Genomic DNA, 125,236 nt, shown 5'->3' on the forward strand with positions numbered 1-125,236 from the left:
AGACTGTGTCGCACATGAGTATAGGCATAACACCATTTTTAAAAAAACTTTATCGCGACTTCAGTTTAAAAAAAATCAGGAAACCGCCTGTCGTTATCAAGTTCAGTTAAAAAAATATATACTCAGCAATTTTATTTTTCAGCATAAGCTTTCATAGCAGTAATAAAATTTGTAGCTAGCTGCCTATAACTGCATTTAGCTACTTTCACTTTTTAGCCAGAGGTAGAGCTAAAAGGAGCTAGATAGGTAGACCCAACTTCAACATAAAAATAAAGAACAATATACCAAACTGAATAAAAACTTTAAAAGAATAGGAATAAATAAAGATAGCTATAGCTAGCTGCCTCAAAATGTACGTTGTGTAGCTAGCCAAAAACTTAAAATTGGTTTGTTTAAGATTAAGAAAATGTGATGAAATATTCACCTTAACATGTGAAAACAAACTAAATAATCCTATAGGATAAAAAGTACTCAGAAGAAATAAGGAGGATTGAAAGGAAACCTACAAACTTCACACCATCACTTCCAAACCAAAATGGCCTTCGTAGGGGTAGAATGTTTCCTCCCGTCGGCATGTTGAGGCCGCGAAGCACTTGGATTGGTCATTAGTGAAAATGGAGCCTCGTGATTGGTTTATTACAATGAGCGGCAAAGCAAGGCCGGTAAAAAAACGGGGTCTGCCGGGGATTCGAAATAAAGCTGCAGGGCCGCAGGGATTTTCGGCGGGTCTCGCTACTTGCTCTGCCATGTTGCGCAGAGACAGACAGACGACGGCTATTATTATAGAGACTAGTCGTTAGCCCGTGGAAAAATCCACGGGTTCGCCCGTCCTTTAAATTCACCCGTTGCAAAAGGGTGGACAAAAATATATCGCATTTGGTATTGGTGCGCATTATAAAAATTTCGTGATTCCGTTACGGGACGCGGCTCTCGCGGACAGACAGACAAAATACGGCTATTATTAAAGAGACTAGCCGGGAGACCCGACGTCGAAACGCCGGGTTAAGCCACAAGTAACTGTTGTTGAACGCCTTGAGGAGCGCTTAATAAGAACCGCAAACTGTGCAACCCGGTGAGGTGGAGTGCTTTAGTACGGGTATGCAGTATGTTGAAATCAAGTGGAGGGCACACACCATTGCAGTGTTGCGACTGTAAGATATTTAAAAAAAAATAATTTCCTGCAACAAAAGCTGAATTAAAACAGTTTACAAACCGTTGTTACTCCGCCATAGCAAAAACAATCGGGCAATATTATTTTATTTTGCGGAATAAGTTTCCGTAAAAGTTCAAAACTTAATGATGACAGTGGGCCGAGAACGCATAATACCCTTTTCATAAAAAACTTTACTGCAATTTCAGTTTAACTTAAAACACAGGAAAAATCCAGTCGTTACCCCATAAAAAAACTAAAAAAACTCCATAATTGGAGTGCTCTAGTACAGGTATGCAGAATATGTCGTGAATTGAGTAAAGCTCACACAACATTATAGTGTTTCGGTTGTAATGTACTTTTTAAAATATATGTATATATATATAACATTACTGCAACTTTAACCGAAATAAAAACACAGTTTACAACCTGTTGTTACCCCGTCATAAGAAAAGAAAATAGTCAATATTATTTTATTTTGCGGAGTACGTTTCAGTAAACCTTAACAAATTAATCATGACACCGGACTGAGCACTTAGTACAGGTAAATGGTGTCACACATGCGTTATAACCATAATAGCCTTTTCCCCAAAAAACTTATCGCAACTTCAATTTAAATAAAAAACACACAAAACACCCTGTTGTTAACACCAGGTTGAATGTTTATTGCAGGTAAAAAAACTTTATCACAACGGATTAAATAAAAACACGGAAAAAGCCCGTCATTAACACTAGGCTGAGCACTTAACATGTAAATTGTGTCATACATGAGTAACAGGCGTAATATAATTTTCCAAATAAAATTTATCACAACGGTTTAAATAAAAACACAGGAAACAGCCCGTCGTTAACACCAGGCTGAGCGCTTAACAGGTGAATCGTGTCATACATGAGCATAGGGGTAATACCATTCTCCAAAAATCCTTATCGCTTCGGTTTTAAAAGAAATCAGTGAACAGCCTGGCATTAACCCGGTTCAGTTTAAAAAATTACTCAGCAATTTTATTTTGCATAATAAATTTTTAAATCAGTAATAAAAGTGGCCGCTGCCAACTGCATTTAGCATAAGAATTGTTAAGAATTGTGGCGCCGCAGATTAGTGGTTATAGCTCTCGCACTCTGTGCGGGAGACAGGGGTTCGATTCCTCTTGACGGCGATTCAACATGGGCGAGTGAATGTTACCATAGCCCCGGGTTAACCCATGTGAGGGAAATTGGGAAGATGGCACACTGTGTGGGGGGCGTTGGATGTTGCCGGGAGTTGCATAGTAGAGCGCGGGCCCTAATTGGGTCTGCGTCGCTCAAAATGAGCATTAAATACTCTAGGACTCTCCATCTAAGCCATGGCCCCTCCTGGAAATAATAGACAGGGTATATCCCTCAATATTTGTGAGGCTAGCCATGTAAAATATGCACATCTATCTATCTATCTGTTGCAGCCAAACTGCATTTGGCTACTTTCACTTGCAGCCAAACTGCATTTGGCTACTTTCACTTTTTAGCAGGATGTAGCTAAAAAAGGAGCTAGCTAGGTAGACCCAACTTCAACATAAAAATAAATAATAATATACCAAACTGAATAAAAACTTTAAAAGTATAGGAATAAATAAAGCTAGCTATAGCTAGCTGCCTCAAAATGTACGTTTTGTAGCTAGCCAAAAACTTAAAATTGGTTTGTTTAAGATTTATACGTAGCTAGAAAACGTGATGAAATATTCACCTTAACATGTGAAAACAAACTAAATAATCCTATAGGATAAAAAGTACTCAGAAGAAATAAGGAGGATTGAAAGGAAACCTACAAACTTTACACCATCAATTCCAAACCAAAATGGCCTTCGTAGGGGTAGCATGTTTCCTCCCGTCGGCATGTTGAGGCCGCGAAGCACTTGGATTGGTCATTAGTGAAAATGGAGCCTCGTGATTGGTTTATTACAATGAGCGGCAAAGCAAGGCCGGTAAAAAAACGGGGTCTGCCGGGGATTCGAAATAAAGCTGCAGGGCCGCAGGGATTTTCGGCGGGTCTCGCTACTTGCTCTGCCATGTTGCGCAGAGACAGACAGACGACGGCTATTATTATAGAGATAGCAGAGTCCTGTCAATTAAGGTAAAAGGTAGGTCATATGAGGCCTGTGTAAGAAGTGTTATGTTGTACGGTAGTGAGACATGGGCAGTGAAGCAGGAAGATCTTGACCGTTTAGAAAGGAATGATATGAGAATGGTTAGGTGGATGTGTAACGCCAGTCTGAGAGATAGAAAGAGTTCAGCAGATGAGCTGAGAAACAGGCTAAGTCTCTGTAGATTTAAAGATGTTATCCAGATAAGAAGATTGAACTGGCTGGGGCACTTGGAAAGAATGGAGGAGGATAATTGGGTAAGAAAGTGTAGAGACTTGATAGTTCCTGGGGCAAAGCCCAGAGGCAGACCGAGAAAGACTTGGCAGGAGGTTATAAGGACAGACTTGATACAGAGGAAGTTGAGTTTAGATCTAACACAGTCTAGATCAGATTGGAAGAGGGTCATTAATATACCCCGTCCAACCCATGCTAGCATGGAAAACGGACGTTAAGCCGAGAATGATGATGATGATGATGCTGAGTAGGTAGCTTAGCTAGTAGCTAGCTAGCTAACTATAAAGTATAGGTGAATAAACATGTAAACAAATATAAAAGTAAAAGAAACTGCAATCTTGTTAGAATACAAATAGAAGTATCAGAAAGAAAAACTAAAGCAAACAGTTAAGAAACTTTTCTTTCTCCAGAAATGAGTTGGTTCAATCTGCTTGCCAAATTTCGGACTGATAACGTAAAAATCGTTGCTAAGAAATAAGAAGAGCTTTAGTTTCTGATTGGTCATTTATATAAGACTCCGCTCCTGATTACAGATAAAAAAACTCACACTATTCCTAGGTTCCTGAGTTTAAGATAAAAAAACTCACACTATTTCTAGGTCCCTGAGTTTAAGCCTTGAGTTGAGTTGACTTGAGTTCGTTGAGTGCGGTCACGTTTCAACCGCGCTCCAAATGAAGCTGTAGCCGCAGGCACGAAAAGGGGAGTATGTCTCACATCCAACTTAGAGACTTTGTTGGTAAAAGTAAAACTGATATAAACAAAATGGATAAAGAATCTTTGGTAAACTTGTTATTCAATAATAAAGAAATTGAGCAGTTGGACGATCTCAAGTCCATACGAGACAGCATAGAAGAGCTGAAAAATAATGTCATCAATCGCCTTCTCAATGAAAACAAACGACTCAAAAAACATATCAAGGAAATTGAAACCCAAAACTACGAACAGATGGATGAATTGGAGGACAACATGCGAAGTTTGATGGCTCAACAAGACAGATATTCACGCCGTAATAATATTGAAATCTCTGGTATTCCGTCTGAAATCGACAATGAATGCCTAGAAGAAACCTCAATAAATATTCTAAACAGGTTAGATCTTTCTATTAACGTAAACGATGTTGAAGCTTGTCATCGACTTCCATTAACAAAAAACGAGCGCAAACATAACAAACCAAAGCGAACAATAATTCGATTTGTAAACCGGAAGTTCTGTGAGACTGCTCTGGAACGTAGAAAAAAGTTAAAGGATACTGATCTTACGTCAATTTCTCCTAACCTGAATAGTTCTGATATTTTTATTTCTGATAACCTGTGCCAATATGACTTAATGTTACTTGGAATGTGTCGTCAACTGTATACAAAAGCTAAAATACATGCATGCTGGTCCTGGAAAGGATCTATTTCAATAAAAATTAATGAAAATGATCGCCCAACAAAAATAAACAATGTATATGAATTAGTAGGAATGTTTCCTGATTTTAATTTCTATAACTGAATTTGTATTAACCTAACTTATTATCTGTTTATTTATGATACTTTTTTACTGTCTCTACCATTATGAATTTAACGGTGCGCTTTTGGTCTATTATATTCATGTGAACCGTCATTTTTAAATTTCCATAATGACAAACCTTGTGCTGAGTAAACTTTCAGACTGCATTTTTGTTGATTTTGTTTTTCTCCCTTTCTTTGCATCTATATATATAGTATATACTTCTAGAATTATCCAATTTATTATTTTAGCTAATAATCTGAAAGCTAAAACTACTTTTCATCCAACTTATTTACTCCCCTGTGTGTGTTTTGTGTCCACTCAACCACCAGTTTAATTCTCGTGAGAATAACATTTACTAAGTAGCTTCCCTTTGGTGTTTTGTGTGATTTATTTATTTATATATATATATATATATATATATATATATATATATATATATATATATATATATATATATATATATATATATATATATATATATATATATATATATATATATATATATATATATATATATATATATATATATATATATATATATATATATATATATATATATATATATATATATATATATATATATATATATATATATATATATATATATATATATATATATATATATATATATATATATATATATATATATATATATATATATATATATATATAAAACCAAATCTTTCCAGTCAGGTCAAAACTCCAATGTAAAATAATATTAACACACAGGAATGCTGGAAATGATGAACGACTGCATTTGTAATTGAGTGATAAAATTATATTTATTTAAATTTTCGTCTGTCTACAACAGACTTCATCAGAAAATCTGATGAAGTCTGTTGTAGACAGACGAAAATTTAAATAAATATAATTTTATCACTCAATTACAAATGCAGTCGTTCATCATTTCCAGCATTCCTGTGTGTTAATATATATATATATATATATATATATATATATATATATATATATATATATATATATATATATATATATATATATATATATATATATATATATATATATATATATATATATATATATATATATATATTAATTTATATATAATTTATATATTAATTTATTTATTTATTTTTTTTTTTTGATTATTAATATTTATTTATTTATTTTCCTGTAGCACTTATTTACTTTTATACAAATTAACAACCTATGACCAATTTTCCCTGTAACATCTGCAAAAAAAATGTTAATAATAACCACCGAGCAATTCAATGCGATATTTGTAACCACTGGATTCATATAAAATGTAACAACTTAGATAATACCAGTTATAATTTACTAAAACAGTCCACAACACCATGGTTTTGTATTGATTGCACAGCTAAAACACTACCTTTTCAAAATCTAAATAATGATCAATTTTTTCTCAATTCAAAAAACATAAATTTTAAATGTAACACATCTTCTCAACTTAATATAACACCTTCAGAAAATATCGAGGCTCTTCTAAAAGAATTTAACTATTTGTCATCCAACATGAATAAAGCTAATGATGATGATAATCCAACCATTAAATGTCAATATTATGATATCAATGACTTCTGTTCGTCAAAATTTAAATCTGAAAATTTCTTCTCTATTTTCCATCTGAATATAGCTTCTTTATCTAGACATAAACACGATCTTGAGACCTTATTAAATATCTTAAATTTTGATTTTAGCATTTTAGCTATTACTGAAACAAAAATTATGAAAAATTTGAATCCAAACTACGATATTAATCTAGAAGGCTATCAACTATTCCACACTCCCACTGAATCCAGTGCAGGAGGGACATTATTATATGTACGCAATCACTTTAATTGTAAGATTCGAGATGATCTGAATATATACAAATCTAAAGAATTAGAATCTATATTTATTGAAATAATTAGTCCTCGTAAAAAAAATACAATTGTAGGCTGTGTGTACAAACATCCGGGAATGTCAATTGATGATTTTAACTCTAACTATTTTCAACCAATAATTAACAAAACTATGAATGAAGACAAAAGTGTTTTTATATCTGGTGATTTTAATATAAATTTACTCAACATCAGTAAAGACGATCAAAGTTCAGATTTCATTAATAATTTGTTTTCAAATCTCTGTATACCACATATTACACTACCAACAAGAATAACACCAAGATCTAAAACGCTAATTGATAACATATTTTCGAACTGTCTTGAATTTTCCAATTGTGTCTCAGGAAACCTAACTTCATCCATATCTGATCATTTACCTCAATTTTTATTGGTTCCAAATTTGAACATAAAATCCAATTCTAAAAAGCAAAATATTTATAAAAGAAACTATTCAAAATTCAACGAAGAAGCATTTCTACTTGACCTAACTAAAATTAATTGGGATAATGAAATTTCTCTGAGTAAAAATGATCCTAATTATTCATTTGATAAATTTAATCATGCAATAAACCAATTATTAGATAAGCATATACCTTTAAAGAAGATGTCAAAAAAACAATACAAGCAACAATCTAAACCATGGATTACAAAAGGAATATGTAAATCTATCACTATAAGAGATAAATTACTGAAAAAATTCATAAATTACAGAAAGAATGATAATTATAAAAATATGTTACACAATAATTATAAACAATACAGAAATTTAATTGTTGATTTGATCAGAAAAAGTAAAAAACAACATTATCAAAAATATTTTTTTGAAAACTCGAATAACATTAGAAAAACTTGGGACGGAATCAAAACCATTATTAGCATATCCAAAATGAAATCCACTGTTCCTACTAGCCTAAAAATTAACAATAAAATTAACAATAATCCTGTTGATATTGCTAACTGCTTTAATAACTATTTTTCCACAGTAGGAGTAAAACTTCAAAATAAAATTTCACCTTCTAATAAACCATTCCATAATTACCTTAATGACGCAAATCACAATTCTTTTTTTATCAATCCTACTACTGAAAATGAAATAATACCACTGATATCTTCTTTAAATGAAAATAAAACAAACGGACCTTTTAGTATACCCAGCAATATTTTTAAACTTATTAAATTCAATGTATCAACACCCCTATGCGAGATAATAAATCTATCATTTTCGACTGGCATCTATCCAGATAACTTAAAAATTGCAAAAATTATACCTATATATAAAAATAAAGGATCTAGTCTAGAATGTAACAATTACCGCCCAATATCACTCCTCTCTAATATTAATAAAATTTTTGAAAAACTCATGCACTCCAGATTATACAATTTTTTAGACTATCACAATTGTATTTATGATCTACAATTTGGTTTTCGACAAAATCATTCCACTAATAATGCACTCTTCAGTATTACAGAGAAAATAAGAGAAACTTTAGATTTCAACAACTTTGCATGTGGAACATTCATTGACCTGCAAAAGGCATTTGACACTGTTGATCATACTATCCTTTTAAAAAAACTTGAAAATTATGGAATTAGAGGACTATCTAACTCCTGGTTCAGATCATACCTTAGTAACAGAAAACAATATGTTTCAATAAATGGTTTTGATTCAAATGTCCAAAATATAACAATAGGAGTACCCCAAGGGTCTGTACTTGGACCTTTACTATTTCTAATTTATATTAATGATCTAAACAATGCAATTAAATACTCAACAGTCCATCATTTTGCAGATGATACTAACTTACTGACAATTAGTGATAATTTAAAATCAATAAGGAAGCAATTAAACCTTGATCTAAGATTCCTTTGCAACTGGCTCCGGGCCAACAAAATATCCCTAAATACTAGTAAAACAGAAATCATCCTCTTTACCCATCCAAACAAATCTATTGACTATGATATCAAAATAAAAATCAATGGCCATAAAATTTTACCTTCTGAATCTATTAAATATTTAGGGATCACTCTGGACAAACATTTAAAATGGCATATACACATAGATAATCTTAAAGTAAAACTATCCAGATCCATTGGGATATTATCTAAAATAAGACACTATGTTTCCTATAATATTTTAACTAATATATATCATGCTATCTTCTCATCACATCTAACTTATGGATGTCAAATATGGGGACATAACAAAAGCACCTACCTGAATAGAATTATCTCCCTTCAAAATAAAGCAATTAAAATTATGAACTTCAAACCTGCAAACAGCCCTACTTCTCTATTATTTAATAAATCCAAAATACTTACTTTTCCTGACACAATTAAGCTGAAAGACTTTTTATTTGCGTATGATCATTATCATAAAAATTTGCCTAAACCTCTGCAAGGCATTTTCACTCTGGTTACAAATACTCATACCCATAATACTAGAAATGCATCAAACAATAACCTAATACTTCCAAATGTTAGTACCACTTGGTATGGAATTTATAGTATAAAATATCAATCAATCCGTTGCTGGAATACAATTAATAACCAACACAGTGATAAAAAGCTGTCATCACTATCCAAAAACCAGTGCAAAAAAATAATTACAAATCAATTGGTAAGTAAATACTTATAAGGAATATATATAAACTAATAATTTATTTGCTACACTTAAATTTAAATCTAAGTTTAATTAGTTATTCATTTTTTGTATATATATAGCTATATTTTTTTTTTATTTAATTTTGTTTAATTTTTGTCTATCTTATTTCATTTATTGATTTTTTGTTTGTTTTTCTTGTGTTTTTTTTTTGTTTGTTTTGTCTAATTTATTTCTACTACGTATATATATATATGTCTATCTTATTTATTTTTTTTTGTTGACAGGGGGGCTAGTTCTTGATTAGATTTATCTATTTGACTAGCTCTCCTGTTAGGTTAGATTATTGCATTATTTATACTCTAGACAATTTTTTTTTTTTTAAAAAGTTTATTTTTTGTAATCTAACTTAACAAATAAATGTATTTACTTACTTACTATTTACTATTGGACCTTTATTTTAGCGGCAATTGTCCCTGTGCCGGTGGGGGCCCAACGGGTTTCTCGTCCCTGCGCATTTTGTATTTCGTGCGTGGTTAACACAAGTCGCTTTTGACGCACGAACAGACAGATCACGGCTATTATTATAGAGACTAGTCGTTAACCCGTAGAAAAATCCACGGGTTCGTCCGTCCTTTAAATTTAATCGTCGCAACAAAGTGGATAAAAAGATATCGCATTTGATATTCGTGTTTCCGTAACATCATTTTCTAACTCAGCGGGGGGTACGCGCAGAGACAGACAGACTACGGCTATTATTATAGAGACTAGCCGGGAAACCCGGCGTCGAAAAGCCGGGTTAAGCCACAAGTAAAGGTGTGATCCGGCATTGAACACTCTGTGGAGCGCTTAATAAGAGCCGTAAACTGTCCCACACGATCAGGTGGAGCCCTTTTAGTACAGGTATACAGTATGTCGTTAATCTTTTGAAGCGCATACACCATTATAGTGTGCGACTGTAACATATTTTTCAAAAAATAACTTTCCCGCAACGATAACTGATATAAAAACAGAGTTTACAAAGTGTTGTTACTCCATCATAGCAAAAACAATCGTCAATTTTATTTCATTTTGCAGAATAACTTTTTGCGCAAGTTAAAAAATTAATCGTGACACTGGGCTGAGCGCTTAGTACAGTTAAACCGTGTTGCACAGCGTATAGGAATAATACCCTTTTGAAAAAAACTTTCTCGCAGACACAGGGCTGAGCGGTTAGTCCAGGCGTGATTCCCAAGAAAGTTTAAAAATTAATTGTCACAGTGGTGGGCTGACCTTAGTATATACAGGTAAACGGTGTTGCACATGCCCATAGGCGTAACAGCCTTTTACAAAAAACAGTCTGTTTTTAACACTGGGCTAACCGCTTAGTACAGTTAAACACAGTTGAACAGGCGCATAAGGCGTATTACCCTTTTCCAAAAATGTTCATTGCAACTTCGGTTTAAATAAAAACACAGGGAACAGCCTGTCGTTACTCGTCCAGCCAAAACAATCGCTCAGCCATTTCATTTGCAGAAAAAGTTTGCAGAAAAATTATAAAATATGTAGCTATACCTAGCTAGCTAACTGCATTTAGCATAAAAATTATGTATTGCTTAAGAATATTGTTGTAGCCAAACTGCATTTTTATACTTTCACTTTTTAAATAGCCACAGCCTCAACATAAAAATAAATGTTGGCTAGGATAAAAAGCTCTTATACCAAACAGAATAGCAATAAGTGAGGCTCTAGCTAGCTAGTAGAGCTAGCTAATCTTCGTTCCTAGCCAAACATCCTAAAACTGGTGCGTTTAAGATCTGTACGTGGCTAAAAAAACGTGACAATATATTTATCCTAACATTGAAAACAAACAGAAAACAAATATTACAAATATATAAGGCTTTTAGAAGATAAAAAAGTCAAACAGGCCTACAAACCTCACACACTGACCACAAACACGACCATTATCAAAATGGCCTTCGTTCCGCGAAGATCTTGGATTCTTTCTGGTCGCGAAAATCTTGTTGTTTTTTTTAAAGAATCAGGCGTTGTGAATGGTATTCTACGCGCGAGCGGTCAAAACAAAGTCGGTAAAAATATATCGCATTTGGTATTGGCGCGTAATTTACAAAATTTCGTGTTTCCGTTACGGGACGCGGCTTTCGCGGACACACAGACAGACGGAATACCGCTATTACTAGCCATAGTTACCACTAATGCGCCCCGAATTACTAATAACGATTTCAAACATTTAAATTTAGAACGGGATTTAAAATTAAAATGGAAAATGGTGGACGTTTGAAATCTATAAAAACTGCAGTGTTAGAACTTATTATTTTCGTTATTTTCACATTTGGCTAAGGCTCTATCTATAAAGTTAGATTTTGATTAAATATATGTACACTTTAAACGCCTCTAGCCTTCTTGTTGTGTAATTTCACGTAATCATTGCTTTTGATTTTTGGTTAAAATTCGTTCAAAAGACTTACGCATACATTTTTGACTTATCAAATCTCCAAAAATTCTTGTGCTGTAATAACAAATTGTGTCTGAAAGCTATTCTGCTGAAACATTTTCCGCCAAATATGACGAATATGATAGAAATGCAGTACGGAATACACGGGCTCACAGTTTCAAAAAAATACTGCGCGCGCATATCATAACATTACGTAATACACATGCGCGCGCAGAAAAGGCAGTAAAGAATGTAAACAAACAACGTAGAAATACGAGTCCCTAGCTTGTTTTTGCCTTGGAAATCATAAAAATCACCCAACTAAGCTTTGATATGATAAAAAACAAATAATAATGCCTCTACCTAGATGTAATAATACCTTTTTCAGCTATAATTCATCTATGTATAACAAAAATAAGGCGCATGCAGCGCAAGAGAAACCAAAGATCGCTGTATCGTTTTCCATCTTTGTTTTAAAACTGAGAAAGCAGTGTAAATACCAGATCAAAAGAAGCAAAGTAGATATCTATTTATCAACTCGTAAACACGCTGTCTAAAGTAGCGCACGTGGGTTTTTTTGCGATTACTTTCTCTTTCGATTTTTATCAGTGGAAAACAAATATACAGTTAATTTAATTATGTCATCGAACTTAGAAGCATCCCTTTATAAGGAAAATACGTTGCAAGATTTTAAAATGTGGAGTGAAAATGCACTAAAAACTTATTTAAATCTTCGTTCCAAGTCAACTGAGGGAGATTTTGAAACTTTGGTGTGCAGGTTTGTTCTTTAGTCAAGTGTTGAATAGCTTGAGTGGTGAATACCTTGTTTTTTAAATAAAAATATTTTTTTCCAGAGCTTTCTCAGCCTACGAAGAAAATATTCCCATAGATAGAGATGTTGAAAGACGCGAAAGACTACTTCTAGCTGAGTATCAAAAAAAGTTAGTTGTCGAAGAGGAACACATACCCGATCCGTTAGATATCACAAACGGTTGGTTGGCAGAACAAAAAGGCAGTGGTTTACGAAAATGGCCATCAGTTTATTACACAAATATCGAGAGTTATTTAAAAATTTTACAAAAAACAGATAGCTTGATAAGAAGATTGGAGTCGGAGTACAAGGAAGGAAAATCCTACAGATATTTCCGTTGCAACTTTGTTAAAGAAATTTTCTATAATGACATTTGTGAAGAATCTAAATATTGTGTCTTAAGGTGCCGTGTTACTCCTTCCCAGAGTATCCATAACAAACCGTATCATGTATGGGCAATTATTGAAAAAGATGGAGCAAGACCAGGGGGCAGAATAAAATCAGCTCATTGTACGTGTGTGGCTGGATTATTGGGAGGGTGCAACCATGTGATTGCTATGTTGTTCCGAATAGAGGCTGCTGTATCTACTGGAGCTACAAAACCTGGCTCAACTAGTTTACTTGCTAAATGGAATGTTCCCACAGGGACTAAAACCACTGTAATTAATGGACCAATATGTGACATGACCTTTCACAAACATCATTATAGAAAAGGAAATAAATCAACAGAACGTGATGTATACATTACTAATGAGGCATACAAATCCTTTTCTACTGACTCTATTTCCACAGATCCGAGGCATGTCAGAGCCAAGCTTTTTGAAAGGTTAAAAACACTTGCTCCAAATAGTTGCTTTGTTGAGCTATTAACAGGCACTACTAAGCGAAAAAATATAGTTGAACAGGCAGAAGACATGCCTCTTGGAATAAAGCAAATAGCAAAAAAGTTTAAAATCGATCACAATAAAACAAGCGAGGAAAATGTTCAAATATTTACAAAGTCTATTAACATAGAAAATACACAAATAAAAGCTATTGAAATTAACACAAGGACACAGTCGCAGTCTACTGAATGGTATAATCAAAGGGAAGGCAGGCTGACTGCTTCAAACTTTAAAAAAATCTGCTCTCGAGTGAAAACATTGGAAAACAATGAGAATGAATCTTCAAAAAACATAGTCAACTCTCTTTTATGTGCTAAACCCTTTGAAACATTTGCGACACGTCACGGTACAGCGACCGAGCCACATGCAAAAACTGCTGTTGTTAAAGTTTTAAAGGAACGTGGTCATAAAAATGTTTTATTTTCGGATGTGGGGTCAATAGTATTTAAAGATTACCCATATATATCTGCTTCGCCTGATTTAAAAATTGAATGTAATTGTTGTGGAAAGGGTTTGGTAGAAATCAAGTGCCCCTACACTATCAGAGATGATAAGCCTTCAGTCTTAACCCTTCAGCAGCTTGAAAACCAAGATGGAAACATTTCTTTAAAAAAAAACCATAGTCACTATTATCAAATACAAGGTCAACTCGGAATTGCAAGTTTTAGTCATTGTTGGTACTTTGTCTTCACACATCATGGCCATTATATAGAAAAAATTTTGTTTGAACAAGAATTTTTCGACAATATTATACAAAGCTTAAATTTATTTTGGTACAAGCATTTTGCACCAGCACTAATATACGAAAACTGTTATGACACTGACAGTGGCTCACCAAATAATAAAAAAATACAGAAAATATATCCAACACACACTGAAAACAACAAAGAAAACACACATGACATAAACAATCAAAGCCCAGTGGATATACTCAAAAAGACAAATGATAAAGGAAAAACAAAGAAAATTAAACAAAAACGCCAAGCTAAAAAAGACTTATATGTTTGTAGCATTTGTACAAAGAGCATTGCAGATATTCCAAATTCATTTGATGAAAACAGTGTAATGTGTGACTTATGTAATGGTTGGTTTCACTTTAGTTGTGTTAAGATAAGGACTGAAGAAGACATTCCATTGGACTCTGATTCTTTCCTATGTATTAAATGTACACAAGTAATAATATAATTTTTTAATAGAAGTGTAAATATATAAAAAATATTACCTTATAAAAATATATATATAATATATTCATATATAAATCAGATAATAGATTTTCTAAGGTTACATAACGCTCCGCACACAATAACAACATCATCGAACAGTTTATTCATACTGATTGGGTACTCTGAACCTAAGATACGAAATGACTTGAGTCTTCTAATAACCTGTTCAACGAGGATTCTTAAATTTGCAATCCGTTTTGTTTTTCGTATTTCCGCAGGAGTCATTTGGGCACTTCCTCTTTTACCAGGAGGTACTGCAATTGAGATAAAACGACTTTCACATTCCTTTGTTAAATTAAACCCCTTGTCATACATAATTTGAGAATAGCTAGGAACAAGATCAAGATAACCACATTTGTTTGTAACCTCTTTATCTGATATTGCTCCCCCATAAGCCTTTGATAAAAAAATGATCGATGAGTTTGGTGCAATACAAACTAAGATTTTTAAAGTATTATGATGTTTATATTGACTCCAAGTACTCCGTTGTAAGTCCAAGTTCTTAGGTGTTTCAATAAAAACTTCAGTAGCATCTAAAATAGAATGAATGTCAGGCATTGATTTGAATCTTTCTGGTAAAGTTGCTGTGATATTGCCTTTTTCCGGAACCTCAACCATATTGGATAAAACAGACGAAGAAGCTTTAAGCCAAGATGCTATAATACCACTGACTAAACCTTCTGAAATACTAAAACGGTCTGCCAAATCTTCATTTAGTAAACCAAGTCTCAGTTTCATTAAAAATAAAAGAAATTCATCTTTGCTGCATAACTTTCGAGCAGGGCCAAATCTCTTGGGTATTTTTTTAAAATTACGAAATATGCCAGTTGAAGTTTTTTTAACACCTCTCCATCTTCTGCGAACCAAAGGTGTTATTATGTCATGTAGGTGCTCAAATAATTTGAGAGTTATAATACCAGTGTAAAAGTCACATTTTTTATCTGATTTTAATAGACTTTTATATAAAGGTAACTTGCATGAACAATTGTTAACAGATTTATGTAACATATTAAGGGTGGCAGATTGTTTATTGAATTGATTTTTAAATAAATTTTTTGTTGTGGTAAGTGACTTGATTTTTTTCTTTAAAAGTTTGTTTTTGGCCTTTAGTTTCAAGATATTTTCAGAGAGTGAATTTAAAAGTAATTCTCTTTCCTTAGTTGAATCCGAAACTATAAAATCTGCATTATCTTGATGTGAAACAAGGTTAGGTGAAATCATCTCTTGTGGGGGTGAAAACATAGATGATACTGTACTATTAGGTGACAATAACTCTGGTAATGGTGAAGAAATACAAGATTGAATATCAATATTAATGTCACTGTTTGATGCTACGCTACTAATACAAGGACTTTCAATATTGGGATCCACTTTCTCCGTTTTAGATGTTTGTTTTTTTGATGACGATGTTGAGTATGACAACTTTCGTCGACGTGTTGCAGAGGGTACAAACTTCTCAGTCCTTGAAGCTGATTCATAACCAAGACATAGAGTTGGATAAGGATGCTCGTATGATAGTTCCCCTCCAACAAAATGTTTGGAACAAACCCGTTGTTTGGGTCTAGCTGTCATCAATTTTGCTGGATTTTTTGGGCTGGCACGATTAATAAGTTGCCTCCATTTATTATGAGCATCAGCTCTCTTGGTTTTAGAAGGAAAGGTGAACAAGCTAAAAATAAAAACAAAAAAATAGTATATATATATAGCTCTAGCTATATATATAAATATATAAATATATATATATACTTAGCTAGCTAGCCCTTTAGCAAGACCTAAAAGCTACCCTTTATTGCCTTTGGTATTTGCTAGTTACTGCTAGTTTCTGGCTATAAACACTTAATCTTGTGTAAAATATTTTCTCACCTGTAAGGTTCTTTACATGAGCATGCATCAGAACGTCTGATAACATTGTGAACATCACAGATGTTATCTCTCCAAACTTCAAGGTTGTACTCGCTGTTGGCACAATTCAAAACCGCACACGTCACTGATCGTTTTCTTTTTTTACTTGGTGGATCCATTATAACCAAATTTTCTTGAAAAATCTAAGTATAAGTTCTGAAATAAAACGTTCTTTGCCTTTGACTTCCCTGAGCGAAAGATACTTTACTGCCTTTTCTGCGCGCGCATATGTATTACGTAATGTTGTGATATGCGCGCGCAGTAATTTTTTGAAACTGTGAGCCGGTGTATTGCATAGAGGCTTGTGAATAAGCTTATTGCCCAGGGGAAAATTTTTAAATAAAAAGCCCTGCGACTTGAAGATTTCCGTCATTAGCCTAAAAGATTCTGAAATTTGAAGTAGACTTTAAAACGGAGAACAATGGGGTATATAAACACATCATAAGTATCCTAATTCTCAATTATTATTGTAATTAACGTAAAATACAACTTGATAAATAAAAAATAATTTTTTTTTTTACATATATATAGTATATATTCTAAAACAATAGTTAAAACTTTAACTGGATTTTTTTATAACTGATCTCGAAAATTCCAGGATGCAGGATTGCTATGTATGAACTTCACGATTCGAATATATATAATAACTTCTGAACAATTTCAATTTCAATGAATTATTACTGTGTTAAGTTACCAATAAAATCCTTAAAAATTTCTCTCGTTGAAGATTTTTCGAAAATGCTGATGGTGCATGGTTTGATAACAAATGATCTGAAAAAGAAAGTATATTTAAAATTGAGAAAGAAGAATACAATTTTACCAGAACTGAATTAATACTAGGTTGTTTAATTATTGTCTACTTATCTGATTTAAAGTTAGAATTTATTAAAAAGATACAAATCAATGCCATGTGATACACAAAAGGTATACTATATAAATAAAAATATATATATAAATTTAGTCAAGCTGGCTTTGATATCATTGTTAAACAAGTATAATATTAAGCAGGCGATACAAGATTTTCAAACCTGTGGACAATACAGGACTTATTTTGTTGAAATCGATTTATTGAATTTTACAAATTTGATTGTTTATTATCGAGGAAATTGATTGGTCATTGTTTTCGAATTGAATTGAACAAGTTGATACAAAAAAGGGTAGACACTCAATTAATAAATTTGTCAGATTTGATAAATCAACAAGACATCATGGAATCACCTTTTTCATTCCTTTTATTTTCTTTAGAATTCTTCGAAGAACCGGAAACTATCATAGGATCATCCTTTTTAGGTTTTTTAGAAAGTTTTAAGTTCCTTATATTAAATTGTTCACAAACTTTCCTTTTTTTAACTTCTACTGGAGGTTTTATTTTGTCATCACATTTTAACAATTTTGAATAACAATGATCGAAGTCTATTGTCTGTTGTAAATCAGATAAGCTGTTAGAAATTTTCCTTTTTTTAACTTTCACTGAAGGTTTTTCATTCTCGTCGCATTTTAAGAATTTTGAATAACAATGATCAAATTCTATTTTGCATTGTAAATCAGATAAGCTAGTATCTGTCAAAAAAGGTGTATTTTGCGTACTATTATTTATTAAGTCCTTATTCGTTTTTAAATTAGATGAACTAACAGTGGTTATTTCACTATGTTGAGAAGGTAAATTTATTTTTTGTTTTACATACACCAGGAAAAACCACCCAATGGCATTGTTGCTAAGCAATTTTTCAAGTGATTCATACTGGGCTATATTATCACTGAGATCGTCATAATATTCCCACAAATAATTCTTGTACAGGGTGGCCACTCAAAATTAAAAAAAAATCCAAGAACTAATCAAGAACAATTCAAGAACAAAATATTGGTTTTCAAGGACAAAAATAATTTTTAACAACTTCAACAAAAGCTAATATCTTGATCAATTCACTGACTTTATACATCAATATGGCATAATCTGTGATAATTTGAACAAAATAAAAGAGTGTAGACATGTAGAAACCTTGATAATAAAGTTGATATCGTTCCAGAAATCATTCTTTTAGGAGTACATAGCTACTTTGTGTACAAGTTTATAAATACTTATCAGAAAGCTAGAATTATATAGTAACAAAAGTGTAAAACTAAAAATAACAGAATATAAAAGTCACAAAAATAACAAAGTTCAATAAATAGTGTTCTTCTCTTCTTGTTTCTAAAATCTATTTATCCAGTATTATGGAAACGGTCCAAAGGATTCTATTTCTTGTGTTTTATAAAACTTTAATTCTCAATTAAAAATAGAACATATATTGTATTGTATAAGAAGATCTTCAAATTAGAAAATGAACCAGACAAAATGACGCTAATATGAAGCTAATAAATAATCCATATATCTTGAAATAAACTAATGTCAACAAACTACGAGTATTATAGAGGTTATTAGTTTTTGAGATCTTCCTCCAGTTTTTTAATAGCCTCATCTAAATCCACCATTGTCACTTTTTTCTCTGTAATGGCTTTTCTGAATGCATTTGCTTTCAGAAACATAGCAATGTCATGGCTAACCTCGCCCTCATCAAGACAGTTGTTCATATCTTTGTTCAATGATCGAATACATGTATCTACCTCCATTCGTTTGCGTTTCACACTATCAATCTCATATGCTATTATCTTTCTCTTGTTATTCGCTGCTTCATTTTCTTTTGATTTTTTTACTTCTTCAAGGGCAAATACATACCTAGAACGGGCTGTTTTACATGATGTAACCATTTTGGCAGTGATTTCAATATCATGCACATCTTTCTTGCAACACTTTAAGGCATCATATACAAACCGCTGAGCACATAGTGACTTGTTTTTAAGATTTTCGATAGTGACTTCTTTGTTGATGCTGAATCCTCTCTCGATCTGGCTTTGTCCATGTGAAATAGTGAAGACCATCACCATGACTTTCCATAAATCTTTGTATTTATCAGAACCGTTTAAATACTTGCGGTAAAAATGATCCAAACGATTATCAGAAAAGCTAAAGCCAAGAAACTTATCTTTATGAGTCTTAGCTGTGCGTGAGATGAACTCCTCCAACTGCAACTTGGCATTATCTGCTTCTTTTGAATTGATGTGATTTGTTGTGTAAAACTTGTCCACGACCTTTTCAAACTTAAGTAGACAGTTTTTACTTTCAATCATATTCTTTGGAACAAGACTAGACAAAGATCGAACAAAAAGGTGTTTCAATGGCGATCGTTCTTGTAGCTTTTCAATAATACCTTTAATAAGTGCAGCACATTCTCCTTTAAACTTTAACTTCTTTGTCAAACTGGCTTGAAGGGACGAAAGCAAGGTTTTGGTGGCAGTTGGTAACTTGACTAATTCCGGTGGTAAATGATTCTCTCGTTTCTGCAAATCAATTTTAATTAAAGAATAAGCTGAATCAGCTTCATCAATAACGGTTTTCCGAATGAAAATCTTCATTAACCGACGGATAATATTTTCTAATATTTCCGAAACAAATGGCATCATTGGATTATCCGTCTGGAATTGCTTCAGATACGAAGACATCATGCTGGCTACATCAACAAAGAATTGTAACTTTACTTGCATAAACATGTCAGTGTGGTGGGTGACCAAGGTGTCATACGAACTGTTTTTGCTTGGTTGTTTTGATTTGCATAAGGTTTGATAATGCTTTATGACATTCACAACATTTTCCCAAACTTCCTTTGCTCGGATGGCAACAGGTTCATCCTCAACCCAGCGTGTCTGGCAAAACATTATTGGAAAAACATCTGATTTGCTTAACTGAATATATAGATCTCTTCAAGCTGGGGAATCATTGAACAGCTTCCACATGGCCTTTAAAACCTTTTCCAATTTCCAGCCAGTTGCTTTTACGCCAGTCTGAAAGGCTCCGTGCACCACGTGTAATCCACACGAACCAACATCAATAATTTGGGGATATTCTTTCTCAGTACGATGCGATTTTAAATTTTCATAAACTTTCCAATTAGTGTTTGGTCCGTCCATGGAAAGCATGACCATTGATTTCTGGGGTAACGCATCAGTTGCTTGAAGAATCTCGTGCAAGATGTTATCTGCATTTGGGCGCCTGAAAAACCTTGAGGTTAGGTAACGTGTCTGGACTTCATAGAGATTTTCATTCCAGAAACGAATCTGAACGTCCATTTGTTCTTCCTGTTTATAATGATTCAAACTTTCGTCAAAAAGTGTGGAATAGGTTGGCGAATTTTTAATTTCTTGGAGCAAGATTTCCATGAAATATGGGGCTAATCCATGTACGATGTAGTACGCACATTTCGTTTTTGATAACTGGAATGACTTTGCTATGTCACTGTCAGGGAACATCACACAAAATAGCTGGTTCAAATTCAAGCAAGAACGAAATGAATGATGTGATGTTAGTACTTTCAGAGCCCAACGAATTTCAGCATGGGAAACTGCTAATGTACTCATCATTAAATCAATCTTGTTAGTGGCGGGGGAGGCGTCTTTGCTTGATGATGGCTTTGGAGGATTACTTTTGAAGAACAGACCAGAAACTGGACTATAGTTTTTCACATTCACTTGATGCTTGTTGCCCTTAGAATGCGATGCTAAAGCACTTTTTCCCATTATAGTTATGTCTATCACTGTGTTACAAAGTCTACACAATGCTTTGTGTTTATCTGGTCCCCTTTTCAACCATATTTTAAACTGTTCATCGCTCAACCAACTTTCATTAAAAATACTTTTTCCATGCATTCTGGTACTTTTTTTACTAGACATTTTTTTACTATTCTAAAAAGATTTTTCATAGAATTGTAAAAACTCAAGAACATTCAAGAACCAAGGGTGGAAAACATACTATTTCAAGAACAATTCAAGACCAAATAAAATTCAAGAACATTCAAGAACATTCAAGGTTTTCAAGGACGAGTGGCCACCCTGTTGTAAACTGCACACGTAAAATGTAACCCACTGTTTTTAGCTAATCCAGCTAGCCTATAAACTGTTTTGTCTAAATATATTCTTTCGTTTAACTGCAATACTCCCATAGCACTGGGACTAATCTCAATAAAAAGAACATCACTCAAGTGTATATCCACTGTGTTACGATTACAGCGGTTTTTACAATCGTCACATGAAATAGATTGAGGATCATTGTTTTTTAAAATCAATTTAAACCAGTCATTACTACATAAGCCATGTCTTACTAAATCAGAGACTGTTATATAATGAACAAACACGTCAGTCTTCGACGAAAAACTTTTTTTACAATTATTGCACGAGGCTCCTACTTCAAACGAAGAAAGAATTGTTGATTTTTCTACATTCAACAATCCATTAAAAACATTTAAAGTAAATATTTCGCTAAATTGGGCATTACAATCCATAGCACGCAAAGAAATACATTTGGAACGTAAAAAAGACCAAACTTGCTCCCTTAGTTGGTTAAAACAAATACTAGACACATTATCATTTACATACACATCATAATGCACCTTAACATCGGATAACAACCTTAACAGATGACATCCTTCTTCACATGGGGGCAAATATTGACATACAGCATTAATAAAAAGTTCAAGAAATGTATCAACGGCACAAGAAAACTTTCCAGTTATAAGTTTCGATGCATTCATAAAATGCGGCCTTTGGATCAACGCCAGGATCCGTTCTGAGTTTAATTTCATATAAGACATAAGTATAATCCTTCTACTTACTTACTGTTAACAGGTTTGGAAACAACGTAGCTCACACAAAAACGAATCTTTTCTTGAAGCTAAATTCACGTGGGCTGCAGCGACATTTAAGCACGTTAAACGAGACAAACAAAGCTCCATATTACAAAGCTTCATATTAACATAACAAAAGAATCTCGATTAACATTTTTTATCGCATTCAAATCTTTAGAGACAACAAGGACACCAAGACAAAAAAAGTTTTGCTCGATGGGTGTTTTTTTTGTCTTGGTGGTACCAAACACACTGGTTGTGTTATATCAGATCCGGGTTGGATGACCGAGCAGAAGTCCCCCGCGAAGTAAAGAGTGGAAAATTTTTTTGCCATACACAACACAAACACTATATACCCGCGGTCCACTAAATGTGCGCCCCTTCGGTGGGGCGCAACTAGCCATAGTTACCACTAATGCGCCCCGAATTACTAATAACGATTTCAAACATTCAAATTTAGAACGGGATTTAAAATTAAAATGGAAAATGGTGGACGTTTGAAATCTATAAAAACTGCAGTGTTAGAACTTATTATTTTCGTAAATTTTCACATTTGGCTAAGGCTCTATCTATAAAGTTAGATCTTGATTAAATATATGTACACTTTAAACGCCTCTAGCCTTCTTGTTGTGTAATTTCACGTAATCATTGCTTTTGATTTATGGTTAAAATTCGTTCAAAAGACTTACGCATACATTTTTGACTTATCAAATCTCCAAAAATTCTTGTGCTGTAATAACAAATTGTGTCTGAAAGCTATTCTGCTGAAACATTTTCCGCCAAATATGACGAATATGATAGAAATGCAGTACGGAATTGCATAGAGGCTTGTGAATAAGCTTATTGCCCAGGGGAAAATTTTTAAATAAGAAGCCCTGCGACTTGAAGATTTCCGTCATTAGCCTAAAAGATTCTGAAATTTGAAGTAGACTTTAAAACGGAGAACAATGGGGTATATAAACACATCATAAGTATCCTAATTCGCAATTATTATTGCGTAAAATACAACTTGATAAATAAAAAATAATTTTTTTTTTACATATATATAGTATATATTCTAAAACAATAGTTAAAACTTTAACTGGATTTTTTTATAACTGATCTCGAAAATTCCAGGATGCAGGATTGCTATGTATGAACTTCACGATTCGAATATATATAATAACTTCTGAACAATTTCAATTTCAATGAATTATTACTCTGTTAAGTTACCAATAAAATCCTTAAAAATTTCTCTTGTTGAAGATTTTTCGAAACTGCTGATGGTGCATGGTTTCATAACAAATGATCTGAAAAAGAAAGTATATTTAAAATTGAGAAAGAAGAATACAATTTTACCAGAACTGAATTAATACTAGGTTGTTTAATTATTGTCTACTTATCTGATTAAAGTTAGAATTTATTAAAAAGATACAAATCAATGCCATGTGATACACAAAAGGTATACTATATAAATAAAAATATATATATAAATTTAGTCAAGCTGGCTTTGATATCATTGTTAAACAAGTATAATATTAAGCAGGCGATACAAGATTTTCAAACCTGTGGACAATACAGGACTTATTTTGTTGAAATCGATTTATTGAATTTTACAAATTTGATTGTTTATTATCGAGGAAATTGATTGGTCATTGTTTTCGAATTGAATTGAACAAGTTGATACAAAAAAGGGTAGACACTCAATTAATAAATTTGTCAGATTTGATAAATCAACAACATCATTTATAATTTCAAGAAAAAACATAAAAAAGGGAAGAAAACAAAGAAACCTGTAACATACTGTGGGTAGCGTCTAGTTGTACTGCAAGGGCTAACTATGTTATGTTATTGGTTAATTTATCAGTTCAACTTGACTGTTCCGTGCAATGAACAACAATATTTTTTCATGATTCAACAAATATCTTTTTATATATATTCTTGCGGTCTGATTCGTGTAAACCAATCACGGGCAGCCATTATGAAATGGGGTACAAATGCCGTAATTAATGTTTTTGTGGTGAAATCTTCATAAATACAATACTGGATTTTTCAAGGAATTCTTTTTTTTTAGTCAAATCTTTAATATGTTTTAGATACTGCTTAATTTTTGCCATTTTGCGACATTTTAACGACGTTTTACTTGTAAATTCTGTTCAAGGTTGCTACTTTGAAGGTTTGACCGTGAAAAGTCCACTTTGTTCTCCATCGGATAGCAACGAAGGAGAACATTCTGACCGCAAGAATACATGATAGCAGCCTCACAAAGGTTCCTTTAGAAGTTATTTTACTCACCCAAAACGCCTATACTTTTTACGGTGTATGTGGCTTATCAGCACCCTCGTTGATAAAATTACACAGGGCAGGATAAAAGTTTTTTGTTGCTTCTAAAAAAAGGGACTCTAATGAAAGCACTATTTTGTGCAGTTCTAGCTTGATAGCTGTAGTACAAGTGAGAGTAGTTTTACGACTATTAACTTATAAAATGCAAGAATTTAAAAATAAGTATTTAGCTCCCTAGCTACAACATTAAAGCTATTACGACAAGCCAGACCATCGGGAAGGGAAGACCAACAAAATGCAAGCAGTTTTAGTCATGGCCATACACGGAATGTTCTGTTCTTGATTGACTTTAAATTGTGATGCATTTATAAATTGCGGCCTTTGGATCAACGCCATAAACCGTTCTGAGTTTAATTTCATATAAAATATAAGTAATCCTTCTACTTACTATTAACAAGTTTCGAAACAACTTGGACAAAGAAAAACAAACCTTTTCTTGAAGATAAATTCACGTGGGCTGCAGTGACATTTAAGCATATTAAACGAGACAATATTACAAAGCTTTAAATTAACATAACAAAAGAATCTCGATTAATATTTTTTATGGCAGTCAAATCTTCAGAGACAACAAAGAAACCGAGACAAGATAAGTTTTGCTCGATCAGTGTTATTTTTGTCTTGATGGTACCAAACACACAGGTTGTGTTATATCAAACCTAGGTTGGATGTTCGAGCCGAAGTTCCCCCGCGAAGTTGAGAGTAAGAAAAAAACTTCTCCCATACATAAAACTAGCCATAGTTACCACTAATGCGCCCCGAATTACTAATAACGATTTCAAACATTCAAATTTAGAACGGGATTTAACATTAAAATGGAAAATGGTGGACGTTTGAAATCTATAAAAACTGCAGTGTTAGAACTTATTATTTTCGTTATTTTCACATTTGGCTAAGGCTCTATCTATAAAGTTAGATCTTGATTAAATATATGTACACTTTAAACGCCTCTAGCCTTCTTGTTGTGTAATTTCACGTAATCATTGCTTTTGATTTATGGTTAAAATTCGTTCAAAAGACTTACGCATACATTTTTGACTTATCAAATCTCCAAAAATTCTTGTGCTGTAATAACAAATTGTGTCTGAAAGCTATTCTGCTGAAACATTTTCCGCCAAATATGACGAATATGATAGAAATGCAGTACGGAATTGCATAGAGGCTTGTGAATAAGCTTATTGCCCAGGGGAAAATTTTTAAATAAGAAGCCCTGCGACTTGAAGATTTCCGTCATTAGCCTAAAAGATTCTGAAATTTGAAGTAGACTTTAAAACGGAGAACAATGGGGTATATAAACACATCATAAGTATCCTAATTCTCAATTATTATTGTAATTAACGTAAAATACAACTTGATAAATAAAAAATAATTTTTTTTTTACATATATATAGTATATATTCTAAAACAATAGTTAAAACTTTAACTGGATTTTTTTATAACTGATCTTGAAAATTCCAGGATGCAGGATTGCTATGTATGAACTTCACGATTCGAATATATATAATAACTTCTGAACAATTTCAATTTCAATGAATTATTACTCTGTTAAGTTACCAATAAAATCCTTAAAAATTCCTCTCGTTGAAGATTTTTCGAAAATGCTGATGGTGCATGGTTTCATAACAAATGATCTGAAAAAGAAAGTATATTTAAAATTGAGAAAGAAGAATACAATTTTACCAGAACTGAATTAATACTAGGTTGTTTAATTATTGTCTACTTATCTGATTTAAAGTTAGAATTTATTAAAAAGATACAAATCAATGCCATGTGATACACAAAAGGTATACTATATAAATAAAAATATATATATAAATTTAGTCAAGCTGGCTTTGATATCATTGTTAAACAAGTATAATATTAAACAGGCGATACAAGATTTTCAAACCTGTGGACAATACAGGACTTATTTTGTTGAAATCGATTTATTGAATTTTACAAATTTGATTGTTTATTATCGAGGAAATTGATTGGTCATTGTTTTCGAATTGAATTGAACAAGTTGATACAAAAAAGGGTAGACACTCAATTAATAAATTTGTCAGATTTGATAAATCAACAACATCATTTATAATTTCAAGAAAAAACATAAAAAAGGGAAGAAAACAAAGAAACCTGTAACATACTGTGGGTAGCGTCTAGTTGTACTGCAAGGGCTAACTATGTTATGTTATTGGTTAATTTATCAGTTCAACTTGACTGTTCCGTGCAATGAACAACAATATTTTTTCATGATTCAACAAATATCTTTTTATATATATTCTTGCGGTCTGATTCGTGTCAACCAATCACGGGCAGCCATTATGAAATGGGGTACAAATGCCGTAATTAATGTTTTTGTGGTGAAATCTTCATAAATACAATACTGGATTTTTCAAGGAATTCTTTTTTTTTAGTCAAATCTTTAATATGTTTTAGATACTGCTTAATTTTTGCCATTTTGCGACATTTTAACGACGTTTTACTTGTAAGTTCTGTTCAAGGTTGCTACTTTGAAGGTTTGACCGTGAAAAGTCCACTTTGTTCTCCATCGGATAGCAACGAAGGAGAACATTCTGACCGCAAGAATACATGATAGCAGCCTCACAAAGGTTCCTTTAGAAGTTATTTTACTCACCCAAAACGCCTATACTTTTTACGGTGTATGTGGCTTATCAGCACCCTCGTTGATAAAATTACACAGGGCAGGATAAAAGTTTTTTGTTGCTTCTAAAAAAAGGGACTCTAATGAAAGCACTATTTTGTGCAGTTCTAGCTTGATAGCTGTAGTACAAGTGAGAGTAGTTTTACGACTATTAACTTATAAAATGCAAGAATTTAAAAATAAGTATTTAGCTCCCTAGCTACAACATTAAAGCTATTACGACAAGCCAGACCATCGGGAAGGGAAGACCAACAAAATGCAAGCAGTTTTAGTCATGGCCATACACGGAATGTTCTGTTCTTGATTGACTTTAAATTGTGATGCATTTATAAATTGCGGCCTTTGGATCAACGCCATAAACCGTTCTGAGTTTAATTTCATATAAAATATAAGTAATCCTTCTACTTACTATTAACAAGTTTCGAAACAACTTGGACAAAGAAAAACAAACCTTTTCTTGAAGATAAATTCACGTGGGCTGCAGTGACATTTAAGCATATTAAACGAGACAATATTACAAAGCTTTAAATTAACATAACAAAAGAATCTCGATTAATATTTTTTATGGCAGTCAAATCTTCAGAGACAACAAAGAAACCGAGACAAGATAAGTTTTGCTCGATCAGTGTTATTTTTGTCTTGATGGTACCAAACACACAGGTTGTGTTATATCAAACCTAGATTGGATGTTCGAGCCGAAGTTCCCCCGCGAAGTTGAGAGTAAGAAAAAAACTTCTCCCATACATAAAACAAACACTATATACCCGCGGTCCACTAAATGTGCGCCCCTTCGGCGGGGCGCAACAAACACTATATACCCGCGGTCCACTAAATGTGCGCCCCTTCGGCGGGGCGCAATTAAAGAGACTAGTCGTTAGCCCGTCGAAAAATCCACGGGTTTGCCCGTCCTTTTTATACCGCATTGCGTGCGTCTCGCCACCTACGCAGCTAAGCTACTATTTTGCGTGACAGATAGACAGAAAGACATTTACGGGTATTATAATATAGAAGTCGTTAACCCGTGAAAAAATCCACGGGGTCGCCCGTCCTTTATATATCGCATTTATGTTTCCGTAACAGAAGGACAAACAGACGCACGAACAGACAGACGAAATACGGCTATTATTAAAGAGACTAGCCGGAAAACCCAGCGCGAAACGCCGGGGTAAGCCACAAGTCAAGGTGTGACCCGGTGTTGAACACTCTGTGAAGCGTTTAATAAGAGCCGTAAACTGCGCCATACCATCAGGTGGAGCGCTTTAGTACATGTATACAGTATGTCGTAACAATAGTCGTAAATTAAGTGAAGCGCATACACCATGATAGTGATACAACTGTAACATTTTTTTCAGAAAATAACTTTCCCAAACAATATCTGACATAAAAACAGAGCTTACAAACCGTTTTTACCCGTCATAGCAAAAACAATCGGTTAATAATAATTTATTTTGCGGAATAAGTTTTTGTGAAAGTTGAGAAATTAATTGTGACACCGGACTGAGCGCTTAGTAAAGTTAAACAGTGTGGCACAGACCTATAGGCATAATACCCTTTTCCAATAACTATATCTTAACTTTGGTTTAAAAAAACCCACAGAATTAGCTCATCGTCAACACCAGGCAGAGCGCTTAACAGGTGAATCGTGTCAAACACATGAGCATACGATAATACCATTTACAAAATCTTTATCGCTTCGGTTTAAAAAGAAATTAGGAAACAGCCTGGCATTACCCGGTCCTGTTAAAAAAATTACTCAGTTATTTTATTTTGCAGAATAAGTTTTCATAACACCTCTTGCAAAAACAATTTCACGCAACTTCGGTTCAAATAAAAACACAGGGAGCAGATTGTTATTACCCATCTAGCTAAAACTATCGCTCAGGCATTTTATTTGCAGAAAAATAATGAAAGATATAGCTACCTAGCTAGCTGCATTTAGCATGGCACATAGCGCATGTACTCTCCTTGTGTCATTAATAAACTTTTGACTTTTGCTACAGTTTATATCACAGTAAAGTGGTAGCTAACTACTTAATTGCATATGATTGCATTTAGTATGAAAAAGATTATTTTGAAATTATCTTGCAGCCAACTGTATGTGGCTGTGCAAGCCACAAACCCAGGTGAAGTAAAAATCAGATTGGTTAGAATAACACGAAAAGCAATAATGTTGACTAACATAAAATTACATTTCTACGTTGGAAGCCAGAATCTTAAAATTGGTTTGTTTAAGATTGATATATGGCTAGAGAACGTGACAGTAAGAAACAAATAGACGGCTTGCGTTGTGACATCATTTGTTTACATTTTCTCGGACCTTGTGGAAGCTGGCAGGATAAAAAACAAAGATGAGAAAATAAAGATGAGAAAACTTCGTATATTAAAAAGCACACCCTAGCCAATGATGAGGTATTACCAGATCCTTATACCTTAAAAAAAGACTGGCAAAACGATCCAAAGTATTTACCAGATATAACATTTGGAGATATCCATATGTACTTAGTGAAAAGTCCTAGTAGTGGTATCACTCACGAGTCGATGAAGGCTTTTAAATCATTGGATTCATACAACTTTTTTTTATGTGGTCATGTACAAGACGTCTATTATCATAACATTGATGCAAAAAGCGAATTTTGTTACATTAAAACAGAGGTTTGTTTGCCTTTGCTAATTTGTTAGCTTTTTATTTTTTATGACTGCTCCCCTTAATGCTTTACTTGCATTTTAAAGGTTTTACCAAGTCAAAGACAAGGCCAAAAACAAAAACTATATGAAGTATGGGTTGCATTACATAAGAAGGGTGGCTGGGTCCTTACTGCAAACTGCACATGCATGGCCGGGTAAGCAGGTTATTAAACATCGTGTATATAACTTATTAGGCAACCTAGCTCTAATACACTACATTTTGTTTAGACTTGGTTCAGCATGCAGCCATGTTGGGGCTCTATTATTTAAGATGCAAGCCGGTGCATTATTAGGAATAAACAAAATTGCATGTACAAGTAAACTTTGCGCTTGGAGACGATTCGCAGAACCAGCTCTTATGACTGAGATAGACTTCAGCAGACCAAATCAGAAGCAAACAGTACCCAAAGAAAAAAAAGTTGTGTCGGATAGAATGAAGAAGCCTTTTTCTTTCAGGGATCCCACACATTTAAATAATGAGTTTCATAAACAAAAATTAAAAGAACTTTATACAGTAAATCCAGATGCTGCAATTCTTACTAGCCTATACGACAATGATCCAGAAGATTTTACAGTTACCAATAGTGAAACTGACACTGCTGACGAAACCGAATTAAATAGCATTCCTGAACCTTTGACAAGCCTTTTTAAGCCACAATTAATTTCACACATTCGTAGAAATGTGTGATTTGGTATGGGCTGCGTTCTGTCATGGTGGTAACGAAAAGTTGAAAGGGGCGCGAATAGTATCAAAATCAAAGCCACCACAAACCGCGCGCGTAAGTAGACGATTTTCAACCAACTAAGGCAGGAACCTACCCAAAGTAGGAACATACCTGGGTACTCAACCTCGTCCCCAGTCCCCTCGTCCCTCGTCCCCATTTTTCTCTTTCTGACAATCTCGGAGGGCGAGAAGAAATGACCCTAGGCCACACTGGTCAGTTCTGAGATCTGATTGGTTTCTCAATTTCCGTAAATTATGAAGATAAATTAATTTATGCGTAAAAAATTGAATAATAACAGAAAAATAATAATGGCGGCTAAGTTTATGTGCAGAAGGGACGCTGGAATGTTTGTTCTTCTGGACTGAATTTATTTTTGTGAAAAATAAAATATTTGGCATTGTTAAAATAGGTTAAGGTGCAAACAAAATTAAATAGCTTTTAGTTGTACTCAGAGCCTGTTAAAGTAAGCTTCCGTTTTTTTTTTTTGCAGTGCAGTTGAGGAGGTAGCTAACAACAATGAAGGTTTCCTTGAAGACATGCTTAGCAGCGATCTAGCTAGCTTAAATACAACACAAGGTATATACAGGTATACATAACAAATCCTGTTTCTCGAACATACCTTCTTTTACACTCTAATATTCTTTTGGTGCAGAACACATAAACAAAAAAAATAAAATCATATGCTGTTGATTTGGTTGAAAAAGATTAAGAAACTGGATTAGGAAGTTAATACCATTTAATTAACTAAATAGTAATACGCTTAATTAAATCGGTTACAGATTAAATAACAATTGATTTTACAGATTGAATAACAATTTTCTCTGACTGCATGAAATGCAACATCCTATGTTTTATGACTTTAATCTCTTAGTAAAGCAACAAACATAAATTTATTGAAAAAGGTCAATTGGTTTGACCATAGTGGCCATTTAGTTGTCAATGAGTTTGGAGGGACCCGTTTCGTGAAAACCGAAACTGTAATATGGTAAAAATGTGCTAGGACTTCCTTCGCAGGACCTTTGTTGATAGCAGTACCAACAGGAACTGAAGAGGCTATCTTGGGTAAATAATTTCAATAATAAAATAATAATAGGCATCTTCAGTAATTCTAATCACAAAACACTCTGAGAATTCTGTGGCTTGGTAGCTAGCTAAAAGTACTTTCACTTTTAACTATAATATGAAATAAAAATATCTAAAAATCATCATTAAAAAAGTGTATAGTTAGCTACCTTGGTTTGCACAACCATTGTAGCTACAAAAGTACGTCTTGCTACATTGTAGCTACAGAAGTACGGACCTTTGCTAGCTAGCTAGCATAGATGGCTGAAAACTTTAAAATAAATATATTTTTAAAATTTGTTCGTAGGCAAAAAAAGCGAAGCAAACACTGCAATCATGTTTTCTTGAAGCAAAAACTCAAAACACTTCAGCTAACTTGTTTCTGATTAAAAATAAAACTCTTATCCTTGATTTCGGTCCAAGATTGTTTTGCATAAATTATAGCAATACGGTGTTCTCGGCGGTCCGCATGCAATTCTTAACAAAATGACCAAAATTTGCATAAATTAAAAATCAGCACGAATCGTGCTGATTTTAACCAGCCTGGCCCAGGGTCATTTTTTCGCGCCGTCTCGGATATCAAAAAAGCGAAAAATTGCCCTGGGAACGAGGTTGCTGGGTACTAGTTTTCAAATTGTGGAGAAAAGTAGAAACAGATTTTGGATAGCCAAGATTTTTTGGTGCTTTTGAGTGGTTTCTTCAAAAAAATAACGCAAAACAACTATGCTCAAAGTAAGTCAAGACTTATATAAAATTGCACGTCTTTAATTGGCTTTAAAGCGTTGGGTATATATAAAGGTTAGTAGTTTTATAAAAGGTATTGTCTTTTTTTGTTGTAGGCTAAGGTTATTGTTTAAAATAAGGTTGTTTTTCCTAAAATTATCTTTCAGCTTATTATTTTCCTGATCGTGATAAAAAAACGCCTTCTTTGACTGGGGCCTACTTTAATTAAATTGCACAAAGCTTATAAAAACGCATTTTTTTGGAATACGGTAGTTTCCTCTTATACTTATAGTAAAAAAAATCTCTTTATTTTATCGTAAATAATTTCTTTATTTCTTGCCAATAAAACACTTAGGAAATCTCAGGGCATTTTGCCTTGTTGATGAAGTTAATAGCGGCGAATTGTCGTTGGCCACCACTCCGTAAAATGGGTTAGACCTTGGGGACGAGGTTGCTCTATTTTCAATAAGCACCTGTAATTTTATTTCCCAATCTTCTGCGCAAGCAGAGTATGAGAGCGAAGCTCGATAACCTAAAATCCTCAGCAGTTCATTTCCCAAATCTTACTGAATGTGAAGGACGTGTGCGATTTGTTGGTGTTTGCGATTGGTAAACTTCAGCTATGCTAATCCGTTTTTAATTCTTTTTCTATAGCTAGCTATATTTTATTATTTTTTCCATAAGTAGTAGAGAATTATATTTATTCCTTCTCTTATATAATTTTATTTATTTACTTACTGCTATAGATCTAAAATTTATGGTGAGCTGCAACCAAGATGGCAGACACCTCAGCTCCAAAAGAAGGTGGTGAACCCATAGTGTTAGAAACTCCAATGGATTTTTTAACTAAGCTCCTTCCAGCCAGGCAACAGCAGCAGCTGGAAGCAATCACAGCCCTAGGAGAAAAATTTTCTACTTCCTTGAACAGCCTCCGAGCCGATGTTTTAAACAATGATAATAACTTCCATGTGGACCGCAGTGGAGACAATTCTCCTGGTCTGAGTCATGGTGCAGATAAACAAAATGAAGCAAATGCTTCCATATCTGCAGATCACCTTAGAGGAAGGAAAAGATCCAGGTCTTCATCAGCAGACTCTTGCCTCAGTCATGTAGAATCTAGTTCTTCTACTAGGAGGTCTAGTAAAAAAGATGTTGATGCCATAAGTACATCAGCATCCAACCAATTGTATGATGGTTTAATGAATGAAATGCTGGGGCAAGAAGACAACCAGTTAGAGGACCCAGACCAAGATGTCTGGTCTGACCTCATCAAAGAGTATGGCTAAACTCATGTGGTCGAAGAAACTTACCAATGAAAAATTGAAAGGCAGACTAGAAAAAGTCCAAATTCCCACGAATTGCCGTTTTTTTGTCTGTAAAGAGCTGCAATAAACCTATATGGGCCAAGGCAGACAGCAAAAGATCAAATGATCTGGTATTGCAGAAACTGCAAACCACTGTTTCGAAAAGCCAAGTGCATATCTTACAATTGGCAGACCAAATTATTAAGGCACCCAAACAAGGAAACCTTATTGTAATAGAACCATCCATTTTATTAAATTTGGCTAAAGATGCTCTTTGTCTAATCGGTAACGCCAACCAGCAGCTAAATCAGTATCGAAGAGTCGGATTAATCGGTGCAATGCCTCGCCTAAAAGGATTGGCAAAGGATGTGTCTGAAGAAGACTCGTTGCTGTTTGGAGATGATTTGGACAAAAGAATCCAATCATTGCAAGATGAGGAGAAAACTAGTAAAGTGCTCTCACGACCATCTACACCATATTCAAAAAATAATTTTAAAAAGTACAAACAGCCATCCTCCAGTTATTCCTCCTCTGCAAAGTATAACCAGTCAAAAAACGAGAAGACCTTCTCAAAAGATCGAAACCACTCCCTGAGAAGGTACACTCAAACCCTGAAGTACAAAGGGTACAAAGGGAGAAAACAATGGTAGGTAAAGACCTTGTTGTTGCTGACCTTGAGTTAGCAGTTAGGCGTTATCAAGCTTGTAATACTCACAAATTTTTGGAAGTTTGGAGGACTATCACTTCAAACCAGTATATTCTAGACATAATTGAGCATGGGGTTAAAATTGAATTTATTAGTGTCCCAGTGTCATCTTACCACCCAGTGAAGTTTTCACAAAAAGATTGTATAACTATAAGTAAGGAAATTCAACAACTTTTACAAAAGAAGGCAATCCAGCAGGTACAAGCAACAAATAACTGTTTTCTTTCAGGTATATTTATTGTCCCTAAAAAAGATGGTAGCTCAAGAATGATTATCAACCTTAAACAGTTAAATAGATCTGTCAGATATCGCCATTTTAAAATGGAAACACTGCAAGATGTTTTATGTCTTATCAAACCAGGTGTTTGGATGGGAAGTATTGACTTAAAGGACGCATACCACAGCATCCCTTTTCATATTGACTTCCAAAAGTTCTTAGCTGTTTCTTGGGATGGACAATTTTACCAATTTCTAGCTTTACCCTTTGGATTTGGTCCAGCTGTTAGGATCTTCACCAAAGTTCTTAAAGCACCCTTTAAAGTACTAAGAGGGGCAGGTCATGTATCTGTTGTATATATAGATGATTCTTATTTGCAAGGTGATACTTATGAATCATGCCAAAGAAACATTACGGCAACTGTCTCACTTTTGAGCAGCTTAGGATTTACTGTACATCCAAACAAGTCAATTCTTGTGCCTACCCAATGTATGATGTTTTTAGGGTTTGTGTTAAACTCTGCTCAGATGACAATAGCCTTAAGCGAGGAAAGGGTCATAAAATTAAAGTGTCTATGTAAGGACTTGCTGTACATGCATCACCCCACAGTTAGGTTTGTTTCCAGGGTTATTGGAACATTAGTTTTTGCCTTTGATGCCGTGAAGTATGGCAAGTTACATTACAGGTCCTTGGAGACAGATAAGAATCTAGCACTCAAACTAGGCCATGGAAATTTTGATTCAAAGGTTTTTATTTCAGAGTTTTCTATTAAGGATTTACAGTGGTGGCTCACAATGGCTCAGTTTACCAGACCTATACAATTGCCTAAAATTGATCTTATTTTATCCTCTGATGCTAGTCTTCAAGGATGGGGTGGCACTGACGGAAACTCTCTAATAGGGGGGCGTTGGTCTGAAGGAGAATTACCTGAGCATATCAATACTTTAGAGTTGTTGGCTGCATTTTTTACACTCAAAGCCTTCTTGAAAATAAGACATTATAGACATGTTCAGTTAAGATTGGATAACACCACAGCTGTGGCCTACATAACAAAGATGGGGGGCCTTCACTCCATTGCTTGTAATAAATTGGCTGTTGAAATATGGGAATTTGCTAGAACATGTGATGTTTGGTTATCAGCTTGTCATATACCTGGTGTATTAAATACTATAGCTGATTATAAATCAAGACAATTTCAGGATAACATTGAATGGTCCTTGAATGTAAAACAATTTAACATAATTTCCGACATTTTTTGGAAATTTGATATTGACCTTTTTGCATCCAGACTCAATGCAAAATGTGAGGATTATTTTTCTTTAAGACCTGATCCAGATGCTAAAGCTGTAAATGCCTTCGCTCAGACCTGGTCGAATTTAAACTTTTATGCCTTCCCACCATTTAATTTGATTGGAAAAGTTCTTGCAAAGATAAATATAGATCAAGCCACAGGCATTCTTGTAGTACCTTTCTGGTCTTCGCAGTCTTGGTTTTCTCAAGCAATTAATATGTTATACAGGACACCTGTGTTATTTCCTCCTTCATCTAGATTATTGTTTCTACCGGGAACAAAAAGACAACATCCTCTACACCAAACCTTGTCGCTGCTCATGCTGCCTGTCTCCGGGAATCGTTACAAGGTAAAGAGCTTCCATCAGACACTGTCGATATCATTGCAGCATCATGGAGAGAAGGTACCCAGAAACAATACTCGGGTCCAATCAGACGATGGATACAATATTGCACTGGGAGGTCGATTGATCCCTATCATCCAAATGTGAAAGATGTGTTAATACACCTTACTGAATTATTCAAAGGTGGGTCTGGATATAGTGTTTTATGTACAACTAGAAGTGCTATTGCTTCAGTTGTTTCAATCAGTGGTTACAGTTCTCTTTCAGAGCATCCATTGATAAGCCGTTTTATAAAAGGAGTTTTTAATATAAGACCAAGTACCCCCAAATACTCTTTAATATGGGATACAAATGTTCTTTTGACTTATTTAAAGTCTCTTAGTCCTAACAAAGATTTATCCTTTAAGGATATTAACATCAAGCTGGCTTGTCTCCTTACTATTTTAGCAGATCAAAGAGTTTACAGTGTCCATAATATATCTGTTCCGTATATAGATTTGACAGACGATATGATGCTATGTCACTTACCTGGCTTGCTTAAAACAACACGGCCTAAAAAGACTGATAGGACCTTGATGTACAGGGCATTCCCTTCTGACCCTGATTTATGCCCACTCCAATGTACCAAAGCCTACCTGTCAAAAAGAGAACAATTGATATCTAAGGAAATTGCTCCGCTTTTTGTAACTTTTGGGAAACCTCATCATGCTGCCTCTAAGGATACACTATCAAGATGGATAAAATCAGCTATGACCTCAGCCGGTATTGATACCAGTGTTTTTTCCCCAGGCAGCTGTCGTCTGGGAGTAAAGCAAAAATTACCGGGGTACCTCTAGATGTCATTTTAAAGTATGGCACTTGGAGTAGGGATTCTACCTTTTATCGTTATTATTGTAGAGATGTTATTGGTAGTGTGACAAGTCTTCATGATCTTGGTGCCTCGCTCTTGGACTCAGTTATGGAAGCGACAAGTCATGAATCTTAGTTTGCGTTCTTTTTAACATTTACATACTGATTGTAACATTATATTGTTAAAAGAAGTTTGCTCAGTTATTCAAATTTTCTTTATCTTATCCTTCTCACCCTTTGTTTTGTTTTCACCACACTCGCTGGCCGCGTTTATGCTTTGAAGTCTCATACTCTGCTTGCGCAGAAGATTGGGAAATAAAATTGAAGGATTAATCGAGTACTTACGTATGATGATTGATCCAGATTTTATTTTCCAAATCTTCTGCGTAAGCATGAGGGTGCCCTGCCCTCCCTGCCCTATGCCTTTTTGGCTTTAGCAGGTACACTCGGCCAGCGAGTCACGTTCTGTCTTCAAAGTAGGATTTTGGGTTATCGAGCTTCGCTCTCACCCTCATGCTTACGCAGAAGATTTGGAAAATAAAATCTGGATCAATCATCATACGTAAGCACCACGTAGGGCACAAATTTCAAAGTCGGGCGGTAAAACCAGAAAAATGCTTTTGCCCGACCTTGTGCGGAACAATGCAAGTGCAGCCAAACATAGCTATAGCTAGATCAGGACCACTTGTTGATGATGAGTTCCAGAAATCGTAACAACCTTCCTAATAACCTAGCGCAATTGCAGAATCTAATTAAAAGAGACCCAGAATCTTACAGAGAAGAATTTTTGCAACAATGGCGCCATTTTCAGTCAAACCTGGAAATTTTTAAGTTGGACCCGTCGAAGCCATCAGAAGTTGTATCAGATATATCAATGTTTATAGCTCAGGTAACTTCCTCAGGCGATTTTTTAAAAAATTATTTCTTGGCTCACAGACCTGTTCTGCCCGGATAATGAACATCGGCCTGATTAAGTACGGCAGCTTGCACCGGTTAAGAACAGGGCAGAAAATACATAATCAGGGCAACATAATCAGGACAGGCCGGCTTATTACTCAAAAAATATTATTTGGCACTTATAAAAGGGACATATAATGAGGGCAGGCCAGTTTATATACGACAGTGCAATATTATTTCTCATTTATTATAGAACGAACATAATCGGGGCTTATGTATGACACAGTCAAATATTATTCGAAACTTATAGAACGAACGTAATCGGGGCCGACCGGCTTATGTATGGCATTTTTCTATTATTTCTCACTTATTATAGAACGCACATAATCGGGGAAGGCCGGCTTATGTATGACAGTCAAATATTATTCCAGACTTATAGAACAAATATAATCGGGGCCGACCGCTTTTATATCATTCGTCATCACTTCTGACAAGCGAATAGCCCTGGTGACAAAGTTGTTGTTGCTCTCAAATGAAACGAAATTTCGCGGCAAATACTAAATTTTGGGATTCGCAAGTTTAATAACTTTTCAAACTTAATTTCCGCAAAAAGAATAATTTAGGTTCCGTGAAATTTAGTTACTTCAAAGTATATTATGCTGAAATGTATTTACTACAAGATTAGTTTATACTAAGAATTACGTCGAGACTTTTTTCTTCCGTCATGTCTAGTTTTTAGGGGTGTTCTAACTTCCAAGAATGTTTAATTCACAAAAGTTCGAAGAAAATGCCAATCACAGCCTGCCTGGCCAGCCATTATATCAGCGTTCATAATCCGGTCACCACTACATAACCAGTGCAAAAAAAACATAATCGGATCATGTGTACATAATCCGGCTGTTCCGGTTGTAAACAGGCCGTTTTCGCAATCTGGGCAGAACAGACCTGCTTAGTGGACCTTAAAGGGGACCTCCCACCTCAAAGATAGATATCTATCTATATCTTTTCTTCGAATATAAATAATTTATAGATCAAAGGTGAAATCTATATTATAAATTCATATGCATCTGTCTGTCAAGCAAAACAGTAACCGCAGGAGACACATGAAATGCGGTAAATAAAGGACGGACGAACCCTTGAATTTGTCCACTGACTAGGTTAACAATTTTTTCTTGCACTGACATGAGACAGCGTAAATTGCGTGAAGCTGAACTTTTAAAAATATAGAAATGCTTGTTACTTGCACTGCTATAGTTTGTCAGATTCCTACCTTGTTTTAGCCTGGCGTCTTTTTATTGAGATAAACCTTATCAATAATTTCCTAATATGCTATGAGGAGTGAGAGTACTGCGTTGACAGTACAGGATCTTTCCCCGATCGGATGACTGTCCCTCGATCGGAGTAAATCATCCGATCGAGTGAGTGCGCAACCACCCAATCGGGAGATACCTACCTGAATCGGGTGAGTATTTTTCTTGCTTAAAATTGCTTTTTAAAAGGGCAAGCCGCTGGCCAAAAGTGCAATATAATTTTTGTTTACATAGCTAAGTCATAAACTTATTTTGTGCTGTTTCACCGATTGATGATTTCTTGAGTTGAGTTGGAGTGACTACATGGTGCATATTTTCAGTCTAGGTTGCACATGTTGAGGCTCTAAAGCTCATTTTAGTTTATGTGCTTGGGGTTAGTTTAGTAAGAAGCCAGTATAGCAAGCTATATAGAGAAAAATGTGCTTATTTTTTATCATATCTGACACAAAATATATAAGAGAAATATTGATATCTTTTACAAACTTTACCGCCAGTTATGACTCACTCAATCAGGTGGTCATGAAAAATTCCCCCCGGGTCCGACTCACTCGATCGAGTGGTTTACTTAATCGAGGGACACTCAACTGATCGGGGGAAGATTCTGTACTGGTTAATAAAGGACATTATATCGGGTGAGATTAACCAAGAAAACTTTGTATTTGTCACGAGGCTAAGGAAAGTTATAATTGATCATGTAAAGGTGTGGTTCTGTAGGACCAGGGGAAGCAACATTGTGGCTTCAAATATTGCATTAAAATGACATAGAATTTACACATATATTCTTATGCTAGGAATATAAGAACCCAAACCTTAAATAATCGGATCTAAATAATTGGGTATAAAACTAAAACAACCCAAGACAAAGTTTGCCTTAAGACAAGAACATTCTTGTCAATCTCGTTCTCGCAGCACCTGTTTTATTTTTCTATTTTGGGACGGCGAGATGAACATCTCTCTGTCTGGATGTAAAAAGGAGAAGGTGCTGGGAATGAGATTGGAAGTTATGTTTTGACTACTGGGCTGAAAAAAGCTTTGCAAATAATAACTATTGACATTTATTTAAAACGAGTGCACTAAATTTTTGAGAATATTGTGGCTAAAAATTCTAAATCAGGAAATTATATCTTTCTAAGATAGTTAACTCCTATATATACGGAGGTGTGGCACTCAAGGACTAAAGTATGCTGATATCAGCAGCAAAAATCTGAAAATCATTAGGCAGAACCACAATTTTTCAAAATTACCCAGGGTTCCTTGACGTTGTCCATCATATTGGCTAGCGCTGAAACTTTTGAACAAGACGCGGTTGGAAGCTAAGGAATCGTGGCTTCGCACTGAAGACATGCAAAGAAATGCCATGAGTGGTTCAAGGGAAAGAAGAGGAAGTCTTAAGTAATTTTTTTTCATTGGATTTGCAAGAATTTCAGGTACCCCACAATGAGAAGTAAAGAACAGAAACGCCTTTCTGATGTCTGATGATGAGGGATGGTCAGATCTGGATAATATTTATTTTGTGATTTTAGGCTACCTATAGCCAGCACTCCAGGGGCACATTTGTTACTAAATAATTAAGTGATAAAGTACAAGAGCTAAATATATTTTTATGTAGCTAGCTGCACAAAAGATTTTTCAAGGCATTCTGTCATTTTAAATAAAGATGGCTACCTGCTAGCTATTTGGACCTTCCATAACAGTGAACAGTCAAGACTTCAGTATATAGCTAGTTAGGTATGCAAGGCATTGCGTGTTGGTTAAATATGTTGCCACGACAAACAGAAACCTATATTTCATAAATAAATTTCTGCAAATGTTCAGGTTTTTTTTATTGAACGGAAACCTATTTTTCATAAATAAATTTTTGTAGATTTTCAGGTTTCTTTTATGAAATAACAAAATTTGGGAAAGTAATATTCACTTGAAGCGGAAAGACCTAAAGTCTCTGTCCAGGTTAAGACTTAGTAAAGGGTAAACTGTGTCACACGGAGGACACTTGTGTAATGTGTTACAAATCCAGTGGAGGGCTTATAGCATTAAAGTTATAATACTTTTTTTATAAACCAACATTCACAGGACTTATGATGAAGCCTATTGTTACTACTGCAAAGCAAATACAGTCATTTTGCATAATAAGTTCCTGTAGATATTCAAAAATTAATTGTGAGTGGTACCAGGCTGAGCGATTAGTGCAAGAAACGTGTTGCAGATCCAGGTGGACAAAAAAATAACTTTCTAACCACTTTGTATTTATACGGCATAAAATTTAGATTATGTATTGGCACTGTGCTTTAGAAGCACATTCCCACTTTCTCTGAGCTAGATAAGGTATTTAGTCCTAAACCTGGGACACATTTTATCTGTTTGAATTATTTTGAATCCTGAGAATCACTTTTAAATGTTTTCTGTGCACATGGCTTGTCAAAATTGATATGCTGTCAAAAACAGTTTATCAGCGTCTCCAAAAATGGCTAAATTCAGGAACTCAGAAACTATGATAGTAGCAAACTTTTTTGGGTTCATTTCATCAAACCAGTCTAAAAACATATAATACTAAGTTTCAAGTCATTATTTTAATTTTTACTGAAGTAATAGGACTTTTACTTAGTATAGTTTTAGCATAGTTTTTTATACTGCTGACACCAAAATGGCTGCAGGGACTAATCGGTTTGAAATTAATTTATAATATTTTAGTAACAACCTTTTTCTCTTTATGTGTTTTTATTTTCCTGCAAAAGTTGTTGCATAGATTATGTATATAAACGAAAAAGTTATTGTGCGACATGGATGTTAAACCTCCAGCGAGAAATTTGAAAACTAATAAATGACAAAATCGCAAAAGTTTATTTTAAAAACTTTTAATTTTTGTTAATGTGAAAGTAATCCACTTGAAAAGGTTTCTGAGGTTTTTTATGAAGAAATCTTCCATATTATATTACCCATATGGGGTAACTTGATGAATAATGAATTTTCCCACAGGTGTTCTAAAATATGTGTAATATAATTTTAAAAATGTGATGTAATTTTCCTCAAGTTTTGACTTTTAACCCAGCTAAAAATCTCAGCCTTGTCCTTTCCATACTTAGTCTAGCTAGCTATAGCAAAAAAGTTTAATATTCAAACTTGACCTATTTTACTGAGTATTAAGTAATTAATAAATGCTACTTTAATCCTAAATCTATAGCTATAGGGTAGCTAAGTTACCCGTAAGAACAACATCAAACAACGTCGAGGCTGTTCTCTTTTGTAAACAAAACCAGTGGTATTTTTGTAATAAGTACCAAATTTTATGTGTGCATTTCTTGCTCTTATAGGTGTAACCAAAGTGCCCTGTATGTAAATCCTAAAAATTTATGTCATTGGCCCACTCTTTACGAATGACACCACGTAACAAGGAAACCGTGCTTTGCTATTTCCCCTAACATATACCGACATTTGGTTGTGATATATATCAGAATTAATTGTCTTTAAAAGCCTTTTTTATATGCACGTTCCTGTTTAGTATCAAGCTGTCGAGCTGTTCGCCATGACCCTTTGCACTTTTGATTTTGGGAGGACGTTCGTCTGTTACACACCATCCAAACATCAGAAAGTGAAAAACAACCCTGAGGATTTGGTTGTCACTTTAATAGTTAGCAATTGTTCAGGCCTCGTCAGGAAGAAAAATGCCGGCGTGCTAGCTTCTCACGTCATGATACTTCTTAATAATTTTGAGGCGTGCATTGTTCGCTCGGCATAATTTTCAATGGCGTGCGATGGCGTGTGCTCATTTTTTTTCATTTTTTTTTCCGAATAATCATAGAACTCGCAACAGCAACACTAATTTAGCCATGTTTTGAAAAGCAGGTAATTTGTTGCGACGAAACTAAAATGTGCGATGCGTTCATTATTCATTATTTTTGAAAAAAAAAATATGTGACGTAGCAACAGAACAAAGAAAAATTATAAAACATGCAAGTTACAGTCATAAAACTCTTTCAGTTAATAACTTTTTTGTAAATATTTTTTTAGAGGTAAATATTTTTTATTTTTATATTTTTCAAAAAAATATATCATTAAACATTAAACTGTTTTTTTCCCTCACGTTATTATTGTTGCTTCGATCTTAAAACATTTCCCCTAAACAAAACAATAACAAGCTTTGTGACGTCCTGTTTCTATGGCGACGTTTTAAAACTATGCAGATTGTTGTCCGAGTTGTAAGGCAATGATTGTTGAAAAGTATTCAGAAAGCACAGTCTGCATGTGGCAATTGATCACCATAACTATAATTAGATATCATGCTGACTCTGTGCTTGCGAAAGAACATGCTGGAAGTGATTTCTGCGAAAGAACATGCTGGAAGTGATTTCATATAACGAAAGTAGCGAAAGCATATGATTTAAAAAAGTAAAAGACGGAAAAGTTGAACTTTAAAATTTATTTAATAATTTCAAAAGAGCAACTAAATTAAAAAAAATTAAATAATGAATTAAAATTAATGTCTTTGTTTTTCTTTAATATAACTCGCAAGTAACATGATATATATTTTTAAAGATTTACTTGCGAGTAGTTTAATTATTGATTACTCTCATTTATTTTACTCGCACTCGCATTGTACTTTCACTCTGAATTATTTTACTCACATTTATTTGTACTCGTACTCTCAAGGATGTGTAGCTTTACTCGCGATCGGCACTTTATATTATTCCTGTGCGCCTTCATTGAACAGAACATTATTTATTTTGGTGTGCGATTAGCGCACACCTGAGGTATTTAGTGTTTTTTTTGGTGTGCGAAGATCGCACAGGAACATTCAAACATGGCGTGTGTGGGCATGTGCGCGTGCGATCGCACGCCATTCCTGACGACGCCTGATTGTTCTGAAGGATATATAACTTATTGACTGCAGAAAAACAATGTCGTTCTAATTAATTATTGTTATAATCTCCTCTCTGATATTTTTTTTCTAGGAAATTAACATTAAAAATCTAATATATATATGTATGTTAAAGCAATGTTACTTTTTAAAAGCAGAAGATATTGTGTTTTTTTCCCACACTTATTTGGCATTTTTTGTCTGTGTAAATCGTAAGTTGCATTATGTAAGCAAATTCGCTTTTTGGAATGCAGGGTTTTTAAAACCATATATATATATCAGATATAAGAAAAGTTTTTTTGAGATTTATTAGAGATCCTCTTTAAAAAATAGCCAGCTAGTTAGCTAGCGTATACCAGCCTAATTACGTAGATCTAAACAAGCAGCTCTAGCGATGATCTGCCAACTCCGCTCGCCACATAACTTCATGGTTTTGGCTATAAGCAATCCTTTGAAACAACTTGGCAAAAATGCTGGTGAACAAGGTGGGCGTTTTGTGCAGGGTGGAACAGAAAAATATTTTATTTCATTTTATTTTATTTTATTTCCGTGATTTACGTCTGTGATGTGTTTTTCCAATGTGAAATCCACTGGAATTATTTCTTAGTCCTATGTTATGTATTTTCTCCCATAAATATATTATAATATAATTATTCATTAATTCCGAAACATTTTCATGCATTTTCAGCCTTGTGAACTCACATCAATTTTGGCATTGATTGCTGACCTTAGGGCTGAGCTACATTGATCCAAGGACATGTTTTTTATGCAGCCCATGTGTGCCAGGGTCGGCATGCTGAGAAAAAAAAATTTATACCGACCTTGTTTCAAAGGATGTAGAAAAAAGGTAAGAAAAAGTTGTCAATGAATAACATGCCTGCAAAAGATATTAGTTGAGATAAATTTTGTAATTTAAATCCCCAGAGTAAAGGAGAATATATTGTGTGCCGACCTGTAAATTGCCTCTAAATTGGCTTTGCTAACCTCATTTTTACTGTAGGTCTGCAATATTGTACCGGCTTTTGGCCGCTGATGTTGGCACTATCGTGCGGACATTCAGTACTTTGGATTCACAGGGCTGTATTTTACAGTAGTATTTCTAATTTTAATACAGCTCAAATATAGAAAGGGTTGAGATTGAAGGATTTTAGACGCCAATTTTGTATGAAATGTAAAAGAACTGAAGTGTTTCATTTTGTCCAATCAAATGGTTTTATATTCTTAAACAAAGCCAAAAATTTTGATTTGAAGAAATGCAGTATATACAGTTTGAATGTAATCTGTCATGTACAAGCTAATACCAAACCTTTGCATCTTCATGCAGTCACTAAATTTTTGTTATATAATTTAATCCCTTAAGAGATTTGTGAGTTTATATTTGCAAGTTTCCAAACAATGCTTTTACAAAGAAGTATTGTAGCAATTATTATAAAGCACATGATTAAGCGAAAAAAAAAATTATTTATGTGATAACACGAATTAGCTACTTTCGCTAAAATAGTTATAATGCAAGTGAAAATCAAGACAGATTATTATTGTCGTAACACCCTCCTTTGTTATGATCTATATTATAATACCCGTATGTGGTTATCTGTCACAGTGGCAAGAAACACGAAATGCGGTTAATAAAGGACGGGCGAATGTGGATTTATCCACAGGCAACCGACTAGTTGTTATATATTTTTAAAAAAATGCTAGTGAAAACCTGATGCTGCAAGACTTTCGAGGATATCATCCATACCATTTAGGAAAAATTATAAAAACAAGGTAGAATATGCTGGTCGTAACATCCTCCTCTGTTATGAATTTTAAATATATGATTTTAATGCTGCAAAAGACTTTGAATATTGTCAACTAAACTATATATAATCCATAAAAACATTTTGCACATAGATTTAAATTTTTTTATAAGACTGCGCAAAAAACATTAAATTATCACTAAAAAAATTTTAAAAATTAAATTTTCCTTTTTTTAAAATTTTTTTAAATTGAAGGAGAATAACTTTTGCTGTATAAATTTCAAAACAGCGAAAGTATAACTTGTTGCATAAATTTCACCACAGCACTTGCTGTTTAACTTTTTAAAACAAAACAGGCATAATCTGTGTAACTTTCAAAACAGCACAAGAATAATTCTTGCTTTTTAACTTTCAGAACTAACAAAACAACTTATAAAAACAAGTTTCTGCATGCAAGTATATTTATCTTTTCACCTTGACAGCTAGTTATGTTTAAATTTATCCAAAACATTATCCTAACATTTTTTTTAGTAAGACAGATTATTACTTTTTTCCTTCGCAACAAAAAATATTAACTGCGTCCCTGATGAGTAAATACAAGGGAAAATATTTTTGTCGCAACACCTCTTCTGTTGTAGGCACAGTCATTAAGAATTCAAAATCGCACTCTTGACATCATAGAAACAAGACTAGACTGAAAACAACAAAGGAAGCGACAATGCTTTCTTAGTCAGTATATGTGAGTAAATGGTTTTGTAATCAACATAATAGAAATACTTTCCTGCTGAAACTACTACTGTTTTTATTTTTTTAAATATTTTATAATAATGAATCAAAATGCACTATCATTTTTGCTGTTGATACAAAGGCAGCAATTTACCATGAATAAGAATTAACTGCAAGTGACTTAATTGACTTGGATGAAGAAGAAGATGATCAGAATACCTATACAACAAAATAATAAAGATTTTTTCCAAATTTTCTATGGACTAAAGTTTTGCGTTTCTCTCGCTAAAAAATTACAATCAACTATAATAAAATAACAGATAAACTTACACACACACATATGTACAAGCACATCTCTCACAGAGGGTATATATACAGTAAACTCTCCAATTAGTGGACACCCTTGGTGCAGTGCTGTATGTCACAACCATAATCTTAAGGGACCAGATTTGCGTACTATATAGTATGCGTTATTCTTTTCTTAAATTAAAGGAGAAGATTTAAATAGTTATTATAAGAAAAGGTATACAGATTTTCAAAAATTATTTAACAACTTAGTGCTAGATTCCCAGTTCGAACGTGGAAATGGTGTCAATCTATAAGAAGTTAGAAAATTGCTGCAAACGTTGTGTTCTTTGTGCCTTGTCAAATTGGACTAAACTTTTGCTGCCCGACTTAACTGAATTTATGTGAACTGAAAACATTCTCAGCCCCAAAGCTTTTTGAGAGGTTTTATCTTGAAAGGTTTTGAATGCCTTAGCATTGTCTATTTAGTGTGAAGTAGGTGGCCTGCAGGATATCCTTATGACTAAACCATAACATCGGAATTGAACTTATTAGGTTTTTGTCCACTAATAATTTCCCAATCATTTTTACATTGTAGCCATAGCTTAGTGGTTGGCGCTGAAGCTTATTGTTTGGTAACTTTGCTTACTGGTTATAACTCTTACACTTCGTGCAGGAGGCTGGGGTTCTTTCCCTCTTGGTGTCATTAAATATTGTTTCAATTCGTAAAATATTGTATTTGAAATGAGTCAAAGTGGGATGGTAGAAAGTGAAAATATTCCTGTAGACCATTCCAAGTTAATGAAAACGGGATCGTAGAAAGAGAAAACATTGCCGTAGATCTTTTAAAAATCTTGAAAATGAGATTGTAGAAAGCGAAAAGGTGAATTGATAAACCGAATATTTTTTGCTAAAATAATACTTGTTTGCTCGTCCCAGGTGTCCTAATTTTTTGCTGATGACCCCATAACTTGGGATCTGCATAAAGAGCTTTTTAAAAAATTTGAAAAGACTTGTTAGCTAACTTTTTAAGCTCTTATAAGTCTAACATCATTTTATACCTCGGGTTCCCTTTTGCGCCAGTCATTTTAAACAAAGCTATTAGTGCATTTCCAGTTTTTGTGAGAAGGAAAGTGTGCCAAAATGGAAAGTGAAACAAGGTAAGTTATCTTTGATAACTTTTTTAACCTTTTAATGTTTTCTTAATTGATAATTTTTGGCGTGCATTGATTATCTAGCCTAACGATAAGCTATCCAAGTTGCCGTATTATGGTTATGACAAGGTAGAAAGTTTGTTTTAGGCTAGTCGACACAGTTGAAGAAGAAAATAGGCAAATACAAAAAAAATCACAAATTATGACATTACTATTAATAAATGTGAAAGCTCACAAAAACAGGAAAGACCAACAAGAAGAGAAAGTATACTTGGTGTCATGATTTCATCATCAAACTCATTAAATTTTGGAACGCTGAGCCTACCTTGTACAAACCAGGCTTTAGATTGAACACTTGAGTGTTTTAAAAAAAAATCGTTGAAATACAAGTGTTACTGGAGTGACCACTGATTACATTACAGCCAAATTGCACAGTATAAGACTTTATTATGGTTCTCGAAGGAATAGGAAACAATCATTAATGAAAAGTGGTAAAGGTATTTGTGATGTTGCTAAGATAACATGCCCTTATTAAACATTCTTTGTTTTTTCAGAGATAGTTTAACATCAAGTCACATCACAACAAATCTATTGGTTCTGCTGATTGCACTGATGTGCTTCCTAAATCAGCAAAACAATTATGTAAACTTGATATTTGTAATCAAGTAGAGGAACGTGAAGATAATAACAAGTATTTGAAAATAGCTCTAAATTACCTGACGCAAGACGAAATAGAGAAAAAAGAAACGTTAATAAATTTTTTTGCACAATGGTTGCTGAGAAGCTCAGGAACATTGAATGGATGGACCTCAAAAACAATTTTGAAAATGGAGATTTTTTCATCATTTTTTGGCTAGAACTTCTAGTACAACCCAGTGCTGCACAGTGAATCATACTTAATTGTGTTGTAATATATATAAAAAATCTTTCCTCTTATCTTAAAAAAATCTCTTCACATATTCAAAAATCTGAAAATACATTCTATTTGCTAAATTTTCTTAACACACAAAAAATCCATTCGCCAACTATGACATCACAGCTATTTGAATAACAGAGAACAGGATTGTAAAAAAGAGCCGAATAAAAAACTTTTTTTTAAAAGGGTTTTTTATGATAATAAATAAAACAATGCCAATAAAATAAGATGAAATTATTTTTTTGATTTTTTATGCGACCACTTCTTTAATCTAGACAACCAAACTTCTTTTTTGATAATGTTTTATACAATGATTTCTGAGAGAATACGCATCATCTGCAACAAAGGACTACTCATCAGTGTGTGGTTGCCAGTATTATTAGTATTTTCAGGTAACAGTTGCGGTGAGGGTAATTGGAAATAATCATTAATTCTTTGAAAGATTACAGATTTTCTGTAAATACCACCATCGCTTATTCTTCCTTGAGCTCCTACTTCCACTAACAAGAATATACATTCCTAGTCCACAAATGCAAGCAAAACAATACTATAACAAGATGCGGAAGCTGCATAAACAATCTTGCTATTAAAAAGGTGGTGCTGTAGATTAGTGGTTATAGCTCTTGTACTCTGTGCGTGAGACCAGGGTTCGATTCCTCTTGACGGCGATTCAACATGGGCGAGTGAATGTTACCATAGCCCCGGGTTAACCCAAGCCATGTGAGGGAAATTGGGCAGATGGCTCACTTTGTGGGCCGTTGGATGTTGCCGGGAGTTATCTAGTTATCTAGTAGAGCGCAGGCCCTAATTAGGTTTGCATAGCTCAAAATGAGCATTAAATACTCTAGGACTCTCCATCTAAGCCATGACCCCTCCTGGAAATAATAGACAGGGTATATCCCTCGATATTTTTGAGGCTAGCCATGTAAAATATGCACATCTATCTATCTATCTATATCGATATCTATATCTATATCTATATCTTAAGATTATCTTATCTTAAGATTATCTTATCTTAAGATTATCTTATCTTAAGATTATCTTATCTTAAGATTATCTTATCTTATTATCTTATCTTATTATCTTATCTTATTATCTTATCTTATTATCTTATCTTATTATCTTATCTTATTATCTTATCTTATTATCTAATCTTATTATCTTATCTTAAATCTTATCTTAAATCTTAAATCTTATCTGAAATCTTATCTTATCTATCAGTGGTGTACTTTAAAGCAGCTAAATGGGGCGACCAGCGATATAATTAAAAAAATATATTTTGAGGAAACAATTTCAAAAATGGGATGGTTTTATGGCACAAACGCTTTTTTTATAAGAATATCAAAATTCAAACCGGGCCTGGTCATTATTTTATTTCTCTATTGTTTTTCATTTATTTTAAACAATAGGCCTACTTTTTAACCTAATATACCAGCAAACAAACCAAGTTTTTATAAAAGCATGATACATTATAACTAAAATAAACAAAGAGGCGGTGGTGGTTATCCGGACGAGTGTTAAGGGCTGCTAAAAAAGGCAAAACGAGGAAAACTGTTGAGTAAGAAAGCTTTAAATAAATTGAGAATAGTGTACACTACATGCTTTTTCCTTTATAAGAAAATGCTTCATAGGAATACCAGGCTGGAATTTTTGGTTAAACACAATTGTTTAAACAATAAAGAAATAAGAATAATGACCTGGTTAGAATTTTGATAATCTTATACATAAAGCACGTAATAGATTTCAAATTAAATATATACGGTGAGTTGATTTAATTTGTCTATGGCTTACATTGGCTGGTATAAAGAAGGGAAGCTGGGAAATTTAAGACTTTATTGTACTTTCTCGAGAAGTGTTAATCCACATGCAAAAGAATTGTTCGTTGTCAGACATCGCGATCATTAATCAATGCAATCATAAGTCCATGTTGTTAAGGTATATTTTTTTACAATTAGGTAAAAATACCTTTTGCAAAACCAAAGTAATTTTAAGGTATACTTTTAGAAGCTTGTAATCCATTCACGGCAACTTTTGCACCACAAGCAATAATATTTATTAAATTGATATGTTTCAAAATAAGTTCCGCACGTGAGAAAAAACCGTTGATGACGTTGCAACTGACCATTTGGGACATAGTTAGTTAGTTATTAGTTGAAACCAATACTATCCTCGCAGGCGAGATAGTGAAAACCCCTGTAGTTGTAATAATCTGAGCCACTGTGACTTGGACGTTTATATGTTTCTCATCTGCATGAATACCTCATTTTCCATATTCAGTTTGCCGTAAATAAAAATGAGGTCGTATTTTTTAAGTGTTGAGCATTATATTTGGGATACACAGAAATAAAGGAAGATAGATTGTTTAACGTTAAAGCCTTATTATTTTAATTTAACTTTTTAGCCAATAAATTGCATTGATAGAAAAGGATGGCACAAGTTTCGTTGATCCTTATTGTGATGACTTTGAAGGAGGTGCAGTGACAGAAAACGGCAAATGTTTGTTTTTAGAAGCTATGAATAGTTAGCTAGTAACTTGTTAAAAAGCACTATTACTTTGATCAATGTTGGTAAAATTAAGATTCTTTATTTTTTAATTTGTAAAGATGACTAGAAAATATCACCCTTAATCAAATAAAGCTTTAGAGAGCTGAATTTTTGCTAAACATCCCTTTACAATTGTGAGTAGCTAGCTAGCCGTACAAATGCTTAGTGAAGTCTTTTTTAAAGAGTTATGCATATAGCTAGCTATTATTATTGTTACATAGCTATACATACAATGCTTTTAAGGCAGAACATCTGATTCTATTTTCACTAAAATGCAGAAAATCAACATTACATTAAATTTTTCGATTTTGTATTTGTGTAATAAGAAAAAGGTTAAGTCTTGTTTTACTGACGTACTTGAATCTTCATTCTGTTTTAAAACTGTTGCCAAATTTGTTTAAAAACAGCCCTCCAAATTATGGCAGCAAAACTGCTTATTTATCCATGGTGTCATTTATGACAACAAAAGGTAAATGTAAACAATAATCTGCCATTATATTTTCTTCATGTATATCACTACTACTTACAATGAAATGGTTGTTTTCATGCTATATATATATATATAAAAACATATTGAAGGCAAAAGATAAAGTATACATATGCTTGAATGTAAATCACGTTTAAACCTATAATTATAAGCCAATATCACTTTTTACAAAAATGTACATCTATTCTTCAATCTTGCTTGCATATACAATACTGGAATCAGGATACCTAACATTAAGAGCACGTATCATTTGCGACACGAACGATCCGCAATCCTATTGTGACCATCGTGATAAAAAAAATGTTAAGGAAGAACTCTGCGATAGTCGCGATGTATAAAAAATAACGATGCTATTGCGATAATCATCATCATCAATCATGACTGTTGCGATGGATTGTGAATAACATTAAAAATAGATAGATGCATATAATCTTGTGTCTTTGTTTTTTTTTTTACATTTATAAATTCTTTTGCATTTTAATTGGAAATTGGATTTTAGAAATGAGGTGACTATAACGTAATTAGTTGTCCTACGGGTAAAGTCGATAGTAGCTTACTGTCGGTGAGATAAAAATAATTTTTTCAAGAATGTATGGTCGAAACAACAACAACAACAACAAAATCATAACAATGGAGGAGGGTGTTACGACAAGGATATTTTTCTAGTTTAAATTTTTTAGTTGTGAAGAAAAAATAATAATAATTTGTCTCACTAAGAAAATGTAACTAGCACTCAAGGTGAAAAGATAAAAATACTTGCATGCTCAAAAACTTGTTTTTAAAAGTTAGGCTTAAGAATTTTTCTTTTGTTGTTTTGAAGGCTATACAGCAAGAATTATTCTTGTGTTGTTTTGAAAGCTATACAGCAGGAATTATTCTTGTGCTGTTTTGAAAGTTATACAGAATACACTTGTGTTGTTTTAAAGCTATACTTGAGTTTTTTTGAAATTTATACAGCAAGTTATTCTTCTCCCACTTAAAATAATGAAAAAACAAAAGTTATTTTGATAAAAATGTCTAGTGTTCTTTTATTGTTTTTTGCGCAGTCTTATAAAAAAATCTAAATTTAAGTGCAAAATCTTTTTACGGACTATAGCTTAGTTGTCAATATTTAAAGCCTTTCGCAGCATTAAAATCATTTATTTAAAATTCATAATGGAGGAGGGTGTTGGAAAAACGTATTCTATCTTGTTTTTATTATTTTCCCTAAATGGTATCGACTAAAATTCTTAAAGTATAAGATTTTAGTAAGCGTAATTTTTAACATACATAATAATCATAACGAAGGAGGGTGTTATAACAATAATATTCTTTTTTTCACCAGATGGGATAAGAAAATGTTTGCCTGTTTTTCTTTGTTTTTCTTTAAAGCTTTTTTGCTTGATATTATTATTTTTTTATTTTCATGAAAATAAGGGTAAAACAACTAATTAAAGGTGCGTAATCACCCTTATCAAAAAAATTTAACATGTACATTTTTTTAAATTTATTTTAAAGTTCAGATGGAGTATGACTTTCCTGGAAATTTGAGGATATAAAACTTACTAGAATTGGAAATAATGGTACTTTAATATCTTAAATTTATTGGTTTTTTTTTCCAGCCTCCGTATCTTTAACGATTTTGTTGATCTCTTATTCCCGGCTTAAAAGAGCAGTCGCAAAATGTTTGTGTGAAACCGTAAACTAACGACCTTAACTTTAAATGAGCACTGAGATAGAGTTCGATAAAATCGCCATTATGGTAGGCTCCATTCACGCTGTTCTTTGGGCTTGTTTTTTCTTTGTAAAACATGGCATCAAAAAATGGCAAGAAATTTTATCCCAGAGTTTCTATTGGAAAGGCACAGAAGAAATGATTTAATTTTCTCTTTATTCTATTCGCTATTTTTTTGGAAAACAGACAAAACAAAACAGAAAAAAGAAATCAGGGCATTGTCTTGTGGTTATTAATTATTATAATTAATGTCACGCTCTTTCTTTTTTTATTAGCATGACCGGGATTATTGCATATTATGAGTAAAAAAGCCAATGGGGGGAGAATAAAGATAGTTAAAGATAGTTGAAGCACTATGGAGGTAATTAAATTTATATAGCATAAAAGGGGAAATTCTGAAAGTTTAGGTATTCTAATTATCTAGATCTGATACTGTCTCCATAAGGAAACGACTAACTGTTTGAACAAGGGAAAATAATCAAAAAGTGAGACAGCTAGCGAGGCAAAGCTGTCTTTAGAAACAACAAGAAGAAGAGGTCGGCTGCAAAGAAGTCTGATTTCAGTAAGTTAAAACGTTTAAATAATAAAGAATAACACAGAAACTTCAATTGATTTATCTGATTTATCATGTTCAGAACTATGTTGATACATTTATATTATTTTTTCTGTAATGGCATGAATCCAGCAACCATGTGATCGATTTTGCTGTGCGTTTATTATCACATGATTCGTGCAATGAAATGCAATGGCGGTTCTATGCGAAGAGATGTTGGGGCGAGTTTGTTATTTTTATGAAACATTAGAACGTTTCCTGGTTGTCAGTTTTCAATAAAACTTTTAGTATAATGTTTTCTCATGTATATCTTTCAATTTTTACAATAAAATAGGCACCTCAAAAAAATTTGCCAACAGCGTGATTACGCGCCTATAAGTTGGAGTCGTCTAAACAAGAAAGAAGCTTATGACGACGAAAATATTTGTGATTTTAAAAAAACAACAAAAAACAATTATTTATATTCCATGGCGCTATTCTCTCACGACATTAATCAAGTGTTATTATAATGTTTAAAATGTATCATGACTGGATTGTGAAAATCACGATGCATCGTGAAAGTCGACCCCACAATGGATCGCGCCTTTCACAATGCTAAAAACTGGTCCACGATGTTAGGTGTCCTTATTTCAGTATTGTACGTGTCTGCAAAACTGCTTTATATGTACTTCTCTAACACTGACAATATAGCTATAATTCCCAAAAATGTATAACATTAAATTTATACCCAAGAAAATATATCTACATTGGCATACATGTTTATGCAGATTCAAAAAAAGATTTGCAATTTGAAACTATTTTGATAAGTAACACACAAAAACCCTTCGTAATCCAACGTGTTAACAAAATTCTTTAATCCACTGTTGTTGTTTTTTTAACTTGGATGTTGTTTTTTTTATTCCTGACAAGGACACAACTTCACATACCGTATTTCCTCTAAAGAACGCAGCGGCGTTCTTTACAAAATGCAATTTTTAGGTGCGGCGTTCTTTAGAGGGCGGCGTTCTTTGGAGGGCGGCGTTTATTACAAAACCATGAGTGAGACAAAAAGCAGAAGTTGACGTTAAGTATTTTCTTTAAGATTAAATATAGATAACAAAAGAATTAAACTATGAAAAGTCTATTAAACAATGTCAATGTCAATGTCGCTATCTCCGTCCGAGTCTTTGTCGATAACATGAAAGGACTCATAGCTTTCATTTACATCACAATCGTAAATTTCAAATGGGTTGTCAGAAGATTGGTCTTCTTCCAATGCCTCAGTTGCTTTTTTCATTAAGGTAGCACCAGATGAACAGGACGATCCTTCTTTAAAACAATGGATTTGTCCATCCTCTGATCCATCAAGAGCTAAATTTAAACCACACGACTTGAAAGATTTGATAATCATTTCCGTGCTCAAGCCATTCCATGCGTCTAAAACCCATTGCACTAGCTTTCGTCGCGATGGAGGTTTCTGGTTTTCTCCTTTTGTGAACTGTTGAACACCTTCAACCATCCATTCGTTATAAAGATCGATCATCCGACTCTTAAATGGTTTATTCCATGAGACATCTGGTGCCTGTATATATTTAGTGCAGCCACCGGGAATTATGACATTCTCAATTCTGCCTTTTGACAATTCTTGTTTCACGGAATCCATCATGTGGCATTCAAATGAATCCCAAGCTAACAAGCGTCGATTAAAGGAAAACTTTCCTAAAAGGTAAAGCTTCTTCTTTTTTCCCCTTTATGGGATATTAACTGCTTCTCCTCGTTGTGCGACATTTTTCTAATGAACTTTCACTTACAAACATAAAAGTCTGTAAGGTTGATATATACAGATTGGGAGCAATTATCTTGTAGTATTGTTTACTGGTGTCAACTTTTTCTTTAAACACTATTAACAATCCAAGGGAGTGTTATTTTCGACGAGATCAAAAGCGCGGAAAATGATTTTGAATATAATTTTTTCTCTATAAGAAAAAGTTCTATTTTTATCAATCGTTGATTGCACGCTCATACGAAATATATGATAGCTACACGTGGAAGTCAGAGATTTGAGAAGAACATGGCTCGAGTGATTCCTAAAACATTTGAAATGTATTTCATCATTAAATTCTCTACAAATATTCGCGGACATCATGTTTATAAAAATATATGGACACCCATTATAGGAGAATCTTTGGTTTGCAAAGAAGACAAGAGAGTAGAGGCTCAAGAACTGGACAAGAATGCAATTGGAACGTACAAACTCATGGACGGCAACGAAACCTTAGTGGGACATTTGCCAATAGAGTTGTCAAAGCTGATATCGTTTTTTATTGAAATTGGAGATAATCATGTAAATGCGACAGTTACTGGGAAACGAAAACGAGAGATTGGTTTGAGTGTACCTGCAAAGTTCATTTGTTTTACATCTAGCAAAAGTTATGCTAAAATTCTTCACGGTGAACTGTTAAAGCGTAAAACTAAATATTCGTATTTGTCATTAGATGTAGAAGAATTTTGTGAAAGAAAACAGATCAAATTCATATAAATACCAACTTTTTTTACTTTCCCTATTAAAATGGTTTTTTTCTAATAAACGCCGCATCTAAGGTGCGGCGTTCTTTGGAGGGCGGCGTTCTTTAGAGGGCGGCGTTTATTACAAATTTTCATATAGAAGTGCCGCGTTCTTTGGAGGGCGGCGTTCTTTAGAGGGCGGCGTTCTTTAGAGGGCGGCGTTCTTTAGAGGGAATACGGTACTATAAAGTTCTTTAAATAACCCCCAGTGGGTCTAAAATGTTTTTTTCATATTGAAAGGGGAGGCTAATTGGAAGGAGGGAGCTTAATTGAGAACTTAGATGGCTATATATGTGGTTTGTTAAACATCAGTATAACTTTTTGCTAACTATAAAAACTGAGGAGAATGGAGAATTGGTTGCAGCCAGGAATAATTCAGAGGCATTATAAACCTCGAGCTACCAGCCAACAGTTCAGACGGTCCAAGCTTGACTGTTAAACTAACCAGCTGAAAATATGTTAATTATGTGATTAGCTGATTTTAAAGGGATGTAATTAAACTCTTACTGAACTTTATAGCAGGCTAGTTACTGATACATATGACTATGCTGGCTAAACTTTTGAAGTACTTGTAATTGGTTTTTAGGACGTTTTTTCCTTGAGAAAGTCTACAGTATCCTTTTATTGTTCAGCCTTATTAAAACCAATATTTAAAGTTTTAAAGTACATAACTGACAAATCTGGAGATGTGCACAGCGAGCCACAAAAAATAACGAAGTTGTTTTAATACTAAAGCAACTTTTAAAGACCATATCTGAAAAAACTGTCAATTTAACTATTCATAAATAATTCCAAATTTATCTTTAATATAAAGCAGGAAGCATTGCTTCACTGCGAGCTCCTGTTTGTTTACAAAATGCTCAACACTTGCCTCGTTTTATAAAGTATAGCCTCGTTTTCATTCATGGCAAAATGGATATTGAAATAGGTTATTGAGTGATAGTGGAAATGTGTACTCTGAACTGCCACATACGGCTATCACAAGTTTCCCCAGTGGCATGGTATTGTAAGGTAATGGCAAGCTTAACTTCTACTAATATGACCTTTCTCATAATTGTGTTGTGTTTAGTGTTGAACAGTGCGACTTAGCCAAACAATTCCTAAAATCAATGTGCTAAAAAGAAAACGCAGAGAAAGAGTTATAATATAAGATTTATCATATCATGTATATGCCCACGGTATTTCAGCACAGTGTTTGTTGTTTAAAACTTTTATTATTTTTACTAGTCAATAAAGCCAGTGGAAAAATCCACTTACGTAGAGAAGAAATTACAAAGAGCCGTCATTTAAATTTTGTAAAGTCAGCACTGTCAAGTTTATATATATAAAAAATTGTTTTAGAATTTTGTTAACCAGAGTAGCATCTATTGTTAAGAGCTTGAAACTCAGATCAAAATGTATATGAACATGTACGTTTTAGGAAAAGTTAAGGAGATATATACCTTTAAAAATTTTGCTGACGACAGCAAAGTCCCCCAAACACACAAAAAATTTTTTTTTAGAAATTTGTATACCTTTTGCCTTCATCGTATATAGATCTTAAAACACTGATAAAGAAAATGTATTGGATCATGTACTTTTGACAAACGGTTGAAGAGATTTGTTGTTAAAATTTTTTTAATGACGTCATCAACCTGTCCATTCCGAAATGGATTCGGGGACCCAGGGTTGGGAAACGTACTCAAATTGGTCTCACGTGGTCCCTGTTACCTACGCGGTGAAAAAATGACTGACGTCACCACCCTGTTTCCAAGTTATTTGGCCTTGAAGTTTTAAATGCATTGTAATGGCTTAACCAATGTTAATATACTTTATTTTGACGTCAATATGATCTTAACATCAAAGTGTGATAAATTACAGAACAAATTAATGGCAAATGTTTTATGGACTTAATCAATGAAAATTATGAAGAATTTAATCCATTTTGCAAAAGTCACACACAGACAGACAGACAGCAGCTCCATATTATTATAGAGACTAGTCCATAAAGCCCGTGGAGAAATCCACTTGGCAGAAGGACAACGAAAAAATAAGTTGTTTTAGATTTTTTGCTGATATCAGCATTGCAGATACAAAAAATATTAGCGTAATTTAGTTTATTTGTTGCCTGTAATGTGTAGAGGTTGAACCGCAAAATAATCTACAGGATCAAATGTTTTCGACAAACGCCTAAGGAGATATAAGGGTTTTAATATTTTGCTGACGTCAGCAAAGACCCGCCCCTAATCCTCCAATTTGTTTTTAAAAATTTGTATTCATGTTGCCTTCATCTTATAGATCTTGAAACGCTGATCAAGAAAATGTATAGGATTATTTATCATTACCAAACGGTTGCAGAGCAATTGGGGTTTAAAGGTTTTTTGATGACGTCATCAACCCGTCCATTCCAAAACCAAATTGGTCCCAGGTGGTCCCTAGTTACCCACGCAGTGAAAAATGACTAAGATCACCACCTTGTTTCCAAGTTATTTGGCCTCAAAGATTTAAGTGCACTGTAATGGTTTCATTAATTTAAATTAAGATATTGAAGTTTAAGTTATGATATTGACATCGCGCCGTAACGTCAGAAAATTTAACATTTGTAATATAACTGTTAAAAATATGCCCGTTACAGACAGACACATACATACACACACAGTCTCTGTATTATTATATAGATACAAGCAGCTACCTTGTGCTTTGATTTTCGACAACAATTCTTTTTCAGAATACATACATGCAAAAGCAAAAAAAAAAATTCAAATGTTTCTGAAATATTTCACTGTGTACCTTAAATTTTCTTGAAAGATCGATAGAATGCTCATCTTCTTTGGAGAAACGATGTACCTTGGTTAGCAACATGGTGTATATCTTGAGTAATGAAGCACTTAATTAGGAAGGTCAACCCTCCACCCCCATTAAATTGTGTACATTAAAGCCTGTACACACCTCATATCACTAGAAGTCACTCTAGAAGAAAAAGTTTGGAAGTGGTTAAAAAAGAATAAACACCTGTACTAAGATTTTGAATAAAACAGCCATCACCAAAGTTATCACTCAAATCCACCAACTTTAAGTCCACAGAACATCAACCTTGTTCTCGCAGTACCATTCTAGCCCTGAAACGAGGTTGCACAGTAGGTTGTGATATCTACCCTCTTAATCAAAAGGCAAAAAAAGTTAACAAGAGTGTTTTGCTAGCTATCAATATATGTGATGCTCTCTAGGAAAATCGACCGCTTCTATTTTTAATTCATATTTTTAAAACAATAGAATTCCGTATTTTGTATTTTCAAAAATACGAATTGCGTATTTAAGAATATGCATATTTTTTTTAAAACCGTATTTCCTATTTTCAAAAAATACGGAATTCATATTAAAAAATACGCATATTTTGAAATACGAATTTTGTATTTTTAAAAATATGAAATTCGTATTTAAAAATACTCGTATTTTGAAATACGAAATTGGTATTAAAAAATATGCGTTTCTAAAGAAACACTGTAGATTTAAAATACAAAGACGTAAAAAAGTAATGTCTGGTTAGGGTTCGTCTCATTTTTGATACGAATTGCTGTATTTCACTCTAAAATGACGGGAAAACATCCCTGCGAAGCTTTAAAGTTGCCATATATCATTCTAAAATGACGAGAAAACGTCTCCGCGAAGCTTCAAAGTTGCCATATTTCTTTCTAAAATGACGAGAAAACATTCCTGTGAAATCATTGAGCCAATTAAAAACCTAATAAAAACAAACTTGTAAAATTGAAAATACGAAATTCATATTTCATATTTTTTTTAAAATACGAAATACGAATTTCATATTTTTAAAAATGAAATTTCGCATTTTTAAAAATACGAAAATTCGTATTACGTATTTTTAAAAATAAGCGTATTTTAAAATACGAAATACGAAATCCGTATTTTTAAATACGGAAAGAGAAGTGGTCGATTTTCCCAGAGAGCATCACATAAATATAAAAACACTTTAGAAAATCAAAAATTGACAATTCTGCAAAAAGGCAACCTCGTTTTAGGGGCATCCTGTTTTAAGGGCATCCTCAACTGTGGACATAATATTTTTACAAGAAGCAGTTTTTGGGGTATTTCCGAAAATGACCAAACGGCATTACTTGGCCATACCCTGCAGCTGTTGTGTTTCAAAATTTTTACTTTGGCTAGGATGTAGGCCGAGTAACCAACACCAAAAATACCCTAAGTTGCACTTTCTACAATTTCCACATTATATGAAACAATTTTTGATCCACAACCCAGACTTCCTGAAAAAACGGAAATTGAGTAAAAAAAATAGTACCCTTAAAGTGTTGCATCTAACCAAAAAAAGAGAACCCAAAGTGTAAAATGATGTTGGACTTCTATTATAGAGCTTAAAAATATTCACACCCCTCACAGGTCTAAAATTACTGATGACAGAAAATATTGAAATCTCTGGAAAAATCCTGTTTTCTACAAACCCAAACAAAATTGCTATCAGTTAATAAATAAAATATAAACTTTTTATCTATCTCTTCCGAGAAATATTAGCCTTGGTAAGCCTATTCACCTTGCAAGCTCAGTCTATACCTGACCTCAGGTAATGTTCTTCGATTTAGATAGAAAAACAGTTTATTTTTTCCTTTTTCTTTCAGGTTGGTGGTTGTTATGAAGCTGAAATTACATCATTTCCAATAGATGTAGTTAATCTGTTGGCACACCATTACTCAGTAATGTGTCCAGAGTTACGAATGACTATGTGCAAAGCATTAATGCTCCTGAGAAATAAAAATTTGGTGTCGCCATTAGAAGTCTTGGAATTGTTTTTTAAGCTTTTAAGAGCCAAAGATAAGTTATTGAGGAAAACGTTGTATTCACACATTGTGACTGATGTCAAGAATATTAATGCAAAGCATAAAAATAACAAAGTGAATACTGTGTTGCAAAATTACATGTTCTCGATGTTAAATGAATCTCACTCCATTGCCGCCAAAACATCATTAGATATCATGATTGAACTTTATAGACGAAATGTCTGGAATGATGTCAAAACTGTAAATGTTATTGTCACTGCATGTTATTCTAAAATAACAAAGGTGATGGTTGCAGCGCTGAAATTCTTTTTGGGAAGTGATACTCCTGAAGAAGCTAAGGATAGTGATTCAGAAAGTGAGGATGAAGAGTTAAAAGCAAAAAAGTTAATGACTGCAAGCCAAGTGAGCAAAAAAACTGGTAAAAAAGCTAGAAAGTTAGAAAAGGCATTGTCGTTGTTACGAAAATCAAAAATGAAACAGAAACCTGTCAGTTTCAACTTCTCTGCTATTCATTTAATCAATGACCCACAAGGCTTTGCAGAAAAACTTTTTAAACAGGTAGAGCACTCTGCAGACAGATTTGAAGTCAAACTGATGGTGTTGAATTTGATTGCAAGACTGGTGGGTCTACATGAATTAATATTACTTAACTATTACCCATTCCTTCAGAGGTTTCTTCAACCACACCAACGAGAGGTGACAAAGTTGCTTATGTTTGCTGCTCAATCTGCCCACGAAATGGTTCCACCAGATGCAATTGAACCAGTATTAATGACTATTGCCAATAACTTCGTGTCAGAAAGAAATTCAAATGAGGTATGCATTACCATACATTTTTACTGTGCTTTTATCTTATGTTAATTACATGCCATCTGCTTGCCTGCCTTCCTGCTTGTGTTGATACTTTTTTATGGTGGTACGTTACTTGCAGTATCAACTCCTGATCTATCTTTCCAAAGTATAACAATGTAACTTTGATCCCAAGTGAGAGCAGCCAAAACTTTTTTATGTTTCTTCTGTAGCTCTTTCTAATCTGTTTTACTTCTTTATTTAGATTTTTTAGAATTTTTTTTTCTTCTTTATCCCCTTTTTATGCAATTTCCTATATTCAAATTTCAAATACTATTTGTAAGTCTTCCCACAGCTATCATCTTTGGTTTGCAGACAGACAAGAATTATAGATATGTGTTTGGAAGTTTAAGCTACCTAAAGGGACCAAAATGTACTTTGTGTTCTATTCTTAAATTAGCCTAGCCGATACACATTACTTATGATTTTTAGCTACCTCTTTCTTATTATTTTTTATTTATATTTCTGTTGAAATTACAATTAGATTTAGTATTCTAAGCATGACAGCCTATATCTTTATTCCAATCAAAGCAGAAAACAATTTATGGTTATAACTTTTCCTAGAGTGAAGAATTACCCAGCAAATCCTTTTTTCAAAAAAGCTTTTGCTATAACAGGGTATTGTTTGAACCATCGCTAAGTTATGTTAAGGTCCATTATCTATCTAATCCACTATTTAGAAATTAAATTCATAACGTAAAAGTAAATAATAACTGTTCCCTCCTTCATGAAAAAGTTTTCTCATCTTTCTTAGTTGTAATCTAGCTGGTAGAGGCTAGATATTATTAACGAAAAAAGGTGTCTGTCCTACAATAGGATTTTTTACTGATTTTGAGCTGTGTTTGATGTAGGTTTAAAGTCCACCTTTTAAAGTCCATCTGTTTCCTGAAACATAAAGTAAAAAAATGAGAAAAGGAGAAAACATTTATTGTCACTTCAAATTACCTGGCCACTGCAGCAGTAATTAAAGTGTTTATTTTTAAATCATATCAACAAATTTACAACATTTTGGCACTAAAAGTCGCCTGTGTATTGGTTGGTTTCTATAGCTTGGCCCGTAAGGGAGAACAAACTTGGGTTTAAGAGTAGCACAAGTTAGTCAAAAAAAATCAATTTTTTTCGATACACGAATAAATGGATCATCTAATTGTAAATAGTTGAGAGTAAAAAGAGTCTGGCCAGCTGCATGTATAGAATGGCCTGTATAAAAATATGGAAAAAATGTAACGTTATCAGACCATTAACCACGTGTTACCACTAGCTAATTATACACTTGATAATGAAACTTTTAAGCCAGATTCCATACCTGTGAACTTGCAGTTTTTTTCTTGTTTTTTTTTTTTGGTTCAAAAACTATTTTGGAAATATTTTGCAAACGCTGCAGTGTTTTGATCAGTGTTAAAATTGAACTTTTGTTAACACGCTGAGGCAAGTAAAGATAGCACACCAAAATTAATACAGGTGTGTGTGTGTAGAGGCATGTGCATGCAATTGTATTCCATTCCTGACCAGGCGTGCAATAACTTGTATTATGGTTGTATATGCAGAATGTGTACTTGTTTAAACTGACCTGTGGAATATAACAGTGTGTTGGCTAGCTTGTTGAACATTTGGCCTGAAAATTCACTATGTGCACAGCCTTTAGTCATTGCTGCTAAAGAAATTTCACCATTTGTTTGTTATTTGATTAAAGCCTAGCTAAGACAATTTTGTTTTGTACCAATGTCATTAAATTTGTATAAAACAAATAAAGTAAAAGCGCCCCATAATTTTTTTATCCTTTGTATACTTAAGTTATTTCATTTTTGATTTTACGGAAATGAGCCTGGGGCGTTGCTTAATCACTATAATGGAAATGAAGAGTATTGTTGAACTGCTGGAACTCTTTGTCTGCATTTCAACTAGTTTTGTTCAACTGGTAACCAGTTGTTAGGCCATGAAAAAATTCTCAGTAAATTTTGTTGATGCTTCTTTTAAATTGTTAAAATAAATGAAAAGCCTTAAAAGTAACTTGACAGAACTGATAAAATTAAATAAAAGTATTGACAAAACACTGGACCGCTTGTTGCATCTGAAAATCACAAGATTTTTTCATAAATTCGTTATTTGAAGTTTTGACATCTTCCATCCTCTCTTAAAAAACGTACTTATTTTTTAACTTGCACTTTCTCATAGACAGACAATCAGAATTATTCATGTAGAGATGTAGCTGTTGCTCATTCAGGATTTTTTAAAAAGGCAAGCAATAGCACACACCCCACACATGCAAATTCATTAGCCCAGATTTTTTTTGAAAGTTGACCAATGTAGTTTGCCTAGAGGTTTGTTTAAAACTGATATATCCTGTAGGTAAGAACTATGATGAATTGCTGACAGGCACTTTATTTTACACAGACAGACAATCAGCTCTTTATGACTTCACTAAAGGTGTAAATTTGCCACAATATATTTTAGAAATTTGACATTTATAATGTTATTTACACAGTTTAGAGAATCTAGAAAATTTGGAGATAGTAATTGATTTACAGAAATTGCCATTTTAAATTTGATTTGTGACAGCACAATTGTAGCTATTCTCTCACTATAAACATGTCGTTGGACACACTTAAAAAATACTTGTAATAGACACAACTTAAAAAATTCTTGTAATGGACACAGTTTTACAAAAGCAAAATGTACAGGAGATAATAGAGTCTTCAAGCCTATTCTTGCAAAACCGAGGGCAGGTATTACTTGCTACTTGCTCTGTTGTACAAGAGAGAACTTTGAGTAGTATTTATCCTGAACCAATTTTTTAATTGATATGCAAGGATAGGATTTGTAGTGACTTTATTCTTAAGTAGATTGGTCTTCCACAATAATGTTTCAGCATTGTCCAATACTGCTGTTGACTCCAGACACTGTTTACAGAAAAATCCAGAAATATGGACAGCCCTTTGAATCGGAGACGTCATTCAGCTTTTGCTGTCGTAAATGTCGTAGAGGCACATCCTTATGACGGCAAAATTTAGCTGTAGGGATTTTTACATCACACATAAATATACATAGTAACTTTTCCCTGGTTTTTATAAAAAAAACAAGACTTCGTTAAAAAACATACTGCACCAGCAAGATAAAGGCACCCTTGTTTTGGCATTGAGAACAAGCATGGTATAAGTCCCAGTTATCTTCAAAGCTGGGGATTTTACCCCATGTATGATAATTTTGTAAGTGGAATCATTAATTAAACTTTGGAACTACTTGTCAAATAAAAAAAATGTAAATTGAATTAGGGAAAGTTGAATAGTGACTTATGGTGACAACATTGATAAAAATCATTACTTATAATAATATATTTATTTTTCAGTTATTTTATTAATGTTTTCAAATCTGACCATTGTAAGAACGTTATTTTCTAAATACTAGCGATTTTATCCTAACAAATGTGATGACCACGCGCTATGGTGGTGGTGAACACGTATTCTCTGAACCATACTTAAAGGATTACTTTTTTCAAAACATTTAAAATTTGAAATTATTAAAGAAGAAAAACGGTTTGAAAGTATTAAAGTTTAATGCCACAGAAAAACTGCATTTAATTAAATAATTTTTAGCTCTTTCTACATTGATTTAATTTCACCACAAATGGTTATGAACTGTTTTTAATGATATAGTTAAAGTGCAAAAGACGTAGTTACTTTATTTTTCGCTAGGAGCTTTTAATGTTATATTGCTGTATTGGGTATTGCTGAGAAGGCAATCGAACTATACTCTAGAAAAAAACAATTTCTATTTTCTTTATTGTTGGTTTCTTTTTCAGGTGTTTGATACTCTTAATTTTGAAATCATGATTTTAGTTTTGCTGTCAAAGCTAACCTTAATGTTGGTAAAATTTGCTGTTGAGCATTTTTGTTAATTCAGAGGGCTGTATAGGATTTTGATATAGTTTTTGTTCAGATATACCTACTTACCAAAATCTGTGTCTCTCTATTGCACCATCAAAGTTTTTATTATTTTGCACATACACATCAATTGTTATTGACACCCTATTTAAAGCTTCTTAGAATCCTCTTTTGGATGTTTTTTTGCACCTGATATTCTTTGCAGAAATTTCATAACATCAATGACATGATATTCTGACCAATAATTATTTTCCACCCGACTTGACAATTTTCTTTCAGAGCAGTTATTCGAATAATAACATTACATCTTTGCTTAATTTTAAAGCAGATGAGTTAGTTTTGTGGTGTTTCCAGGCTTAAAAGCTACATAATATTGCCATGATCATTTAGATCACACTTTTTGCTGTGGATTTATTCCAATGCGAAATCATCAAAGATGAGAAAAGTCTCAAATCACAGATAACGAGGGGTTAAACTTTGTTCTTACATTTAAAAAATAAGATTGTGTAAAACTTTAAACTGTTTATACAATGCTATATTTTGTCCAAGAATAAAAAGTTGCAAAGATAAAAGGTCAGCTTATGGTCCAGCTTTTAAAATTTGTGTGTTGAATAAACACCATTGTGTAAATAATTTCTGCAAAAAAATTTTTTAAAATTCTTATTACAAATTATATAAATGTCTATCAAAGTTTAGGATTGTTACTGTTTTTTTTTTTCCAACAACACCATCTTTTTGTTGTTATCATCGAGGTCAGGGCTCTAATATTTATCGTGAGTAATTTATGACAACAGCTTTCTGCATGCCGGGATGCTTCAGTTGTCGATTACACCACTTCAAACAAGTCATAAATATACCATTGTATTTTACTGTTATCATTGTTACTTGTGGTGCTTTAAATTGTGGTATCTCTGTCACCAAAAAATCGGTAGTTGATGTGAGGGTGGCATAACATTTCCACCGAAAAATAAAATAAACAACGTCGTAAGAAATGGCTAGCAGCTAATGAAGCTAGATCCACCATATCCAGCAGACGCAAATTTCATTCTTTGTGGTATGCATTTCACGTCCGAATGTTTCCAACGCGATCTCCAGGTATTTCTTGTACTTTTTAATTTTTCTTGACTTCTTTTCACATTATTTTTTTTGTAAATAAGCTTGTTGCGAAACTTTATTCAACTTCAATAATTTTCTGAATACCTGTCTTTTGATCTTTGTGTTCATGAATAACCAGGGGTAAGAATAAATTTTTAAATTTTATTATTTAAGCGAAGCTCTGTGGCTCTGTGCAAAAGTTCAAATTATTATCAAACGTCATTCCATCATTATTTTTATTCTCAACACTGCTACCTGCAAAGCATTCTGCATCCATTGCAAGAAACGAAAGAAATCAAAATGCCAGGTAACCCAGCAGGCCAATCATGGTTAAACATCGTTATACACGTTTTCTTATAAGAACATCTAAATTTTAACTCAGTCTGGTTGTTTTTATTTTTTCATACTTTTTAAGCCTCAAATGTCTTTTTTAAGTGCTCTTCAAAAAATAGGGAAATATATGATAAAATATTTGTTCTTATAATGAATAAAAAATTTAGGTTGGGTACGTTCTTAATGTGTTCATAATTTTAGATTGTGGATGAAGCTGTACGGCAGAAGAAAACTTGCGCTTCCGGTTGCCCGGAAGCACCTTCCCTAGAAGCCGAGTCCCTTTTTAAGGATGCCATTACGGCAAACTGTTAAAGGGATCCCAAGGTACTTTTACAAGTTAGACTTATCTCAAAAATTTGCATGAGAAATGCTTAATGCTATAACTTTTTGTTAAAACTTCATGTAACTCCAGATATAGCTTTTTAAATATTTATTTTTCTTGTCGCTCGACCGCGATCTTGGTTATCTTCGACCTTCTTCTTCGTTAAAACTTTTCATTCTAGATCCAGTCTTTTTTAGCGGCACGTGACCCTGTTACGTATTATTTCAGTAGCGCTTTAATTATTACTGACTGCATAGCCAGAACATATACCTTCGCGCGGCAGAGTGAAACGAAAGCTCTCTACGAACAATTATTTTTTTAAAAAAAAATTATAATAATTCTGCGTAAAGTTCATTAAGATTTTTTGAAAAAATAGAAATAATTCTGCATATGTCCTCACATAGCTGAGCAATCAAAACGAAAAATAAAATGTGCATGATTTTTATTTCAAAGGACTTTTTATTTGAGACGCAAGTTGTGCATGCTTTTTATTTTAAAGGACTTTTATTTGAGACGCAGTTTGTGAAAGTTACTGATTATTCAACATGTCACACATTTTGTGTATGGTTTTTATTTCAAAAGGACATATTTTGGAAGGCAAATACAATATCAAGGCAAATGCAGAATGCCCTCTCAAATTACAAAGGTTGTAACCGCCCCCTCTCCCTTCCCTCTTCAACTTTTTTCATAACTTTTTATGGGCTTATAGTCACACCTTGATATTGTATTTGCCTTCCAAAATATATATTGCCTTCCAATATATTTTTAAAATGTGTTTCTTCTCGTCGGCAATTATTTAACGCGGTAAAATCACACATACAAAAGTCCCTAGGCCTTTTGCGATCGGATGTGTAAAAAATAGCCGAAGATATAACAACGGAAAAAAGTATTTGTTTTTCCAGAGCATAGTTCAGTTGCCTCCTACGGCAATGCACGGACAACAAAATCTTCGCAAAAAACAGTTAGTTTTGCGCTTCAACTGCATCATTAAAAACAGTTTGTCACCAATGTAGTTTGATTAAATCATTGCAGAAAATGCTAAAATATAAATAATAAAATGCCGTTTTTTCTGCGTTGAACTTTAATATTTAGGCAATTAACTATTATTATTTTATTTCTTATTTTTCTTTGCTTTTCTCCGGTAAAAATAATATTTTTTATTTAGGAGGTGGCTAAATCTTTTTTTGTGTTTTGTTAAGTTTAAAAATTTAGAAGCTGCCACAGTATGCGAATATAGCAACAGCAATTATTTGTCGACGCTAAAAATGGTGAATTATGAGGGTTTCGTTGGACATTAATGTATGATGTATGCTTTTAAAAGGTCTAATCATGGAGGTGCAGAGCAGCGTTGATGTTAGACTGTCTCTCTTTTTTGCTTTTGCGCTTCGATATCTGTCCTGCTTTTGTAACCCTTCTTATTTTAGCGCGCTATCGCAAAAGGGAAACATGATGAGTTTAGTTTACTAGACTACGTTATGTTTGCGCTGAATATTGGAAGAATATTATAAAAACAAACTTTAATTAGTCAGTAAATTCTGGCTCTTTCTGTATCGTGGGAGGAATTAAAGTAGTAATTCTTTTCTATTGATTTTTAATATCTATATTAAAATACCGTACACGTCTGTCATGCAAAATGGAAGCTTAGCTGCGCAAGTAGCGAGAGGCGCGCAATGCCGTATAAAAAGGACGGGCGAACCCGTGGATTTTTCCACGGGCTAACGAATAGTTTTTTAATAAAACAATATCCATCTACTGAGTAACTTTGGCAACCTCGTCCCCAAGGATTGTTGAGAACAAGGTTGGCAATGCTCACTTGAGCATCATACAAAATTACTGATCTATAACCTGTGGACCTAGGCGGCCCTAGGTTGACAGGTTATAGATTAGTAATTTTTACAACCTGTTTGTTGAAATAAATTCTTTTAAATTTGAAATAAAAGAAATCATGCACACACCTGCTGCTAATATATTATTTTTTTGTTTTATTGCTTAGACGGCTAGTATATCATGTTGAATTATTTTTTTTTTAAAAAAAAACAAATCACTTTTACAGAGATCGATGTGGAAAGTATGTTGATTTTTTTTAACTTTGTTGCGACAGTATATTATTTGTTTTTGGCTATGAAAGTCATTAATAATAGCGAGTGAAAGTCATTAATTTGTGAGCGCTACCGAAATACTACGCAATAGGGTCACGTGCCACTAAAAAAGACTGGAGCTAGTCTAAAATTTTTAACGAACAAGAAGATCGAAGCGACCGTCAAGGCAGCAAGAAAAACAAATATTTGAAAAACGATATCTGGGGTTACGTGAACTTTTAACAGAAAGTGAATATGTGATTGGGAATTCCTTATGAAAATCTTTCAGGTAAGTCCAACTTGTAAAAGTACCTCGGGATCCCTTTAATATCGTCATGATTAACAAAAAAGTTAACTGTGGTAGACCAATGCGAACAAAGAGCAATATGGTCCCTGCTGTGTTACGGAAATCAATGTCTGAGTCCAACTTTGTCTTCGACAGACACGCAAACTGTTATATGTACTCAACATGCTAGCGTTTCCACAGTTAACCTTCTTGCAAAAGAGGGAGATGAAATTGGTGATTGCTCTTCATTTTGCGCAAGTGAAGTAGAAGATCGCGCTGATGCAGATGCATCTTTCAATGTCAGTAGCGATGTTGATACGGTCGATAGTAGTGCAGATACGGTTGATAGTGTTGTTAATGAGCAAGATGTCGATGTTAGGGAAGGTACGCAGTCGATTGCACCTTCAACAATGTTTCTAGTGTACTTTGAAATGCTTGGAATGCGGTGAGAAAGCTACTATCAAAAAACAATTAACTAAGGGTAGTATGCTTATTGGTCAGCGCCGTCAGGTAGCTGATCTTTCATTTCAGTTTGCCTTTTTGTGTTCGTGTGTTATTCTGTACGTCCCTAGTCATCTTCCCGACCACCTTATTACCGCCTACTTAATCCAAAGGCCGTTTTCCACCCATCAGCCAATCAGGATGCAGGAATCATGAGTTTCCAGAACCAAACGACATTTTAAAGAAAGAAACTGATCTGATCAGATCTGAAATATAGCTAAAATATAAATAAAAACAAATATATTTCCGGTTTTGGCTGTCTGACTGGTAGTTACGTCTCCGTACACTGAAGATCTCACTGGTTTTGTTGTTCGTTGACCATTTTCAAGGCAAGTTATTCTACTTTTCTATTTATTGTTTTATAGCTAGCTAGCTATTAGGTAGCTGCCGTTAATGCATTTAAGTATTCCCAAACCTCAACAGGTTTCTAATTTTTGCCAGTCGCACTGCATATAATAAGCTAGCTAGCTATATATTAACTGAAATATAGCTAGTTAATGACCTACTGTCCTAACTACTAAAGCCGACATCAATAAAATGTTCGGTTCGTGTCATTTTTGCATATGAAAATGTGGTGGGCAGGCAAAAAATTTGCCATCTTCGTTTAGGGTAGGCATCCATATGCTCACATTGCCAAACTAAGCGTTGATTCGATGTTACTTTGAAATCCCCCACCCCCACCCCCACCCCCTGTCAGTAGTATCAGACCATGGCAGTTGCAAAAGAGGTAGGTTTAGTCATGGTGTTTCAATCGCAGTACGCTCTGCCATCATGATGACGGAAGTACATTCCGACCAAATGTAGTTTGTTTGATGCTACATGGAAGGTCCCCCTCTCTTCCGCTCGTAAACAGACAAGATCCGGGCACTGTAAAATACGATCGTTTTATCAAATATATCTCTCTTGTATCTGTGCCCAAAGCGATAGGGGGTGGGGATTGATCTTTTCGACGTTAATATCCATGGCAGAAAAAAATATCGCTTTTGTCCAGAGACAGGAGAGATACATTTGATAAAACAATCGTATTTTACAGTTAAAATCGAAGTTGTCTGACCAATTTCGCACCCTGATATTTGTGTAGCATGTTTTGCATTTGTGATTATGTATGGTTTTTGTGAAACTGCTTTCTAAGCTCGTAGTAGTGCACAAAACTCTCTCCGTCATCTTGAATGAATACATTTTGATTCAGTAGACACTAATTCTCCTTGCCTTTGTGCCCCTGTTGCCATAGATGTAAAAATTGCATAATATTGCACAATATATATATATACGTTCACGCTGAAATAACTGGGCATGTTTCCTGCAATTACAGCAGGAATAAATTGTGGCGGATTTTGCAACTTTAGAATCTAAAAGTTACCGATCCGCAAAAATTAATTTCTGTCAAAAATTTGAAAATTGGCCTTTGGCGAAAATAATTCCATTTTTAAGATTTTAAATATTATTTGCCAATCTTGAGTTTTTGTCCCAATTTCAAAAAGACTTTCAAAGATGGTGGAAATTTCAAAAACACAGCTCCTAATGCAATGTATAATACGTGTAAGTCATATTGAAGAAGAACTACTTTGTTCATCACTAACATACTGCCAAGCAGTGAGTGGGATTCCTTCCGCGGTCCCCAGAATTGGGAGCCCCTTGGCAGTATGTTAGTGATGAACAAAGTAGTTCTTCTTCAATATAACTATTTTTTTCTTTAATACGGTCTTGATATATTTAGTAGCATTATCCTCATAATTTACTTTATGGGGCATTAATTTGGATTGTGAAATCGAAAATGGAGCTTTTGATGGTCCCTAATTTTCGCAAATTTTCCTTCTTGCAAAAGTTTCTTCCCTTTGTTTACAAAATATTGTGTAATTTTTTTTTCTTCTTTTCTTATAGGTCAAGAAAAAGAACAACGGCTTACTTGGTTACTTGTTTACACACGTTTACTTTGTTACTATTTAATCTCTTGTCAGACTTGGACACTACCTTGATCTTACAATATACTTTTACATATATATAACTTATAGAATAGATTTTTTTTACAATAAAAAATGATATATATAAAAAATATATATAGCTAGCTATATAATTTTACTGTTGTACTTTGTTGTATTTTTACGATCTAGGCATATCGCATTGCTATTGGAACTTTCGGTTCAACCACTGAGCTCAGTTCAGAACTACTGTTTCTGAAGAAATTTTCTCGCTCTTAAGGCCAGCTCCATTCTGTTCAATTTTTGTGTAAATATTACTTTGGCTTTTCTAATGGCTAGTGACGTTAAGTCCAACCCCGGGCCTGTCAACCCAGATAAAATAGTAATGGGCTCATTTCATCAAGGTCATTCTAGATTTGGAGAATCAGCGGGTAGACAATGCGTGTGCAATGCTTTGTGTGCCATCTGTTACCCTTCTATTGCGTCTGTGCGTTACTGGACTGAATGGGATCTTGATCGTATTTTGACACTAGGGAATGATCTTTACGTCAGCCTAGGTTACACCAGTCAATATCTTGCTTTAGACGAACTGCTCAATTCAATTGCAACTGAAAACGGGAATATTCAAATTGAAAAGTCAGATTCCTATTTATTTGAACTTTCGAAAAATAGTACTTCCTTTCTACGTGCCCAGTAATATGCCAATTATCTCACGCTATCTCGCAGTGGAAACCAAGCATAAGAAGTGAGACGATATTTGAACTAATATCGTTATTCAGAGGAAAGTGGGTAAATTTTACTATCTTGAAGCGGAAGAAAATTTTCTTTTTTACTTTCGTGGATAAACAATTCTCACTCACACATTTAAAGTTCTCAGTCGCGCTGACCTCAAGGCCTAAGGGCCTCTAGTTGTCAAATTGGTTTGCATTTGAAGAAGCATTTGAAACTGTCAATGTTAACTTTATAAGTAGGTCGCAGTTCCATGAACTTCAGCGAAGATTTTTATTCCCAGCCATAAATCCCATTTTTACGCATTGTCAGGAAGCCACATTTGTTAGACTCATTGCGCTTGAAGGTGTCAATTTAATTGGAGATGGTCGCTGTGACTATGGTACATATAGCCTCATAGACGCCATGACAAATGAGGTGGTGAACTTTGGCATTTTGTACGCTGGGATGGTTGCTAGGACGCAACTAGCTGTGCGTAGAAGGACAACAAGCCACTACATCCAATGGGAGGTTGAAGTTCAAAGTTGCTTTTACCAAAATTACGAAGGAGTGGGTGGCAAAAAAGTAATGAATCCGAAAGAAAAGAATACCAATAGGACTTGATGAAGGAAGTGTTTGATTTGGTTAAAAACTTCAAAGCTCCAAAAATTTTTAAGTTGCCCGAAACACCCAGAAATATTGCATTGAAAATAAACCCTGGGAAGGAAGTTGTTGTTTCAAATATGCGTTCAAGATTTACCTAAAAGTAACCCCCTGGTCTATAAATGATATTTAGCATTAGATCAAGAAACGCTTATTTTACAATTCCTGGGAAAAATTGTTATATTTTAAAAACATATATTGTAAAAATTTCATTCATCATGTTTACAATTATACATGTTATTATATATATTTTTATTTGTCCTATTGCATTCCTGATTTGTTATATCCTTTGCTAAGAAACTTTGGGATAAGAATTATTTTTAGTATCGACCTCTTTAATTGAGTTTGACATAATTAGGAAATTCGGGAATGGTCTATTGCGAATTTATTCTGTTGGTTTCTGTGTGTGTTTCAAAACAAAGGAAAATGTCTAATAGGTGATCGAACCTCTCAGTACTACGAAATTACCTGAAAAAGTATTCTCTGTTGCCTGTCTGTAATTCTTTGATAAGGTTGGCAAATTCCCATTCTTCAAATTGTGTTTCAATTTTTGTAAATGCAGCAAAAGCAGCAAAAGCAACCTTCTTCTTCTACGTTCCATGCTCAAAAGAGATCTTATATTAAGTATTTTTCTCTTATAGTGTGAATCACTTTAAAACAGACGCTCATTTTCCAGTGCTCTTTAGTGCTCAATTTCTATTGCTCTTTAGTGCTTCTTAGTGCTCTGTAGTGCCAGGTGAGAACCAAGCCTTAAAAAGACGTACCCCCGTCTGTAAATAAACAACGTTTAGCTTTCTAAAACTTTGTCGTGACAGAACATAAAGTGATTGATGTAGCAAACAAGGAAGTAAAATACACGATAAGAAGATATTTTAATCAACAGAAAAAGACCGTCTGGAAGATCATTATTAACGACAACATAAACTTTCTGTTTCAGTGACCATAGTTTTACACTTTTTGCACTGGCACCACTCAACATTTCCAACACGATTTCCAGCTTCGACATTGCAGTTTTCTGCACCAACGTTGTTTTCTAAAGCTTCTAAAGCTCCTTTGTGGTTCGAACATGAAAGGAGATAAACCAAATTCTTCATCTTCATTACATTCAACATCGCTTACATCAGAAGAGAAATATGACATAACTACTTCAAGATAAGTTTACTACTGAAAGAAAGTACTGCGCTGAATGTTGTTGTCACGAATGACGTCAGAAGAATATTAGTGTCCAGACTACTCGTTGCGGAAAAATATCATGAAGTGAAAGTAGAAATGATATGAGGCAAAATTGCTTTTTTATGACTTTTAGAACGTTGTAGCTGAAAAAAATTTTTTGGCTGTTATACAGACATAAAATAATGTGATTTTACAAATTTTGAAAATTTACCGGACTTCCCCTTTAAACATGTGTGTATTTTTTTGTGGTTGCATCTAGGGAACCCCTTTGAAGTATTGCTTTAATTGGGGCGATAGATGGTACACACATTCAGAAATTAGGGCAATCATTTTTAACGAAGATTATGTAAACAGAAAAGGCTTTGTGTGTGTCCATAATTCTTCTTCAAGGAGTGTGACTGTAACATGATTGTTCTGTACATGATGCTCGGTATTTGATAACAGCGACATGAAACGATTCAATGGTGATTCACGTAAAATACATGGTGCCCAATGATTGGCGATTCTGCATACAAACTCAAAAACGTTTGATATATATAAATTTTACTAAACCAGTGACACACAAGGGCATTTGCATTGCTAAAATCGCGTTTTCCTTGACTTAGGTTGTTGATATTAATGACGTGAATAATATTTGTTCACTCGTACTCGCCATAAGCTCTATTCACAACTTTTGCATCATCGACTAAGATTAATTGGGTGTGATGAAGAAATCTAAAATTTCATAGATAATGGGTCGTCACTAAAAAATCCAGAAAAAAAGGTCTGACGTTGCAAATAGGACTTTTTAAATAAAACTGCTGTTTTCATAGCCATAAATGCAAAAAAATATAATATTTAAGGTGAAAAAAAAAAACAATTTAACAAGTCAAATGTTATGTTATTTAAAAATTTCCAATTAAAAGTTGAAATAAAATTGAATTAAATTTTTTAGTGATGTTGTTCATCCCATTTTTTTTTTTTTTTTTTGAGTGGCTAAATTGGTGTCTTTTGTAGCATTTAAAATGTTCTCTTTTTCCTTTTTGTTTCCTTTCTCATCTTGCTAGCATCAATGTCCACACCTTTTTTCTTCCCATTTACTTTCCTCATTCGTTTCAATGTTTCTGTTTCTGTTCCCTTTTCCTGACAAACTAAGAGTGCAAATTAAACTGGCTTATTATTAAGTTCAGCCTTAACTATATATATTTTTTTATGTTCTTCGTAAAACTAAGTTAAATTGTTGCCAAAATAGTAAATTTATTTGCCATACCTCTTTGGCTTTACACTAAATTTTGAATTTGTCTGTGGATTTTTCATATTTGTTATTTAAATTCTGATAGCTTCTTGTTTTCATTATATTAGATTGGGATCTTCCTTGACTTTTGAGCGTACACTTAGGTCAACCATTTCACTTTTTTTTATTTTTTTATTTTATTTTTAATTTAATTGTTAAGTTATGTTTAAAATATTTTTTGGTGGTGATGGTAACTGTTCCCCATAGTTGTCGTAATCAGTCATAACAGCAAGTGTGACAACATAATTATTATATCACATTTTTCTTTTACTTTCAGTTTTGTCATTATGTTTTGTTTACATGTAAAGCTGTCCTATTTGTTTATGTTTTTCACATAATTAGATTGTGCCTACCCCAGTTTTTAAATTGATGTAAAATATTTAAAATGGATTCTGACTGCAAGAATTTTACCAACAAAAAATAATGCACAAAAGAAATGGTTTTTAGAGCAAGGAGCCTTTCACCATAGTAATTACAATCATTCTGAATGCTCTAAATGCTCTGAATATCAAAGAAATGGTAAATGGAGCATTTAGAGCATTCGGATCTTAATCTCATGTATGAAAGAAATAGCCCCTTAGCGTTTTGAGAACTGTAACAGAAGTTTTCCACATAATAAGTATGAAAAAAGATTTTTGAAAAAATATTGTCATGATATTTATTTTTGTGTGTTTTACAAAGTTTTTTGTTTGATGGATTTTGTATTTTATTGTTCCTAATCCTACTTAATATTATCATCTTAAAAATTTGTATTTGTATTTAAGACTATGCGACATTTAAAAATAAGAGCCCGCATACATATGGGTGTTTCTGCCTGGAATGAAAAAACAGTCAAAGCTCAAAATCATAGTGCTGTTTTGGAGCATTTTCTGTATAAATAAACCTACTTTGGATAACTTTTCTATAATCTCCACCACTATATACTAATAATTTTGATTAGAAGTTAAAGCAGATTCTGTTGATCCGTAGGGACAAGCCAATTCCCAATAGAGATATTGCATATGTGCTATATTTCTATTTTCAAATCATTGGCTTCCCCCATGCATAAGTTTATGATCGTACAATCAATATTATTGTATATACTAGTCGATAAGGCCCATGTAAAAATTCACATAGGCAGAAAAAAATAGGAAAGATCTGTCATTAAAATTTTGATGACATCAGCAAATATTTTAGTATATTAAAAACTGCATTTTACCAAAAAAATTGAACTGAAAATGCAAAAAGACCGTTTCCAAAAAAGTTCTTAACCTTTCACAAAATGCAAAAATACAACAGCCTACAAGGTGTAAAACACTAACAATTACAACACCGACAATAATAATAAAGTTAGAAATAACACATCTCAAATATTTACATCTTATTAAGTGATTACATTGAAAACCTGTAATATTTGAATCTGAACTGTCAAAAGAGAAAGGCTTGCAACAGCAAGCACAAATCAATTAAAATAAGTTCTTTACGCATTTTAAACATTGTCCTTTCCCCAAAAGCTTTTACAAAAGCATATATATACAAAAAGCCATAGTTTAGAAAACAATAGATCTAAAAATTTAAATCTGAAAAAATCATTTATTTCGTTGCATAATACTCTGCCACACTTATATATACACAAAATGTAAAAAATAACCGGTTAACAACCTAATTTTTTCTTTGAATAATGATCCATACTGCCCATTAACCATTTTAAACCAAAATGCCAAAAAAGCAATAAGGAAGGAGTGAATTTCGAATCAACAAAAATCATTATTTAAACATTATTTACGATTCGTCCTCACAAAGGTTTATACAAAATGTAAAACAGATCTGTTTTTCAAGAGCACATCCAAACCAACAAAATTCAGCTCATTCAGCATGTTGTATATTGCCTTTACCCCTAAATCTTCCATCAAAGTTGTTGTGAAACACATCGAATTATAAAAAAACGAGTTATGAAACACATCTAATTATAGAAAAAATCAGTCATTTCAGTGCATACAGTCCTCGCCTATTAGATTACAAAGTATAAAAAACAGAAACAGTTTCAGTCAGAACATTTAGTATTTTTTTTGTCATTGACAAACATTTGTTTCCACAAAATTTTGTAAAATTTTTAACACAAACAAAAACGTAAAACCGTGGAATTTTATTCCAGCAATAATGGCATCACATACAGTTAATTCTCAACAAAAGTTTATAATATGAAATATAAAAAGACAACAGCTTACAGTGGAGTCCAATTCTACAAAAATTTGTTGACTTTCATGGTGACGCGTGTTGTTTATTATCCCAGACCTCTTACGCAAACAATAGCAATTAATGTAAAAATTATGACATTTGCAGAGTTCAACAAACCAAAATTTCCTCTTTCTCTAGCAAATTTGTTTGGTATCAAGCTAACAGCTTAGTGTAGCATTTTGCATTTTAGGTTAAATACATTAGTTACGCCTCAGGGAAACATTAATTATGCAAAAAATGTAAACAAATATGTTAGCCTTTTTATTTTTTAAAAAACTTTAAGAATTTAAAGCTACAATGGATTTTTTTAAGAATGTGATTCCCCTTGACAAGTTTAAGTGTGCTAGCTACATATGAAAACGGCACGTCTAAAAATATCAAAGTTCTTACTTTTTCTGAATTCCAATTCACTTAAAACTCAAGTATTCATTTTCTACTTCTAACTTTACTACTTCTAGCTACACTCTTCACTTTCGAAGTAACTTCTTGAACCTTCCAACTTCTCTTTTCTCCTTCTACTTTTTTACTTGGACTTTTCTTTCTTTTTCATATATGCTTGTTTGAACTAATTTACCTTTTTACTTTTTGCACTTTCTTCATGACGAAGGGACTGTTCTTTTGGGGATTTTTGTGTGTCGATGGTAACCCTGTTCCAAATTATATGCTTTTAATCCACTCTACTTCTCCACTTTGACTTTTCTTGTTTTTGATATCTGCACTTTTTTATGACTAAGGGATCATCGAAAATAAGACATTTTTTATCCGCTTCTTTACTTCGCCTTTTGTCAAGAACTTTGTTAAGAAATTTTTATATTTCTTTGTTTTTACACCAAGGAATTTTACATTCAAATGCCGTCCCGTTCAAAAGTACGTATTTGAGCGAATTATACTGCTTATTTTCTATCACGTGGTTTTAAGCGGTGGCAAGACAAATGTAAACAAAACAAAAAAGCTTAAAAAAACTTTGAGTGTAGTACAAAATATCGTCTTTGCAAAAGTGACAGACAGACACACGGAAGCTCCGTATTATTATGGAGATAAACATATCAGGGTTGTATTATTAAAGATAAACACATTGTAATTGTTATATGAAATGGCCGTCGGACGGCCAAAACGTTGTAAAATGTTGTGCTAATTCCTTTCTTTTTAAAAGATTTTTTGTTTTTATATTTCCCTTTATATTTTATGTTGCATTTTTTGTAACAAAATTGTTTTTGCCAAATAGGTTTATATAGTCGCTGTACTTTCTTATACACAGTTAATTCTTTAAAAATGTTAGGTCATGGCTGTGGGATTAAATGGAATAAGAGAAATTTGCTCAAGATGTCCTTTAGCGATGACTCCTGATTTATTGCAAGATTTGGTGCAATACAAGAATGCAAAAAACAAAACAGTCATGATGGCTGCCAGATCCCTGATGCAATTGTACAGAAATGTTGATCCAACTTTATTGCACAAAAAGGACAGAGGTATTGTTTACTTAAAAATGCAGGGAGTTTTAATATTTGCACCAAGTGTTTCTCTTATATTGAAGGTGTTTTTTGTTACTGTCAGGAAAACCAGTGGAAAGTCCATCAACTGCTGTTAGTAAAAATATGAAAAAAGAATTTGCTGCTGTTGATGCACCATCTTTTGTTCCAGGGGCAGATCTTCTCATAGATCATGGTAAGTTATGTGTTAAAAAAGTCAGAGTGAATCTGGGTTATTTGTTTTTCAATTTTTGCCAAAAATGGTAATTTTTAATAATTTAAATTTACTGATTCTTTTTTTACATTATTTATTTGCTATACCTCTTCAGCTTTACACTAAATTTTTAAAATTTGAGCGTGGATTTTTAATATTAGTTGATTAAAATTCTGATAGCTTCCTGTTTTCATTAAATTAAAACGAGATCTTCCTTAACTTGAAAATTTATGACATGCACAACTTTAATTTTGGTAGGCTATAGCTAAGGATTCTTTTACAATTTTGTCTTTCTTTTATATGCACTGATAGATGCATTTTGACGTTCTTCGTAAATCAATACATTTTCTCATTTTATTATAATATGTCTGCATTATGACAAGTGCTTCTATAGTTTATTTGGATGTTAAAATGAACAATAAAGTTAGGAATTATAGAATTGGGACAATTATGCTCAAATCTTTGCCTTAAATTTAAGAATTAAAAATAATAAAGACTGATTTCACAAGTATTGTAGAAATTAAAACAAAATTGCAAGTATAAAGGATTATATTAGTAATTTTCAAACAATCAGGGCTTAAGGTCATTGCAAACAGTGTCAGAGAGGAAATTTGGAGAGCTTATAAACTCACAAAATCATAAGGTTAAAGTCGAGCCTAAGAAATTACATTGCAAGAATGTAAACAATCTTCAAAAATTTTCGTTCTGGCAACACTCAGATAAAATAATTCATAGCTAAGGCTTAGAAGATGTCAAAAGATAATAGGAATAATTGAATAGCATGATGAGGTAAACTTTTAATTTTCCAAATAGTTAAAAAACCGTATGTCACGAATCAAATACACAAGATAAAGCTAACGAACGTTAAAATCTTCATGCAACAGGATAAGTTTATTTCTTAAAACTTAATGGTTCATCTTTTCTTGGCTTTTTCCATGTTGATTTTTGATACACGTGCCAACCAGTGTCGTAAAAGTTTGCCTCTATTTTTTGTATCTTTTCTCAACAAAAGAATCAGCCCATCTTTTCAAGAAAATGAACAATTGTTTCTAATTTAAATGTTAAAAAAATTTGGATGTTAAAAAATTCGATCATTAAAATTGGTAATGTTTTTTTGATTTTTCTGATTTTACTTTTAAAAACATAATCAAGAAAGGTACAGCTTTAGAAGAAGGATGTCTGCTATCCCTGATTTTTTCAAGCGTTCACCAAAACCTTCAGAAGTTGTAACACATTTTACGAATACAATTTTACGAATCGAGAAAAAGAAGGGGTTGCTAAAAAGTTAAGAGAAAAAGAAAACTAAAAAAAGCGAGGAAAGTACAAAACATGGGATCTTTTGCAAAGGCTTGCAATTGGTTCACACGCAATCCGCCATGGTAACGCTGCAGATTTGAGAGATTACTCACAGGAATTTACAGGGATCCGCAAACAAAGCATAAATGATTTAAAAAAGGTTAGTTATACAATTTTTGAGAGCGTCTTACTTCCGTTAATAATAAAATCTTACCAAATTTTTGAGCTGTCTTCCACTGTCAGATGCAGAGAAAGTGTGATCTTGTCGTAGGTGGTAATTTCATAATAAAACAAAAACATTTTATTGTACTTTTAGGTTGAAAAGAAAAAAAAAGAAAAGAAAAGAATCAAGGCTAATAAATGAGGTAGCTTTGTTGCTTAAAGAACTTATGTAAAAGGTTGTTACCATGGTAGAAGCACTGCATTTAGAGGGTGCAACAGTAACAGCGGAAGTCACCAAACAATTGATCTCTTTTAATTGCGAATCATCATTCTCATCATCATTCTCGGCTTAACGTCCGTTTTCCATGCTAGCATGGGTTGGACGGGGTATATTAATGACCCTCTTCCAATCTGATCTAGACTGTGTTAGATCTAAACTCAACTTCCTCTGTATCAAGTCTGTCCTTATAACCTCCTGCCAAGTCTTTCTCGGTCTGCCTCTGGGCTTTGCCCCAGGAACTATTAAGTCTCTACACTTTCTTACCCAATTATCCTCCTCCATTCTTTCCAAGTGCACTAGCCAATTCAATCTTCTTATCTGGATAACATCTTTAATTCTATGGAGACTTAGCCTGCTTCTTAGCTCATCTGAACTCTTTCTGTCTCTCAGACTGGCGTTACACATCCACCTAACCATTCTCATATCATTCCTTTCTAAACGGTCAAGATCTTCCTGCTTCACTGCCCATGTCTCACTACCGTACAACATAACACTTCTTACACAGGCCTCATACAACCTACCTTTTACCTCAATTGACAGGACTCTGCTAGTCAACAAAGGAAGTAACTCTCTGAACTTTTTCCAAGCAGAACCTATCCTGCAAGTAACACTTCTTCCAACACCCAATGGCACCAATGACAATGGTAAAAACACACCGAATGGCGGCTATATCTATTAAGTCACTATTTGGATTGCAACGTTCTCTACAGGATGGAGCAAGAAGGTAAAAAAATGTGCAGACAAAAGCTACAACTGCGAAAATATCGATCTAGGTTTATTGAAAGAAAAAAAGTTAAATTTCCAGCGCTAGATAAAGATAAAGATAAAGGAACTTCAACAATGGCACCATAAACCTGACAATCTCATTACAAACTTTGATCAAACCTCCCTTATGTATGTATGTAGCCCAAACAATACCCTTCATGTGAAAGGTGGAAAAATTATTCCTCTCATTGGAAAGGAAAAATCCTAACAAACAACTGGGATTCTTTGGTGCACTAAGTCTGGAAAATTCTTACTGATGCAGCTTATTTATAAAGGTAAAACAAATCGATGTCAACCAGCAGGAGTCGAATTTCCACAAGGGTTTAATGTGACGCATACAAAAAATCATTAGAGTAACGGGGAAAAGGTCATTGAACATCTCGAATCCGTTATCTTTCCTTTTGCTGAACCTAAGCGTACTGAATTGGGCTTAGAAGAAGATCTGAAATGCTTGCTTGCGTATGATGTGTTTAGAGGTCAGTGTACTCCAAAAGTATACTCCAAAAGTATCTGACGTAATTGAAAAAAATAACAGTTTTAGCTCTTTTGCCACCAAATCTTACACGTGTTTTCCAATCATTATATTTATCAATGGTGTGGCAAAATCTTTTTTCAAAAGCAAATTTAGTGAGCGATATCCCAACGAGATTTTCAAGGGCCTTGATTAAGGAAAAGACATCCATGAAATAAAAATCAATACAACTTTGACCATTATGAAACCTATTCGTCCCAAATAGATAATTGGTTTACATGATCGCTTGAGAGACGACCCAGAAATGGTAAAAACAGCGTTTGAAGAAGCTGGAATAATATCTGCGATCGAAGAAGTTCTTGGACTGAAAAGTTTATTAAAAATAGTGCTTTTGAAAAAAAAATATAACTAGAGATGTCCAAAATTTAATGTAGTCTTTCAATTTGTCCGTAATTTTCGTCCGAAATCTGTCCGAAATTCAAAAAAGTCATCTGAAATTTTTTGTCCATAATTATACAGTCCGAAATTTTTTGAAGTTAATGTAGCTAAAGTACCAAATCATTTTAAGTGCACTTTCGATAATGTACAATAGTAAAACATTTTAAAACGGCTAATTTAAATCGACTTTATCTTTTATAATAATACGGAGTGTTTGTGACGGTCATAGTGGATATCGTCATTTCCCCTTAATGTTGCCGAAATTTTCTTTTGAAGTTGCCAAAATTAGTATGTCTTCTTTGTCGTGAGTTTTGTTTGTGTACATCACGTGATGAAAACGACTCAATTTGATTTGTTGAAATAAACTTAACGGCTAACTTTCGAAAAATGGTGTCCTCTCGCCACCAAAGAAAACACGAATGAACGATCTTAAAATAAGTAAAATAAGTGGTTCAGAAAAGCATATTTAAAAAGAAAAAAGTCCAAGTGAAGAAGTAGAAAAATGAAGTTGGAAGGAAGAAGTGGTGCTAGAAGTAAAGTTAGAAGTAGAAAATAAAGGCCGCCAAAAAAATCATAGAAGAACGATCCCTTTATCTTCAAAAAAATAAAAAAGTGGTTCAAAAAAGCTTAGCTATATATTTAAATAGAAAAGAGACCAAGTCAAGAAGTAGAAGAGTGAAGTGAAAAGTGGAGCTAGATGTAAAGTAAAGTTAGAAGTAGAAAAAAAAAGCTAGAGTTTGAAGTGGATTTGGAATCACAAATAGTAAGAACTTTGATATAGACGTTTGGTTTTTATGTCGCTGGAGCAAGCAGGCTCGAATTTTCCAGGAAAAGCCACTTAAAAGCCTCAATTTCCTAAAGTTTTATATTTTAACGCGTTGGTAGCCATATTTGTTTACATTTTGTTGCATAATTAATGATGCCCTGGCGCGTAACTAATGTATTGTCCTAAAATTCAAACGGAAAGCTATGGTTTGTTGAACTGTAATGATATTAATTTTACATTCCTATTGTTTCTCTTTATATGTGTTTTACTAAGCATAAATAGCTAGCTTTAGTTTTAGCTAAGTGTTCCCAGTTTAAGTATATTTAACTGGGCGTCTTAGCTACTGTTAGCTAGCTAAAGTTAGCTAAGTCAAGCTCCCCATCCCATAGCTAGCTCTAACCTATGACTTATGTTGTTATTCCTTTTTTTTAATTATCTATAGCTAGCTACCTTAGTTTCCAAACTACTCTTCTTTTATGAGCAGGAATTATGAGGTAACAAGCTAGCTATCTACCTACAAAATCTTTTCAAAGACTTGAACTTTTTAAGGATAGTAGGATGTCTTTTTATGCCCAAAAGAGTTTAATTATTTTCACATTTCCTGTAAACTTTACAAGGGGTTGACGTGCAATATGACAATAAGTGGAATAAATTTTTTCAGAATTTAAAGCGTGCGTGTTAAGTTATTTCTTATTGTTTTGTTTCTGACATCCTGTTAAACTTTTGTCAGCCGACATGTAAAATGCCAGGTTATTTTTACAGGGGGTTGTAGACATTTGATTGGTAATTTACGTGGGTTTATGACTTTATTTTAATTTAGTTGTTCGTGTTTTTGTTTATGTTGCAAACTTCTGTTTTTTAAAATTTATTTAAAAGTTATTTCTGACTTTATTTTTATTGTTGGTGTTGTGCTTGATTCTATGCATTATTTTGATTAGCGTTTCAAGCTCTACACATTGGAAGCAACGTGTCAACAAATTTCAGGAAAAAAATATTGTGTGTTGACGGGTCCTGGCAGATGTCATCAAAATATAAGTTAAGGTTCTCTTTTCCAATGTAGCGGGAGTAAATTGGATTTTACAGTGTTTACAGTGTCTAAAGAAAATTTTCTTTGTACTTTAGAGGACTTTACTGACGTCAGCAAAATTTTAAAACATATTTCCTTATGCGTTTGCAAACACATGATCCTATACATTATCAACGTTTCAATCTGTACGCATTACAGGCAACAGATAAACTACATTTCGCCACTTTTTTGTGTATGGACTGCTGACGTTAGCAAAATCTGCAAAACAACCTATTCTTCTGCCTGGGTGGATTCTTTCATGCGTGTTATCGACTAGTAAAGTATATAATATAGCCTAATTGGGGTATATATGAAGCACAAAGACGAAAAGACCAACTTAGAGATGGCAACTTTTTCTTTCTCTAAAGAAAGCTTCTGGAGTGTGTCGACACGCTTGATTGAGACAGGCACATTTTGTAAACCGTGCTTCGTTGTAGCAACCCTATTTTGTTGTATAATACTAGCAGATCTAAAGTTGTATACGATAAACCATTGATTGACTTATAAACCTTTTTAACAATAACTTGCGGCAGTAAACATGAAAAGTATTGTCCTGATCTGCATTTCTAGAAAAGCATCGAGTCCTGGTGAAAACAAGGTTGAGTTTGGAGAGAGAAGATCTATATCCTGGTACGGCGTTATTTGTGAGACTGACGGGTTGTAGTAAGTTGGTTTTGAATTTGTTGGCCGGTGGTTTTAAAGGGTGTTTTGAATATATACTTTAAGTGGGATAAGACTTGTTTGGAAAGAAAGTAGTTGTGGACTGATGATTGTGTATTTTTGGTAGAACCCCGGTGATAAGTTGTTTGAAGTTATTGAGTTTTTCAGCAGGAAATTGGCAGCTTGTGAGGTTCTGTTTATGTGGATGATGTTATAGCAGATGAAAAGTTGGATAAGAGGAGGTAACCGTTGCTGGATTTGAGTATTAGTGGTAGACATAGATTACATTCTTTGTGGTTGTTGACCCAGGTTTATTAAACAATATCAAAAAATATTCGACGGTAACAGAAGATGCTTTTCTATTTTAATTCCAATCAACGTTCGGATGTTAAAATGATTGACGAGGAGACTAGTGTGGTTAAGGATTGGTAGGTTTTTAATCCAACAATAATGCCCTGATATGTATATGCGTTTTCGTTTCCTGCGAACCTTTTGATTTTTATAATTTCATCGTATTCAAATACGTTTACTTTGATTCTTAATGTATGCCTTGTATTTTGATGGTCTTTGTGGGTCTTTGATTTGTGGGTGTAATGCTGATAGTATTACATACATAAAACATTTGTTGTCGGTGTTCTTGACGTTTATTATGGCCTTTGTTAACTATAATTTTTGCGGTAAATCGATATAAGTCATGTCGTATGTTTTCAGTCTCTATTGATCTCTTTTTTTCCCATGACTCAAATATTATTTTAAGTTCTTCGATTAGTTCCTGGTGATATTTTTTCTCTTTTATAAAAGGTTTTATTGCAGACCAGACGGTGTTTATATGGTTGGGTCCGACTATTTTTTCAAGTGTTGATTTTGCGGCGTGTTCCATTTCTCTTAGCTAGAATTTTTCAATTCAAACACAATTTTTTATTATAAAAATGTTATTATTGTTTCTATTTATATCGGATTAGAATGATTAAATTTTTGAGGTGTCTTCAGATTTCATATAGGTAAGCAGGGTAGACGAATCCAAAACCCTTAGAATTATGAGTCGGTGGGCTGCAGGGGAAGTAGAGTAGAGTAAAGTAGTAGAATGGACTGAAAAATCCGAGCACTTCTAGCGCAGTGTATTCTAGCGCACCTGATAAGATTCGGAATTAACAGTATTGCACATTGTTGTTTTTTTTAATGCAAATTTACTTTTTTGATCACAGTCAATGTTGATGACGACGAAGATATAAAGGAGGGCAGTAGAGATGAATGGCTAACTGATGAAGACGATAGGGACAGTGATGGTAGTGGCGAATGGATTGATGTATCTCATTCTGAAGATGATCATGACAATGTCAATGATGATAAGGAGGATAGTGAAAAGGAGCATGGTAAGTCACGTCAATATTTTTTGCATTGTAATTTAATTTTATTTCTATTTCCCCCTTGATATTTCTGTTCTTTTAGTTTTCACTTGGTTAAATGCTGTATATCTGTTTTAATTAGATAACATTGAAGGTGATAAGAAGAAAGCTGAAATGGTTAGTCTCACAAGAATTCTAACTGATGAGGATTTCAAGAAAATTCAAGAGAAATCCATAACCAAACAAATGGATGGGAAAAGCAGAAAGCGAAAGAGCACCACCCTAGGTTCACAACACAGAGAAAGAGACGAACTTGTGGATTTATCAAATATTGAGAACGTGCATAAAAAGATGAGACATGATAAAGAATCACGATTGGCGACTGTTCTAGCAGGTCGCGAAGGTAGGGAAAAGTTTAGCAAACCAAAATCGAAAAGACAAAACGAGAATGCAAGTACGACAAACAAGGAAAAACTCAAACATAAACCCTTCATGATGATCAGTCACAGCAGCAAGTCTCGCGCCAAAGGTAAAAAATCATTTCGAGAGAAGCAAGTAGCATTACGAGATGCTCTCTTAAAAAGAGAAGGAAGGGGTAGAAACAATAAGAAAAAATAAAATAATTTTGTTTTGATGATTTATAAACCAACAATTATTTTTGGCACGAATTAGCATGTTTTTAATATAAAAGAAACAATATATTTAAGATATAAAATATTTAAGCTTTTCGTAGTGAGCCACATCATTAAGCTATAGAATGTTTTAAAACTAAATACATACACATCTAGTTACATCTAAAATTCATAGTTCATGGGAGTTCACGTTATTCCATGTTTAAACATGATATCCAATTGATCATTGATAACAGGTTTAAACATTCTTGTATAAAATGCTTTTATTATTTCTTATTTTGTGATTGTTCAATGAAGCAAGACACAAAACTCTTCAATTATTGCTGTGCCTATCGTTTAGCATTAAATGCTTGACTGATTAAGGTAAAAATGTTCTGACCATCTTATTTCCACGTTCCTTTTGGTTTCTCCGGTATAATTCTCTCCACAAAACTAATTTCTTTCATATATAACAACTTTTGTGTGAAACTCTACCCTTTAATGTTTGTTGAAAAAACAAAAAGCTATTTCAGCTTTTTGTTTTTCAACAAATGGGTATGTTAACTTGTTTTTCAGTTACTTGCATTACGTTCATTGAATAAAAGAATACAAGAATGAGTAAATTTGGTAGGATACTTTGCTGGCCTGAATTTGTGAAAAATTATTTCTTTCTCAGCAAAAAAGGGCTAATTTTCCATCCTTGATGTAACTCTGCAGTTTTAATATTTCTTCTATACTATTTGGGAACAGAAGAACTCCAATGAAAAAGTAAACCCTAGGGACAGCATTAGTTGGAGAGTTTTGTGTCCTACTCCATTGGACAACCAAAAAAGAAAAATATGGAAGATTTTTTTATAAGAAATTTTACACCTGTGATTAAAGATCAATTATATATCTTATTTCTAAATTGTTTAAACAAACTCCAATATAAATTTAAATTTATTTAAATATATTTAAATGTGTATGTATTTTAGATTTTAAATTTTAAGCTACGTCATAGCCTGATGATATAGTCGATACGAAATGTTTCGCTATCAAATATTTCATATTTTAAATATATTGATTCTTTTATATTATGATAAATATGGCTTCTTACTTACTAACATGTTTTTATGATTTTGTTTTTACCTACATAAATATTGAACTTGGAAAGAATATTTTAAAAAGAATATCTTATTCAATTAACTTTTTGTTCTTCCTTTTTACTGTTAACCATGAAACGGTTCTGCTGTCTTCCCTCTATTTAACTTCTTATTACTGAAACTATAGCCGATATGGTAAAAACAATGTTTATGTGATGATTTATTGGAATATTTTTATTTCTAGAAAGGATATGTACTTCATTCATGTTTTATTTAGATTGTTAGAACAAAGTGTAATGTTAGGCAATCAAAACGAAAAACATGTATAACGTAATAATAAAAAAGCAGTACTTATTTTTAAAACTGTTTGGTTTTGAAAAGGTAAACTACAGGCAGTGAAGGACTAGTATGTCTACTAACTCGGATGATGTGTCTTCAGTTGAATATGAACAGATGGAAGCCAGTTTTGAATCCATTTTTGGCAGCAGTAATGAAACAATCTTTGGAGATTTGTCCATGACGCTAAAAGAGATTGACGAAACTTTACAAGAACAAAATGCCGATCATTTGCTCGACAATATTAATGGTGAGTCATCTATGTAGGTAGATATATTGTGCATATGCTAAATTTGTAACACAAAACGCACGCACGCTTCAACTTCTATTAAACTTTGTGTAGTATTTTTTTACTTCTGGGGACCACGGATCGAATTCCACTCATTGTCAGGCAGTATGTTAGCGATCTACAAATTAGCTCCACTTCAATTTAATTACACAGAGTACACCCCCTGTTATGATTGGAGATCCGATCTGGGTAAACCATTCTCAGAAGTGGATGAACACACAAATGTACCATGATGAAGATTAATTTTAATTATATTATTGTTATTTATAAATGTATAGATTCGTCCCACTTTTTGAAAGAGCTGATCACAAAACAGCAACGTTCCCACCAGAAGATACAAGTATGTATGCTTATTTTGTGCATCTTAAATATATTAATTTTCAAGATTTGTACAAGTTTTTCCAATTAAAAATATTGGTAAATTCACTATTCACCAAATTTGCAAAGATTTTTAATTTTTCTTGTTTTAAAAAAGGGATTTACGAGCGATTTCAATTTTTTTCTGTTTTACCTGCAATTTACAGTAGATATGTGAATTTCAACTTTAAGCTTCTTATGTAGAATCTTCAAAGAAACATCCAAAGAAGAAAAATAAAGGTTATGTCTTTTTTTAAAAAAAATAAATGAATGAATTATTAAATACAAATATCTTAATAAAACCCGTTGTCTGTTGCACCGAAAATTACAGTACCAGCATGCGATTCTGTGTTTTTGTATTATTGCATTTGCAGCTTCCGAAAATCACTAAATAAAAAACACTGAATCGCATTTTTGATATAGTCTCTTCTATCTTGGAAATCTATGTAGTGGCCTTTAAATGTTCCTATTTTGACCTCTATATCTTCTAAGTGCGTGTTTTAGCCTCATAAATCTGAAAGCAATATTTAGATTTTAGCCAACTTACTTTGTAATCAGGAGCTAACTACCTTCGAAGGTAGTTACAACTTTTATGTCCCTTTATCACCTTTTTTAGATACATACAAACCTTGTATTTTTATTTTTGGTGGTTTGTAGCCTACAGCTAGGGCCCAAAAAGGTACTTCCCTTTTTATAACATAGAACAAAGAGTTAAAAAAAATTGCATCAAAAACTATTTTTTTCCTTACTCACACCTTAAAATGTATTATTAAAAAAAGCCACTGACAAGAACGAAAAACATGCGCAAAATTAGGGGACTGGAGCAGACTAAAAAAGAGAACACGTGTATATAGTTGTTAAACAAAAATATAATTTAAAAACCAGGAATTCCGCTTATTTTTTGCTTTATTCTGGCAGTAAACAGACTAACTAGCAAGGAACGAGCACTCGGACAATCATCTAAGTAAATTAAAAAATTGCATGCCAAAGCGGCGTTTGAACTGCTTTTGGGTTGAAACAGATACAAAATGCGAAAATCTGGGATATTCAAAAATTGTGTATTGACGATTTTCCCAAGTCACTGTGAAAAGTCATTCTCGTTTTATTTATTTCTCATTTTAACCAAGTTGCGCTAGCTATTTTGTTTTTGCCTAGCTTAATGGCAAATGACAATTGTTTTCATCAAGAATATTATCTTCATGATGCTTGCGTTACTTTTTAATAAATTGGAACTGTCGCTCCCATTTTAGTCTAATATAATCATGGATGATTTGAAAGCTTCGACTAAGAAATCACAGCTAAACAACGCCGAATCAAACGTGTTACTTAGGTCATTATCATTGTCGTTCACTGACAATTCGTCACAACTTTCGCACGAACAAGAAGTTTCGGTCATAGCAAAAGATAGCATTTCCTGCCCAGCGTCAAGAAATCAGATGGAAGTTGAATCGGAGTATAGCTTAGGTAGTTATTTTGAAGTAACAAGTACTTCTTTACATAGACAAACTCACTTTGACGAAGCTAACTCTGGAACGACAAGTGGTTTTTCATGCTCCGGCGAAAATGGTACGGATTATTATTACTATCTTAATTTATTAAATGTAATGTTCTGAAAAAATAAGGGTAGTTAACCTTTTATATGCAAAATTACTAAAATCTAGTCTATGCTGAGTTCGTGTATGATTGTTTCAACTGAATATCTTTCTCATGGCATTAAGACCCTAAATTCAGTTCTCTCTAAAACACGTAATAAATTCTTTCAGCTTTTTGAATGGCCGTATCTTGACATCAGTATGAAAGAACATTGTTGCCAATGAATGATTTGCAAGTGTTGATGCACTGCGTCCCGTGATAATTAGAAACATTTTTAATCTATTTATTTCGAATATACCGTTTTGAACAGGGAGTTTTTCTGTAGTCGCGAATTTAACAAAATTTTACAGAATTTAAAGAAGACAGATACAAAGTCAAAATTTTTTGTCCGCTAATTAGAGATTTAATATATAGAAAAAATCGGCTAGTAGCAAAATATGCATCTGTAATGCTCAGGTGAGGCCACACCAGCATTCCATTTGTTTCTTCCAGCCAACCTGTCTGTACTTCTAAGGCATCTCGGATATTTTCATGCTGATAGCTAAGCTTTTTTTTTAGTACTCTAATCATAATCTTTCTGTATGTTGACATCAGAACATTCCTGATAAGCTGCAAATGCTCTAGTAAAAAAAATAATAAAAAAATACTACTATGCTAGTGAATGACTGTCTACTCTTGCACTGTTATCTACTCATGCACTGTTAACTGACTTAGAGTTAGCAAAAGAAGAGTGCTTAGCTAGCAAACATTTTTTAAATGTAAAGATATATATAGCTGGCTAGGTTAATTAGACAAGCTATAAAATGTTAAAGTTATTCTCTATATACTATTTAACCTTTGCAAGGATATTGTTTTCCAAAAATTTAACCCAATAAAATTATTCATGCGGTAGTTTCTTCTTCATGCCTGGCGGCAAGCTCTTCATTACTCCTAACAACTTTTTTTCAGAAAGTAAAACTGGCTCACAACTTGAATTACTAGCCAGTACAACAAACCAGAATTAGCAGTTCTCTATTGACTTAACTGCTGCTGCATGGCTTGAGGCACCGATAAATTTTCATGAGTTTGTAAGCACTGATTCAATATAAACCGCGCGAAATTAAATTCCGACAGACTCGGCGAATAATACGGTGTATTGTGTACAATTAATTGTGTGCAATATATTGCAGCAGTGGGAACACAGGACTTTTTTTCTTTCAAATTACAGCAAGATTAAGAAAGTAACTTATGTTGATATTTTAATGTAGGGTAAGTCCAAAACCAGTAAAGGCATGGCTATAAAACTATTTTTCTTATTTCTACAAATGTAGCTACTAAGCCACGGAAAAAAAATTTTTTTTAAGAAAAGTTTAAATATTCTTATATGCTTTAGCTTATTACTACATGTGAACAAAAAATCATAAATTATGCACATAATAAGCGTAATTTACCTTTCAGATTAAATAACTCATTCAAAAACCTTCAGTATCGCTTGGAATTTGCAACATAAGTTCTTTATTGTGTTTACACTGTTTTCTATGAAACAGAATTTTATTATTACTTTTAAATTTCAAAATTGACCGTCAAACTATAAAAAATCACCGCATATTCGTCGACCAAAGAAATGTAATATTGCCTGCAAATATCGGTAGGCTCTCTACACAAAACCCAATCCCGACAGTAGTCCAAAACATATATATTGATCATAAACGTGCATATTTAACAACACGGCACATTTATGTATGCCTGTCTATGTGGGGCGCTTTGAACCCAGTTTCCTAAGGCATATTTCTTCTTGAAAATAGTAAGGAAAGTGATTTATTCGGAAACTCGCTATTTTTTCAACAACCTTATTCAGTTAAAAAATCCAAAGAGATTATAGATGGGTAAACAAAAAAAAAAAAAGAAACTTTTGGAGTTTAATGGTTATGCTGGTATTTTACACATAAAAAATTACATATAAAACTATTTAGTTCGTTTTTACTCGTTGTAGACTCAAAGTAGTGTTTACCTCTAATATGCGCCTGGCTAATTATTTCTCATTTAAAGATCGTATACAGAAACTTTTACCTTGTTTTGGACTTTTCTTCATGCTATCCACCATCTTTTGAGAATTTTAATATTCTAACGCGCGAGTCTAATAATTTTAAAGTCACGCTGAAGAAGAGTCTGCTCATTGAGAGAGATCGACCATTCCTTAATAAGTCGGTTAAGTCTATGCCTCTTGAGCTATTTTGATACGATTTTGATACAAGTCATTAATTTTATTATTACTTTTTATTTTATTTTATTTTAAAACGATGATTTTGTTGAAATATTGTATGATCATGCTCGCATGAAGCGAAAGCTTACATGAACTTGTCGCAAAAATAGTCGTGTTTTTTTTCACCAATATAAAAATCTAAATGGAAAATACACTATTTTGATGTTGTTTTTCTCGCTTTGACTACATGCCCACTCATAATCCTTTTCCTTGAAAACCTTCGCAGGAATCTTTTCCCAAATCCTGTGGTACCATTCGTCACAAAATTTGCAATTTGCCTTGTGGAAATTTTTATTGTTTGTAGGGAACCATGGTTGTCTACAAAAACAAAAAATCTTGTAGATGTTCATTTTATCCTTACACCGACTTACTCTTTTTTCTTTTGTCACAGTAGGAAATTTTTGCATCATTCTGCGTTCGAGACAACTAACAAGATCGTTGTCGTAGAAAAGGAGCGTTGGATCATCGCCGAACGCTAAACTGGTTGCAAATGCTATTGCAAATAGGCCACAGTTAACACCATTTCGTTGCTGTTAAACAGGCATCGTGCGTATATGTATAGCACCAGAACTGCATCCGGAGTACGATGCAATTTGTTTTAAGACATCCTCCTTTATTTTCCATCCAACAAGATTGTCAAAAATGTCGTGGTGTTAATTGTGTACTCTTTTATCATTATCTGTGAGATATTTTCGACTTAGATTTCTTTCGAAAGACCGACCTTTTCAATGCAGTGCTTCGTGAAAGCCTGAAGTTTATTGTGTAACCAAGATGGTAGAGTCTATTGTACTTTCTATACTCGGAATTTCGCCGAATATTTGCTTCAACATACCTAAAAAAATGAACAAAACGTTATAGACGTAACATAAAAGGATTGCTTCAGTGAAACATAATGTTTAAAGTACCTTGAAAAGGTTTCTGGTAGAAAATCTGTAACCAAAACACTTATCATGCCACTAATAGACGTGTTTTGTACTGGAACAGGAACTCATACTTAAAATCTTTATTTTTTCTCTCGACGACATTTGTATTGACGGATATTTCCATTAAACCTTGTCGAAAGTGTTTTACCCATCTCTAAAAGAATTTGAATATTTTTTAACAAATGAGCCGCTTTTCACAATTGAATTATCACAAAAATGCACTTACCTTATGGCAGGGAAGCCAGAAGTCTTCCATAGATTTTTTATACTCTTCAAGCAAGTATGCGTTAGCTATTCTTCGCAATCTTAGTAGAACCATGTCCTTCATGGAACTCATACTTGAGCCAGTACAAAGTCATTGCTCCCAAGCTTGTTCGCGATGAAAAGCACATAACAACACCAGGAAATCTAAAATAAGGTTTTTAAAAAAAGATTTATTACTTGATTTGTAACTTATAAAAAAATATATATACAAAAACAATATAGACTTACCAGGAAACTTTCTTTCAATTGAAACTATCTTCTCTTCATAATTATCGACCATGAAGCATATTGGCGTATCATTCCAACTTTTTAAAACTTCTAAAGCTTTCGTGATTGCATCAGCTGTTTCATCCTGCATTGCGAAAGAGCCATCAATCTGATAATCGACATTCGTCTTCAGGGCAACGAAGAATAGAGGGATCGAATACTTTGTCGTTTTATAGGTAGCAAACATATGTGATAACCATAACGCTTTAAAATGCCTTTGTGTAGATGTTTGATGAACAAACAAAAGTGATAAGTAAAAGAAAAAAGTATGAAATAAAATATACCTGTATAAATTTATCTTCCACTTTTTCGCCTATTTTCCGGTTGTAAGTCATTGTTCAGCTTTTCAAACTCTGTTTCAGCATCTTTTACCGGTTTTCCGTAACTACGAAAGAAGAAGTTATCGTTCGGGTACTCTTTTTTCCATTCCTGAATTTTGATATCCAAATTTGCTTGATCGAGCTTTGCGAAACGTAGTTTTACAGCTGCTTTGTACATATGATTACCTACGTCTTTTATTGTTGAATGGAAGCAGCGACTGGTACATCGGCTTTGCCTCGGAACATTTCATTTTTGACATAAATTTTGATATGTCTTGACATCCCCCTTACATTTCTTACTCCCTCTCCTACCAATTGAAGGATTTTATTAATGATTCCAACATGCTGAAAAAGATTTTACTGTATTAAATACTACTTTTTAGAATATTTATATAAATAAATTGCACAAATTGCAGCCGTACCTCGCCTAGCGAGTGTCCAATATCCGAGCTCTTTTCAGAAATGACGCATATTTCTGTTTGCAAGTGTCTTAATCTGTATTCCATATTTTTTTAAGCTTTCGGCGTTCAGTATTTGTGTCTGCCTACGTGTAAGAATATTTACTTAATTAACAAGTCATCTTATGTCATCGGACATTATTATCAATAATAAAGGTGCCACCTACTTTAAAACTTTTGAAGAAAATCACATCTCGAATTACGATTTTTGTAGGACAGTTCATCTTTTTAGTAGTCTGGGACAGAAATCTTGATTTCCCAAATGTTCTTAAATTTGATATGTCACCCTAAATAAAATTGTTTAGTCTATATATGACATGTACAACATAAGCCATGGTATCAACAAAAACAAACAAAAACTTTACTCTCTAACTTTTCCGATGTCGACTTTTGACTCTTTATATTTGGTGGTTCACGCCATGAGTGCAATGATTATGGAAGGAATTCCATTAAATTTTAGTTTTTTCTCGTCATAATGAGTTTTCTTCTCCTCAAAAAGTATTTTATGATCCAATGAGTTGTAGCCTAGAAAAATATTAAGACACATTGATAGATATTTTTTTATATAAGAAGCTAGTTTAAAGTAAAGAAAACTACAAAGGTGGTATTGGTATCAAGTTCAAACTGCTTGATTGCTACTCCTGCTTCCGAAATGGATGAAAACCTCACTTGCGGCTCTGTGTCCTAAAAGTATAAGAAGAAGAAGAGTAGTTGAATACAAAATAAGAGCGCAAGTCTATAAAGTTTCAAAAGGACTAGAAAAAAAGAAAACAGCAAAAAGTTACTGCTCGACTCAAAGCTAAAATAATACTAATAATACCATACAACATGCAAACAAACAGAAACAAGCAAAAAACAAACAAATAACAAAACATAAAAACAACATAAAAACATAAAAAACTAATGAAAAATACCTTCATTTTTCAGTTCCATGATAAAAGGTTGCTGTCGTCGAAGTAAAAACGAAAAGTTAACTTCTACAACAGTACCAAATTATTTTAAGGTCGCGACGCCATGTGCTACCATTAGCTACGCTCCTCTAGATAATAACATTATGGTGCCAGAAATCAAAATATGTTTCCCGCACACTATGTGGGAAACATTATATGTCATATCCTATGCATATGTTTAAACTTCTGGATTGGGTTTTATGTAAAGAGTCTTCCGCAAATATCAGGCAAATATCTCTTTCCTATCAAAACTTATGCTTTTTGAAAGGTCATAATTTGAAAAAACAGTTACGAAAGCCAAAGCAAAATATTAAAGAAATAATCTTGTGTAACAATGTACAACAAAATTGTCCATATCCATAAGTTTTCCCTTCTTCAAGCTCTTTTTATCTTAATCCTTTTCTAACTGCTCTACGCTTTTTACGTCCCAACTTGACACAGTCCGTTGACTTGCGGTTAGAATGTTTGATATGACAAGTGTCTACTTTTGCACTTTCCTCTGTAGTAGAAAAACCACAGTCTATGCCTGATTTTTGAAACATAGGAATTAGTCCCATAGCACCATCATTATAAGCAATAACAGCAAAACCTACTGAAGTTTTAAAAACACGATTTCCAACATAAATTCTCTTTGGCCACCTTGTCAAAATTAAATTATTAAGAGATTCGCAAATAAAGTGTTGCAAAGATCGTTGCTTGAGTGTTTACAAGCATGCTGTTAAACGCGTATTAAAATACGTAGTTTTTTTCCTTGTTGCCACCTTAACTTAAGAAAATTAGAAAAGTCCCAATGCTTTCCCGCATTGTAGCGTCTTTACAAAAAAATTAAAGATAAATAACACAAGTTGGAAAGCTTCTCAAACTTCGTCTTATTAAATTAAAATTCTCTAAATTTCCTAAAGTTTCGCATATTTTTAGAATTGTTTCTACCAATTTCTCTTGAGATGGGTGCTGTAAACGTTAATAACAGAAAACACAATGAAATTAAATTCCTCACTGAAAAAGACAAAGCCGGCAATTTAGTTAATGGCGAACCTATTAACAGACCTCTTGTGGATATTGGAAATGAGAATATATCTGTTGAACAGATTAGCAAAGGAAAGAAAGAAACGTCTGTGCATACCGCTCTGAGTGTATCAGCAAGTAAGATAGTAGACGAGCAAATAAAAGGTAGTGTACAACACATTCTTAGTAACGACATATACGCAACACGACGCTTAAAGTTGAAAAAAGTTTTTTAGAGAAGTCCAACGGAAAACATATTCACCACAAATAAAGTACTATAAGTATAAAAATCTCATTTGCCATCCAAAACAAAAGTTCTCTTCACTTTGACTTCAATGAAATCAATGTATTCGCTTTTGTTAGGCAGATTTAGATTATCAAGACCTTAGGATGCCAAAAATTTACTTCACGAATAAATCAATAACTGTGAAGAACTTTGCGCAAATGAAAACATTGTACTTAAGCAAGTTCCCGTTTCCAAAGTTGCTCGTGTATTAATCTTGAAGTTGCCATGTTACCTAACTGGGCTGGAGTTATGCATCATAAGAAATAGCTTGTGCAAGATTATAGAAACAGATTTCAGGTTAGATGAAAAACAAGTAAGGTATGAGCTTTGCAATTCCTTTAGGTGTTAAATTGGTTTTGTTTTAATAAACTTTTAGAAGGAGAAGAGACAGACAATTTACTTCTGTATTTCGACCTAATGTCTGCGCATATTCAGGAAATGAAGCTAGAGAAAGAACGAATGAAATTGGATGTTTTGGTTGCTTTGAGAACAAAATTACAAAATGTCTACGACGGTGAAAGCTTGGAGAAAATACCTGCAAAGTTTGCGGAGAAGATCAACGATAATTTGTGCGAAGTCATGATTGCAGAGGTGATGAGAGTGAAAGAAGAAGAAGAAGCAAAGTGCACAAAGGAAAAGGAGGGATACTTGTTGCAAATAAAAAAAATGTCATCGGAACTCGCTGAACTTGCTAAAGAGAAATGCGAGTTAAGTGTCGAGTTAAACACATACAAAGAACATCTGTCCAAGTTAAAAGAATCATTCGACAAAAGTGATAATTTAGAAAACCGTGTCGTATATTTGGAAGACTTGTTACGAAGTGTTGAGAAAGAAAACGAGAAATTAAAAGTGGACACGTGGCAACTGAGGAAAGAAAACGAAAAGGTAAATAAAAAGGTGAGAGACCTGGACCATGCGTGCGAAGATTCTTGCCGGAAATACGACTGTTTGAAGATGTCGGAAAAAACGATGCGACAAACGACGCGTCAAGAGATTGTCAATCTGATCGCGCAAAACAAAAAGGCCAACGACGAACTATTTACCGTGAAAAACCAGAAGGAAAACTTACGACTAGAATTGGAACGTGCAAAAAATTCAAAGGAGACTGATTTAACGATAATTAAACGCTTGGAGGAGAAACTAAATAGTCAAAAAAGTTTTTTGCAGAATATGCACGAGGATTCCAACAAAAACTTTGAAAATAATTTAAAATTAGAAAGCAAGGCCACGGAATATAAGCAGAAGTTAAAGAAGTGCGTCAACGTTTTGGAGGCTGCGCGAAAGGAAAACAAAAGGTTAAGCGATAATGCACATGCTCTCCAAAATGAAATAGATGAATGTCGTACGGTAAAGCATAATTTAAAAATGAAAGAGTCTGACCTCATATTACAACACGCAAAAGAGAGAACTGAATTAGAAAATACCGTTAATAAGTTGACAGAAAACGAACATATTTTAAAAGAAAAGCTGCAGACATTGGAGAGAGCGATGCAGTATTATAAAAACACTTTAAAAACACAGACACTTGTCACAGACACTTTAAATTGGTCAACTCTAAGAAAAAAAAACAAATTACTGAAAGACACCACCTCAGATAATTCTCATGTAAATTTCATTAAACTGGCTGCTCCTCAAACAAGAGTTTTAGCTTCATCGACAGCGAATATACCGCCTGTTAACTTATCCAAATCACTTAATTTTCGTCACTCTTCTACAGCAAATAGTAACACTAATCTTGAATCCTTTTATGAAACAAAGAATTCTTGGAGAAAACCACCAACCTCACCTGTGCACCACTTGCCACCTCAAAGTGGGCACATAAACAGCTCTGAAGAACGTGTTTTCCAATTCCACGGCGACACTGCAAACGTTGATGGTACAATGATCTACGGTACAGGATATGTTTCGCCATTCGTCAACAACAAACTGAAGTACTCTGAAGACGACACAAGGTGAGCAGAAAAGAATGTTAACTAGCAGATGACATCCTATATAACATGTTTTAAACGCTCATTTCAAAAATTGTAAATCCATAGGCTTTAAATTTCCGTCTGTGTTTTTCCGGTATGTAGTTAGTTTTTCTACGCATTTTTTAGATTGTTTCTTAAAGAGATGACGTATAAGCTTGAACATACCGAAAATGCTCTAAAGTTGGCTGATCAAGACGAATACATGTCTTCATTACTGACGGGGAAGAATTTGGAAGAGAGGGTATGAGAAGAAAACTTTCATTTCTTTATTTATTTTCACGATATCTAAAAAGGATATGACTGATATACGATATCGCCCACTAAATGTGAATTCAAGACTACACTTCCCCTCCTTTGGTCAAGCTATTAAAGCTATTAGTGTGATTAGTGTGATATTTTGCACAGTGCTTGGCAAAAACATTTGTAAAACTATTTATTTTTGTTTGTATCTAGGGATTTTGTTGCGTGTGTACATATGGCAATAAATATGGCACGAAAAAATATTTGGCCGACACTCTGTGTATTGATAGGCTAAACCTACTGTCGTTGTTCTTATACCAGCTTCAAACTTTCATAGACGACTCAATGAAAGATTTATAACATGCCCCAAATTAATAATTTTGGATCATTTTTGTCTGAATATTAATCCGTCCGAAATTTGCGTTGTCCGAAAGGCTTCTTTTTGGTTTTATTTTTCACAGATTTATGATTTTATTTTTTGAGTTTTTTAACAAAGCAAATTAGTGTCATACTTTGATATTTGTCTTCGTTTGTTAGAAAATTGTTCGTTTATTGACGATAAAGTGATTTAATTTTTATTTTCAGGTTCAAACCCTCCGTTCTGAAGTGATGCGTTTGTGATGTATAATGGACGCTCATGCCAGTACCCTTGTGAAATTTTAAGCTCACAGTTTGCAATTCATTTTAGAAGATTTATTTTTACTTTAACTTTTACGTATAACGTTATAGACCTGAAAACTTTATATTCTCATTTAAAAAATGAAACATTTTAGTGTGATATTCTTAAAGGTGCTACGAAACAGCCGTTGGTTTTCGCAGCCCCTTTAAAAAGAGAGAAAAAAAGGTTTTATGGATATTTTCAGCATTTTTGCATGTGGTAACTTGCAAGTTTTTTACCAATCTGGAAAATTTCCTCTTTGTTTCACAATTATGCAAGTATCTTAAATTTTAGTCATAAAAGATATACCTATTTCAACAAAATCAAAAATTTTGTCCAATTAAAAACTATGGTTATTTATATATTCTATAGTTATTTTACAGTTGACATGAAAGTGGAATTTTCAAAATGAACTGAAGTGACGAACTTTTTTCAGGGTCTTGAATATTTTGTCCAATGAATAATTTTGACTGACAAAAATGTTTTCCAACATTGTTTTGTGGCCTATAAAGTATTATTTTTGTGTCGGAAAATTAATACAATCTGTGCTTTTAATACAACCGATTACCCCTGACTGTACCGCAAAATATCGCGCGAGGTCGGTGCAATGTTACCGTCTAAGTTAGATAAAAATAAAAAATAAGAAGTTCGGTTTACTGTTCTTATTATAATATAATTCATTACTTTTGTATCACTCGAGTTAAAAATTCGAAACAGTCCTGTCTGAAGACAGAAACATACGGTCATTTTTTTTTAATAAAAAAAATTTTTAATTGTGATTCTTTGACATATTTTCCTGATATTTTAAAAAAAAGAATCTAAAATATTTATTATTAAGAGGGATAAAATGAGGAAAAATCTTTTTTATTTTTTAGTGTTTTCAATTCAATAGTGTGCTCAAAGTTTAAAATTCCTTAAATATATTTGATACTGCAATGGCTTCACCGCGAACTGTTGTTTACTCTTAACTGACGCCGTTTTCTCGTATTTTTGAAGTCTTTTTTGTGATTATATTGCTGTGTTCGAGAAAAGAGCAGAATAAGTTATAACTACAAGATGAAGAAACTTGTAGTGATTATGGTGGTACTTTTTCTCACAGAGATTGGTGGGTTATGAACTCAAAATGCTGAGAATTGTGTGAAACCTAACAATCATCAACGCTCCGACAAGGTTCGTAGATCATCACCGGTTCTTCTTTACAAAAACCACGTAGCCTTCACTCTTATACTTTCGGGAGATATTGAAACCAACCCAGGACCGGAAAATTGTCACTTATGTACGAAGAACATTCGTAAAAACGCTCCCAGGCAAAGACTCAGTCCATCAGTCCTGCTTGCGGAAAAACAATCATCATCTCAATGCGCAAGATACTTTTGATTGGTCATGCTGCCGTTGTCTCTGTTCTCAGTTACCTTTCCATAACACCAGACTATTAGACAACGATATCATTGATCCAGTTATTCTTGAAGAAGCACCATTCGATCAGCATTTAGCTTTGTTGAACAATAACAGACACAGAACTACCATTTGGTACCTGAACACCCAATCAATCACCTCATCTTTCGCGGAGACAATGCTTCATACATATCAGTTTGATATCATAACGATGTCTGAGACTTGGCTTAAAGACAACACCCATTTGCTGAAACACGTCACCATACCTGGGTATAACTTTGAATACAATAACAGAGCAGTTAAGCGTGGTGGTGGTGTCGGATTATACATCCGGGACCAGTTCAAATACAAGGTACGTAAAGACATCATGAAGAAAGACGAAACTATTGAACATCTCTGGATTGAAGTGAAACAGAAAAAGACTTCTTACCTTCTAGCTGCTTTCTATCAGCCGAGTTCCATCAATGGCGAAAAGATCGACTGGCTGCAGAAATTTGAATTTATTGTATCGTTCGTATCAATTACCTGGACTGGTCCGATTATCATCACCGGAGATTTCAATATTGACTTTAACAAAAAAGACACATCAGCATACGTGAATTACCAACAAATCCTTAATAGCCTGTGTTTTAAACATGTTGAAAAACACCCGTATTAACAGAGTCATTGATCATATTATTACGAACTTACACAAGATCACTCATCATGATGTGTTACCCTGTGACGAGATTAGTGACCATGATGCTCCCTATATAATATGCAACATCACAAAACCAAAATTTGAGCCACGATACAAGCACATGCGTGCAGAAAAAAAATAGACATCAACCAATTCGTTCAGGATGTTTTTAATCTTCCGTTCAACTTGGTATACGCCTTCAATGATCCAGAAGACCAAGTCGACACTTTTAACAAACTGTCTAAACGAACACGCTTCACTGGTCAGACAAAAGATCGCTCGTCTTCCAGCACCATGGTTGAAAGACCCTGAAATTACTGCAAAGCTGAAAAAGATCGTCTTCGTAAGATTGCACAACGCACTAGAGATCCTTCCGACCTTGCGCAGCTAAGAAAAATCAGAAATGAAGTAAAAATACTGATTAAAATTGCAAAGAAAAACTTCTACCGTACTGTGTTATCGTCAAAACGTCCCAAAGACACCATTCACCGTATTCTAAATCCAAATCCAAAACGTATTGATGCTGATCCAGAAAAATTAAATACACATTTTAACAAGACTGCCGAACGCCTCCTTAATTCAGTTCCAAAACCAGAACAAATGCTGAAAGAAAGCATTCAGAATCTTCCAGACACAGATGATGCCTTTTGCTTCCGACGCGTAACTTACGAGGAAACAAGGAAGATGATTCTTAATTTGATCTCGACCTGTTCAACAGGTCCAGATCAGATTCCATCCAAGTACCTAAAAATTTGTGTTGACTCAATTGCAAATCCTATATGTCACATAATCAACACCTCGATAGATAATAAGATATTTCCCAGACAATGGAAGATCTCCAAAATCACACCTATACCAAAGGTAGACCATCCCAACGAACCTAGTGATTACCGTCCAATTTCTATCCTTGCTGCATTGTCCAAAGTATTTGAAAAATTAATGATGAAGCAGGTATCAGAGCACCTCGAAAGAGAAAATCTCCTTTCCATTCACCAGTCTGGCTTTCGTAAAAGACACTGTACAATAACCTCATGCACAAAGCTGAAAAATGACATCGTGACAGCGATGCACAGAGGTGAAATAACCTTAGCTGTGATGGCAGATTTCTCTAAAGCATTCGATACTGTAGACTATGAATCGCTGATAACTAAACTCCATCAGCTAAAATTCTCAAAGGCATCCATATACCTCCTAGCAAACTACCTTTCGAGTCGACGCCAATTCACCCAAGTCAATGATAAAGTATCACAAGGACTTACTGTAACTACGGAGTTGATCCAGTACGCTGACGACACAAGCATATACCTTTCCTGCAAACCAAAAATGTTTGATCAATGTGTCACGAAAATGAATCAAGATGTATCAAAAGTGCAGTCATGGTCGAAAAACAGTAGCCTCGTCTTCAATACGAAAAAGACTAACTCCATTCTTTTTTCCACAAAGCAAATGGCGAAACATCACGAGTTTAAATATGAAATATTCTCAACAGACGGAAGTCAGATCAAACAGACCTCCGAATTCAAGCTGCTTGGTGTAACGTTCATAGAAGACTTAAAATGGAACAGCCATATCAATAAAACCACATCTTCATCATTTGGCACACTAAAAACACCAGCTCACTTGAAAAGGTTTTTATCCTTCAAACTTCGTAAGCAACTCGCTGAAGCACTGGTGTTAAGCAAACTGGATTATGGTAATGCAATCTATCACGGAGCACCTACATACTTGATGAACCAGCTGCAGAGAGTACAAAATGCAGCTGCAAGTTTTGTACGCTTACGTTATTCCAAGATCAATGACGTTGTTGGACTCAAGTGGCTTCCTGTGCAAGAACGAGCCGAGTTCAGCATTTCCAGACTTGCTTGGAAATCTATTAACATTGACGACTGGCCGAAGTTCCTGCCAATGCAACAAATGAAAGAACCAGTGCGACCATCACGTCGCCAACAAAACGACGGTATAAAGATTGCATTCATGGTCAACGTTGCGAATACTTTTGAGTACGAGGCATCAAAAATATTTAACAATCTGCCTGGCAACTGTAGAAATGCAAAAGTTTACTCGGACTTTTGCAAAAACACTAAAAGTTATCTGCTAGATAAATCATTAGCTCGGAGCGTCCTTAGTGCCTTCTTGTTTGTGTACCTTATTGTTTGTTTGTTTTAGCCTTTTTGTCTTCTACCTATTATTTGCCAATCAATTTTATTTTATTTAATCTCGCCACTGCTACCACTATTCTTCATTGAGCACCATAGGCAGGCTCTCTACAGTATGCATTAAAACCTAGTCCAACTTTGCCTCTGTTTACAACTGTTTTAGTACTTACTGGGTTTTAATGCAAACTGTAAAAAACATGAATTTCAGTTTAAATATGTTAGTGAATTATATGACTATATTTTATAAGGTCTGCACAATCAATAAGATTTTCGACTACCTACTTTATCAGAATCTCTCTTTTTTCCAAGTCACTATTTTCTCTATATTTTATCATTCCTAATCCGCCAGTTTTGTTTTTGTTTCGCATTTTCAACAACTCGTTTTAGAACAATAGCTAGTATGTTTCACATAATTATCCATCTTGTTACTACTTGATCTCTTCTATAATTCTCTTTCTAATACTTTTTGTGAAACATACTATATTATGAACTGGCTTTCGTTTTGTTTTTTTGTTTTTTTTTGTTTTTGTTTTATATATTAACCTTTATGTACATACGAATATCATATGTTATTTCAGGAGAAGAGCCATTTTGTACAATTATGGAGCTGAAATATAACCGCTTTTATTATTATTATTGTTATTATTATTATTATTATTATTATTATTATTATTATTATTATTATTATTATTATTATTATTATTATTTATTTATTCTGTATGATAATTAAAGAAAGTTATGCAGAACGAATAAAAAATTGCATCTCTACACATATAACATAGGAAACGTTTACACTTTAATAATTTACACAAATTTATTATTAGTTATTGTCTATGCCTTTTTTGACTGTTTAACAATAACAAGACCCAAAGTTCGGCGAAAACGCTTTACCTTTAATTTTCATGAATAAATTAATAAAAAAAGAATATTCATGACGTTAAATTATTCATAACGTTTAAGTGGGTGTAACATTCCTTCATCATGATTTTTGCAGGTAAAAGCAAAGATCTTTAATTTTCTTTTTCTCGAAATAAAATTTTCAGTCGTAACGGTATATATTTTGTCGAATACTCCCCTCCATCTTCTCAAAATTGTACGAAAACAAGTTTGTTGCGATAATTATATCTTTGGCTATAGAACTTTGCTTTTTCTGACGCGGAAAGTGAGGAAATATCGAGTTATTGATCTATCATGCTTAAAAATAGATAAATCAGTCATAAAACAGCTATTGTAACACTAAATATGCTATATTTTCAAAACCGCCTGTTTTTTTGAGTAAAAAAAGCAAAGTATTTTAGAGCTGAACAAGAGCTGTATGGTGGCCGAGAGCTGCCATCAAAAAATATTTGCGATGGCACTGAAGGGTCACACTTCCATACAAAAAAATGAAACTTCTATACAAACAATTGAAACTTCCATACAAAAAATTGAAACTTCCATACAAAAAACTGAAACTTTTATAACATCTCTCAAGGTTTTGGAAACGTTTTTGGAACTTCTACAAAAATTTTTGGAACTTCTGCAAAAAATTTTGAAACTTCTATAAAAACTTAAAAAAACTTCTGCAAATTGTTTTTGAAACTTTTATAACACATTTTATTTATTTTTCAATCAACAGTTTTTGAAACTTGAATATTCTTGATCAAGCCAAATAGAGATGATATGAGGAAGAGCTGAAGAGGAAGGATGGATGTCATCCGAGATTATTTTGTAAAAGGCTTTTTATATTCTAAAATAATTGGGTTATTGAAACATGTTCATGGGATTGAAATTAGTTTATCGACTCTTAAACGAAGACTCAGACAGCATGGCTTGAAACGTAGAGCTGTAGAAGGAAATCGTAATTAAAATCAGGAACTTGTTCAATCAATCCAGCGGGAGACGAATGGTAGTGGTTCCACCTTAGGTTATCGTAGAATGCGAGCAGCAATGATGTCTAGGTCAATTATTTGTCGTCACGAAGACGTAAGATTGATAATAAAATCGTTAAACCCTGAAGGAGTAATTCTTCGAAAAAACAGACGACTTCACAGACGCAAATATGTTTCACGAGGGCCTAATTACGCACGGCACATTGAAGGTCATGACTAATTGAAACCCTTTAAGTTTTCGATCCGCGGTTGTATTGATGGCTTCTCGAGAAAATTAATCTGGATTGAAGTGGTATCCTCCAATAAACTCCCGGAAATCGTAGCAAAATTTTATTTAGACTCGATCAAGAAATTGGGAGGCATAGCCAGTCAGATCAAGGCTGATGATGGTACCGAACATTCTTTGATTGAGCCAATTCATGTTTATTTACATATTTCAACTGACAGTCAAAACAGCTTGGGCTCTTTTAGTATTATCTCTTCCCCGGAAAATCAAAGAATTGAGTCCTACTGGTCTACCTTACAGCGTGATCGCATTGGTTGGTGAAAATTTCCGATCCTGTGTTAGTCGACTGCATACGTTTTTGCTTTATTTCGGGATGAGTGGAATTCACACATTATTTCTAAGAGTAGGAACCCTGGCCCTCGTGGAAGACCGGATGTAATGTATTACTTGCCACATTTGTATCATTCCACTGATTGCCTAATAAACGTAGATGCTGATGAAATTGAACAATTTTATCCATGCGTTACCCACAACACAGTTTAAGATGTTTCCCCGAGTTCAAGGAGTTCGCACAAACTTTGATGCAGCAAAATGGATGGGACTTTCTTAATGTTGTTTCGGATGCGTTACGTCTGTACATTACTTATCAAAGATCGTACAGTATTCATAGAACATAGTTAACTGTTTAAACTTTTTTTAATCCAAATTTAGTATTACGTGTTTAATATCGAAGTGTGAAACAGACCCCTTCATAATTTTAGGCATTCTTCAATTTTCCCAGATATTCATACAATTGATAAAAAAAAACACAATAAAAATAAATCGAAACAAGTTTTTTATTGCACCTAAAAACCCTCTTAGAAATTGTATAAAAAAAGTTAACAAAACAGAATACTGGAAACTCTATTGTCTGTCAGGCGTGACACAAAAAAATGTTTGGTTAGTGTTCAGAAGAGGTTCGCTCGGTCGGTCGGTCGGCCGGTCGGCCATAAAAAAAGCATGCATTTTTTTCAAGAAAGGTTACATTGTTTTGCTAAAAAATCTGGCATAATCGAAGTCAGCTGCCGTCATGTTTGATCATTCACTCAAACTACCTTTACCGGCCCTTTTTACACGGGCATAATTGCGCCACTCGAGAAATTTGGTGTGACGCCCACCACCTTGCAAAAATTAACAGTACACTTACGGCCGGCATAAAAAGGCCGTTAAGGTATTTTTACGAGCGCGCGAATTGAAGATTCTTTCAAAAATTATCGGGAAGTTTATCCCAGGGCTTGTGCGAAAAGAAAGAAGGGGGCTCGCTGAGCCAGTTTAGAGGCAATTTATAATCAGAAAACATCGCGGCGTGGTTGCGAGGTGAGTCGAAGAAAAAAAAGATAAGAATGTTGGTAGTAGATTTTCCTTTGCTTGTTTCATCATTCTATTGGAAATTCGGACACCCGAATCAAAAAAGTGCATTTTTTTTTCTCAACGGACGTTCGGTCGGAGGACACTAACCAAACTTATTTTTGTGTCACGCCTCAGTTCAAACATAACAAAACAAAAAAGGATCCAAAGTCAGTTTAAATGATGTCCATCTCCCATTCAGATGACTGCTTATATATTATATCGCTCCGTTTTCACTTGTACTTTTTTTATCTTTCGAGGTGTGTAACTTTTCGAAGAGGATGATGAGGCCTTTTGACGAACTCTTGACAATAAATTGCCAAGACGAGTTTCTGTTTTCCGTTTTTTGTTAGCACTACTTGAAGAACCGTCATCGGGGTTGTTGGCATTACAATAACTATTTGCTGTTGACTTTGAAGTATTCATCATGTACGATTCTACCTGGCTGCGTACAATTTGCTCCAGCACGGCGTCCATGTTTGTTTATAATTTGGTATCATTATTTTTACGGTAGCCGATAGAACCTTTCAAAAAAAGTTATAGAAGTTCCAAAGTTTTTTATAGAAGTTCGCAATTTTTTTTACAGAAGTTTTTTAAATTTTTTTTAATAAAAGTTTTTATTATTATGAATATAATTTTACATTTTTTTAAATGATAGTTATTTCAATTATTTGTATAGAAGTTTTTGTTTTTTTAAACAGAAGTCTAATTTTTTTTTAATAGAAGTCTAAATTTTTTTGTATGGAAGTGTGACCCTTCGGTGCCATCATAAATATTCAAAAAAAAAAGAAAAAGAGAATTTGAATTCAAGTTTTATTTTAAATTAATTTTAAATTTAATGTTAAAAACAAACAAACGAAAAATCAAATTGAATTTAAAGTGTCCATTGGCCGAGAACTGCCATGAAAAATTTAAATCTATTTTTTTTTAAATTCAATGCATTGTTCTGTGGTAATAATCATAAACAAACATGGCTGAATGGTGCAGCAACACGCAGCTTAAAACTGATTTAAGTAACTTTGTCAAGCAGAATATCCTAAGAAATAAAATTCTAAATTTTGTGGAAAGAGATTACCCAAGCTACGATTGGAGCTTAAGAACATTAGATCGCAGGCTCAGATACTTTAAGATCTACTACATTGATAAAAACGTTACGATCGATCATGCAAAACAGGCAGTGAAAAAAGAACTTAAGGATCCTGGAAATCTTTTAGGATACCGTGCAATGCACCAAAAAATACGACAAAAATACGACTTAAAAGTTCCGCGAGATTTGGTGCATAATACAATGTTTGACCTCGTGCCTGAACAATTGGAAGAACGCCGTCCTGGTAAACGACACAAAAAAGAGAAAGAACATTTCACTACAAAAGGCTCAGACTGGGTGTTATCTCTAAATTTTCATGACAAACTTATGGGGTATCAAAATGCCACGTTCCCTATAGCAGTATATGGGTGTATTGACACCTCAAGTAGAAAGCTATTGTGGTTGAAAACGTGGATCTCAAATTCTAAACCAGAAATCGTGGCTAAATGGTACCTTGAGTACCTGTACCAAACTCGTACATTGCCTGCATATATACGGATAGATAAGGGAAGTGAAACTGTTATCCTGTCTACAATGCATGCTTATCTGAGAAGGAATCACAATGACCTTGAAGATGCAACTGACAGTGTGATATATGGTCCTTCAACAAGTAATCAGGTATGAGGAGTGAGGACATTATTTTTTACACTTCCCTACCATACCCTCACAGCCCTGAATGTCAAAAAGCAATAATTCTGCTTTAGGTTTTTGATAAGAATAATGAGATAAACACTCAGCCTTTAACACTAGTTCGGTTCTGACATCATCAATAATTGTTCCATCATTATTAACGTACTTCGCTTGTTCTAAACTGTTCTGTGAAGTTTTTTGCTAAGATGTGTGTTTGAATTGCTCTTCTTGCAAAGCTTTCTACATTTTCTTTAGTAGCTAAAGTTTCATTCAATTGTTCAATAGTCTCCAATGAACTATTTAGAAATTTTTTTAAAACATACTCTTTTCCATCTTTACATTTTGCTCCATATACCTCGCGAAAGCCTCCCCGACTAAATGGATTATCATCGATTAAGAATTCCATTACACTAGACTGACTCCATGTATATGCATCAATGTTGATGTGGAAGTATGACACTTCAATTTTTTCATAAGGCTTTTCCACTTCTGTAATAACCTTTCCCATTTTTAACATGGTAGCAACTGAAATGCTTTTTGGAAAACATGGAGATGAACATACTTTGCTAGGGCAAGAGATTACTGTTGTTGGCAAGCTTGTTGTTGTGCTGCTGGTGTCGTGCCGTTTTCTCTTGAAAGACTTATTGAAATCAAAAGGGTTACTATAATTTTAATATAATCCCTGCTTTCAATGCCACTATCATAACTTGGTTTGGATAGCAATTTGTGGGACATGTTTGTTTAATAAATCTGATATGAATCAGCTTGAAGTTGGTAAGGTGGGATATTTTGCTGCATGATGGTCCTCTTTCTGATGACAATATATCGCAAGCCATTTCAGCTGGTAAACTATGTTCAAAGTGACGGGGGCAAGCTTCTTTAATGATATGAAGTGTAATTTCGTCATATTTGTATGGCACAAACTCTTGAGCTCCGATCCTCTCATATTTTTTAGCTTTACCTTTGCCTCAAACTGTTGAACGATCAATTCTTGGTTTTTCAGTATGTTTCCTCCTCCTTTTAGTTCTTCTGTATTGCTATTATTCGATTTTGTTCCTTTCATGCCTTTCATACGTTTGGTTTTCATTGCAACAGAGAACTTTTCCCACTTCTCCTTTTCTCCCAACTTAGACGCCATGTTTATCTAAATCTACTAAAATCCATGGCCAGGGAGCACCCGCTTACGCCAACTGTAACTTTTAATCTAGGAACGAGGTTGCTAATTGGCAGTTCTCTCGGCCACAAGCGTTTTTGCGAATTGATTCAAATAAATGCGGTTTGGTCATTAATCAATTCAACGTTCTCAGACATCATCGAATTTCAAATGGGATTTTAAAGTATGAATTAAAATTTCGTGGCAGCTCTCGACCGTGGGGTGTTTTAATTTAATTAAAAAATTATTTTGTTTTAAATTTTATTTTTCAATTCGATATTAAAGCTGATCTAATTTAAATTCAAAACAAGAAGCCCTGTGGCTTGAAGATTTCCGCCTTAAGCAAACGTGTTGGAAAGCAATTATATGCGTTGCGATCGAGGACAGTATTAATTTAAAAGTTTAAAATGCCAAAAAAAAAATAAAGAAGGTTAAAAACACGAAGAAAAAAGTTGTTTGAAGTCGTCTGTAAAGATTTTATGTTCCATAGGTTGTTTTTTTCAAATCAGAGAGAGAGAGTTTAAGCCTGATTGCATCGTGATCACTGAAATAGACAGTTTTAACGAAGGTCTCGACATTAAGAGTATTTAAAACATTCTCACGGATATAGACATGGTCAATAAGTGAACCTGATATATGAGTTGGCGAGGTTACGACTTGTTTATATTCAGTAAGAAAATCAAGGAAATAGTTTTCATCGCTAAATGCATTCACATTAAAATCTCCGAGCATAATATCAACAGTTTCATTTCCCAAAAAATATTGAATAAGGTATAATGACTCATCTCTATTAAGGGAATTTTTACGATATAGAAGCAGAACATTAATAGCGTTTTCGTGAAACGTTCTTTTTGTCATTCTAAAAAATATTGCACCAGGAATTTTTACAATATCAAACAATTGTATAGTTTCATTATGACCAACTAATAGACTAGAAAATTTGTCCACATTGTTGTTTGAAATTAAAGTAAAGTAATCTAGTTTTGAGTCGCAATGTGAGTTCAATGGTATCTGAGTTTCCGTTAGGCATAACAAATCACTTTCCATGAGAACGCGGTCGGATTTAATATCGTTTTTATGCTTGTTGTAGGATCTTGTATTAAGCAAAGTGACCATAATAGAATTTTCGCTAATTTCACCAGTTTCTTTTTGTGTCAATTTTGAATGTTCTCGCATGTAATTGTATTGCTCTGTTGCTCGTGTGTCTGACTTAATGGTTGATTTAGCAAATCTACCCGTTAGGTATAAACCGTCTAAACTTGTGACTCGACTTAATGCAACATAGATTTGTCCTGAGTGTAAGGCTCGTTGTTTTAATAAATCAAAACAGACAACAATTTTATCAAACGTTTTTCCTTGAACCTTGTGAACAGTGCAGGCCCATGACAGCATTAGTGGGAATTGCAGCCGTCTCATAAAAGGTGAAGATGGATTATGTTTGTTAAATTTGATTTCTTTCTCTACTCTGTTAATTGGAACAACATTTTCTTGAATAGCATATGGATCTGTTCTCACAGCGTTAAGTCCAGTATACATGTCTTCCATTTTCAAATATATTCTTGTTACATTTCCTGAACTATCGGTTTTCAACCGATGAACAGTACCTATCTGTCCGTTAATGAGTTTATCAGATACATCAATATTTGACGTCAACATGACTTTTGCATGAAGTTTTAACAGAAGGTTTCGCGCAAGTCCACCTGTTTCCATTTGAGGGCGAGAATTAAGATTTTGGACTAATTGCACGGGTTTTCTGGAATTTTGTCAATAGCTTCGATATTTATTTCGTCCGATGTTATGCTATTAAGCATTTTTTTGTTATGCTCAGAGGCGGGTTGATTTTCAGCAAATATATGAATTGCATTTTTGGGGTAATGTGGGTCATTTGGTGAAATAAATTTAGATTTTAGTAAATCTTCGTGTCGCCTTTCTAATTTTCCCACTCTGATATTGTTTAATAATTCAATCAAATGTTGATCATCACGCTGTCTCATAACTTCCGTTAGTTCAGCAATCTTAAAATGCTTCCAGCAATGTGAAAGATTTAATAATGCATCTTTGTATTCTGCGTAAACTGGCCTTGCTTGAATTGGTGGAAGTTGGTAGAAATCGCCACATGCTATAACAGATATTCCTGCAAATGGAATGTCATCTGCGCATCCAAATATTTCGGTTAGCCGTTGATGAATATGTAAAAGTAGCTTGTTTGAAACCATTGAGATTTCATCTATTACAATAACGCTTAGTTGTGAAAGCTTGAAAGCTTGTTTCGCAGCATACATTTCTTTTTATCACTTAACTTAGAAGTGTTTTTAGTGAAACTTCTATCCGCTGGTATACCTAAGGCTGAATGTATTGTATTTCCCTCTATATTAATGGCAGCAACACCGGTTGGTGCTAAAATGAAAATTTTATCCTTTTCTAAGTTTCCTGCACGATAGGAAAGTGCTTTATTTAGCATGTCAGAAATTGTTGTTATTAAATGGGACTTTTCACAACCTGCACTTCCTGTTAGAAAAATGTGATTTGGCTTAATTTTATGGTGTGCGTTACATGCTAAACCTTTTACGTAAGTTCTAACCCAATCATTTACCACTTCAAAAATTTGCCTTTGTGTTTTATTTAATGTTCGAATCTTTTCATATAGTTCGTCTTCAGAAATTCCAGGCTCAGGGATAGATGAAAAAGTGTTTCCAAAAACTGTGATGTTTTCGGTTTCACTTCGAATTTCGTCAGTGTCATGGTTGTTTATATTACTAATCTCATCAGTAACATCGTCCTTTTCCTGTTCGGCGAAAGAATCAAGATTATTTACATTTGCGTGAAAATTTATCATTGCTTCTTCAACAAGTTCACCAAATGGTTCGCATATTATTTTATTTGTATTTATAATTTCTAATACACCGTTTTCCAATAATTTCTCTGTGTAAGTACCCGAGTTTTCATCTGTTCAAATAATGAATCACCAGTTTCTAGTGCCTGCGATGCAGCTTTTTTCATTGCCTCTGAAGATTCATTTACAACTTTCGACAAATAAGCCCACATGTAAGAAACTGCTTTATAATAATCAAGAACAGGTTGAATGTCTATGTTAGCTTCCCATGCCTTCAAACCTTCAGTAAAATAATTATTGATAAAACAAGAATCTGGAAGCCTTTGGAAGTGAATTTGAAATCCTGTATCAGGTGAGATGCTTAGTGCGTTTTCATATTCTTTTTTTGTTATGGCTAAACTTTGAAGGATTTGTTCAATTGTACCAGGTTGGTTATAATTCGGTTCATCTGGATGAAGAATAATATTGAATCTTGGATTCAAATTTGAATCTATGTAAGTTTTTACTTTTTCTAGTATAGCCTTTCTTTTTTTTAACCGTGTTTCTCTTTCTTTCTTTGAGAGGTTATCAGGTAAAGGCTCAGCAACAATTGTACGGTCTGTAAACAACTTGCCGAAAGAGTATCGACAATTCATGTTTTTATATTTACGACAAGATTTAGAATGAGAATGTGTTTGATATGTCGAAACTAGTTTGTAGAAATCTGGGTTGCTGTCTTTATTAGGAAGCTGACATTTAACTATGTTATCCACAAAGGCAATATATTCTTTTTTGTTATCGCTACTTAAAATTGGTGCATTGACAACCCATAATAAAGAGTGGGTGTGTGGGCTACCTCTAACCTGAAATTCAACTCTAATCGCGTAGTAGTTTACTTTACCTAATGGCCCGTTGACAACTATGGTTTTAAAAAATGTCTCAACTCTGTATTGGAAATGTCTTTCTAGAAGAACTGGATTACTGTTAAGAATCTCTGTTCTTTGATAATAATTTAGATTTTCGATTTCTTCTTCAGATATGTCATTACCTTTTAATTTAGTAATGATTTTAACCAGTTCATTCCATCTTAAGTCTGCACAGGACAAAGTCATAAAAAATGTTGGAAGTCCTAGCTGTTTTACCATAGCCAAAACTTCAAAGAGAAATTGTTTCCAATATGCAGGAGTTCCTTTCAACGTGTTCATAAACGTGAAAGCGTCGTCACTGGCTATAAACGACTTAACTCTTTCTTTAAAATTCGCAGACATTATTCCTGCTGTAAGACCATCTGCTTTAATATTTTGCATAGCGATGTTTATGCGACTATTTAAATTAAGATGTTGTGTCACTGCGTGAGCAAAGAATATATAGTCAGTATCAGAGGCAAACTTCTGTCTATAGTTCAGTAATCTTTGGTTGAAATACTTGGTTGGGGAAAGTGGTACTTGTCTTTTCGTGTGATATCCGAATTTACTTGTTGGAAATAGATAGGGGTGGGAAAGTTCTTCACAATGCTCATCAGAAATTATTGGTATGGGAAATTTGTTCTCTCCTGGAGCAATAACAATATTTCCATCATCAATTTGGTCATGTGGAATAGTTGGAACAAAAGACGTTTCTTGGCAAGGCAAGCGATATTCGTTTAACGGGTTTTCATTCTCTTCTTCGCTATTGTCTAGGTAATCTTTGATTCTGGGAGATCAAACATTTGGAGATTATTAGATACAGCCTGGGAAGGAATTTTTCCTTTTGTAAGTTTTGAATGGCATGTTGCACATATGTATTATGCTCTTCTGGAATGACAGGATAATTGATGTGGCGAAAAAATTTAATTGACCGCTTATATGAAGAACGATTACATATGACACATATATAAAATGGCCCATTCCCAACACATTATTTAAATTGGTTTATTTTTTCATCAGAATCAGGCAGATTGTTAACACGCTTCCGTTTTGTTGCTTTACCTTCCCCTACATGGCGTTTCTTTGCAGTCTTTTGTGCCTGTTGGCCCTGCTCAGTTTCCCGATATTTACCTACGGACTCCCTTTGCTTCACTTGGCCCTGTTCCGTTTTTTTGTATTTACTTTTCGACTCTCTTAGCTTGGATCGACCATTTACTGTATTTTGATATTTGTCTATCGACTCTTTTATCTTAGCGTGTCCCTTTTCTGTTTTCTGATATTTGCCTATTGACTTTTTCACCTTAGCTTGCCCATGTTCCGTTTTCCGATATTTGCTTATCGACTCGCTCAACTTAGCTTGGCCGTGTTCTGTTTTCTGATATTTGCCTATTGAATTTCTTTGTTTCACTCGGCCTCTCTCGGATTGACGGTACTTCCTGTTTTGTTCTAGTTTTCTTTTGCTGCGAATGTTAAGCATAATGTTACCAGTTATCTGTTCAGTTGTGAGTATTTTGAAATATTGAGTTTCCAGACACATTGCTTCGCCAGGGGTGACGTATATTTCGCGTATGTAGTTTTCAACATTTTGCAATGAATAAACTTTAAAACGACTGACGCACCCTGTTCAGTTATTTGTCCTAAACTAGTTCGGCTATGAGGATCAAATAAATAGATTTGTGGGTGGTCCCAAACTATAGCAAAACTAACGCCGCTAATAATGCCCAGCATTCCTTGCCCTTTATCGGATTCAGATGAATTTTGAAAAGTTCGTAATGAAGTGCTATCGTCTGTAATAATATGAGAAACATTTTCTAAACTTTGTATTTGTATGACCTCATTTTCAATAAGTAAACTATTTGGGAGCTCACTTGCGCTTAAGTACTGGTTTGTGTATCCTAGGTTTGTGTACCACTTTGTTCCTTCGTAAAGGATATGATCAAGATCACCTGGATTCCAAAAAGAAACTTTTTTAAGAGCCGACCAAACGATCGCAAACAGGGAATTACACATACATTGTGTACCAGTAAAATTTCCAAGCCTAACATCCCCTTGATGAAAAGATCTCTGTACCGACTTTAGAATAGTGTAAGGCCCGGGATTAGTTTCAACATCAACAGAAAGTAAAAGTACCATACGGCGACAGCTTTTATATGCAGGGTTCATATTAGCGGTGGTAACGTGTGATCGAGAAAAAAAAATCTTAAAAGCTAGAGAAACCTCTGTCATTTTGTAATTTTACCAATAAATTTACTACTAAATTCACCGATAAGTTCACTATTAAGTCCACCAATAATTTCACTATTAATTCACTACTAGCTGTTTCCCGTGGAAGAATCCACTGTATTCCATTTAATTTATGTAGCAGATATATGTCCATCAAAAAACAAACAATACAGCAGTGCGCATCTTACATCTGCATTATTATATAAATGACCAAAAAAATTAAAGGTTTTCAACAACTGCAGTATTATGTGACATTTAAAATCTAAATCTACTAAAATTACTTGCTCTGACCATCTGACAAATGCGAAAATTATTCGGAAAGAAGTTTCCAAAAGCATTTCAACATACATCTCACCCATAAAATTTAAATCACTTAAAACGCCACATATATACAAAAAAGCTGATCAATGTCAAACACAAATCTCTCTCATTGTATATGTTAAAATCAGTTAGTTTATTGCAAACCCTGCCAAAGGTTGACACACAATGTGAAAAATAAACAATAAATTGTGCCTCTGACAGAATTTTTTATCTAAGGTGTAAAAAAAGGGATTTGCAAGGACAAATTATAATGCAATAAAACATTATTTGATATATTGCATACAGTCCTTCCTCACCAAACTTTAGACAAAATGCCAACAAAAAAACGTTTTTAAATCTAAAATTAATAAAGACCTTTTAGCAATTTGCATGCTGTTTTACCATCAATAAAGTAAACAAAATTTCAAATCTCACATAATATTCTGTCACAAATTTTCATAAAATATATATATAAGTCATAATGAGTCATGTTAAACAACAGCAATCATTCTATATATAAGTTCATTTTATGTCAATTTTTGCACCAATTTTGCAACACAAAATACAAATTCTAAATAATACTAAAATCTCTTATTTTGGTCCTTCGCATACCGACGGTCTCCCACAAAAGTTTAATCAAAATGTAAAAAATGAGAGGTAACAACAAAATCAAAGTTTGCAAAATTTAACTATTTCAGTACATATATCTACTGCATATGCCCTCTAAAACAATATTTTAATCCAAAATGCCAAAGAAAAACAGTTTGCAACAAAAATCAGTTATTTCGATAATATTGCATACACTCTTTCCTCACAAAAGCTTCACAAACTGTAAAAAAAAGAATGGTTGTAGGGAGTGCTTCTGATTCAACAAAAAAAGTTTTTTTGACATATTGCATCTAGCCCTTACCCATTAAATCTTACACAAAATTTCCAAAACTATATACGATTTAGAACACATCAAATTTAAATCGAGAAGGATCAGTCATTTCGATATATTGCACGGAGTCCTCCCCAGTAAGAATTTATACAAAGCTTGCAAGGTGTAAAATTGAATTCTTCTTCTGTGTATATATATATGGTCCTTCCTCGCAAAATTAACATAAAATGTCAAAAAGGTTCAGATATAACATCTAACACAACAAAAATCAGTTCTATCAGTATATGTCATGCCATTGTCTTCCACCAAATGTTCCCCTTAAAGTTTCACAGACACAGCCTGTAAATTAAAAACAAATAAGATCAGGTATTTTGGTCTATTTCATACCATTCTGTTCCAAATAACTTATAAAATGTAAAAATTGAGTGGTAAAACAGAAATGTCAAAAAGAAGAAAAAAAATAGCTTACAAAGAGTATAAAATTGAAATCAACAAAGTAGCTCTTTTGGTGTATTAAATATAAGCCATATGCACAAAAGTTTACACTAAATGTAAGAAAATGGTTGTGTTTAGTAATTCTAAATTAAGAAAAGTCAGTTCTTTTAGCATGCTGATTAAGGTTTTTGCCCACAATTTGAAACAAATTAAATTTACATTTTAAAAATAAGTAATTTCTGAACTTTATTTTCAGAATATTTGGAGGAAAAGAACTTCGCAAACCAAAAAAACCCAGGAAAATGTTTAAAATTTTCAGGGTTAATAACGTTTGATGTGTTTTGTGGGAATATATATACTGGGAATCTTTAGTTTAAAGCTAGCATTAGCTAGCTACAGCAGCTAATAGCTAGTCACTTAAATATAAACTGAAGACTTAGCTAGGTATAAAGAACATGGCTACATATATATATATATATATTCCTAGCTAGCTAGCTAGTTGTTAGTGGTGGTTGGCTTTTTATGATGCTAGCTATAAAACATGTCTGGCAACAATAATATAATCAAAACTGAAATTAAAACATGAAAAAACCTTACAGAACCTTGCTATGATTAATTTATAAAACCATGCTCTTCTTCAAATGTTTTTTTAAAGATTTATTTTGAATCATCTACAGTTACAAATATCAAAATGAAGCTTTTTTTATAAAATTTGATAAAACCGATAAAAAACACAAAAAAATTACACATGTGAATCAAATAGTTGAATGGTTTCCTGGGTTCTACCAAAATGAATTGCTCAACTACGGAAACACAGAGAGTTAGATTGTTGTCTTTATCTCACTTTTTTTCTTTTTGCTACACACGATTTTCCCGCCTAAAGTTCTTTGTTTGTTTAATCTTATCGGTGATATACGCTCAGGTAATTTTAACTTCAATATGGCGCAAGCTTGCTGTGCAGTCAGTATATAGCGTTTGTTTTATTTGTGAAATCGTTTAAAGCCCAAAACCTGTTCTAACTGTTAAGTTTTCACTTTCTCTTTCTTTTTTGTACTTTTAGACCCTGTTGTCCCTTTAAAGCTGCCAGTTTTGTTTCCCCCCTATATATAATTTTTATGCTTAGTTGTAATGTCTGCAAAAAGCTAGTTGATGAATCATGTAAAAAATCAATTTTTTGTGATATCTGTAATTCCTGGATACATTTTCAAAACTGCTCTAGACTTTCAGTATCAGAATTTGATGCTTTATCTCACAATTCTAGTAACTGGGCTTGTCCAAAATGTTTGGACAGGACATTACCATTTTTTGATTCAGAACATCTGTCAAATTGTAAACCAAAACCAACCCCAAATTCTACATCCCGTATTAATGAAAATGTGAGATCCCTTCTTTCTGATCTTAATAGTATTGTTCATAGCATGGACAACGATGCTGACAGTATCAATTTTCATACAACTAGTTGTAAATACTATGAATGTGAGGACTTTAACAATCTTAATCTAAATCCAAGGTCGCTCTCAGCTTTTCATCTTAACATTGCCTCAATGGCTAAACACTTTGATGAATTTAACACCCTTTTGACCCTTTTGAGACATGAGTTCTCTTTTATTGGTATTACTGAAACCCGCTTTATCAAAGGCTCACCACCAACTTTCAATTACCATATAGAAGGTTACCAGTGCTTATCCACCCCCACTGAATCCTCAGCAGGAGGGAGCTTGTTGTATATTTCTGACCAGTATAATTTCATTCCTCGTACAGACTTGGATGACATTATGTACCAATCTAAATACTTGGAATCAAGTTTTGCAGAGATGATCTTGCCTAACACAACCAACTTAATTGTCGGTAGCATTTATCGACATCCTTGTATGTCAACAAATTCCTTTAATCGTGATTTCTTAAAACCCTTGCTCAATAAAGTCAGCATTGAAAAGAAACAAATCCTTCTACTGGGGGATTTCAATAAAAATTTGTTAAAACTCAATGAAGATGCAGAACTCTCTGCCTTCATTGATATACTCGGCTCTCACCTTATACTTCCCCAGATCTTATTACCAACAAGAATAGCAGCGACTTCCAAGACATTAATTGATAATATTTTTTTCTCTGTCACTGGTCAACCATCAATCTCTGGTAACCTTATTCACATGATCTCTGATCACCTGCCTCAATTCTTTATATTACCTGACCAATTGACTAACAACTCAGAAAAAAATATTCAATACCAAAACTGGTCCAAATTTGACGAACATAATTTTATTTTAGATTACCTGGATATTGACTGGGGTGTTGAGTTTAATAGTCCTGGACCAATTGACCCAAACAGCTGTTTTGACATTTTTAATTCTAAAATTCAAAAGCTTGTTGACAGACACGTTCCCACAGGCAGGCTCACCAAAAGGCAAATCAAAACCCAACAAAAACCATGGATTACTTCTGCCATCATAAAATCCATGTCTAAACGTGATTTTTATTTTCGGAAATTCACTAAAGCCAAAGATCCAGATTCTAAATCAGAGTTCCGACAACTTTTCAAACGCTACCGAAACATGATTGTCAGCTTATGCAGACAAAGTAAAACAAACCATTACACCAATTACTTTAACCTTTTTTCAAATAACATGCACAAAATTTGGGAGGGTGTTCGTAGCATTATTTCTACGAAACCGTCGAAATCTAATATTCCTACCTCCATTCAGGTTGACGGTAAACTTGAGACAAACCAGATTGATATTGCCAATAGTTTTAATGACTTTTTTAAATCCATAGCAAATTCTATTAGGAACAAAATTCCACCTACATCCAAGAGGTACTCTGACTACCTCAAAAACCCAACCCAGACTCAATTTTCTTATCACCTGTTACCCAAGAAGAAATCATCGGGATTATTGGCAACATCTCTCCAGGAAAATCTTCTGGACCAAACAGTATTCCAATCAAAATTCTAAAATTGTTGGAAAATGATATTTCCAAACCTATATCAATTTTGATCAATCTTTCGTTTGAATCTGGTATCTTTCCTAGATCTTTAAAAATATCCAGAGTGGTGCCTGTTTACAAAAACAAAGGTTCTTCTATAGATGTGTCAAATTACAGACCAATCTCATTATTGTCAAACATTGATAAAATCTATGAAAAGGTTATGTACAACAGAATCATAGGCTTTCTCAACAACCATGATATCCTATATCCCAAACAGTTTGGATTCAGAAAACAGCATTCAACATCACAGGCTGTGCTTACTATAGTTGAACGCATTAGACATTGCCTTGACAAAGGTGAGCTTGCCTGTGGAGTGTTTGTCGACTTACAAAAAGCTTTTGATACTGTTGACCACAAAATCCTTCTATCCAAGCTAAATCACTATGGTATTCGGGGAAAAGCAAATGATTGGTTTAGGTCTTATTTAACTGGTCGTCTCCAGTATGTCTCAATCGGTGAATTCAAATCTCAACTTAAAGCCATTCTACATGGTGTGCCTCAAGGCTCTGTTCTTGGTCCGCTGTTGTTCTTGTTGTATATTAATGATCTGCATAATTGTATCAAATCGTCAGAGACCTATCATTTTGCTGACGACACTCATCTGCTGAAGTTCTCAAAATCACTAGAATCCCTTTGTAGAGGGATGAATGCTGATCTTAAACGCCTTGTGTGTTGGCTTAATGCCAACAAAATATCACTGAACTCCAGCAAAACAGAGTTTCTTGTATTTAGATCCCAATCTCGTAGGCTTGAATTTTTACCTTTTTTGATTCTATGCGGTAAGCGCATTTATCCTAGCAAAAGTGTGAAATACCTGGGTGTTCATGTTGATGAACATCTTTCCTGGAAGTATCATGTCTCATCTGTGGCTACTAAACTTCAAAGAGCCAATGGGATGTTATCTAAAATTCGTCACTATGTTCCCCTAAAATCCCTGCTAAACATTTACCATGCTATCTTTAGTTCTCACTTAAGCTATGCTTGCCAAGTATGGGGCACTCGAGACACCACAGTAGCCCACAGAATACTTACCCTCCAAAAGGCTGCCCTTAGGCTGATCACCTTCAGTGAACCAAGATCCCCATCTTTGCCTATATTTGCAGAACTTGGAATTCTTAAATTCTTCGACCTAGTTAAAGTCCTTAACATTCAATTTATCCACAAATTCCTAAACTCTAACCTCCCATCTGACACACTTACCTCACTCAAATTTGATCGAATCTCACACTCTCATGAAACTAGATGTAACACAATTGGTTTGCTTATTGAACCAACAGTTAACACATCGACGTTTGGATCTTTTTCATTCTCTAGAATCTCCACATTACAGTGGAACAATCTGCAAAGAAATTATCCTGATACTAACCTCACAAACTGTAAATTAAGCACAATCAAATCCCTAGCTACAAGTTTCTACATGAGTCAATACATCAACTAGCTTTCCTCTTCATTATTTTGTCTCATTACTTTTTTCTATTTGACTATATGGTACTGAATTTTCATTTATACTAATTATAATCAATAATGCTTTTTCATTTTAATCTTTGTAAACTTACAGCATTTACTGACATATGAAAATATTTCACATTTTTCTTGGTGGCTTTCTCCTTTGTTTAGCCTTGGCTATCGGGAAAGTCTCCTTCCTAATTGCTAATTTATTCTTTTAGTAATGTAAATTGTCATTTCTTAGGTAAATAAATGTTTACTTACTTACTTACTTACTTACTTACTTACTTGAATGAAAGAGTAGAGAATACTCAAAAAGAACAGCCATCTTTTTCGTAAACACAATTTCCGTTTTATGCTGGGAGCTTCATTTAACAGTCCGTATGCTTTGTGAATATCTAATACCGTTTCATATGTAGCGATACCTATATATATATGCTAACATAGAGTTTTTTGGCATAAGGGTATATATATTTATATCGTTATTAGCAGCGGGTTATATATTTACACCTTATGTGCGATTTCTATGAAGTAAATCCCTAATCTTTTTAGTTAAATTTTAGCGTACAGCCACGTCATAAGAAAGTTACCCGTAATTTCCGTGTCGTGGACTCACAGTTTTACTCACGCAAGGGAATTAATATATAAGATTAAGTTAACCGATAAGTAAATTCAAGTTCAAGGTTCAGTAAGTTCAATTAATTCTGAATATCCGAATGTTCTGAATAACTAGCTTTTATACTCTGTCGAGTTTCTTCTCTGTTATACTCTGCCGAGT

At 33.6% G+C, this 125,236-nt stretch overlaps 8 protein-coding genes across 11 annotated transcripts; 6 read left to right on the forward strand and 2 right to left on the reverse strand.

Moving 5' to 3' along the window:
• Positions 1-12,428: 12,428 nt before the first annotated feature.
• LOC130647216 (uncharacterized) lies at positions 12,429-14,776 on the forward strand. The gene is made up of 2 exons (XM_057452995.1): positions 12,429-12,674; positions 12,751-14,776. The coding sequence occupies exons 1-2, from the start codon at positions 12,535-12,537 to the stop codon at positions 14,774-14,776; spliced, it is 2,166 nt and encodes a 721-aa protein (XP_057308978.1). The 5' UTR covers positions 12,429-12,534.
• Positions 14,777-14,850: 74 nt separating this feature from the next.
• LOC130647218 (uncharacterized) lies at positions 14,851-16,937 on the reverse strand. The gene is made up of 2 exons (XM_057452997.1): positions 16,678-16,937; positions 14,851-16,483 (listed from the first exon to the last, which is right to left on the reverse strand). Exons 1-2 carry the CDS (start codon positions 16,833-16,835, stop codon positions 14,851-14,853), a joined length of 1,791 nt encoding a protein of 596 aa, XP_057308980.1. The 5' UTR covers positions 16,836-16,937.
• Positions 16,938-29,771: 12,834 nt separating this feature from the next.
• LOC130648097 (uncharacterized) lies at positions 29,772-32,355 on the forward strand. The gene is made up of 6 exons (XM_057454118.1): positions 29,772-30,045; positions 30,124-30,233; positions 30,307-30,762; positions 31,294-31,389; positions 31,675-31,780; positions 32,173-32,355. The coding sequence occupies exons 1-6, from the start codon at positions 29,887-29,889 to the stop codon at positions 32,353-32,355; spliced, it is 1,110 nt and encodes a 369-aa protein (XP_057310101.1). The 5' UTR covers positions 29,772-29,886.
• A 2,176-nt stretch (positions 32,356-34,531) lies between these two features.
• On the forward strand, positions 34,532-37,508 carry LOC130647222 (uncharacterized). The gene is made up of 2 exons (XM_057453003.1): positions 34,532-36,632; positions 37,347-37,508. Exon 1 carries the CDS (start codon positions 34,536-34,538, stop codon positions 36,594-36,596), a length of 2,061 nt encoding a protein of 686 aa, XP_057308986.1. The 5' UTR covers positions 34,532-34,535; the 3' UTR covers positions 36,597-36,632; positions 37,347-37,508.
• A 393-nt stretch (positions 37,509-37,901) lies between these two features.
• LOC130647221 (protein SDA1 homolog) lies at positions 37,902-88,744 on the forward strand. Of its 2 annotated transcripts, XM_057453002.1 has the most exons (7): positions 37,902-38,187; positions 61,648-62,364; positions 62,476-62,622; positions 80,384-80,573; positions 80,659-80,769; positions 87,898-88,065; positions 88,181-88,744. In XM_057453002.1, the coding sequence occupies exons 1-7, from the start codon at positions 37,990-37,992 to the stop codon at positions 88,654-88,656; spliced, it is 2,007 nt and encodes a 668-aa protein (XP_057308985.1). In that variant the 5' UTR covers positions 37,902-37,989; the 3' UTR covers positions 88,657-88,744. The 2 variants fall into 2 exon arrangements, with proteins under 2 accessions (XP_057308985.1, XP_057308984.1); XM_057453001.1 differs by having other exon boundaries at positions 37,903-38,187; positions 61,648-62,622.
• A 142-nt stretch (positions 88,745-88,886) lies between these two features.
• LOC130647219 (early endosome antigen 1-like) lies at positions 88,887-102,079 on the forward strand. Of its 3 annotated transcripts, none has more exons than XM_057452999.1 (8): positions 88,887-90,317; positions 90,635-90,696; positions 90,918-90,953; positions 91,964-92,279; positions 98,649-98,900; positions 99,398-100,973; positions 101,118-101,232; positions 101,817-102,079. In XM_057452999.1, the coding sequence occupies exons 1-8, from the start codon at positions 90,140-90,142 to the stop codon at positions 101,850-101,852; spliced, it is 2,571 nt and encodes an 856-aa protein (XP_057308982.1). In that variant the 5' UTR covers positions 88,887-90,139; the 3' UTR covers positions 101,853-102,079. The 3 variants fall into 3 exon arrangements, with proteins under 3 accessions (XP_057308982.1, XP_057308981.1, XP_057308983.1); XM_057452998.1 differs by lacking the exon at positions 90,918-90,953 and adding an exon at positions 91,330-91,392; XM_057453000.1 differs by lacking the exon at positions 90,918-90,953.
• An 8,254-nt stretch (positions 102,080-110,333) lies between these two features.
• LOC130647223 (uncharacterized) lies at positions 110,334-111,733 on the forward strand. The gene has a single exon (XM_057453004.1). The coding sequence runs from the start codon at positions 110,573-110,575 to the stop codon at positions 111,311-111,313; it is 741 nt and encodes a 246-aa protein (XP_057308987.1). The 5' UTR covers positions 110,334-110,572; the 3' UTR covers positions 111,314-111,733.
• Positions 111,734-114,208: 2,475 nt separating this feature from the next.
• LOC130648098 (uncharacterized) lies at positions 114,209-114,688 on the reverse strand. The gene has a single exon (XM_057454119.1). It carries the CDS (start codon positions 114,686-114,688, stop codon positions 114,209-114,211), a length of 480 nt encoding a protein of 159 aa, XP_057310102.1.
• Between the last annotated feature and the right edge of the window lie 10,548 nt (positions 114,689-125,236).

The sequence above is a fragment of the Hydractinia symbiolongicarpus genome, chromosome 6 (assembly GCF_029227915.1).
Source record: "Hydractinia symbiolongicarpus strain clone_291-10 chromosome 6, HSymV2.1, whole genome shotgun sequence".
Lineage (NCBI taxonomy): Eukaryota > Metazoa > Cnidaria > Hydrozoa > Anthoathecata > Hydractiniidae > Hydractinia > Hydractinia symbiolongicarpus.

What these genes read in the sequence shown, in the direction of transcription:
- LOC130647216 (XM_057452995.1), top strand. Translation starts at nt 12,535, where the DNA reads ATGTCATCGAACTTAGAAGCATCCCTTTATAAGGAAAATACGTTGCAA. An exon ending in TTTGAAACTTTGGTGTGCAG is followed by an intron (nt 12,675 to 12,750) that starts GTTTGTTCTTTA and finishes ATTTTTTTCCAG; the next exon opens with AGCTTTCTCAGCCTACGAAG.
- LOC130647218 (XM_057452997.1), bottom strand. Translation starts at nt 16,835, where the DNA reads ATGGATCCACCAAGTAAAAAAAGAAAACGATCAGTGACGTGTGCGGTT. An exon ending in TCATGTAAAGAACCTTACAG is followed by an intron (nt 16,484 to 16,677) that starts GTGAGAAAATAT and finishes TTTTATTTTTAG; the next exon opens with CTTGTTCACCTTTCCTTCTA.
- LOC130648097 (XM_057454118.1), top strand. Translation starts at nt 29,887, where the DNA reads ATGTACTTAGTGAAAAGTCCTAGTAGTGGTATCACTCACGAGTCGATG. An exon ending in TCACACATTCGTAGAAATGT is followed by an intron (nt 30,763 to 31,293) that starts GTGATTTGGTAT and finishes TTTTTTTTGCAG; the next exon opens with TGCAGTTGAGGAGGTAGCTA. An exon ending in GTTTCGTGAAAACCGAAACT is followed by an intron (nt 31,781 to 32,172) that starts GTAATATGGTAA and finishes ATTTGTTCGTAG; the next exon opens with GCAAAAAAAGCGAAGCAAAC.
- LOC130647222 (XM_057453003.1), top strand. Translation starts at nt 34,536, where the DNA reads ATGGTAGGTAAAGACCTTGTTGTTGCTGACCTTGAGTTAGCAGTTAGG.
- LOC130647221 (XM_057453001.1), top strand. Translation starts at nt 37,990, where the DNA reads ATGATGAGTTCCAGAAATCGTAACAACCTTCCTAATAACCTAGCGCAA. An exon ending in TATCAATGTTTATAGCTCAG is followed by an intron (nt 38,188 to 61,647) that starts GTAACTTCCTCA and finishes TTTTTCTTTCAG; the next exon opens with GTTGGTGGTTGTTATGAAGC. An exon ending in ATTGCACAAAAAGGACAGAG is followed by an intron (nt 80,574 to 80,658) that starts GTATTGTTTACT and finishes TGTTACTGTCAG; the next exon opens with GAAAACCAGTGGAAAGTCCA.
- LOC130647219 (XM_057452998.1), top strand. Translation starts at nt 90,140, where the DNA reads ATGTCTACTAACTCGGATGATGTGTCTTCAGTTGAATATGAACAGATG. An exon ending in AGTAGACGAGCAAATAAAAG is followed by an intron (nt 98,901 to 99,397) that starts GTAGTGTACAAC and finishes ATAAACTTTTAG; the next exon opens with AAGGAGAAGAGACAGACAAT. An exon ending in GGAAGAATTTGGAAGAGAGG is followed by an intron (nt 101,233 to 101,816) that starts GTATGAGAAGAA and finishes TTTTATTTTCAG; the next exon opens with GTTCAAACCCTCCGTTCTGA.
- LOC130647223 (XM_057453004.1), top strand. Translation starts at nt 110,573, where the DNA reads ATGGCTGAATGGTGCAGCAACACGCAGCTTAAAACTGATTTAAGTAAC.
- LOC130648098 (XM_057454119.1), bottom strand. Translation starts at nt 114,688, where the DNA reads ATGGTTTCAAACAAGCTACTTTTACATATTCATCAACGGCTAACCGAA.